Below are 144179 nucleotides of genomic sequence, written 5' to 3'. Positions count from 1 at the left end.
AGATTGAGCTCTTAGGGATAGCAAATTAGATTCAGTTGCCAAGCTCTAAAATGATAATAATATGGTTTGGCTATCTGATGGAGTTGATTTGTGTTCAAGGTGGACACTTCCTCAATGCATGCAATTTAGCCTTGAAGGCTAAAATCTTCTTCTCATTAAGACCTACGAGTAGCATGTCATCAACGTATAAAATAATGTGATAATAATCTTTACTCATCTTAATCATAGAGGGTACTCTTAGGGTGTTGCAAAAGCTATTTGCAACCAAGTATACATTTATCTTCTCATACTAGCCTACTTAAGGCCATATAACTCTTTTCTTAACCTGCATACTTTAGACTCCTATCCCTTTTACAAAACCACAAGCTTTATATACATATACCTGCTCATGCAAATCACTATTTAAGAAGGAAGTCTTGATATTCAATTGGTGTACATTCCATCTTTGATGTGCTTCCAATGTAATAATATACCTCATACAAGATGTGGGGGCAAAGGTCTCATCATAACTATGCTCTTCTCACAGGCATACCTTTTACAACAAGCCTTCCCTTGTAACAGTCAATGCTACCATCAAATTTATGTGCTTAAGCTTATAAACCCACTTTGTACCAATGCCTTTTTATCATAAGGCAAATCTGCCAAATACCAAATGTCATTTTTTAGCATTGAGCCATACTCATCCTCTAATGATAATTTTCATGTGCTTCGTCAAAGGAAACAGACTTCTCTTTGCATGTATTGGTAATGAAAGCATGATCTAATGATAATTTTCATGTGCTTCCTTAAAGGAAACATATTCCCCTTTATACATGTACTGGTAATGAGAGCATGATCTATAAAAGGATAAGATGCATAATGATAACTTGCATGTATCCTACTACGTAAAGGAGTAGCTGATTTGTAATCTTGTAATGTTTGTACTAGCCATTCTAGCATACTCTTGGATGCTTGTATGACTTCCCTTTCCTCATCCAGTGTGTCATCTTGCTAGGCAAAGGAGTAGCTAATTTACTATCCCATAATGTCTGCACTAGCCATTTTAGCATACGCTTAGATGCTTGTATGGTTGCCCTTTCCTCATCCACTACATCATCCACAATTACTCATCAACATATTGATCTATGGGTTGAAATTCAAGCTGATGTTTAGCTGCTATGGGCTGATTCTCCACCACCTTATTGAGCATTCATTTGTTTTTGATATTGTATAAAGGTAGGATTGTATCAAAGATGTCCTCTCTGATTCTTGCAGCATCTTATTGAGCATTCATTTGCTCCAGATACATGTAAAAATGTCCTCTAAGCTATTTTTTTACATAAAAGCATGGGTTGAACTATTTCTCAACAAAGACAACACCTCTACTCACTAAAATCCTCTTTGTAGTCTATACCCTTTGCTTTCTAAGTTGTATCCCACAAAATTCATTTTATCGCCTTATCATTCATCTTATTGCATTATTGTGCTCAGGTACAAGAGCATAAGAGAGACAACAAAAAACATGCAAATAAGTCATAAAGGGTTTCCTGCCATTCCAAGCTTCATAAGGGGTAATTGTTTACAAGGCCTTGGTGGGGTATCTATCAGCACATAAGTGGTACACATAACTGCCTCTAACCAAAAAACATCAAGCAAATTCTAACCTTTAATCATGCAACGTGCTATCTAAATGAGAGGTCTATTCTTCTTCTCAGCCATACCATTTTACTGAGGTGTGTAAGGCACCATGCATTGTTTTATGCCTCTTTCAACCATATATGCATGAAACTCACATACTCCCCCCCTTAATCTTTATGAAGGGTGCCAACTTTACATACAGATACATTTTAAGCCATAGAAAGAAAGTGTCTAAAGTGTGTAAAAACCTTTGACTTTGCCTTCAGTTAGATACACCTAGGTGTGCCTTGAGTAGCCACCATCAATAAAAAAATTCACAAAGTAGAGATATCTCTCGATCGATGGTGTCCTCATAGGACCACATACATCACTATGTATAAGCTATAATTTTTACATAACCCTTATTGATCCATCTATCGAGAATGATGCCTATTACATCCCTCACATACATGTTTGACAAGTGCCTCAAGTTTTGGTAACTCAGACACCATCTCTTGCCTTTTAAGGTATAAAAAATTTCTAAAATTCAAGTGACCAAAGTGAGCATGCCATAGCTATGCATCACTTATAGCACATGTGGCAGTAATTGAACAAGCATTATGTGCCAATCTCTTGCCTTTTAAGGTGCAACAAATCTCTTGCCTTTTAAGGTGCAACAAATTTCTAAAATTCAAGTGACCAAAGCAAGCATGTGCCATCATGTCACGCATAGCATGTGTGCAAACAAACATTATATGCTAATCTTTTTACCTCTCCAACCTGTAAATCTCATGGCTTAGAGTATATCGGGGATACCCTCAAGTAGGACACCCAAATTTATTCCCTTGAAGAGATATGATTTGGTGCACAATTTACCACTGCAATCATACAAGTATAGAGTGTCCAATTCTAAGGCCTAGACAACAACAATTGGTGCACAATTTACCATTGTAATCATACAAGTATAGAGTGTCCAATGCTAAGGCCTAGACAATAACAATTTTGTGCTTATTACAAGTGCCACATGGGAAACATGACACAGCTCATTATTGGTACCAAGAAAACCTAGCAAAGTGGACTTTGGCACCATGACAAATGCTCCCCATGCCAAGACAACCCTTGGCCTTGCTAGCCCCCCCACCAGTCACTCCTTATTAGTATAGACCGCAAGGTATGTATAGACCGCACCAATTACCATATCCACCTCCTATACTACCACCCCACCTTGTTCCTCCAAGAACCACACTAGTACTCAATGACCCTGATCATAGAAATAGAAACCTAAGAACAAGGGAGCTGTGATTCTTATGACTAACAAGACCCATATGAGTACTAGTACAATAGTACAATAGTACTCAATGACCCTGATCATAGAAATAGAAACCTAAGAACAAGGGAGCTGTGATTCTTATGACTAACAAGACCCATATGAGTAGTAACCAAATATGATACCTATGGGTATCCTAACTAGACTTCACATAGAGTAATCCACATTTCTTTTTAAAGCCATGGTGCAACAAAGAGTAAGAGATATCAACAATATATAGGCCATGATGTAATGTGATGTAAAGGGCCACATCGTATTGTGGAGCGCCCTTACAATGACCTTGCACCAACAAATCTCCCAAGTTCTCCAAGCACTCTGAATCTCGTGCTTAACTCCAATGTAATTCCTTATGAAGGCACATGCTATAAGTATGGATTCAACCATGCTTACAAGGATTGCCCCATTAAAGTGATAATCACCCCCATGAAGAAGTATATACTTCCACTTTGGTGGCGAGCCTTAACCTATTAAAGCATATACAGAGGGCTCATTTACATAGTCCCCCTTAATACGAGGGTGGAGGCTAAAGAAACATCCAAGGCTACCAAAGTAAAAATCCTAGGTTTCCCCTGGCAACCAAAGAGCTAGGGAGGCACAAGCCCCAAAAATGTTGTAGTAGTGCCTAAAAAGGGCATGATAGCCTCAAAGGATGCAGTAGCCCCTAAAAAGGCTAATGAACCAGGCTAACTAGGTTTAGAGGTTAAAAAGAAGAAGATCTCAAAGAGCACACGTAAATGTAATGCACGATCAATTGTCAAGAGCACATGCAAACCACTAACCCACTTGAGCATATCCTAAACCCCATTGGAGAGGAAGTGATCGAGTACAAAAACCACTAACCACATTTGAGCATATCCCAGATCCTATCCCAGAGCCAAACAGAGAACCGACGAGGGAACCTTAGAGTTTTCCCAAGGTCTCAAGAAAACCTGTATCCATTCTTAACAGGCCATAAATAGAACCATTTCTAAAGGTTTTGCCTTTGGAACTAATCCAACCAAGTCCCACATTTCGAGATGTTATAATGGGGGGGGAAGACATTTCCTTGGCCTTTGACCCACTTTCCCTAGCAGGAGTTTTGTTTTCGGAATGCCTTGTGAAAATTGGCTTACATGGGTCACCATAGCCAACATAGCAACTTTTCTGGGGTGATCAGTGAGACTTTATCTTATCACCTTTAGAGGCACTACCTCCTAGGGAAGGCTTACATGGGTCACCATAGCCAACATAACAACTTTTCTGGGGTGATCAGTGAGACTTTATCTTATCCCCTTTAGAGGCACTACCTCCTAGGGAAGGCTTAGTGCACATGCCTTACCGACTCTACCCAATATGTGGAGAGATCTCTCCCCACTCCATGGGGAGCCAAAATAAGTAGTAAAAGGAGGGTGAGAAGTCTCTATTTGCCACTTCAAAAGTTTGAGCCAAAATAAGCAATAAAAGAAGGGTAAGAAGTCTCTATTTGCCACTCAAAAGATTGAGCCCAAATTTACTTCACAACGACTGTTACATCATGAATATGGCTTCGTTTATCCACTTGCTTGAAATATAGCTTTAATAAAGGGCATGGATATAGTCTCTCCCTCTCCCTCTTTGTCTCAAGCACTCAAGATCGCTTCTTTCCAAGATCTCTTCTCTTCTTTTTCAAGTTCTCTTCTCTTCCACTTTAAAAAGGAGGGTGATAAGTCTAAATTTGCGACTTTAATAAGTAGTAAAAGGAGGGTGAGGAGGTGAGAAGTCTCTATCTGCTACTTCAAAAGCTTGAGCCCAAATTTACGTCACAACGATTGTTACATCATGAATATGGCTTCATTTGTGCACCTGCTTGAAACATAGCTTCAATAAAGCGCTTCCTCCCAAGCTCTCTTCTCTTCTTTTCAACCACCTCTCCTCTTCTCTTTTAATGCTTCTCTCACACTAGCAAGATCTCTTGCTCGCTTAAGCTCTCAAACATCAATGGTCTAAAGAGATTCCAAACAATAGTTTCTCCTTTGCACACTTGACCTCATGGTTGGAACATGACAACATTCATGCATAGACCACTTCTCCCAGCACACTCCTTGAAGGCTTCACGACAGTGGTACACTTGAGTAATCGAACCCACATGTTTGAAGTCCCATTAGCCATAAAGAGGAAAGCCTTGAGGGTTGCACCAATGACCTCTAAAGGTCCATATAGTTTATCATCCACCCATGAATAGCTTCACTTGATGTGTAGGAATTCTCATGTCACCCTTAGCATGTAGCTTAAATTTTTGTGCTTGTGGTCATGAGCTACCTCTCCACTCAGATATGCTAAATCCAGTACATGGACCCTCCCCTTATGAAAACACCATTGACATGTCCCAAAAATTGACTTCTGTAAAGTAAAAAGGTTAAAAGTTGTTAGACACACAACCTTCCTTGTAGTGTACACCCGCCGTGGTAGGTATACAATGTACACAACCTCCCTTGTAGGTATGCAATGTATAGTAGTGTACAACCATGGTAGGTATGCAATGTACATCATTGTTTGATGCTCTCGGAGTTCAATAAGGCATTTACTCCTCCTCAAGACAAACCATACACACATTAACTGGACCAATCTCTTTATACATGTGTACTATCCACATACATAAAAATCACATGACAGCATGGCCTAGATTCATTTCCAGTTATCCCAATTACAAGAGTAGAAGCAGCTTGATAGGGAAACTAGTCTAAGAATCCATTAGCAAAAGTTGAGGCATTGTAGAGCTTCATTGAAAAGGCAAAAGATCTATGAGGAGGAGGTAGAAGATATGGAGGGGAAGGTCTTAGAAGGAGGGAAGCCAAACATGATGTATGGGCAAGCAACGTGGGCACTCGTAGCTCTGGTGATAGAGGAGGAGGGAAGGTCTTAGAAGGAGGGAAGCCAAACATGATGTATGGGCAAGCAACGTGGGCACTCGTAGCTCTGGTGATAGAGGAGTAGGGAAATGCGAGGGTAGGGTAAAGGAGGCAGGGGCACAGACTGTTGAGGAGGCCAAGGGGTGTATGCACATACCATCTTTGCTTGGGCCTTGAATGCACCTTGGCTAGTCAAGGTACTCTTGGTGGGTTACCCACTTTTTCTTAGTGCTATGCCAAATGGTTGGTTGCCATGTCTTTGCTTGGCCTTCAAATCTACCTTTTCTTGGCCCTCGAATCTACCTTGGCTATAGCCAGGGTACTTTTTGGTGGGTACCCACTCTTTCTTAGTGATTTCCCTGAGGTTGAGGCTTGGGGGGTGGTGGTCTTCGTGTTTGTTGATGAGGTTTTAATCTCCATAATGATTTGAGAGGATAATCGACTTGGCAAGGCAAGAGTGTTGTGTAGTGTTAGAGATTACCTTAAGTGGCCTTCATTTTTGTCGGGGAGATTTTGGATCTCCATAATGGTTTGAGGCTATCAACACGTCAAGGTTATATATTGTTAGAGGCTACCTAAGGTGGTGGCTTGTAAGTGTTGTAAGTGGAGGACAAGGCTTGGGATGTTGATAGGTTTGGTGTGCCCTCACCAAGGGTACCATAACCATTCTTGGAGTGTTGTACTCCTTAGCTGTTGGCAATGCAATCTATGGACACAATCTATTCCCTTCCAAAGGATGATTTTCTCTCTCATTGTACCTATGAGGGCACATAAACTTGCATAACACATATTTTTATCCAATAAGACACCCCACTTCAAAATAACCAACAATCATGGATTGGGAATTATTTATACCACAATAATGGTTGCACAGATGGTGTGAGGGGCAAGTGGCCTAACAAGGTCTACATCTCCCAAGATAAAACATTGTGGGCTAGCCCTGTGTCCACAAAGGCTAGGATGCTACTAGATGGGCTTCGTAGTGGGAAACTCTAGCTCAAGGTGATAAGCAGGTTCCACGTGTGTTTCTATTTCAGTCGCGCACACCATGAAGATCGGTTGTGTGGATAGAGATTTGTGTGCTTGGGGATCTACAACCTCTTTAGGCATTTTTCTTTCAACTAGGCTTGTTGAAATGAGTGATGCTAGAGTGCCAAGTCACCTAGTCAAAGTTATCCACATGAGCTATCAAAGCCTAGTTATACCTCCCTCATATAACATGGGTCACTTTCAATCAATGGAATCAAGCAAGCTCTCAAGCCTTTGTATGAGTGCAAGTCTTAATCTTGTAACCTAATTGTCCTTGAGTCTAAAGCTTAATTAGTTTAGTTTATTCATCACATGATTGTTCTTAGGTATCACCCACCCTAGCTTATCTTAGTACTAATTCCATGTAATTAGTATAGGATTAATTCACTCTCACTATCACCATGATTGTTCTTATGTATCACCCACCCTAGCTTAGCTTAGTAATAATCACATGTAATTAGTATAGGATTAATTCACTCTCACTATCACCATCTCCATGGGAGCTTGGATCAAGTTCTAACATGGTATTAGAGCTATAGCTTAGAATTCATCTCTCTTGCTCCCTATAGCTTAGAATTCATCTCTCTCAGCTCACATTGCATTAATCTCAACTTACTAGCCATTTTTCACTCACATAATCCCAACCTTATCTTCTACCCAAGAGAGAGACTGAGATTGCAGAGCCTTATTCTCCTCACCCTCTTAACCATTCAGCCTCTCAAGACGTCTAATCCTACCTCACATAGTTTGAAGTCGCTATTAGATCACAAAGGGGATGCTACACTAAGCATGAAATGGGAGGTTATTTTCATCCCATCCAGCCATATAAATGTTGTTCCAAGATTTTGTGGAAGAGTGTCTATGGTTTTGCCAAGATATGGACCCAATCCTCAGAGTCGTCAAGCTCTTTGTTGAGAGGTTTGTAGTCTTAGTTCTCATCTTCAGTTTTGCAACATTCAGCCTCTCAAGACGTCTAATCCTACCTCACATAGTTTGAAGTCGCTATTAGATCACAAAGGGGATGCTACACTAAGCATGAAATGGGAGGTTATTTTCATCCCATCCAGCCATATAAATGTTGTTCCAAGATTTTGTGGAAGAGTGTCTATGGTTTTGCCAAGATATGGACCCAATCCTCAGAGTCGTCAAGCTCTTTGTTGAGAGGTTTGTAGTCTTAGTTCTCATCTTCAGTTTTGCAACATTTACACATGTTTACCAAAGCGGTTTGAATAGTTGTGTTAGATGCATTGGCGAGAATGCCTCAACCCATGGGACGAATCTTCCCTATCTTCAAGTTTATCTTCAAGGACTAGTTTCCTTTATGTATATAAATGTGATTGGTTTTGTGTTAGATGCATTGGTGAGAATGCCTCAACCCATGGGACGAGTCTTCCCTATCTTCAAGTTTATCTTCAAGGACTAGTTTCCTTTATGTATATAAATGTCTACGAGCGGTAGTCTTCCCCATGCCTCTAAGAAATATGTTAACACTAGCACCACTGATCCCGGAGACCATAAGGCATTTGTACACAAGAAGTAACACATGGCATTCGTTAATCGCTTTTGGAATAGTGTCCCAGCTTGTTCATGGAAACTTTTGGTTATGTTTTGGTTTTTGTTATAGAGGGAGGATGCACATGGCTTGTCCTCCTCTTCCTATGGTTCACCTATATGGGCTCTTAAGTTCCCATTCATCTAGTTGAATAAGTCTCTCCAACGTTGTGATTTTTCTTACAAAAGAGGACTTATAAAGCTTGGACTTCCAAGGACAAGAAGACTGTGGGGCATGTTATGTCCCACAGGCAATAATTGCATTCATTATGTTCATACTCACCCTAAGGACTTGCCAATGTGTAAGGTATGTACACTAATCCTTCCTTAGAAGGCGGTGCTTCTAAAGGGGATGAGATAAAGTCATCGCCAAGTTTCTCAGTGAGAAAATTTTGTGCTGGCTATGATGACCCATGTAAGGCTAAGTTTCACCTCCCACTAAATCCTTCCTCACTACATCTTAGTAATTTGGGGCTTGGTTGGATTGGTTCCAGAGGCATATTGGTTTTGTTACATTCTCTTAAGAATGGATACAGGTTTGTCTAAGGCTTGTGGCAAAATCTCTAAGGCTCCCTTAATGGTTCTATGATTGGCTTTGGGATAGGGTTTAAGATACACCCAAGCAAGGTTAGTGGTTCGTACTTGACCACTTGCTCTAGCACTGGCTCTAATTCAGCTAGTATCTTGCTCACAAGCTCTTAGTCTTGTTTGATTCTCTCTTTCTCCAGCATGAGGTTACTAGGGTACTTAAGTCTGTTCGGAAGGTTTTGTAGTCATAGGTTTCTTTTCCTTTAGGAAGATAAGTTTTGAGCAGGAGATTGCTTGTTATCTCCGCTAACAAGGGAGGTGTATTTGGAGCTCTCATCCCAAACCACTTTCAATGGTAAAATGACATTGTTGCCCTTAACAATTGATTGTGCATTACATTCTCATGTGCGCTTTGAAGTCTTATTATTTTGGACCTCTAGTTCTAGTTTTTTAAGGGCAACTATAACCTTTAGGGATTGCGCCTCTGGCCCTTTGGTTGATTTCTTTGAATTTGAAGCCTCTTGGATGTTCCTTTGGCATTAAGGGGGGATATGTGAATAAGTCCTCCTTCTATGTGTAACAAGTTAAGGCTCATCGAAGTGTTATAGGGTGATGGTCACCACTCTATTGTGATAATCCTTGTAAGCATGGCCGAACCTATAATTGTAGCATGTGCCTATTATTGAGGTCTCTTGCTCTTTGTTGCACCATGGCTTAAAATAGAGAGGTATAGTCTATGGGTGAAGCTTATTCAAGGACCTATTGTTGCTTCTCATATGGTTCTTATTGGTCATAAGATCCATAGTCTATGGGTGAAGCTTATTCAAGGACCTATTGTTGCTTCTCATATGGTTCTTATTGGTCATAAGATCCATAGTCTATGGGTGAAGCTTATTCAAGGACCTTTTATTGCTTCTCATATGGGTCTTATTGGTCATAAGACTCATAGCTCTCTTGTTCCTAGTTTTCTCTCTCTACGGATAGAGTTCATCGAGTATTGTTGTACTAGTGTGTGGTTCTTAGAGAAACTGGTTGGGATGGTAGTACTACCGAAGGTGGATATGGCAATTGGGGGCGGTCTATACATACCTCTCGTGAGACAAAGGGTTTTGATAGGTAGGCAACACCGGAGCTTGTGCAAGTGGTGGGACTAGCAATGCCAATGATTGCTTAGGTGTGGGAAGTATTTGTAGTGGTGTGACAGTGTCCACCTTGCTAGGTTTCCTTGGTAATAACAATGAGCTATGCGATGGTTTTTGTGGTATTGGAAATGAGCACACAATTGTTGTTATCTAGGATTTAGCATTGGACACTCTGTACTTGTATGATTTTGACAGAAAATTTATGTATCAAACCATATCTCTTCATGTAGGAACAATTGTGAGTGTCTTACTTGAGGTGCTCAGTGGGGCTGGCCTTGAGGTTACCCTTGGGGCCGGCCCTACTACTATTGGCCTAAATGGTTTAGCAGATTATCTACTAGCTTGTCCATGCTCATGTCCTTAACTAGGACTCTAGATGGTGCAATTTGGGCACCCTTGGTTGCTTGCCCATGACAATGAGGCTTTGGATGATATGTCCCCTCTCTTGGTTTGGGTGGACGACTTCTATATCCTTATCTTACAAATTACCTACCAGCTCTATTACCATGGTAGCAACACTCAACGAATATGTAGTGCCTAGAATTATAGAGATGGTGGTTGTGAAGCATCTTACTCTTAAGATTGCAATCATAAATCAATGGTGGTTGTGAAGCATCTTACTCTTAAGATTGCAATCATAAATCAATGAGTAATAAATCATCTAGTCTTTTGTGGGTGTTGCATCTCATGTGAAGATACTTGGTTCTAGCAATGGAATCCCGCATTATTTCTGCATCAACTTGGTTGAGGTTATATAAATGTGCAATCGAGCTCTATTTGGCTTCATTGGGCAAGAATCCCATAATGAAAGTATATCTTAAGACCCCATCTGCCTTTTCAAGTGAGTTTAGTAAACCATTGACTTGCTTTGTCTTTAATACAAAGTCCAAATGAACACATATTGGTGGGATTATCAATTTGTCCCATGGTCTTGCAAAGTCATATAGAGGTTCATGTGTGCAGGTTCATGCTTCTAGACTCACCTCTCTAGGCTCATATGTCTAGGTTTATGCCTCTAGGTTCACGCATGTAGGTTCACGTATCTAGGTTCACACCTCTAGTCTCATATCTGTAGGCTCACGTCTTTTTTTTATGAACTTGACTCATATATTTTCCTTTTTTATAAAATAAGCCTACCAAAGGTACAAAAATCTAGGAATTAAGCATATGATAGAGTGACAAGGTCACATCTATAGACTCATATACGTTTTTTTTCAATGAAATAAGTTAAGCATATGATAGATGTGACAAGGTCACATCTATAGGCTCATATCTTTTTTTGTATGAACTTGGCTCATATATATTTTTTTCAATGAAATAAGTTTACCTAGGGTAGAAAAATCTAGGAACTAGGCTTATAATAGGGTTGGTGTGCACTTATTAAGGTAATAATTATACTTTAATATCCTAATAATTATGAAGAAAAAGAAATTTCCGTGGAATTAGCTAATACGAATCGTATGATAGGAAAATCTTCCAAGGACATGAGTCTTTTTATAGTAGTAATAAATGGTATGTACATGTTAGGTATGCCTACCTCTATACTCGCATTTCCACGCTCATGTTTATAGGCTCATAGATTCAAACTCAGGTCACATTTCCAAACTCATTGTTCGTGTGTCCAAGCTCAGGTCTATAGGCTCATGTGTTCAGACTCATGTCTTTTTGCATGGGATAGTGCTTGTAGGTCCATCACTCGGATAGTCTAATTGTTATAAAAAACCCATAAGTCCAACATAAAATTATACTAAGGCCAAACCCAAATCCGCTTCCACTTACAACTAGGCCCTTGCAAGTTTTTGGTGTGCATTCAACCCCTTCACTCACATCCTTTTGCCGCCAGTATACTTAGGAACATAGACCTGAATAATACTTCCTACCTTGTGATCCATCTGACACTCATCTAGGCACCCATGCCTTTTGTCAAATCACACCCAATAGTTTCAACCGCACAAGGCACTTTGACATTGGATCCCATTCTTGTATGTAGCATCCATGCCTCCATGCCAATACTTTGCATGGCTGCCTCAATCTAGTTATCTTATCTTGTTTTATCTTCTTCATTGAGTCTTGTTCTTGATAATCGTTCTTACTTAGCCCTCGTTCCATCCCCATGAATCACAATTTTAGGATATGCACACTCATAAGGGTACTCACAAGGGTACTAGCCTTCTATCTGCATACATCACATATGGATTTCATAAAGATGCTCATCAGGGAATTCTCAAGGGTGCTAGCCTTCCATTTGCATACATCACACATGGACTTCATGAAGATGCTCATCAGGGAATCCTCCATCTTGTCCAATCAAATGGGCATCCTAATCGTGGTCTATAAAACTGTCTTCATGCACCCAAATGGAGATCTTCAACAAAGTGATGATTCAGTCAACCATGCTCTACACCTCCCTCCAAGGCACAAAACGTACTTACATCCGTGCTAATCAACTGAGGTAGAGATGCCCAAAAGGTTAAAGCAACACCATATGCCCAAGATTGACATTGTTTGAAAATTTAAAATTTCACCCCAAGCTACGGGGAAGCTCCATAATTCTTCCCTTCTTTCTACTGACATTGCATGATTTAAGCAAGCGATTTACCAATGTACCTGCTGCGAGACTGGGTGACCTTGTGGGGCATAAGCCTGGTCCATGGTATAACCCATTGTTGCCTCCAAACCTTCCTCACATCAGCAAACCTTTTGTGGTCCCATCTTTGACCACAACAACCAGTGATCCACACTGTCTCTATCCTAACTTCTAGTGCCAGCACAAAATTTACTGAGCTAAAGAGGCCTCCTAGCTCCATTATAGTGGGCATAACTACAAATGGAGCATAACCATGCTAGTTATGCCTCAAACAGTGTACCAATCTTGACTCCCCTAAAAAAGGGATGTCAAGAAAATGTTGAAAAAGGTAGCAAAGAGAGTCGAAGAAAGCAATTGAGTTAGATAAGTCTTCGCGTGGAGAAGTGCACACACACGAGCACAACTTTCACCATTTGCCCATATACGTTACCTGCATATTTCACTATGGGTAGCATATTTTTTTCACTTCACGACACATATAAACACATGCATCTACAACTAACCTTGTTAATACCAACCCTTTAGGTACATCTTAGGATGGGGGAATCGTGGTGGGACCAAGCCTGGCCCATAGGATGATCCATCGCGACTAGAGAACCCTTAACCTTACATGTACCTCCAATGAGATTCCATGCATGTATCCTCTACTTCAACTCCAATTTATCACCAACACAACCTTGCCCGGATGTTTTTGCCACAAATAAGCCTCATCTCCTAACATCATGCTGCAAGATCTAGACATACTCTCATATCGTGCCATGAAGATCATCCAAACCACTATCTACCCATGAAAACCATTTCATGGTGGTCATGGTGCTCATTCTATCAATCACAAGGTACACATCGCTTCTACCAACTAGCTCATAATGAAGGATACATTCCACTTTCACAACCAACATAGGCCTATCATGAAGAACCTCTATATCGCCTATCACTTTTTCCATGCCGCCTCTGCATGTTGCCATAATGAATACCCTGAGCTTCCCACCACTTTGCCTTGCATCTAGTTGTTGCTGCTATGGATCGGTCCTAATCTATACCACTTAACCTCGGCTACTACCAACCTCGTGGAATATCCTAGACCATCCACACCTTTCCACCCTGGCATTAGCTTTGTTGTCGATTTGGGTGGGTGTGAGGATGTGGTTATCATTAGGAGGGGGTATGTTAACCATTCTATAGGTTAACATGGTTTCACCCATGTGACTAACCATAAGACGCTTTGCCATCTTACTCGCACAAACAAGCACTTACCCTTTGTAAGATGGTGCTAGAATATATAAAGCAACATTACCATATGCTTAATATCAAATAGGAAAAGTTTACACACTTCATGTCATTTGTATATAAATCATAACAATATATAATCATTTGTATATGTGTCATTTTTAACAATAAACAATACATACTTATTCCCTTGCAATAATGTACTTGTGAGATCCCTTTATTCCCTCTTCTTTCTTACTTGTATACTATTGGGATTCTTACATGCCCAACCTTCAAGAGAAGAAGATCTACAAACTGATGTGATTAAGAGGATGATATTCCTCAGCCAAATAGGGCGGGATGACCCATCCTTAAGGGAAGAAGATCTACAAACTGATGACTTGCACTTGTCTGGAAGTTTGGGAGATAAACTGAATCCCTAGGAGTACAACCCAACTCCCACAATGAGCTATCTCACCCCACCAACCACTCCACCCTTTCCAAACCCACATCCCATCCATCAATCCTTATGCATCATCCTCCATGGGAGTACCTGCTTCATCCACAATTCAATCCTCTGTCTTGAAGATTCTCCCTCAACTTAACCTTCTCATCACCTGCATCCATGAGGGGCCCTGATCCTCAAATCATCCTCAAATAATTCTAGAGGGGTTGGATCTTAATGAGGAACTAGATCATAAAAAAAGGGATCAACTTTTATTACATTTACGGACCCACACCGCTCTCACCGCTGCCACCACAGAGATGTATCTCCGAACAAAAAACTTTTACAGACCCACACCACTCATCACCACAGAGAGGCGGCTCCAAACAAAAAATTTCAATGATCCTCTTCTACACCAATGTTCCTCGCACTCTATGACTTCCACTTTTCTTTTTGGAGTACTGCTTGTATCATGCTCCTTAAAAATGATCTTTCGTGGCCTCCTAGCATACTTGTGGTCTCGTATATGTGCGTTATTCTCTGGTCGATGTGTGGCCTCATCATCAATATCAATGACCACAATGTGGTTGGTCTCTTGTGACGTGCACTTTCTTCATCGGTGAGAGGGGTAGGCGCCTTATACATGGGTGTTCCTTCAGTTGCCTGATTAACTGTTCGGACCACTTGGGATGGACTTGTAGACAATCATTCTGCCGTTTCTTCCGATATCTCATCATCCCCATCCTTGAGGAGGTGCTAACAGTGGAGACAAGTAAAGAATTCATGGTCTTCAATTTTCTCCTCACCACCATGGAGATGCGGCATTCCGAATGAGTGATTTTAATAGATCTCTACTACACCAAGGTTTCCCAACCTAACTATAGTGGCCGCATGCCGTTTATTCCCAGCAACTCATCATCCTCATCCTTGAACGAGTGGGGACAAGCAAAGAATTCTTGGTCCTTAACCTCAATGAATGCCCAAATGCTTGCCAGCAGATAAATCTCTACTACATATTCAAATTAATACATACTTACATGGCACAGAGTGGTCACCTTCAAATACTCACCTTTAATAGATATCGGGTTTTGGAAACCCTACACTTACCTTAGGCTATACGTGCCCAATGTTCTACCATGTCATTTCCATGCTAGAAGCTATGCATATACTTTATTCCACTCACTTGAAATTAACTTGCATAGGCAAAAGGGGCCTTAATGGCATGATATTACATGCTCACTAAGGGCCTTGTTTTACTTCCACAAGTGTTTTGGAAACCCTACACTTACCTTAGGCCATACGTGCCCAATGTTCAACCTTTAAAATAGATATTGGGTTTTGGAAACCCTACACTTACCTTAGGCCATATGTGCCCAATGTTCTACCATGTCACTCACTTGAAATTAACTTCCATAGGCATTCCACAAGGCTCTATTATATTAGACTTGGGTGTTGGAAATGGTACATGGCCATGGCATTATTGTATGCGATGGAGGGGGATGATTTTTTAATTAAGCTAAGAGTCACTTTAACTAGGCTACAACCCAAGTATATAAATGTGCTAAGAGTCACTTAAATAGGCTACAACCCATGTACCAATATTGGTACACATCATATATTACTACTTTGGAAAAAATTAAAATATTCAAAACCTATTGAGGGTGGAAAAAGGAAGGTTGCCAAAATCTATATGGGAAAACTATAGATCTCTCAAAAGAATTTAGAAAAAGAAAACTTGCCATGGCTGTATAAAAATCTAACCAAAAATTCATGTTGTGCAAGGAGGGTAACTTCTATGCGGTGGGAAGCAAATTAAAAAAAGGTTATTGAGGAGCATGGGTTATTCCATGAAATGGGAAGAAAAAAGTCATGCTGCAAGGAGGGTCACTTCCATGTATGCTGATGACGTTCCACACTTTTGTCACCTTACAACCATGGGACTTTAACTGGTGATCTAGCCTTGAGAGTACAATGCTACCTTTCCACTACTCCAAATGTCTTTTAGTATATAGAAGTTTTAACATAAGGGACAATTTCCTACCAATCCATGAGAAGAAAAAAGTCATGCTCCAAGGAGTGTCACTTCCATGCAATGGGAAGCAGAAGTCATGCTACAGGGAGGGTAGGTTCCATGCAATGGGAAGCCCTCCTCAAGGGAGGGTAGCTTCCATGCAATGGAAAGTAGAAAAAACAATGGTCATTAAGGCGCATGGGTTATCCCATTATCCTCAAGGGATTTTTTAGCCTCATTCACATGATTTTATGTACATGTTTTGGGAATTCATCAAATAGATGAGCATGAACAAGACATAAGATACTGGAGTAAATGAGCACTGCAAGCATGGTATATCATAGGCATAAGAGGCCAAAAAAAGCCCTCCAAGAGGGTGGGATATCCCATGCTTCTCTCTCAAGGGCTTTTTTTGCTTCTATGACATAGAAATGAGGATAGGAAAGCTCAATGGGGAAGGCCATGTTAGCATTGTGTGGATGTCATAAGTAGTGCTAAAATGGCATAACCTTGCTAAAATAGTTGACATGGAACTTTAAAAAAATAAGGATTGAAGGGGTGCATTGGCACTGAAATGGTGGCCTTGGTAAAGACCCAAAGGGAAAAATGTCATTGAGCAGCACCCCCCCCACCACAGGCACATGATCTCTTCCATTAAAGACATTTTTGCCTATGTCACATAGCACCCAAATATAGTGACCTATGAGCATCATGTGGTTTGTTTGTGTAGATAAACACTTGTGGAAGCGTAGATAAACACTTGTGGAAGTATAGGTAAAAACAAGACCCTTAGGGAGCATGGAATATCGTGCATGCTCGATTAAGGCCTTTTTTGACTATGCAAGTTGATTTCAAGTGAGTGGAATACAGTATGGGCATAGCTTCTAGCAAGAAAATAACATGGTAGAATATTGGGCACATATGGACTAAGGTAAGTGTAGGGTTTCCAAAACCCGATATCTATTGAAGGTGAGTCTTTGAAGGTGACCACTCTGTGGCCATGTAAGTATGTATTTATTTGACCATATAGTAGATATCTATCTAGTGTGGTGAACATTTGGGAATTCATTGAGGTATAGATAAAAACAAGGCCCTTAGGGAACATGGAATATCATGCATGTTTCATTATGGCGTCTTATATTGGTTCCCATTTCTAAGTTTCCCTTATATTGGCTCCCATTGTTCGGTCAAGGTAAGGATGTTCAAGATTATTACATCTTAAATGCTTGTATCCTCTATAGGTAACATACTCCATGCATTGATGATGTCCATGTCTATCATTGGAGATCCAATAGGATGGATTGAGAACTTAAAAACCATTTTGCCATTGTAAAGTAATGGAGGTAGCTCTTACACATGCTTTGGAATAGGACAAGCCTTCAAAGCACAGAAAGTTAGTCTCTCAAAGGTAGGAATCACAATGGTGCTCCAAGTGTATGGATTTTGGGGCTCAAGAGGTTCACTCCTATCATTTAGTCATACTCTAAGTATGAATCGAGCTTGCCACACATTGGAACCTAAACCCAAAACCAGATAACGACTAATAAGCTAGCTAGAGCTTCCCACAAATTGGAACCTAAAACCAAAACCTCCTTTCACCAACTAGGGAATAATCAGTCACCATCTTCCATCTTCTAGAGAATTGAGAGTTTCCATTGTAGCATTTTAAAAAACTCATGAAGGTACGCTGCAAGCATGCCATAGTATTCCCCATCATATCTTATTTCAAGAACTATAGCTATGGTCACCTTTTGGGCCATGGCATAGGTGAAGTTGACCTAAAAGTTCGATTCACAAGAAATGAACACATTAGTTAAAAAGAATCAACATAGTAATGTATTAAAATGGCATTACACTAATACTAATGGGGAGACAAACACTATCATTTTGTATTTGTGAGGCTCTTTACACTAGAAAAAAGGTCACCCAATCATACTATTGGGGAGCCAAACATTATCATTTTTTATTTGTGGGGCTATATACACTAGAAAATTTATGGGCATCCAATCCAATCATAATATCACTAGAAAAAATGTGGGCACCCAATCATAATATCACTATCAAAACAATATTAAATACTCACTCACACCATGTTATCATGTCATAGCATTCCCCACCATATATTATTTCAAGAACATGCTCTTAACTATCTGTATCTATGGTCACCTTTAAGGCCATGGCATATGTGAACTTAACATGCAAGTTAGATTCACAAGAAACTAATAAAAGAATCAAAATTATAATGTGTATTCAAATGGTATTACACTAATACTAATGAGGATCCAAACACTATCGCTTTAAATTTATGGGGCTAAAACAAAAGGTGGGATACCAATAATAATACCACTATTAAAATGATATTAAATTCCCACTCATACCATGTTAGTAGATATGATAATTTTAAAATGATATTGAATTCCCACTCATACTATGTTAGTAGATAGGATAATTTTAATAATTTATAGTTAGCCTAAAAGATGTTCGTAGATAGGATAATTTTCCCACATGCTCTCAAGAGGTGGCTGACAAGTATGCTTAGGCCCTATTTCTTAGTCCATGGGTAGATTTCTTAGTCCATGGGTAGATTTGGGCTTAGGATTGAATGAGGGAATATCCCAAGGATTGTTGGTTCTCCGTCGATGCTCCTTTGGGATAGTTTTGTTTCTTGTGAAAGGTTGTATCCTTTTATGTGTGAATACATTTTGGGGCAGCATTACAATGAGAATGAGGGGTTCTATGTTGCTTTGTGTTTAGGCTAGGAGGGAAAAAGAAACTCTAGAGAAAAACCGGATATCATGTGCTCCTTTGGGTCTTTGTTTTGCTTATGAAAGCTTGCAAGTTCCTATAGCTAGAGTAATATCTTAATTTTAAAATTCATATGGCAACACGTATTATGTATAAGTGGGGGATATGGTTAGCACAAGGTACATTAGCAATATAAGTTTCCATTGGCTCATGATGGGCTTTCTTTCTATTTGGAACCACTTTCAAAATAAATGGGGATAGCCCTAGCATTGACATTGTAGCACCTCACTATGCACTTTGATGGCATGCCACCCAAGGAGAAATCAAGGGAAAAATAATGTGCAAGATATTCCCACATACCACCCAAGGCTTATTCAGAGAAATCAATGCACATGTGGAATGCAAACTATTCCCACGTCTTAGGACCATTGGAATGCAAGTGCATAAGGAAAAAATAATGCACATGTGGAATGCAAACTATTCCCATGTCTTAGGGCCATTGTTTTCCCTTATGCACTTGCATGCTATAATGGGGACACCATGCAATGATGGCTCCACAAGAGAGGGGGTCCTATTTGTGCAAACTATTCCCATGTCTTAGGGCCATTGTTTTCCCTTATGCACTTGCATGCTATAATGGGGACAACATGCAATGATGGCTCCACAAGAGAGGGGGTCCTATTTGTGCAAACGTTATGACCAAACCCTTGAGTGTGTTGATCTATGTCTATACACGTGTATACATATGTGTATGTATAATATTTATATACATAGACGTATGTATATATATATATATACATGTGTCGAAGCTGTGCTGGGTGTTTACTCCAATCGACCGAGAGACTAACTTTTGGGGTTCATCCCTTGGCTTGTTGTCCACTGCCTATAAAGTGGCCAATATTTGGAAAGGGTGGTACCCCTTGTGATACTCTGATATGTGTGGTTAGTATGGTGTGTGTGTGTAGCTGGGTGAAATTCCCCTCTACCACACTAAGAATGGAACAAGACCTCATAAGAAAAAAGGCCCATGAGTTAATAATATATCTATATCTATAAAATGAGAGCACAAATTTGGCAAATCTTGGTGGTTGGCACTGAAATAGTTGATAAATGTGGGCATTTTTGGCGCGGAGACTTTAGAAGCCTGCAATGTGGCGCCTTTAGAAGAAAAGAAGGAGCGTCGCGCGCCGTAGAGGCGTTGCTCTGTTTTCTCTATAAAATGGCGCGGTGGAGCATGGTGGCGGCGGCGGCGTGCTGCTTGTTAGCAGCGGTGGGTAGCTGTGGGGTGGCACCAACAATGAGCTTAACGACGTTACCTCCAAGTGCGGCGGCGTCGGCCTTGGAGGGGCGGTGAGCAATGCCTGTTGCGGCACCCTCACCCCCGCGTCGCTGCCCTGCATGCCCCCCCACGTGCTAGGCAGGGTTGGCGGCCATGTTACAAATTGCCTTATGTTTAGGTTGGTAGCCTGCAAACGTGGGCTTTTATAGGGCTCTACAATGAGTGAAAAACGTAAATCATTAATTATTTTTGATAAAAGGCATTAAAGAATTGATTTTCATATACTCGCGCTGAGGTGGTTCTTTTTTTAAATCTTCCTTTGGCCGCCTAAGGTTAATAAACCTTTAAAAAATTAAACCTGGGGATACAATACTTTTGTCTCATCTAATTAATTAATAGCGAGCCAAGATTTTGGTGGCATTTAGGGTTTAGGGTTTAATCAAGAATTTTAATGCAACGTGGATACACAACACAAGGTTTGTTTAATCTTTTATTTATAAAAATCATTATCTCTCTGTTAGGTTCTCTCTCCTGATTGTGATGGTTGAGGGCACTAGGAGGCGCAAGGAGAGAAGGAAGAGTGGCAAATAGAAATCGCTGATTCTAATATAAATTTAATTCCATAGCATTTCTCTTATCGACGTAGCAGTTTGGGAGCTTGGAATTTCAAGATTGCGTCAAAGCTGTAAGAGACCGTATATATGTTATTTTTAAATATAATTTTTTAATAAATTTAGTTGGCTAGAGTAGGGTTGATTTGGTGGTCATTGTGAGAAGAGCTTTTACCTTATTTTGATAAATGTGTGGAATGAGTTGAAAAAGAAATTTCATTAATTCTTTTTTGCACTTACATTTCAGGCTCGTTGTGCTATTGGAGTCGGATATAGTTTGCCAAAGATATTTACAATTAGTCCAATTTCCTAAATTTGGTATGCCCCTATTATTTCATGAATATAATCTATATGTCTTTTGGAAATCTATTTTTGAAGACCGTGGTTTAATTAGCAAATAAATATAATTTTCTTAACCTTGGCCAATCAAATGTTAATGTTTCTTTCCAAAATTGTATTATCACTATTTTGACTATATGTATTTTGAATTTTAAACTTATTCATTTTTTTGTTATTATGTAGTGAAATGTCAAAAATGAAAAAAAAAAAGAGCAAGAGAAACAATGACTGGGAAATTTATAAATTCAACTAATGAAAGCCATGATGTTTCAAGCATAGAACCTAAGAAAAATCGTCGTAGACCTAAGAAGTTGTCTAATGAAGATGCAATGTTAGATCAATCCAATGTCAACTTTAAAGTGCTTGAGCTAAGTGTGACATTATCATTAGGCGGTAGTGACATTGATGAAGCATTACTAAATAATCTTCATGATTCTATCACTAAAGAATGCCTTGTTGGTAGTTGCTCATTGGAAAGAGGAGGCATAGTTTTCCATTTACACTATCAAATGGTCATTAGAATTCATGCAAAGTCAATAATTGCAGTTAATAAACTTATCAAAAAGTATCTTGGTGGATGGGATAAGAATAATCCCATTGGTGGCATTGTAATGTGTAGAGCATTAAGGTAGAAGAACATGCACACATGGTATGATAGGCTATTGTATGAAAGATCTTGATAAGCCTCATTATAAAAATGTGTCACATAATATTAGTGCTGAAGATATTTCTATGGAAATAGAAATTTACATGCAATATGGTGCAGATGATTTGAAGAACAAAGTTTGTCTTACTCCAACAAACATTTTTGATAGAGCATTGATGTTTTGGAAGTTCTATTTAAAGCATTCTTTAGGAAATAAAATGATCAAGACAGGAAAGTATACCCATCTTCTAATTGGATAACTCCATTTTAAGGAAGAGGAATGGAGCTTCAAAAAGTTGATGCTTTATGGAGGACAATGGTATATCCATCCAACACAACAATGGTATATCCATCCAACACAACAATGAAAGATATCTTTGAAATTTTTATTAATAAACATAATTTCGATGCTTCACATCCAAGATCAGATTGGTTTATGAATAGATGGAAAATAAATGAGAATGAAGTTGACGATTTGAGGTATGCCTTTAATGAAGATGAAATAGTAGAGAATTTATATAAAACAAATAAGCAAACAATTGAAATAATGGAGGAAGAGCAAACACATAGACCGGTAAAAGAGAAAGACATTCCTATTGATATTGAAGGTGATGATAGTGACAATGAGGAGAATATCCACAAGCTAGAATATATTCCTTTATGCCAAAAAAGAAAAATTGGTATTGTAATCACATAAAAGATCAATAAATGACATTTCTAATATGTTTCTACCAAATGTGAATCCATAGGAATTTTTGTCATGAAAAACAAAAAATATCTATGGCTTTATTATGCTTGTCCTCTGTTTAAAAGTAGAGTGAATAATGTTTTCTGAATAGTTGAGTGAATAAACCCTAAACCTTCATTGTAGTAATGTTTTCGCTCAAAGGTTTAAAAACGCCATCAACTAATTAATGGAATTTTTTTCCCACTCATTGTAAGCCCAATTAATAAAAATCATTAATATCTATTTAAGTATAATTTATAAGAAAATAATATCATTTACACAAATAATATCTATTTAAGTATAATTTATAAGAAAATCCATTTTTAAAAAAAAGTGAATGCACAGGGTTCATATTTGCTCACCTTTCAATGTGAAAGGCAAAACTTTTTTGATAATAATGTTCCACAACTCCTCATAATAAGGATTGGTTCCCCACAAAAAAAAAACCATCCCTCTCCATCACATACAACAATGCCATGGCCATGTAGCATTTCTAACACCCGAGTCTAATATAACGGAGCCTTGTGGAATAATTTTCAAGTGTCCCTTATATTGGCTCCCATTTGTGGAATATTTTCAAGTGTCCCCTATTACATCTTAAATGCTTGTAGCCTAATGTCCATGCTTTTCATTGGAGATCCAATAAGATGGATTGAGAACTCAAAAACCACTTTGACATCTCAAAATAATGGAGGCAGCTCTTACACAAACTTTGGAATGGGACAAGCCTCCAAAGCACAGAAAAGTGAGTCTGTCAAAGGTAGGAAGCACGTTATCAACTCAATGGTGCTCCAAGTGTTTGTGGATTTTTGGGGCTCAAGAGGTTCACTCCTCTAGCTACAACTTCCCACACATTGAAACCTAAATCCAAAACCTCCTTCCACCAACTAGTGAAGAACAATGACTAATAAGCTACCTAGAGCTTCCCATAAATTGGAACCCAAAGCCAAAACCTCCTTTCACCAATTAGGGAATAATCACCACTAAACAATCATCATCGTCCATCTTCTAGAGAATTGTAGTGTTTACTTGAGTAGGGATTGGGGGGTGGAAGGATTTGTCTGGTTGTATAAAGGATCTTTACGTGAAGTGGATTTTGCAGTAATATATATATATATATATATATATATATATATAATTATTGGTCCCCAAACAAAGAAAAGAAAAAAAGAATTGTAGTATTTAAAAAAACTCATGAAGGTACGTTGCAAGCATGCCATAGTATTCCCCATGATATCTTATTTCAAGATCTGTAGCTATGGTCACCTTTTGGGCATGGCGGCATAGGTGAAGTTGACACGAGAGTGAGATTCACAAGAAACGAACACACTAGTTAAAAAGAATCACCGTAATAATGTATTAAAATGGCATTACACTAATACTAATGGGGAGAGAAACACTATCATTTTTTATTTGTGGGGCTATTTACACTAGAAAAAAGGGCACCCAATCATATTACTATTGGGGAGCCAAACATTATCATTTTTTATTTGTGGGGCTATATATACTAGAAAATTTATGGGCACCCAATCCAATCAAGTTTGATTTTTGACAGGCACCCTTGCAAGCCCTGCAAAATTGACAAGTTTTGTGAAATGTAGCAATTTTTTTGATATTTTAGTGTAATATTTGACACGCATTTAAAATTTTATAAATATTTTATGCCAAAATGCTCAAAAACGGGTGTGACGCTCGTCAAAAAACAACTATGAATCCAATTATAATATCACTAGAAAAAATGTGGGCACCCAATCATAACATCACTCTATCAAAACAATATTAAATACTCACTCACACCATATTATCATGTCATAGTATTACCATACTCACAAATTCATTTAATGGCATATTCAGGCTAGACGTATTAATTCATTAATCAAGTTCTAATGGGCCTAATTAATTAATTAATACCTTTGGCTTAGCTATGTATTAATACCTTAGCTAAGCCTAAGGTACCCAAACAATAAGCGAGCACCAGAAAGCAACCGACAGAAAGCAACCGAGCGAGCACTAGGTGAAAAAAATGAGCAACCACTCTGTCTCTCGTTGGAGGCTGATGGCCTATACAAGCGCAAACATCTCTCTCTTTCTCCGCGTGCAACGAGACAAGGTGGTTACAAGATGAGGGTACTCACTTTCGTTCACTCTCTCTAAAATTGGGACATCGACGCCAACGGGCGAATCTCTCAGGCGGAGTATCTCGATCGTGATATTGCCATCAATTAAAACATGACATGTCCCTCCCGAGCCAAAAGCCCCATATCTCGTTCGAGATACCAACAAACACCATGCAGCAAGATCGGAAGGCAAGTCACCATCCATGTCACAAGTACATGTCACCCCCACCTCGTTATCTCGATATTGAGATATGTGGGCCACTATGATCCATGTCAATGCCATAGTGGATCCCACTCGGATATACATTCAGCATATTCAGTGGACGACGTCTCCACCATCCACGTATCTCGAACGAGATAAGGAAATATAATCTCGACCATTGCTGTATCTCGATCGAGGTATGGAGATGTGATCTCATCCGTTCATATACCTCGTTTGAGATACCAAGATGCAATCAAAGCCATAGAAATACCTCGATCAAGATACATCTATATAATCTGACCCGTCCATTCAAATTCATTCCAAGATGCGATCCGGACCGTTGACATATCTCGATCAAGATATGTAGTAGAATTGCGATTGTCAAACATATCTCGATCGAGGTAATGATTCAAAATCGAAGCCGTCCATTTATCTCGAACAAGATACCTATTTCAAATCAAAGTGATTGATCACCACCAATCCTAAAATCAAACAAATAACTAGGCCATTTGTTTCACTAACCCTAAAACCACGTGTACATCCGGGGCGTTGATCTTGCAAACCCTAAAATGCACGTCACCAAACCTCGATTGAGATTATAAAACCACAAAAGTTTTTTCTCCCCCATTCTCTCACGTCGTTTTCACTCTCCTTGCTCTCATTGGATTGAAGCGCAATCAGTGGGCTTTGAATCCACCATTAGTGTTGTTTTATAGCTTCATTAGTGCTACATTAAGCACTAAGCATTGGACCTTTCACATTGACCTGCCCATTTGTGTTAGGCTTAGAGTCTAGCATGGAGTCACACGAGGAGGGCCATGAGAAGGGCCGCTCGTCTATTGTGGACCTCATCTCGCGAAGATAGGCCGTGGCACCCAGGTGGATATTGACGTACAGAGTACCACGGAGAGCATCCAGCATGTAGTGTGCCTGTTTTCAACGATCGATATCGACAGCTGTCGCGGTATTTATACATATTTATTTCTTGTTTAGGTTTTTCATAGTCATTTTGTTACATGTTTATATGTACTTTTCTATATTTTCAAATGAGCGGCATAGTTGATTGTGTCACGTAGGGTCCTACACCTACCAGTGAATGAGAGAGACTCACTCAGGAGTTGATAGAGGCGAAAGTGGAGATCGACCATTTTAGAGTAGCATTGCAGACAACGGCAGGATTTCTAAAAGTCTCTTATTAAGAGGCCATAGAAAATCCCACTCTTCCCCATGCCATCGTACCCAAATATGCTCTGATGGCAGCCAAACTTTGCGAGCATGTGGGGACAACCCGCCTCCACATGCTTGTAAAGTTTGGTCAGCATTGGAGCATGTTTGGATTAGCAAATTAGTGCCGTGTGTGGATTTTTCAAGTCTCTTAGTGCTTGAGAGGCCATGGAAAATCCCGCTCTTCCCCATGCCATCATACCAAAACATGCTCCAATGGTGACCAAACTTTGCAAGCATGTGGGGTGGGTCCCTCCACATGCAATTAGCAATTAGCGCCTAGTGTGAATTTTTCAAGTCTCTTAGTGCTTGAGAGGCCATGAAAAATCCATCTCTTCTCCATGCCATCGTACCCAAATATGCTTCGATGGTGACCAAACTTTGGGAGCATGTGGAGGGACCCACCCCCACATGTTTGCAAAGTTTGGTCACCATCGGAGCATGTTTGGATTAGCAATTGGCGCCCAGTGCGGATTTTTCAAGTCTCTTAGTACTCAAGAGGCCATGGAAAATCCCGCTCTTCCCATGCCATCGCACCCAAACATGATCCGATGGCGACCAAACTTTGCGAGCATGTGGAGGGACCCACCTTCATATGCTCGCAAAGTTTGTTTAGCATTGGAGCATGTTTGGATTAGCAGTTAGCGCCTAGTGCAAAATTTTCAAGTCTCTTAGTGCTCAACAGGCCATGGAAAATCCCCCTCTTCCCTATGCCTTGTACCCAAATATGCCCTGATGGTGACCAAACTTTGCGAGCTTGTGGGGTGGGTGGCATGGGAAGAGCAGTTTGTACACCATCAGAGTATGTTTGGGTACGATGGCATGGGAAGAGCGGGTTTTTCCATGGCCTCTCTAGCACTAAGAGACTTGAAAAATCTGCATTGGGCGCTAATTTCTAATCAAAGCATGCTTCGATGATGGTGACCAAACTTTGCGAATATGTGGGGGGGACCCACTCCCACATGCTCACAAAGTTTGGTCACCATTGAAGAATGTTTGGGTACAATGGCATGGGGAAGAGCGGGATTTTCCATGGCCTCTCGAGCACTAAGAGAGTTGAAAAATACGCATTGGGCGCTAATTGTTAATCCAAACATGCTCTGATGTTAACCAAACTTTGCGAGCATGTGGGGGTGGGTCCCCCCACATGCTAACAAAGTTTGGTCACCATCGAGGCATGTTTGGGTACAATGGCATGGGGAAGAGCGGGATTTTCCATGGCCTCTTGAGCACTAAGAGACTTGAAAAATCCACGCTAGGTACTAATTTTTAATCCAAACATCCTTTGATGGTGACCAAACTTTGCGAGCATGTGGGAATGGGTCCCCCCCACATGCTCTAAAAGTTTGGTTACCATCGGAGCATGCTTGGGTATAATGGAAAGGGAACAACGGGATTTTTCGTGGCCTCGAGAACTAATAGACTTGAAAAATCCGCACTGGGTGCTAATTGCTAATCCAATCATACTCCGATGTGTCAAAACTATGCGAGCATGTGGGGGTGGGTCCCCCCCACATGGTTGTAAAGTTTTGTCACCACTATCAGAGCATGTTTGGGTACGATGGTATGGGGATTTTCAACAAACAATATGATAACCAAAGTGTTAAAAAATCCAAAAACCATGAACATTAACTAAAATGCAATGATCATCAATAATGAAAAAACTCATAATGATATAATCATCAACTAAGTACATCAGAATAATGTGAGCTAACCCAGCTACTCTGGGTTTAGCCACTAACTCAATAGATCAAGGCATAATGAAAATGAGCTACCCCAACTAGTCTGAGGTTAGTCACTGCCAATAAATCTAAGTACAATGTAAGTGATCTAACCCAGCTAGTCCGAGTTTAGTCACTACTATCAAGATAGAGATCTAGTCAACAGCACTCTCTCTAGCTCTAAAATGCTCTAGAATGCTCTCATGGTCATCCACTTGAAGTGAAAAATGTGGGCAAATTCTCTGTTTATGGCTCTCTACTCAATCAAGAGAGTAAGCCTGGTAGCAACCACTCCCACTTTCACTCTGTTGGAACTCAAGACTCCCCCGAGACGAAGTCCAATGTCCTGGTAGAACTAGCTTGACACAATCATGCTATGGGCATCAAAAGAAAGCCCATGATTATCCATTGTATCTTGGTCAAGGATGCACTTTGGCCTAGTGCAACTCATGAGATAGTAGTCTACTCCCTCACTATTTCCCTCACCCGACAATAACAACAAATACATCACCCTTCTATAGCAAATGTGTCACGTCATCATAGTTGGCCATGAACATAGGACCTATGTGCTCATCGGACAACATTGGGTGTGAAGGATGCTCGGGGGAGAGGGTTGTCTATATCCATGTATCTGCCCATCCTCTCGAGGCATAATGTGACCAATCGCCGTCCATACATGCTCCACAAAATCATGTAAACCGTCGTGTGTAAATCATGGCATGGGGTCTGCCATGCACGTGCTCCTGATGGAATGTAATCCCAAGGTGCCAGGTACTGTGTCACAATCATGGGGGCCTCTATGGTTAATCATGCCACCATCCACATGTTAAAAAATCTACTGACAATCTGAGCATCATGTTTGGGATAGGATGATGCTGCACTCCCACACAAATGTTGGGAACACCACTCGACCATGTGGCATGTAGCTCTGAACCACTCAGCATCCTACCGTAGTTGGACGTCTTAGAGCACGTTTCACACATGCGTCCACACCATCAGGCTCTCCCTTCTTCCTGTGACCAGCCTCAGAGAATGACCAAATCACTAGGATACTAGATTGCACATGCCACTTATAAACCCATAAAAACAAGTCTTAGTTATTGTTTTCTTTAAGATACTCTAGTAAATTTAGATTAATCATGAATCTAAGAGAACTGTAAGTACTACCTGTAGAGCCAATGGAACTGTCGTGATGATGACTTGAACTATGCACCATAGCCATCCACAATCTAAGAGAACTGTAAGTACTACTTGTAGAGCCAATGGAATTGTCGCTAGCCATATGTGACCCCACAATCTCGTAAAAAAGCGTCATGGAGATGATAACAGTGTTGCACAAAATGTGCATCATGTGAACGATCATCACTGATATATAAATGATACTCTTGATTAATGACATGGGCCTCGGGGGTACTCGCTATCCCCCTCGGAAGTATATAGATTTTTCGGGGTCCGCGGCACAATTCAGGCGCATTTTGGGCACCGCAAGGTTTCAACATACGTTCAAGAGAGGCATCATTTTGGATTGGTTCTGCTCAATTTTGGTTGTTTGGGTTATGCAATGGCAAAGATTTGGTGTGCAGCAGCATCTACAGTGTCTTTAACATCGACCATCATACTTTTTCCAGTAACACTCTATTCTTTACTCTGTGTTATTTTTCATACACTTTGCAGGTGATTTAGTCAGTTGGTAGCCATCCGGGGGTTGCATTTAGTGAATACTGAGTCCTTGTAGTGTGTTGAAAGATTTTGCATTTGGTAGACAGTCATGGCTGGCAATAGTGATGTATTCAACATAATTTCTGCTGAGGAAAAACTTGATGGGACTAACTATCCATTGTAGTCCTATATGATGAGGCATGTATTGGTTGCTATAGGCCTTTGGAATGTGTTTAGTGGGTTATCTAGTAAGACTTCAAAACAGGCATGGGACGCACTTGCTGCATTATACCAAGTTCGTAAATGAAGCACTGTTGCATATCTATGCAAACAATTGGAGTCTGAGCACATGAATGAGGGAGGCTCAATGGATAGATTCTTGACCAAGATCAAAGATTTTAAGGAGCAGCCCGCTAGTGTGGATGAGATATATCCTAATAGTACATTGGTGCCCACAGTTCTCAATGCATTACCGGATTCCTATCAGAGTTTTGCCTCTACCCTTAGACTCAGAAATCTAAATGCCCTTACATTTGATGAGCTGGTTTCAGTACTCTTTTGCAAGAAGAGCAGTCTAGGCAAAACAAATTTGTTAAAAATTTTGTTGCCAGTCAAAAATGCAGAGGTAAAGCTTCTTCGCATGGTGGCTTCTATAAGCCAAAATTAAATTTCTCAGCAGGTAAGGATGCAAAGAAAGAAGGTGATAAGCCTAAAAAGAAGGGCAAGTGTCAATACTGGAGGAAACCAGGGCACTACATAAGTGAGTGCAAAAAAAGGCTAGAGAAGGAGAAAAAGAAAGTAGTGGGTATGGCTGTGGTGGCTGAGGCTGTGGGCTGATGCACCTGCACCAAGTGCAGAGAAGAAGGAATCTACAAGTTTTACTCAAGATGATTGGGCATGGATTGTACATCGTAGTTAAGACCCTTCTGTTCATGATGTATGCATGTTAGTGGCAAAATCGGATGCTTGGTACTTTGACAGTGGTGCTAGTAAGCACATTACTTCACAAAATAAATTGTTCTCATCTCTAAAATATGTCCCAAGTGCAAGAACCGTCACATGTGCAAATGGTTCCTCATATCCTATCAAAGGAGTTGGTAGAGTTGTTCTCACTACTACAAATGGGGGCACATTTACTCTTTCTAAAGTTTTACATGTGCCAAACATTAAGAAGAACTTGCTCTGTCAGTTTTAGCCTTAGCCTTATCAGGCTTGATGGTGAAATTTGTGGATGACGGATGTATAGTTCAGGATAGAAATGATGGTTATTCTATCATTGTCTTAGGTACCTTGTTTCATGGTCTATAAAAGATGGATTTATTTGAGAAGTTGCAGCATAATGCTTGCTCAGTCTCTACGACTCGTGCTATGAGTGATGCAAAATTATGGCATGCACGATTTGGCCATCTGAATTATGGCAGTTTGTTACGCCTTCAAAGGCATGATATGGTGTCTGAGTTGCCAACTCTTGAGACCCCTGCTAGACATGTATGTGAGGGGTGTATTCTTGGTAAAATGCATCGGACATCATTTCCAAAGGATAGATATGTGAGAGCTATTATGAAATTACAGCTTATACATAGTGATGTATGTGGTCCTATGAGGACACCATCTATTGCGGCGGGATATCTCTACTTCACTTTTATTGATGATTACTCTAGATATAGCTGGGTGTATCCATTAAAGAAGAAGTCATAGGTTTTTATGTGCTTTAGGCACTTTGTATCCATGGCTGAAAATGCATGTGAATGTAAAGTTGGCACCCTTCGTTTAGATCAAGGGGGAGAGTATATGTCCGAGGAATTTCATGCATATATGGCTGAAAAAGCAGAAGGCATCAATGTATAGTGCCATACATGCCTTAGCAAAATGGTGTGGTTGAGAGGAAGAACAGGTCTCTCATGAGATGGCACGATGTATGGTGAAAGCCTAAGATTTACCTCATAGTTTTTGGTTAGAGGCAACTATGTGCGCAAACTATGTGTTGAACAAATGCCCTACCAAGGCCTTGCAGTCTAAAACTCCTTATGAAGCTTGCATGGCAGGAAGCCTTCTGTGGCTCATTTGCGTGTTTTTGGTTGTCTTGCTTATTCTCTTGTGCCTAAGCAACAACGCAGTAAGCTTGATGATGAGGCAGTTAAATGCATATTTGTGGGATACAGTTCAGAAAGCAAGGGATATAGACTCTACCATCCAGCCTCAAAGTGGATTTTGGTAAGTAGAGATGTTGTTTTTATCGAAAACTCAGTTCAACCCTTGCTTTCATGCAAAAAACAGTAGTCTGTATGCTCACAAGACATGTTTGATTCACTTCTACCTTTGTTTAATGGAGGGCAGCCATACGTAGAGCAATTGAATGCTCAACCAAGTACTGAAATTTAGCCTTTGCAGGTGTAAAATTAGCCTACAAATCAACCTTTTGATGAGGAAATTATTGAGGATGTAGTGGATGAGGAGAGAGCAACCATAGAAGAATCTAGGCGTATGCCAAAATGGCTTGTGCAGACGTTGAGGGATAGCAAGTTGGCAGCTCCTTTACCTAGTAGAACTCGTGCTGCAAGTTCTCATCATGCAGATTATTCTCATGTGGATCATGTTCTCATTTCTACTTTATGTAATGAGGAGGAGCATGTTTCCTTTGAGGAAGCATAGGATGATGATCATTGGATGGATGCTATGTAAGATGAGAATAACTCTCTACTCAAGAATGACACCTGGTATTTGACAGATCTACCTCTACCTCATGGCAAAGCCCACCACTTTGGAGCTGGTGTGTTACATACTCATAACGTCACCATGGCACTATCTCCTGGTCACTAGCATCAAGATCTACCATCTGTAGATGTGCAAGTGAACCACATGATGTGCAATTTCTCTCCACACAAGGCATCATATGGAAATGGCCATCCTCCGTGGCATGCACACAAAAGAGAGTGGATGAAATCACGAGGACTGCGAGGCAACTCTCTATGCCTACCAAGAGAATGGAACACATCATAAAAAATTTGAAACTCAACATGGTAGTGACAACAACATGTGTCTGTTGTTTGAGTACCTCACAAACCAAGGCTTACATCCCTCAAATGAACTTCGCCCACTTTTTAAGGTCTGGATATGATGCCACAAACTAAGAATACAACTCTGTTTGGGTCATTTCAAGAAAGCAAGCATTGTGCTCAATGAACACTGCTCTTGTCACTCTTTTACGCAAAGCTTTCTTGAAAACTAGTGAGGTACGATAATTTTTCTCCCAGAAACTTTCTATCAAGGCTCTAGTGTATTCATCTAGTAGGCAATCATGCCTAGCTACACGACCACTACTCGCCCCCCAACAAAGCACCAACCTCATTGTTGGCATCTAAACTTTGCCGTCTAATATACCCAACTCTAAGTGCATGTGGTGCTATGGAAAGGATGCGAGATGTGGCACTCACCTTACCCTTCATTTGGGAGCTACTTATGGTTGCCACAATAGCTCGTCGAGTAGCTAAAGCGTCTGCAGAGTTCCTCTTCTTGTTAACTGTATAAGAACGACGAATACTTTGTAGCACCGCCATGCCAGCTCTCCTCTCTTTGACCTCTAATGTCAGAAAGTGCTCTGCAGTTGGCCATGTTGGACAGATCGATCAAAGCATCAAGCACGCATGCCTATGAGATGAAGGCGTAAGGTCTCTGAAATAGGATTAGAAGATTGTATGGGCACGACGATACGCCCCTGACTTTGATAGTTCTTTCCTATCCAAACTATGGGCGCCCAAAGGAGGGGGGTAGGTTCTTGTGGAAGAGAAGGGAGCTAAGGAAGGACTGGTTTATGTGGATAATCTAAACTAAGGGATAGTGGGAGGAAAGAGGGTGGAGGGAGATGAAGTGGAAGAGGAGGGACAAGGCTGATCATTACCAATGGAAGGTGTTGCTTGTTGACGTACTCTCCACTCTCTGTTTCTCTCACGAGCTACCCTTTTTCTCTCCTCGTCTTGAACTTGGTGAACGGGAGAAGTCTAGTCCTATCACGTTTTTGACTCTTACGACTTTGAGAACCCATTCTCAAGGAAGCTAAGAGATAAAAAATTATGAAGGCTCAATGATAAGATAGTACTAGAGATATGTGTATATAAAAAAAAAGATTATCCACTTCAAATCTCATTGGATTTCCTATCTATGATTGATTGGATAATTAAGATAAACATAAAGATAAAAAGAAAACTATTATCCATTAAAAAATTAATATTATTAATAAAAAATATTTCTAAATCTAAATGTTTATCATTATTAGACATAAAAACATATCTTAAAATTTATCTTTTGTGTTATAATTATTTAACTGCATTTTCTTTCATAATGTATTTTTTTTAAATTCTATTCAAAGGTTTTTTCTACACACAAAATATTTTTAAGAAATATTAAATTCAAAAAATTAAAATTTTAAATTAAATAACATGAACTTTAAAATTAATATTATTTATCTAATTTTAAAAATATATTTTTTTAAAATTAATTATTTTAAATTCTTTTATATTGATAAGTTTTATATATTTTATTCTTTAAAATTTTATATTTTATTTCTTTTTTTAATACTAAAAATATACTAAATTAACTTTTTCAAAAATATATATATATTTTTAAATGGGAAGGTAGAAAGAAGGTGCCATGTGTCAAGGAATTTTCTTGACATGTGTCACTATTATGGCTGGTGTGGCAATTCCATGATATGACATACCATGTCATCAAGCGCAAGGTAACATGCAAAGGTGACAGGAAGATGTGGCATTAATAATGACTAGGATGATGAGATGAAAAGTCAACTAGGTTGACCATGTTGGAGGGTGAAGGTGGCAAGGTGAGGTGGCAAGGTGCTTATGTGAATCCTCTCGAAGCTAATGCGGATATAAAGTGGCATGCACATATAAGATTTGTGCCTACCAAAGCCTCACACATAGCATGATATCTAAGCTTTGAATATTACTAAGCCTAGATTTCCAAACCTAACTAGGATTGGTTTTAGACTTGAAAAGGGGAGAGTAAATACAATATGAGAATTTTCACTTGGGAGGATTGAAAATGGATCTTCCCATACTCAAATTAAGCCAAAATTTTTTAAATATTCATGGTAATAAGTATATTGATCCCTAGAGTTTTTAGATTGAAAGATTCAATATTTGATTTTTTAAAATTAAATTACAATTGATTTAATGAACCTCTTACAATCATAACAAATTTTCTAAAGTAAATCTACAAAAATCTAACTATTAGATTTATAATTTTATCTTAGATCCACATTCTACTAATCTTTCTCAATCTAATCATCACCAAATCCATACAAATTGAGCATTTTAAATAGTAGTTGTGATAAGAAGATAAAATAGTATGTTTTTTAACAATTCTAATGCCTTTAAAATAATATAAAAAATAATAACACATCAAAAATTACTCGATAAATCAAGTTAAGCTCTATGTTATGTGAATTTGTGATATGCAAAGTGAAAACATCATATGAATAATAATGTAAAAGTTATACACAATTTACCAGCATTTAATGTACTTGTCCAAACCTCTGATAAAACCTGTATACAATTTTGATTCCCAAAGAAAAAGATTTTGCAATTATTGAACATTCGATCAGATTATAGTTTTAGTTGCCCAACTTTGCATATGATGTTTCATTAGAAAACCTTGAAGTGAAACTCCTTGGCTAACTAGGAGAGATTGACTATTCTTCTTGAAAAAAGCATGTTTTCAGGGTAAACCCAAGAGCGCTCACTAAACAAAACTAGATAACCTCATCTTGCAACCACCCGACAAAGAAAGCAAATTGCAAATCGTTCTCTCTCTATGCATTCTCTCTTTCGCCCAGAAGAAAAAAAATGGACCACCTTTTATATGCACGATGAGGCGGTTACGAAAAGATTCAAGACATCACCCGCCTCAACCTAAGGTTGCACTCACATTAATTAATTAACCGAGACTAAGATTGCTCTTGCCTCAACTAATTAATTATTTGTTTTAAAATTTGGGACCCATATATTATCATGTCATAGTATTCCCCACCAAATCTTATTTTCAAGAACACGCTCTTAACTATCTGTATCTATGTGCACCTTCAAGGACATGGCATGTGTGAACTTAACATACAAGTTATATTCAATAAAACAATCAGAATTATAATGTGTATTAAAATGGCATTGAACTAATAGTAATGGGGATCCAAACACCATCACTTTTAATTTATGGAACTTATAATAAAAAAGGAGGGCTACCAATAATAATACTACTATTAAGATGATATTAAATTCCCACTAATGCCATGTTAGTAGGTAGGATCATTTTAATAATTTGTGGCTAGCCTAAATGATGATCAATGGAGTAATTTACTATTTGAGCATATAAGAGGAAACATGAGTGATTACCATAATTTAAAAAGGATTTCCTTAAGTAAAACCAAATCAAAACAAGACAGAAGAGAGCTTGTTTTTTTTTGTTTTTTTTTTTTGGTCTCTCTCTCTCAGGTGAAAATTCTAGAGGTTCCTGATTCAGTCTTTCAAAACGCCTCTAACACTGTGGCCTCCATCAACAAGAAGAATATCACCAGTGCAAAAGGAAGCACAAGGCATGCAGTAGAAAGCCATGGCAGCAGCCACATCACACGGCTGTCCCGTCCGACCCAATGGTATTTCTTTCACAATTCTCTTTCTCATCTCCTCCTCCTCCAAAAACTTCCAAGCACACAAAAAACACAGGCAACATTCTCCGTGAAAACATTGACAATTCACATGTTACATTAATTGATTATTACGACGATTTGAATTTAGATTAATCATGATGGTTTAGGTTTACAATCTTAGCTCTGTACCTGACTAGTTAGATCAGAATATATTATCCCCGGTGCTATGCAATTTACTTTGATGCCATCTTGCGCCCACTCATTTGCTAGAGCTTTAGTTAGTTGATTCAATGCAGCTGCAACATTAATCAAGGGCTAATCAAGTTTTAAAAAAGGCTACATCTTGCAGAAATAATCTTCAAAAAATTTTAAAAAAATGTTGACCTCCAGGCATTTGACAGCTTTATGTTAAGTTGAAAGACGTAGTGCATCACCGACGGCCGGGCATGACAGGAGACACAGTGGGCTTCACTTCTCAGAAAACCCCAATTATCCTCTACATGGTTTTTGTCAATATACATATCCTTACAGTTTAATTAGGTATACTCATGCATTTTTTATTATCCTAATGCATTGTGATTGTGTTCAAATATTTTTCTTATGAGTATGTGTACCTATAGAAAATTGTATATAACTTCACAAAATCATGTTAAATCAATATATTTTCAATTACCCTCCACAGAGGTGATATGGAGAGTTCAGAAATGCACTAAACAAAAAGTAACTATGGCTAAACTAGGGACATGATTACATGCTTATGCATCCAAAAATGAAGTCACCTTTGGTAATGCAATACAGTACGCATGGTTCCATGGCGACGGGTTCAAATGCTGCAATTGATGAGTTGAATATAATGTTGCCTCGTCCGGAGGCTTTGAGGAGAGGGTGCGCAAGCTGAGAGAGATGGAGGGATGATTTCAAGTTTGTGTCCATGGAAAATCGGAAGATCTCTTCGGTCAATTCTTCGGTGGGCCCATACACTGGAGTGCCCACATTGTTGATCTAAAATAAATCCCACCAGTAAACAAACCATAGAGCATGATTAAAGAGGGAAAAACACAGAGTAATAATCTTGACATAAGTAGCTATTAAAGACTGATGTATACTAGGATGTGGCTTCTCATTCCAGAAATTAAGGAGAGCAAGTAAGCAACTAATCAATGTTTAGCGTGCCTCCGAAGTGATCAGATACCCTCTGCATCAGTTGAATGCATGATTCATGTAAAGTTTACCAGTATGTTTAGCGTGCCTCCGAAGTGATCAGATACCCTCTGCATTAGTTGAATGCGTGATTCATGTAAAGATACATCACAGACTGAGCCTTCAACAGGATATCCAGCTTCCTTCCATTGTTTTAAGTTCATTTGCAAGTCTGCCTCGGAACGGGCACATGTGTAGACAGATGCGCCGAGGCCAAGAAATTCCTCTACGACACCGCGCCTGCCAATGGGCATAAGCAAAAAATGAATTGATATCTCATACTGCAGGATTCTGCCTGTTACAACAAGCCAATTGTTTGATACATCCAAAAACAGAGTACTTGAGTATTATCTGGTGGGATTGTACTAACAAAAAAATGCAGGAAGATTGTGGCATGATACTCTCTCTCTCTCTCTCTCTCTCTCTCACACACACACACACACATACATACATACATACATACATACACACACACATTTCTTAGTAGCATAATTCTCAATTGCTAATACATAAACTGCCACAAGGGGCTAGATGGGGCTTCACGGGCATGTAGCCCTGCCTGCAAAGCTATGTACGGACATACATAAATGTGTGCATGATGCACATACATAAACAAGTACGGATATGTGTGTGTGTGTGTGTGTGTGTGTGTGTGTGTGTGAGAGAGAGAGAGAGAGAGAGAGAGAGAGAGAGCACACAGAGCTAGCTTACCCTATCCCTTTGGTTCCCCCAGTGACAAGGGCAGTCTGGCCTTGCAAGCTCCAGCGAGGGGAAGGCCGACCGTGCGTTATGTGACCCTGCAGGCTGCCCATCTTCCCCACTCTGTCGATAATTACGTCGAGCGCAAGCTTTACCTTCCTGCAATATCAACACACGTGCGTGCTGTGGGTGGGTTGCTTGATCTCTAGTTACATACACCGCTTGTCCTTCTTGTGGGCTATGGTTCTTTTTTTGAAGAAGCAAACAACCAAAATGGCCACCTCAATCGACACGTACGATGTGTCTCATCCTCGGTAGTAGCTCCTCCCCCTCCTCTCAAATGGTCCCATCGTTGCCGTCCATCAAAGATGGGCGTCGTCCAACTCCTCTCAACTCGGCCAACCTACTAAATAGCTCATAGATACACAAAAGTGCTAAGTGTGACCAACCTTGACCTGTGCATGAATGAGGGTGCCTCTCCTACTTTACTTTGTGGAGCATTTCGGGGTTGAGGGAGCACGAATCATCCCTAGTGGTGATTGCCGTTTCCGCCTCTGGATCACGAGGATTCAAAGGATTCTCGATGGAGTGGGGAAGAGGTGGACATGGCTCCGTCAGTCTCATGATTCCTACTCTTGACATTCCTTGTGCATGGATTAAGTCCTTGGCTTTAGTATGCACTCCTTTTTTGTCAAGTTCAATGGGAGGAAGAGTCTAGTTGGACATAGCAAAAATAGCATTAAATGAATTGAAGGGGTTACGTCAAAATAAAGACCACGAAATATGATGAGTTGGGAATAATTGGTGTAGGTCACATGTGAGCTTGGAATGGACTCTGTGTTCTATGCATGCTTGGGAATGTGTGGGTTGGGTACATTGGAATTAGTGATGTGTATGTAAGTTCTTGAACTTTTCGGTTAAATACGTTTGGACCTTTCTAAGTATGTTTTTAGACTATCTAAGTGTGTACTTACAAACAATCCCAATTGTACTAGCTCTACCCTCCACCACGAGAGCACTCTACGCGCTCTCTACCCACTCAGTTGGGGAGCCAAAAAGCTAAAAATATGCTGTGACAGGAGGATTTTGAAATTATGGCACAAACATATAGAGCTAGAGGTTGACAATAGTGTTTCTTCAAAATGTGCTTGTTAGAAGCAAATTTAGTTCCACTTTTTTATTGTCGATGCTCCAATCATTGGGGATGTGCTTAGACTCTAGCTTTCTTCTTGGTTCTCTTCTCGACCCATGGTCTTGCCAAGTCTTCATTTACTTTTGCAGTTGCTTGTTTGGTGTGTCCCTCTTCTTCTCGGGCTTAATCTTGCCAATTTGCTTTTGTCGAGGCTACCAACACTGCAAGGTTGATTGGGCATCAGTTGCACTCAGATTTTTATCAGGCATTTTTTCTAAGTGGTGTTGCTTTTCTTCTTCGATTCCTTCTCTTTTTTGCTTCCTTCTTTGTCGGCTTTTATGTGGCCTTCTTTCTACTCCCGATTGTCTTCGTGTGCTCGACCATCTTTCTATTGTTGGCCTTCTTCTCTTTGTGTCTCCTCCTCGTCTTCCTTTTGTGGTCGCAAGATTGGGGTGGCCTCGCCCCCACATGGGCGAGCACATGGGGGGTTTCAAAAAAGTGTGTATGTGTGTGTGGATAGAGGGGGATGTGCATGTGCAAGATTGTGCACGGGAATTTTGTGTGTGCGCACATGCACGTGTTTATGTGTGCATGGAGAGACATGTGGGTGAGTGTTTTGTGTGTGGACATGTGTATATGGATGTTGTGTTTTGTGTGTGTGCACATGCTTGCAAGTGTGTGTGCATGTGTGGGCAAGTGTATGCTGAGGGGGTGGTTGCACATGATTCCAAGCCCCTAGAGAGCGAGCGGATCTATGTGCATGTTTGGGCTTGGCTTGTGCTTGTAACCATTGTAGTAGGTGTAGAGATGGCCTATGCATGTGTGTTTAGCCAAGTTGCACCCCAAGCTTGGAGTGGCCTAGGCCACCACATGGGCAAGCACATAGGGAGGTTTCAAAAATGTGTGTGTGTGTGTGTGTGTGTGTGTGGATAGAGGGGGTTGTACATATGCAGGTGTTTTAAGATCGTGCACAAGCATTTAGTGTGTATGCGTGTGCATGTATTTGTGTGTGCATGGAGGGTGTGTGGACATTTGGGTGGGTGTTTTGTGTGTGGACATGTAGGTGTGTGTTTTGTGTGTGGGCATGTGTGTTAAGAATCATGGATCAAGGTCTCCTAATGACAAAATAACTTTCTAATTAGACACTAATGTAAACTAATTAAACATGATTAATATGACTAATCTAAGGTGGGTGGAGCCTAAAAGTGCTCATGATGATGAGTGAATAGTACTAATGAACTTAGGTACAATTAGGTTACAAGATTGAAACTTGTACTCATAGAGAGACTGAGAGTAGTACTAATGAACTCAGGTACAATTAGGTTACAAGATTGAAACTTGTACTCATAGAGAGACTGAGAGACTTGAGATTTGTGCAAGTGCTATATTCATTGCTTAAAAATGGTCCCCTTTTATATGAGGAGGTACACCTTTTGGTTTGCACATCAATGTGGGATAATTACCTTTGCTCATTTGGTTTCATGCTAGACTTTGCTCTTGTAGCTCCATGCTAGACTTTGCTCTTGCTTGGCTACTCATACTCACTCCCTTGTGCTCAATGACACCACATTTCTCAACATCCCCCTTAGTGCCAGATTTCTTAGGCTACTTCAAGGTGGTTGGATGTGAGGTTTACAAAAACTTCACCCCCCCCCCCAAAAAAATATAGGTGGTAGGTAGATTGACATGTGGATTTGGACATGGAACCTCTCCCCCCTTGGGTACTTGATTAGTTAATCTCAGGTGCTCAAGAATGTTTACATTTGCATCACTTTCCCTAGATGATTTTTGGGTACCCTTAAGTGGTAAAACGACCTTCCCAACACAGATTTTCTTACTCATTTGGTGGCTTATAGCATATGAATTGATTAGGTTAGGGTAGTGGTTGGCAGCTCCTTTGTTGCTTAATGCTAGTGCGTGCGTGTGATCTCCCTACCTTTGATGAAGATCCCTTGTTGCTTCCTTCATACTTCATGTCGATGTTATGTCCTTGTTCTTCTTCTTTGAATTGTTGGATGTTTCTTGGCTTTTGGTCTTTGACTGTTCTCTCTCTTTGATAGCTCCCTTGTTGGTGTGGACTTGATGTTCATTGTTGTAGGATACATTGTTTATGTGCCTTTGATACATTATATGTAGATGCCGTGCTTTGAAATGTGATCATTTCATGCACTTGTGCTTTAGGCATGCTTAGATTTAATGCACTCTTGCTTTGTTTATGCTCACATACTCATTTGGTTGCAAGATTTTTACAAGGAATTTGCTCTTCATTTTCGTGTGCTCGTATTAGCCGCACTTACAAAAGGTTACAAATTTTTGGTGAAATTGTTTTATCGACGATGTTATAGATAGCCAAGTTTTTACCAATGAGGTTTGATGATGAAGACTTTCTCGATAATGGTGATGAATCCCTTGATAAAGTCCACATCACATGAAAGCACTTGGAAATGATAAGCACATGTGCACTAGCTCTTATGACTTTGTTGCCAATGTTGGTGATGAATCCCTTGATAAAGTCCACATCACATGAAAGCACTTGGAAATGATAGGCATATGTGCACTAGCTCTTATTAGGGACATTTTACACTAGCCCTTATAGCAACTAAGGGTATAACCCTTAGGGTTATCATCTCTAAAGAAAACAAAAAGATAGACAATTTGTGTTTGTAGCAAATCGATCACCGTCTATGTGCTGGTGGTGGAGGAGGTTGTCATCATCATTTGTGTGTTGCTAAGGATGTCGTTGAGGAGGTGTGCTTTTGACTATCCCTCTCTTCTCTCTCTCCTAACATCTCTTTATCTCCCTTCACTCCTTTTTCTCTCTCTCTATATCTCTCTTCTACCACGTCTTTCTCTCCCTCTCCCACCCTCTTCTCTCTCTACTATCATCTCTATATCTCTCCCTCTCCCAGCTTCTTCTCTCTCTCCTACGATCTCTTTCTCTCTCTCCCTTGTATCTCTTCTCTCTTGTCTCACTCTCCCTTATCTTTCTCCCCCTATCATATCTCTCTCTCTCTCTCTCTCTCTCTCTCTCTCTCTCTCTCTCTCTCTCTCTCTATCTATCTATCTATCTACTACCATCTCTATATCTCTCCCTCTCTTTGCTCTCTCTCTCTCTCTCTCTCTCTCTCTCTCTCTCTCTCTCTCTCTCTCTCTCTCTCTCTCTCTCTATCTATCTATCTATCTACTACCATCTCTATATCTCTCGCTCCCTCCCTCCCTCTCTCTCTCTCTCTCTCTCTCTCTCTCTCTCTCTCTCTCTCTCTCTCTCTCTCTCTCTCTCTCTCTCTCGTCCATGTCACCTCTTGCATCTCTCTTTCTCTTCATGTTCTCTCTCTCTTGTCCTTCTGATCATTTGAGCGTACAAATTTATCATTTATTTATTTACACAGTACCCTTGTAACTTTATTTACACTACAATTCAATTATCCCTTATATATCCTTTGAGCCTATAAACTTAACACTACATTATTCATCTACACATGTCACGGCAATGGTATTACTGGGAGCCTAGAGGGCTCAACCGTCCGGACAAGGCACGGGTGGGGTTTAGGGGAGCCAATATGACCGGTTACGGACTCAAGGGTGACTCAAGGGTGACCGGGCACTAATAAGAGTGGCCGAGCACATGTGAAGAGCATATTGCTATTAAAAGAGTGTTATGGGAGTCATGTAGTTTTTGGCTATGGTTGGGAGGTGAATCAAGGAGCTCTCAGCACCCTGCTTGGAGAAGAAGAACGTGCAACTATGGCTACCCTGAAATTGGTATCAGAGCCCCAGCGTTCCAGCAAACACGTTTGCGCTTAGGTAAGCGACTAAGTCGACCAACACGTCTGTGCTTAAATAAGGGACAGAATCACAGTCGAGCACAAGGGTTCTTGGCATAGCTCCACCTCAACAACAACCACCTCCAGCACAGCATGGTAGCTGTGGGTGATAATTGTGGCCTTGTGCCCTTCTCCCCTTATGCCCTTCTTGGCACAGCTGCAACAAGCAACCGACTACCACAATAGGAGGCGAGCCTCCTACAGGTCATGAGATGCATTTGGATTTTCAAGTTATGCATATCACTCGAGTGGATGTTATTCTAGGTCGTGAGTGGTTATATAACTTTGGTCCATCTTTGTCTAGAAGTTATTTGCATAATTCTTTTGAGTTTGAAGTAGATGGTAAGAAAGTGCATTTTCAAGGTGAACATGATATACCCTCCTCACCTCTTATATGCTCTATGGAACTCAATCGCCTTGAACACGCTAATGAAATAGAAAACATCTTTTTGTGTTACATGATTCTTGATGATATCATTTCCTTTTTCACAAGTGAAAACATAAGTGGTTTGAGTGAGCATAGTATTTACATGACTTCTTTTCAATCAAAGCATGGTAACAATAGAAAGATTAATGAATCCTTAAAGCAATTGTTACAACAATTAAAGATGTGTTTCCAAATAAATTACCTAAAGGATTACCTCCTATCTACAATGTTGAGCATCTAATGAAAGTAGTACCTGGCTCAAAGCCAGTAAGTAAGCCTCCTTATCGGCTTAGTTTTAAGGAAGCACAAGAAGTAGAGCAACAACTAAAAGAATACCTTAATAGTGGATTTCTTCAACCAAGCACTTTGCCTTGGGCTTCACCAATTCTATTGGTGAAGAAAAAAGATGGGTCTATGTGACTATACGTAGACTACCGTGGTTTGAACACAATCACGATCAAGAAGAATAAGTACCCTTTGCCACGAATAGATGAGTTGTTTGATCAACTCCAAGGAAAAAAGTACTTTACAAAAAATGATTTACGATTCGAATATCATCAAGTGAGAATTTGGGAAAGCGGATGTCCAAAAGATTGCTTTTTGAACTAAGTTTGGTCACTATGAGTTTTTAGTCATGTCCTTTGGTTTGACTAATGCTCTGGCCACATTCATGACACTCATGGATAGTGTCTTGAAACCTTATTTAGGAAAATTTATCGTGGTTTTCCTAGACAACATCCTGATCTATAGTCGCACTAAGAAAGAACATCTCGAACACTTACGGCAAGAATTTGAGTTACTTAAAAAGCATTCATTTTATTGCAAAGAGAGTAAATGTGAATTCTTTGTAAAAGAAATCCAATATGTAGGCCACATAATCTTGGAAGATGGCATTCATATGGATCCAAAAAAAGTTGAAGCCATCCTTGAAATGGCCACATCCCACAAACTTAGAAGAATTACAAATTTTTCTTAGTTTGTTTGGATTCTATAGAAACTATATTTGAGATTATGCTAAGATAGCTGTTCTGATGATCAGCATAAAGGAAAGGGAAAGACCCTCGTTTGGGGGGATTCCCAGCAAAGAAGTTTTGAAAAACTTAAGGTAGGTATAGCTACATCTCTCATTCTCCAAGTTGTCAATCCGAATCAACCATTTGTGGTAGAGATGGATGCTAGTAATGATGCAGTAGGAGCAGTCCTCTTACAAGGGGGGAAACCTATTGCATTTGAAAGTAAAAAGTTGGATAGAGCTTAACAAAATTATTCAGCTTATGAAAGGGAGTTATATGCTATAATTCATGCCTTAAAGAAGTGGAGGCATTATTTATATGGTGTGAGATTTGAGATAGTATTTGATCATGAGAGCATCAAAAAGCTATCTAGTTTTAAAAAGAGTTGAAAGGACACAAATCTTGATGGGCAGAGTTGCTCCAAGAGTTCAACTTTCAACTAAGATATAGAAAGGGATGTTACAATGTGGTAGCCGATTCATTGAGTCACATGCCCATGGTTAACGAGTTGAGTTTTACTCAAATTAAGAGTGATTTTCTAGAATCACTTAAGGGGAAGTGTGTTGTGATGATCCGCATTATTCCCATGTGTGGATTATGCCCATGTGTGGAGTGTCATCATCATAGAGAAGAAGGATCCTTTGACTATAAATAAAGATAGCCTCGTTTTTATAGAGATAGACACTTCCACTAGCGGTAAGTCTCGAGAGATGTCTCAAGGAGACATGTCACTTCTACAAGTGATGCAAGAAATCTTTGGAAGAACTTTTCCATCGATAATGGTTACTTACTTTACAAAGTTAGAGTATGTATACCTTCAGACTCAGACATTAGGTGCCATATTTTATATGAATATCATGAAAGTACGAGTGCTGGTCATCCTAGAATACGGAAGACATATGCACTAGTTAAGAGATAATTTTATTGGTCTGGCTTAAGTAAGGACGTCCAGGACTATGTCTTAAAATGCCAAAAGTGCTAGGTCAATAAAGTAGAACGCCTAAAAGTAGGTGGTTTACTAAGTCCACTAGAGATCCCAAATGGCAAGTGGGAGAGTATCCCGATGGAGTTTATAGTTGGATTACCTAAAATGAATAGAGGCCATGATTTGGTTTGGGTGGTTGTAGATAGGTTGACGAAAATGTGTCAGTTTATTCCGACAAAAATAACAAAGTGACTATGCCTGAGTTAGCACGGCTATTCATTGAGAATATCTATCGACTATATGGCTTACCTACTGATATAGTTAGTGATAGAGATACAAAGTTTAATAGTCATTTCTGGTGTGCTGTGTTGAAGAGATTGGACACCACGCTAAGTATGAGGTACGGCTGATCATCCTCAAAGCGATTGTCAAACCGAGAGAGTCAACCAAGTCTTGGAAGACATGCTACAAACATATGTAAGCAAAAAGCAAACCAATTGGGAAGAATATTTATCCATAATGGAATTTGCCTATAATTGTGCCAAACATTCAATAATAGGATCTAGCTCGTTTATGTTAATGTATGGTTTTCAACCATGAGCTCCAGTGGCCGTTGGACTCAAGAAAGAAAAGATATAAAAGGTTAAAGATTTTCTTCAAGATCTCCAAGACATGACGAAAATCACAAAAGATAACGTTAAGAGAGTATAGGACCGTGCGCTAAACATTATGTAGACAAAGATCGTAGACAAAGTGTTTTAAAGGTTCCCGATTACTCAGAATCTTTGAAAATAGGGAGAAGTCTGAAGCCATCTCCAAGGTATTAATGTCCATTTACAATACTTAAAAAAGAAGACAGTGTTGCTTATAAGTTAGCTTTACCAGAAAGCTCTAACGTTCATCTAGTTTTTCATGTCAGTAGACTGAAAAAGAAATTAGGTGATGACGATAATCTCGTCAGTTAAGAGATGCTAGTAGAACTTATTGAACCTCCATCCTTACCACACGAACCAGAAAAGGTCTTGGATTTCCAAGAGAAAAGGACTCAACACTTTGTACGACATGAGTGTTTAGTCAAGTGGAAGGATAGACCAGAAGAAGGATCTACTTGGGAAAAGGTAAGCACACTCAGAAAGAGGTTCCCGAATTTGGTTTTTGAGGACGAAAACTCCTCTTAAGGGGGGAGTAATGTCACGGCAATGGTATTATTGGGAGCCTAGAGAGCTCAACCTCCGGACAAGGCACATGCGGGGTTTAGGGGAGCCAATACGACCAGTTTCACGAACTCAATGGTGATCGGGAACTAATAAGAGTGGCTGGGCACATGTGAAGAGAATATTGCTATTAAAAGAGTGTGAGTCTAGATATGGGAGTCGTGTAGTTTTTGGCTATGGTTGGGAGGTGAATCAAGGAGCTCTCAACACCCTTCTTAGAGAAGAATAATGTGCAGCTATGGCTGCCCTGAAAACACAATACACATAACTTCATTAATTTATTAGTTTATTTGACATGTTGAGCACAAAAATTGTTGAAACTCTCATTCTTATTTTATTTTAAACCCCAACACACATCTCTCTCTCTCTCTCTCTCTTTATATGTAAAATAAGATCACGACATAATTACAAACAATTCTTAAACCCAATCACTTGAATATTTGTAAACAAATATTTTATTGAACTACAATGACATGTTCGTCAAGAGACCCTTTACAACCTCCTCTTCAAGATCAATGTATACTATGTTCATACATGATTTGTGAGCTATCATAGTACAATCTCCATATCCTATGTAAAGCTCTACAATCACTTGCTCTTCTTTTGCATGGTGCTTCAAAAAGCTATCCCAAAACTCTTTTCTACAATGACATCCACCTACAAAGAAAACATTTCTCTGAATTCCACATAATGTGCAACACCCATAATTTGGAGCAATCATATATTGATGCCTTACCTCTCCATTCAATCCCATCTTGGCGTCTTCCCCAGTGCACATTGGAGCAAGGATCAATGACATAATCGGGTGAAAATGGTTGTGCATGGTTTGTTCCAACTATGCCCAAGAAGGTAGCAACAATTTGGGTATGTGTATGCACAAGAGTATTGAAAGATTTATTGTAAGAAAGTTTTTTTCAATGGTAACCTTTTATGAGAATCCTAAGCACCTCTATGGTTAGTGTTACTCGCCTCTTGTCCAAATACTTTTCTAATGTTCATTGTACACAGCACATTTAATAGTGTGGCCAATACAAAGCCATATTTCTCGACCTTGTGTCACTTGATAATTGTACCAACAATGACAATAATGGAGCCATTGATGGTCTCAAAAATATTGAGTGATAAAGACTCATCTCCATCTATGTGACATTAACATGAAAACATGAGAATTTATTCCTTATCTTACACATAATAACACAAGGTTTTATTACTGAACAATTTCTCTTAACCACTCACATGTACACAAATTCCATGGTGGGATTACATCATCAGAGAAGCCATAAACGAAACCTCATGTGGGGAACCTCACTATAATATAATCGCATCGTGTGCTTGTATTATTGATACCTTTAATATTAAAGGTCTGATTTGCCTCTTTCACACTTGTAACATTTCTTAAAGACGTGCTAGCTCCTCTGGACTCTCCTAGTTTTGAATTGCACGTCCTATCTTAATAGGATCCCCTATAAATGCTCTCACCTTCACAAAAGTATGTAATGCGACACCATGTTGAGAAGAGTTTGTTAAGAATTATATAAAATACACACATTACATGTCATTATACATGTGAAGCAAAATTGATTAGTATACCTATGAGCGTAGAGGTTCCTATAATTGTAGAGAAACTTTTGACTTTTATGTTGCGACACGCCTAGAACATTAAGGACTAATGTGTAACACATATTTTTATAGTTTAAAAAATCATCTTACGGATTGTAAAGTAATGCAATAAAGGCACAAATCCATACTTACCAATCGTTATGGGTGCATGTAGTATATTTTTGTACCACAAGATAATGTACTAATCGTACCATGAGACACTCCTACAAAAGCATACATTTTATAGGTGCATTCATTTCACATATATATTACATATTATTACTATTTATTAAAATCATACCTAGAAAATTCATTTGGATTGGTGTCAAAACACCAAGGGTAGGTGGATTATTGTGTCATAATGGTACATTTATTGGTGCTTCACCTCTAGCAAAGCTTATTTGCACCCATAACAAAATCATGCAAGTTAGTAGTCCAACTATTTATTAATGGAAGTAATCAATTATGATTACTTTCATGAAAGCAGTAATTGTGTCGTATTGGTGAATTTATTGGTGCTTCACCTCTAGCCTAGCTTATCTACACCCATAACCAAATCATGTAAGTTAGTAGTCCAACTATTTATTAATAAAAGTAATCAATTATGATTGCAAGAGTGGCCTACCTATGTTACAGCATGATCTGCTTCCTTATTTTTGGTGTTGTCTCAATGGGACAAATGTCATCCTCAGAATCGCTATCGTTGTACTCTAATGCAATATCACCATCCTCGTCATCTTCTTCTCCTACTGCATTTGCTTTTTTCCTCTTTATTCGTGGCGTTCTCCTTTGGCACTTCTCCCACTTCATCACTTTATCATCCCTTCACCCTCTTCATCTTCATCATTCTTGCTCTTCCTCCATAAGCTCTTTGCCCTTTTCTTTAAGATGTGATTGGTCACGTAGAATTTGAGTCTTCACAATATAAAATCATAAATTAATAGGATATATTATTAGATATTTATCCAAAAATCTAATTACAAGAATGAGTAGATATATAGTACATACCATTTTGGATTGCTTAAATTTACAAGCCCAAGTGTACATCTCTTTCTCACTCCTAGGGAATTTCCCACTTGGAAAGTCAAGGAATAGTGAACATCTCTTGTATACCATTGCATCCCAAAGTTCTCGAACTTGTTGTTATGTAGACATTGTGTTCTCATGCCCTAGATCTCACCACTCACTTCTTACGATGGTTGGCATAGCTGCAACATAATTCTCGACATGGCACTTATGAATCCATTTACATATAATTTTTTTCGTTCAAGTTAAGACATTAAAGTTAAGAATACAACACCATAAAAAATTAGTGAGTGGTCTTTAGATTGTTATGCACCTAAAGACAGCACGCTTAGTAGCTTTGATGAGAGTAGGGTGTGAATCTATCATGCCTTGTTTTATTATTGTTGTGGTGGTCTATCTTGCCAACTATGTCCACCTATACATTCTCTAGATGAGGATCCCCCCTGCTTCTTGCACCTCTTTGTATGTAAAAGCTTTTCAAAATACAATCTCTTGATATCAAAGATATCTTCCTTTAAAATTATATTTGGTACTTATCTATGTAATTTCTATGAGACTGCCACACCTTGTGCTCCAATCTCGTGCCATATCACTTCTCGTCTTAGCCAATCTCTAAATAAACCTGCATTTGTTGCATTGCCACCATAGAAAATCTTATTAATATAAGATATGATGCTTTGTATATATGAAGAAGGTAGAAAAAATAATAATTACTTACTCTTTGGGATTTGCAAGAACTTAAGCCTTTAAGAATCTCCATCAACTAAGATGTCTAAAATCATAGCCTTTTGTTCATTGGCTGTGTGTTGGGATGCCAAGCTATATAACCTATCCCTTGTCAAACAATCTGGTATGTCATCTCAATTTACTTGCACTAGTCGACTACAACACACAACATCAAAATCAAGCTACAACATCAAAATCAATTTACATCATTTCCTATCTAAATAACTAAAAAGAAAGGACATGGGTTTTCCTATGCTAAGAAACCATCTCCTTAGGCAGTGTATGTAATCACGGCTAACCATCTAGTAGCTTGTAGCATGCCTCCACTTTCGCTCATCTTTATTAAATAAAGTTCTTCATTTATCTTCAAGCGCCTTTGTAGGCAAGGTATCTACAAGTGGGCTAATATCTGTAATGTGGATGCTAATCTTATATTTCAAATGCTACAGTTATTTCACAAGTTACTTCATTAGTATGAAATATATGGATGCTAATCTTATATTTCACAAGTTACTTCATTAGTATGAGATTATATGGATGCTAATCTTATATTTCAAATGTTACAGTTATTTATTCCACTACCAAGCCATATAGAGAATGTATCTAGAATATTATTAAAGATAGCTCTGAAAGTTCACAATTGTACTAAGATGGGTGACACTTTTTTTTTTTTGCTTCGTGGCATGCTTCTCCATACATGCCTTATTCATTGCTCTTATATGGTTCATAATTATTTCTTGTTTACTAATTCAAGCGCCCTAATGAGGTACACCTTGTCCACAAGGGACAAAACATAGCCCACTTTATTCATCCTAAGGCAAAAAGATTATAAGGTATGGCACATCTCATCCACAAGGAATGATAAAGATTATAAGGTATGGCACATCTCATCCACAAGGAATGATAAAGCATACCCCATTTTATTCATCCCCTAAGTTAAAGAGATATAAAACAAATGGTTTCATAATATATATGTTGCCTTTCCTATTTAAGTGTGCTATGATAGTGATGACCTCTCCCTTGCTATGGTCGTTAAATTCAATTAGGATAGTGTTAACACAAGGATGTCTTGAATGTTACATTCATTATGAACCAAATAAGTCCATTACTATTTTAATAAACTTGACATGATATTCAAAGAGTTAGCATGTCAAGATGACTCACATTTGCTTATCTCCTCCATCCATGCTATAACACGATGGTTTCCATCCCACTCATAAAACATCTTCTTTTCCAAGAATGCCCACTATGTATCCTTGATATGATTCTCACACTCCTCATTTTTCATTCGCCACATATCATCCTATCTAGTAATATCATCATGTGATACTTCTCTAATAGGATTATGGGATGAGAAGACGGAGCATATGAATCTACACCAATCGGCAACATAGCCATTTGTATATAATTCCCTTGTTGCAAGCTTCTTGTACCTAAACTACACCTTGTAGTTCCATTAGTAGGGAATTCAAGTAATAATACAATAAGCACACCAAGACAACTGATTATTAGTCTCGCAACAATAGAAGAATCCCCTACATTTTCTAAAGCATGTATAAACACATCCTATCAGAAGAGTGTGGTGAAATACTTACTATTTATGGAATCTCATGCAAGTTTTCTTCGTAAAAAATGATATTAGCTTGCTTGCTTAATTGAAAAAAGTGGATAATATTCCACAAATTTAGATGACAATATGGCCTTTGAGTTACCTAAGGTACTCGATCCTTCATCCTCAGCAATGCAAGGAATGGAGCAAGCACACGATGGGCATTGTTGGGTGAAACTTGTGGAGAGTTATGTAAAGTTTCCTAGGATAGTCTGAAAGAGTTATTATGGAGGTTTGTTTAAGTGCATGTATGCCTTGTGTGGAAGCAAGACTATGAACAGCACACCGAATAGAATATCATGGATTAGTATGCTTTATACCTTAGTTTAATTTCAATAAACATAGATTGATAAGAGTATTTATTGAGACTTTATATTTTTAAAATAATAAGAAAGCTCACACAAAATCTTCCCTTCTAGCTTGTAGACTAGACCTGTATGTAGAAACATGTGTGACACTATAGTATATTATTTTATACTCGATGACCTACATATGAGTAGACTGATGATACATCAAGGGGAACATTTTTATGAGGTGCAAAGAGGCACATCAAGCCAAGCGCTGCAAAAGATAAGAATACTTGTGCAAAAGGCAGTTTTAGAGATTGCTACAAGTGGTCCAAGGAAGATTCAAATGGATATTAGAAAACAACTAATATTGGATGCACTTGTAAGAAAGAATATAAGGGATGGATCAAAATACTAGAAGCATGGAGTTATCATAATTATTGGAACACGTGCATGCCCTGATTCAATATCAAAGCTAAGTTTAACTCCATATACATTTTAATTGCATGATTGTGATTCTCAACATGATTTTAAGTAAATTATTAAGTTGTCCCATTATCTTATAAATTGAGAAGGACTACAATCAATGCTACAGTGCAAGGTGTAGAGTCTAGTATTCTAGATTTGAAGAGACAATGCACTTTTGAGTTCTTCCATACGGTGGTCATTTTCCAGGCCAAGATTTGGATTATTCAAAGAGATACTATGTATTTAAAATGTCAACCCATAGAGCCTACATTAGGTTTAGACTTAGTGAACCGTATGCAATCAAAGAGGAGATGGAAATTTAAAAAAGACTTAGGTTTGCTTTGATCATGCCAGGTGTGTGCAAGAATGAACAATAATGGCTATGCATGTGTATGATCCAAGGTACACTATGGTCTTGTATAACTCCTAAATTTTTTAAACTTCTTTACAGTTATTACAACTATTATGTGATGGCATGCAGCTTGCAAGAGCTTTTGACATTACTTCTTGCGAAATAAAAGAAGAAGACGCAGTTGCACAAGTTTTATTCTAGGAGATGATCAATGATGTTATGGTACACAAAGGCTTTCCCAAACTAGATTTTTATGGCTTTATGGTCGAAAGGAAGGAGATAATTAGAAGGCAGTAAGAATAGTCTGCTACAATGGACTAGAAAATAAATTGGAAGGTCGTGAGAGCGGTCATGTCTTTTTCATTGGGAACAAAGCTTTTGACATTACTTCTTGCGAAATAAAAGAAGAAGACGCAGTTGCACAAGTTTTATTCTAGGAGATGATCAATGATGTTATGGTACACAAAGGCTTTCCCAAACTAGATTTTCATGGCTTTATGGTCGAAAGGAAGGAGATAATTAGAAGGCAATAAGAATAGTCTGCTACAATGGACTAGAAAATAAATTGGAAGGTCGTGAGAGCGGTCATGTCTTTTTCATTGGGAAAACAAAGCTTAAATAATCAAACCATACAGTTCAATATGTAATCAAAATTTTCAAGATAAGCACAAGCGACTTTGCTATCAATGGCATTGTGCATTGAATAAAGAAGAGACACTTTTGAACTACATATACATTAGATCAAAGTGGATGAATGGCACTTACCAACCATGGATTGCTGGCTTAGTTGGTGGCATATAAGATACCCCCATTGGAGGAAGCACCTTGTAGGGGTAAGTATTACTTTTTGAGTTTTCAAAACATAAAGCTTATACTTTGGATTCTTATATGTTAATCTTATAGGATGTGGATAGAGATTACACTTTGGATCCTCATATGTAAACTTAATCTTAAAGGATGTGGATAGAGCTTACACTTTGGATCCTCATATGTAAAATTAATGTTTTGTTATAGGATGTGGATAACACCACTTTGTCACACACGCCAAGAGAAATCTAGTTGAAAAAAAACATACAAGTTGATTGTGGCGCAGGAGAGGGTTTCAAGGAAACCATTAGTTTATATGATGATGTTGTTTCATTTCTCGCTATGCCCTCTTGCAATCCACAAAGAAGCATGCCTTCATGCAAGGCAAATATCATTGAGCAAGTCCTATAATAAAAAACTTAATGGAAAAGGCTAGATCATTAAAAACTCCAAGCCTATCAACCACTAGTAGAGCAAATTGGTGGGAGAAGCAGTGATGACTAACACACCAATGTATGTGCAATCAAACTATATTAGTGATAACATTATAGTTGCTTTGCATCAACCAACAATTATAAACCTTGAGGATGAAAACTCATCACATCATCTGGAGTATGTCACATAAAACCAGCGCAATAAAAAGGGTAGAAGGTTGAACTTTCCACCCCTATTCCTACAGCTACACAAGGTAGTCAGCACAATGAAGAAGGATTTGCATTGAAGATGAGGTATAGGAAACTATTAAGAATGATATACATGACTCAATGTTAGCTATACATCAAACACCTCTAAACAGCAAGGTCACCTACCAAGGATGGTTATGTGGCCAATATGGCAAGTGTAAGAAAAACATCAAAACGATGGGTGAGGTGTTTTAACTCCTTTTTTCTATGGTATGAGAGAGTAGTCAGGAGGGTAGAGGCATCAGTTTGGAAGATTGTCTATAATATTAACCTGTAACTTTGCCCTTTAGGCGGCTGCAAGGAATAATCATGTCTACATGGCACCGGATTAAGGCGTGCACGTGACATTCCCTCTTGCTAAACTTGAAGCACCAGGACCCATGCATCTTTCCTTGCATCTTTTCCAAGCTGGCCCTTCCGTAGAGGCATCAGTTTGGAAGATTGTCTATAATATTAACCTTATCGATTTTACATTGTTCATTGTTTTTATGAAACAGTATGCAAGACTTCTGATGAACTATCTTTCCTAGAATGAAATTATCTTGTATATATAATTATGTATATTGTTCATCTTATCGATTGTGGATTGTTCATTGTTACTAGAAAGTGGAATTTTTAAATTTCAAGTTTCATGAATCTTTAATGACATGAAGCACATCAACTACATGCAAAAGTGTGCAAAGAGTAAGAAGGGCATGCAATCACGTGAAAAGGTATGTAATCACGTGTAAGGGCATGCAATCACGTAAAAAAGGCATGAAATCACTACTTGCACGGGCATGTAATAACACACAATCACATCAAAGGGATGCAACACTCTGTAAGTGCATGTAATGAAATGTAAAAAAGGCATGAAATCACTACTTGCACGGGCATGTAATAACACACAATCACATCAAAGGGATGCAACACTATGTAAGTGCATGTAATGACATGTAATCACATGCAAAGGCATGCAACATTATGCAAGTTCATGCAAAGAGTATCAAAGGACATGCAACATTTAATGACATGCAAGGCTATGCAAGTGCATACAAGGACATGAAAGTGCATCGAAGGGATAATAAGGCAATTAGTACCATGTAATAACATGCAAATGCAATGACATGCAGTATAATGCAATGTAATAGCACACACATGCATTGACATGAAAAGAATAATAAAGGGCAGGTAATGTCATGCAAATGCCAAAAAAAATGCGTGCATACAAAGAGTACTTACATGTGACGGCATCATGCAGCAATGACATGCAATGCTATGCAAAGATGAGGTACTACATATATATATATATATATATATATATATATATATATATATATATATATATAGAGAGAGAGAGAGAGAGAGAGAGAGAGAGAGAGAGAGAGAGAGAGAGAGAGAGAGAGAGAGAGAGAGAGAAAGTAAGAATAGGTGAAAGGAGAGACAAAGGGAGGAAGGGATGAAGAAGAGTGAGAGAGAGCGAAGCAGAGATTATGCATAGGGAGGGTGAGAAAGGAAGGGAAGAGGGTGGGAGAGAGAGAGAGAGAGAGAGAGAGAGAGAGAGAGAGAGAGAGAGAGAGAGAGAGAGAGAGAGAAGGAAAGATGGGGGGGAGAAAGATAAGGAGATAGAGTGAGAGGGAGGATTGGAGGCTAGGGGGGGAGAGAGAGAGAGAGAGAGAGAGAGAGAGAGAGAGAGAGAGAGAGGAGGAGGAGGGAAGAGGGTGAGACGGGAAGACAGAGGGAGAGAGAGGAAAGGAGAGAGATTAAAAGAAAGGGTGGGAGAGTGAGAGGGAGGGTGTGAGGGAGGGAGGGGGAAAGGAAGGAGAGAGGGAAGAGTGTGGGAGAGGGAATGAGAGAGGGAGAGGGAGAGGGAGAGGGAGAGGGAGAGAGAGTGAGAGGGAGGATGGGAAAGGGAGAAATAGTGAGGGAGAGGGAAGGAGAGATTATGCATAGGGAGGGTGGGAGAGGGAGAGAGAGAGGGGTAGAGAGAGAGAGAGGGAGAGAGGGAGAGAGAGAGAGAGAGAAAGAAAGAAAGCTTTATTAACGTCCACTACTGGAGGCCGAAGTTGGAGGTTTATGAGACAAAATAATATACAACTGTCAATGTCCTTTGGGTATCCAGATAATAGAAAAAGGTACAAGGTACAAAGCTAAAAAGCTAAAAACTGAAAAGCTAAGGATCACTGGGAGAGTGTTCCATCAAAACTGACAAGGGATGGATGGAGCTCTATCACTAGGGGCTCAATGTGCAGTATTGTATGCATCGGGTATACAATCATATGCAAATCTAGCTAGCTCCATCCAGTACCATACTGGGGATGTAGGATGGTGTACATCAGTGGGGAGGGGTAAAGACCTCCTGTAGGATGGTGTACATCAGTGGGGAGGGGTAAAGACCTCCTGTAGGATGGTGTACATCAGTGGTGTACATCAGTGGGGAGGGGTAAAGACCTCCTGTAGGATCCTCCCTAGATCTGATCAAAAATGTGTGAGCCTCTCTTGGACGTAAAGCTGGTGGCGAGATCGGATTTGAGTGATCTCTCTCTGATGAAGTTTGGGGGTCTGGTAGCCTGGTGCTCTTTGTCTCCGTCGAGCTCGGAGATCCTCTGCGCGCTGAGGTGTGACCCCCTGTTATGGTGGTGGTGGGAGTGGTGGCGTAGCTCTCTAAAAGAAATCTGTAATCTGGGACTGTTGCCTACCTCCCTGTGTTGTTTGTGTCTGTAGTAGTGTCTCTATGTGTTGTTGTATCTCTATCAGGAAGAACTGCCCAAATCGACACTGGTCTGTTGACTCCATGATCTAGCGCAATGAGTGGGGCTCCCTGAAGAAAGTGGGGTATCTCTCTCGGACAGTGTTGTATGCTCTGCATCTACATACAAAGTGATCGTCGCTCTCTATCTCCTCTTGACAGAGTTTGTATATCATCTCAGTCAGCCCAACTGTATCATCTGTGAATACCATGATCTCCCATCTCCACTCTCTACTGCTACCTGCGAGCTGCCTGGATGCCTCAAAAGCTCTATGTGAGAGTCGATCTAATGGCATACATCTGATCCTCAATATGAAGCAAATCGTCTAGAAGAGGGCCTCTACTAGCATAGGAGGTGCAACAAACTCCGCCTGGACAATGTCATGTGGGACGGAGGGTTTGCTGCGGATCATCCGTGAGAGCATGAGAATCTGAGGCCTCTCTATCTGAGACCATGTGGAGGTGGCGAGCCCAAGTGCCCATACTGCTGCCGCATACATCAAAGCAGGGGTGACTAGTGTGTCAAACAACCACCCCTTCGTGTACGGGGCTCTTGGAAGTGTGCTTGGTGACACTTTCTCTCTAGCATGGCCAGAGCCGCATACCCTCATGTGAGTCTATCCATAGCTGCCTGTGCCATAGTAAATCTTCTTGGAGGAGTCACAAATGTAATCCCCAAGTACACATATGAGTCTACCGCATCTACTTGTCCTCTTGCTAGTGTGAAGATGGCATGTCGCCAAACCGGCCCTAAGGTGTGGAAAATCATGACCTTGGTTTTCCCAAGGTTCACTGTAAGTCCCATCTATGTGCAGAAGTCATTGAGTACATGGAGATGATGTTGTAGTCCCATCCGTGACCCAGAGACCAAAATAATATCATATCTGCATATAGCATAATGTGGACTCTGGTACCTGAGATGTCTACCCCATCCCCACCACCATGAACAATGAAGTCAGCCACCTCATCATCGATGTATAGCCCAAATAGTGTAGGAGAGAGTGGGCATCCTTGCTTCACACCTATGGTGCTAGCAATAACATCAGATAGCCCCCCGAGGCATCGTATGTGCCCGAGGACCTACTCATATAAAGCATAGATGCCCCAAACCATCTTTGATGGGATACCCAATGACTAGAGGTTGGAAGAGTCTCTCTCATGGCATCGTGTCAAATGCTTTGCAGAAATCCACAAAGCAGTAGTATAATCTCCTCTCCCGCACCCTAGCCTGATCAATTAGACATCTCAGAGTGAATATATGGTCAATAGTGGAGAAAGCTCGTCGGAATCGAGCCTGTCCTGGTGCTCTCAGTCCCTCCTTCTCTGCATATGAACTCAACTCTGCCTCAAGCACTGCGCCATAAAGTTTGGCCAATGTATGACCAATCATGATAGTCCTATAGTTGCTAGGGTCTAGCATGTCTCCCGGTTTGTGGAGAGACATGATGGTGTGCATAGTCCACTCAGCTGTGCTGGTAGGCCCTCCACTAGTGTCCTATTAAAGAGGTGAGCAATAAAGGGTTCCAGTGTATCAGCTGCATAAATAAGATGCTCACTCTGTATACCTGTGGGGTCAGCCAATCTCTCATGCTGTAATCGACGGATATCTCTCTCTACCATCGAGGAGGCGATAAAGAAAGTAGAGGTGGTAGGGTGGGGCTCCTGTGGTTGTGGTATGGGCGGTTGCTGAGGAGAGGCTCTTTGCATATGTGTGCCATGTGTGTGGATCCTCAATCGGGGTACAAGGGTGAGGCTCTCTCAAGCATGCAATGGCTATATCTCTACTCATGAGTAGGTGGTATATATCCCAGTACTATGCCTCCTCATTTATGCACGCCTCTTACGGCATGTGAGGGTCCTTATTTGTCGGCTCGCCTGTCTCTGTGTAATGGTCCCCATTGCTCTCTGGGCACGAAGGTGTATATATAGCTCTCTGCAGTCATCATCATACCACCGATTCTGGGGCATGCTCCCAGATCTATCTGTGTGTAATGTGTGTATAAATGGGGAAGCTGCGGGTGGTGGCCGTATGTAGTAGAGATGATAGCTGAGTGGTGAGTGATGCTCATATATGTCTGCCAAGTCATGGGTGAAGTAGAAAGTGGTATGCGATGCCTGTGTGTGGGTTGTGTGGGTGCTAGTGTCAGTGACAGCAAGAGGTATGTGTGATCCGCACCAATAGGACAGGGGGGATGGTGAAAGATGTCACTGCCTGTGTGGTCTCCATGGACCCCATGATGTAGTCCAGTGTGCTACCCCCCCTGATCGTGGAAAGCATGTCAGTGCTCCTGAATCCTGCCACTATATCATCTCCCGTTATATATAACAAGATGGTGTCGGGCTCCCAACTCAAGTAAGTGATGACCATATCTGGTGTTATCTGGCCCCATGTCCTTTAACACCCTACAAGCTCCCGTGTCCTCCACCTCTAGTGTGTGCATCACCTCGGGGTGCTCGAAATCATAAATGTCACACTATCGACTCTATGTTCGTGCATTGAAGTCCCCCATAAGGAGGACTTCTCCCAGGTTGGAGTAGTGTATGATCTCATCTGAAAGGGCTGCATATAATGACACTCCAAATGGCCATGTGTCCTCCTCCCCTCCTCTGCTGTCATGGCATATCTCCATCCTCTAGGAGAGAAGTAGCATAGAGTAATGTATAACACCCTCTCTGCCCGAGAGCTGCAGTATGATCCACATGTATCTAGGAGAGAGAGAGAGAGAGAGAGAGAGAGAGAGAGAGAGAGAGAGAGAGAGAGAGAGAGAGAGAGAGAGAGAGAGAGAGAGAGAGAGAGAGAGAGAGAGAGAGAGAGGAGCTAATTTGGGTTGGAGGGGAGAAAGTGGGCTTGGTTGAGAAGTGGTGGTGGAGGTAGTTGGAGGAGCTAGGAGGTAGTTGGAGGAGATGGGAGGAGGAAGTGGTGGAGGGACTACAAAGAAAAACTCCACATTTTTAAGAAAGAAGAGTTGCCAGCAAAAGCTCCCTCAAAAAACACACTCACTTAGAAGAAGGTTGGGATGTATGGGTTACTGAAGAACACTTCTTAGAAAACCTAACACGAGGTACCATGTGACAAGAGGAAGACAAGGGGAAGATGCATGAATTGATGTTAATGGTGTGACTTGTTGGATGGACTAGTGTGGTAAGAATCATGGTAAGGTATGACACACATAAGGTAAATATTGATGTCTAGCTAAATTGGTGACAACCTAACATGAGGTATTGTGTGACAAGAGGAAGATAAGGGGAAGATGCATGAATTGATGTTAATGGTGTGACTTGTGGGATGGACTAGTGTGGTAAGAATCATGGTGTAAATATTGATGTGTAGCTAAATTGGTGAAATGCTTATGCATCTAAGCTAGCTCAATAAAAAACAATACCCTGTAAGAGTGAGGAGTGCTACGAAAAATAGTTGCTTTATGATGCAATTATCCTTATCCCATTTAGGCATAATGTGATCATTGAAAATCTTGCAAAGTTACTTTAGCACAAGGTCAACCATATAGGTCATAGAAATGCCTGATGGAGTGCATACTCATTTGGTAAGTTGATTGACTACCTCTTCAATAGTAATTAGGATAACTTTTTAGGGGGACAAGAAAACCACAATGAGGAAGATGTAAGAGTCTATGGATGACCTTCTTAGTGATAATGGTCTTCACATCATAGAAATGCCTGATGGAGTGCATACTCATTTGGTAAGTTGATTGACTACCTCTTCAATAGTAATTAGGATAACTTTTTAGGGGGACAAGAAAACCACAATGAGGAAGATGTGAGAGTCTATGGATGACCTTCTTAGTGATAATGGTCTTCACATCATGCACAATAGTGGACCATGCAAAGAACTTTGCAAAATAAGAGTCACATAACAATATGTACACAACATTAGGAAACTCAAGCAAAACAAATGCATCCAATTCTGAATCATTCATGCATATATGGGAAACAAGCAACAGATAAGGATTCACAAGGTAGGGCTGAATATGAATTTGCAAAGACATGTCTATAAAAGAAAAATAAATAAAAAATCCTACTAATAACAATTCCACCTCTAGATAGGATAATATCATGTGTGGCCGCTAGTGACATATATTGGCCACTAATAATGATGTCCTCTTTTCATACAAGCTACAAATTATCATCAACTTACTAATTTTTGTAAATTTAATATTTAGAAAGTGGCTTCTTTCTCATATAATTTATTATATTTGAACTTTTTGTGCCCATTTGGTCACGGCCACTATCTATTATCAAAGAATTGTTGTTTTTATGTGGGGGGGGCCAAGAGAATAAGTGAGTGTGAAAAGAGGCAAGCGTATATAAGACATGTATAAGCCCTAATCATAATTAACTAAAAATCACTACACATTTTTCTAATCAATTTATTTCTCAAGAAAGCTTCCATGGTGTGACCTTCTCCATCATGAGATGATGCATGTGTGTACTCCATGCAATGAGTGAAACCTCTCTTTCTTGTAGTGGTATCAGGGCTTCATGTTTTGATCCATTCTACACATAAACCCTAATTTTTTAATTTTTAGATTTTTTCCCTAATTTTTGAATTTTGTTTTGAACGAGTTGCAAACCCTAGCTCTCAACAAGCTTCCCCATTCTCGCTATAAGCTTTCTTGAGCCATTTCTCATGGCTAGATCTACTAATTTTGTCTTATATAATTTTCTCCCTAATTTTTAAAAATTTCATGCATCTTTTGTGGCCTTTTCACAATGATATGCTTCCCACAAGATTTCCCAAGATTAGACATAAATTATTAGGCATATTTGAAGCATTATCAAGCTAGATCTCATCTTCACAACCAAAATAGCAAGACGCAAAACGGATAGCAGTACAGGCAATAATTTTCGAAGTGAGGGGGAGCCTGTTTTTGGTCACCTACAAATGCCATTGGATATACTACTTCAAGGATTGCCTAAACTTAGCTGAGTGATTTGGAGTTATTTGAAGCATTCTTAGTCTTTTGGAGGTATTTGAAGCTTAGGTGAGTGATTTGGAGGTATTTAAAGCATTCTTCGTGATTTTCTTGAAGTATTATTCTCCTTCTTGCATAGCCTGGGCCATGGGAGTCTCTTGCAAGCTTGGGAGATATATCCATGTGATTCTTGAAAGATTTGGCCAAGATTCACCTCTTTCTTTCTTGCCTTAATCTTTCTTGCACACACCCTAGATATGGAGTGTTTATACAACCATTAGGAAGAGGCTTTTACAAGGCATGGAGTTCTTGTGCAAAGCTTTGTGGTTGGGGTGTTTTGGAGAGAAAACTCTAACCTAAAGGTTTCTTAATCAAAGGGCTTTTACAAGATTAGTGTGATTATCATGCTTGTAATGGTGTTTAATTGTAAGAATCTTGCAAGATTGAGTACGAATGGCATGATTAAGAGTTGATTTGATTCTATGTGATGGATTTCATGAAATTTTCATGGATTTGATTCTATGTGATGGATTTCATGAAATTTTCAAAAATCCATAGCATTAGCATGCTTCTTTGCAAAGCAATGGATGAACATTCATGTGTTGGCAAGAAATTCGAAGCATTGGGTGAACATTCATGTGTTTGGCAAGAAATTAGAAGTATTATGACTGATAGTGTGATGATGCTTTGCATGTGCCTTTTTGTCATAATACATGATGCAAGAATCAGCCTATGTTGCTAGCATTTGACATCTGTTGATGTAACGGTGGTCATTAAATTGGAGAGCCATGTATATGGATTATGAAAATGGTGGAAGCATGAATCTATGCTATGGATTATAAGTGAACTCTCCTATAAATCTCATTTGTGAGATCTCTACATTACAACTTTCAATTCCAAGTTCATAGAAACTAGTATGGTGGTGTGAGGGTACTCTTGGCTAGAGGTGGAAGAGGATCCAAGAGGGAGAGATTTCTTTGAATTCCACTACCACTAATGCCTTGGAAAAGGTGGTAGTGGGAGGATTAGGTACATGTGGAGAAAGATATCAACCTCATCATCAACATTAAACTTACAACTTATCCTTATCACATACTTGGTTCATATGAGAATGTATTGATGCTCAATAACAAAGGCAAAGATGGGCATTGAAGAGATCATGTGTATGAAAGGTTGACATATTGGTTGGACACATGTATGCAAAATGGCATCATGGGAGGTTTGCTTATGCATTGGATGGTATTTTGGACATCATTTGTAATGTATTGGCAAATTTTGGCAATTTTGTTGCTCTAGCTAATGTACAAACCCCTAATTAACAGATGCTTAGGGCTATTGTGGAATGAGTTGAAATGTACTATCTAAGAGCTATAGATTAGCAATCAACCTTGCCAATTTCAGTTTACTTTCCTACTATGCATTTCAAGGGGTATGCCCACGCTTGATGCAAGAAACTACAATCTCCAAAGATATTGTATTTCAACTTGGAATGCCTTCAAAGGTGAAATGAGAGAGGCCTTATTTCAATTGCATAAGGACAAGGTAGTCTATCATTGGGATGACTTGCAACGCAAGACAGCTTAAGAAATGGGACATGTATATGTATTACAACTTTGTAAAGATGAGAACAATGTTGAAGAGAGCAAAGTTACAAATGATGGGATTGTGCAATTGTTGAAAGAGTATGAGGATTTGTTTCAAATGCCCAAGTGTTTGCCACCTAAGCGGGATGTTGATCATGGGATAGAACTTAAGCCTAATGCTAGGCCGTCAACAAGCCTCCATAAAGAGTGTCAAAAGTGGAGAAGGATGAGGTAGAAAAGCAAGTCCAAGAATTGATGGACATGGTTTGGGTAGAGCTAAAAGTAAATCTCCTTTCGTATCTCCCGTACACTTTGTGAAGGAGAAAGATATTGCTTTTCATATATGCATGATTATAGAGACTTGAATATGATCTCTATCAATAATTGTTATCCAATCCCAAGAATACATGATCTTTTGGATGAGTTGAAAGGTGTAAGATTCTTCACCAAGATTGATTTGAGATCGTGCTACCACCAAATTCGAGATGAAGAGCAGTGATTACAAAAGATGGCATTTAATTTATGGTTATATCGTTCGGGTTATGTACTGCACTGGCCAAGGCATACACTTGAAAAAAAACTCACATACATCTCTCCATAGGCCTTTCTAATGAAAGCATCATGGATCTTAAAGAGTCCTAAATATCCTTACATTGGTGAAGAATACATCTTAACCAAAAGTTTTTGCTTAAATGCCGAATGAGGTACAAGACATACTCTTTCCTTGAAGTATAATAGCCCATTAATTATGCAACCAAAAATGAGGTAAATTATCACATATACCATGTTGTAATTTCTATAACATATGTGATGCAGATCTACATTCCAATTCTTTTATGAACTTCCACGATGGCTGCCAATGAACATGCCCACATCCTTGAAAGTGAATCAGCCGCATTGTCCTTTCCCTCATTGTAGGTGATCTCAAAATCATAATTTTGAAGGGTTTCCAACCATATTCTTTGTTTAGGAGAGAGATTATACTACTACAAGAAGTACTTGAGCACCCTATGATCACTTCTCACATAAACTTACTTCCATATAGTGATTCCACTTCTTGATTGCATGCAAGATAGCAATCATCTCTTGATTGTACACATACATCTCCATCTCTTTCTCATCACGTTTGTCCTATTCTGGAAGAGAAGTGGACTCATATTGCAATGGATTTCATATCACCCTTTCTCTTACCAAGAGGGGATGGGATAGTGGACTCATATTGCCTTAAGTATTCCATCGGACCATTATGGGAGCCTGTCCATGTTGTTGATTTGGACACCATTGCTTCATATCTTGAATGTATGACCTTTTGGTGTATCTACCTTGACTCCTTAATATAAGATAATTATAGTAGCTCTTGTTAACCCTAAGAATGGGTTAACATTCTCTCCTTCTTGATGTCGATCGCATCCTCGTTATCGCATTGAAGACCTTTGTGTAGGGAGAATTGACAAGCTTGTATGTTGAGTGACGTTCAATGGTCATTGTTCCTCCAGATAGAATAAGAAAGATGAGTTAGTAAATGAAAAGGTTAGTAGTTTATTTGGAATTCCTAACATGATGCGGGGTGGGGTTTTTTGCGAATGATTACATTTTTAAATTTTAGCGAGCATGTTTTTTTTTTGCTCACTTTGTTTTTGGCGTTTTTGGCAATCATAACTTTAGATCGTCAAGTTTTCATTATGTTTACCCATGTGACGAGAACGAATTTTCTTTCAAGCTTTTGTATTCTCTGTCGCACATATGGGTGTTGTGGTTTGAGGTGGATGCTTCTGCCACATCAGGTGTAGCTTTTGGCTCTTTTGGGATTATGTCCTCCACATGCTCTCTTTCATTGTCCTTTATGTCAGCTTTAGTTTCGATAGTTTGTTGCCCCTTGTTCTTCTTGGGTTTAGAAGATTTTACTTTTTCTTTTGGTTCCTATTTTAAAGCATGTTCTTCTACCCATTTCGAAGTGTTTACTTTTGCATTCTTTTTTATTTTCTCTCGTGCCTTGGCTTGTAAGTGTGTAAGCACATTCAAGGGTACCATGGACAATTTCTCCTTTTGTACACTTAAGATGTTAAGAGTTGTATTTTGTGAGACAATGTTGCATTAAAGCAACTCACCTTGGGCAATCTTGGAACATGTGATCAATGCCACATCGTTCACACATGGGCATGGAAGTATTCCAAACTATGCAGTCGCCACTTTGTGAGGTCCACGACAATAGAAACACTGAAGTGTTTTCTAAACTGCTTCTTTAGCGGTTTCTACCCTTTAGATTGTTTCTATTTGGTGTACGAAAAATGGAGGTTTTTAGTTAATTATTCATGAATTGGGACATAGGGTTGTGTCATGACCAAAGGTTTTGCAATATATGCTGTACATAAAAATAGGTGTCTTATATGCACAATGGAGATTGGGATGGTTGTAGTGATTACACTGAACACAAGGCATTTTTCTCATCACTTGAAGAGGCATTAAGGATGTTTGGTTTTGAAGGATCTCATCCTCTCTTAGAGATGTCGGTTGTAAGCTTTTAAGCAAGGCTGCATAAAATTCAGGGAATGACAACTTCGAGATCAAATTTTTATTAGCCATTACTTCACTTAGTTTACATGAGAAACATCTCGTATCATGATCATCTCTTATCATGTTGTCATCTGATCGTATTTCGTCTTTACAACATTGATCGAATGTTTTCGGGTTGGATACAATGATCAAGTTGTGTAAGCTGTTATTCTTTAAGCCCATCATGAAACATCTCTTCAATTGAGCATCATTTAGTTTCTCCCATGGCTCACATCGTGAGTCTAAGAGTTCTATCCGAATGATAAAATCCCGAATGGTTTCATTCTGTTTCCGCTCAATTGAATAAAGTTTTGTCGCTACACTCCACCGATCACCTTGTCTTTAAAAGTTATAGAAAAAAGCTTTTTTCAAGGTCCTAAAGTTTGTCTTGATCGTCGGCATCAATGTAATGAACCATCGACTAGCCTTTCCCACTAAGCATAGGTTCAATGCATTTACCTTGGTGGGGCAGTTTTACCCATGATTTTTGAAATCTGTACGGCCGTGTTTTTGTATAAGTCACTGAGGCCATGTGTGAGTGCTCTTGTGGGGGTAGGGACTCACTTAGTCCTTGGGAAACCCCCCTTCCTAGATTAGTTAATATATCCAGGGGTTGCAAAGGGTTGGTACTTATAGAATTTTTGGGAATGTTAGGTAAAGGACCAAAGCCCGGTGGGATTGAAGTGACTGGGAGTGTAAAACCCAATGCTACGCTTGTTGTCGGCATGGCCAATGGTATTGGGAGGTGCACTTGGGACATTGATCTCAATGGAAGATGTCAGCCATTGGGTTCTGTGAGGGTGTCGGTCCACGTAGTCTCTCAATCGTTGCCATATCTGATGCTGCCAATTGCTCCTTAATGGGCAAGCACTCTTTTTTTTTGTGCTTTTTACGATTTATGAGTCTGTTATACAGCCCATTACAGCCTCACGAGTTTGGCGTACCCTTCCTTGGGTCAAACGAGTATCCATTTGCCCAAATTAGCAGACGCTACACCTACATGAACCTTAGAGATATTTTTTTAGAAAAAGTATCTGATGGTAGCATCCTAGATGGAAGAGAAGGTCTCAAAACCTATTTTCCATCACTGCTTGTACTGAAGACCGGAAAAAAAATACACGAAGATTTTTCATATTTCACAACCCATTTTTGAAGGTGTTCCAAAAGGAATTTGAAAAAACTCTGTATAAGAGTTGTAGTATTTTTGGGGTACTACAGCTTTTTCTCTCTGAGTTTTTCGTGATTTTGTCGTTTAGACCCTCATCAAAAAAGAAACCCAAATATGGTCCGCAATCGTTTTCGTGCTGTTTTGGGTAACCTTTAGTGCTTTAAGAACCATTTTTTGCCTCGATTTTTGGGTCGAATATTGAGGCTACTAGTCAGACGCCAAAATTATGGATTTTGTCCTTGGACGCTCAAGACTAATTTTGAAGAGCGCAATGTCCGCTTTCCAATGAGCACTAGAACACGTTCATCAAGTTCACGGTTTAGGAGATATGAGCTTTCAAACAAGGCTTCTTTTTTTTAGCCGACGGACCTCCTTTCACATCGTGAAACAGTAGGGCGCTTGCATGAAACGGACTTCACGAAAAGAATTAAATTTGATTTTTTTAAATTTATTTTTTTTGCGTAAGGCCTTAAGACATGAACGGCTTAAGGTGTGAAATCCTTAAGACGTGAAACATCGAATTTATTTTTTTTCACATGGGACCTTAAGATGTAAACGCTTAAGGCGTAAAACACCAGTTTTTTTTTTTGCTGCGTGAGGCCTTAAGGTGTGAACGGCTTAAGACCTGAGATGCTTAAGGCATAAAACCCTAAAATTTTTTATTTTTATTTTTTGGCCGCGTGAGGCCTTAAGGCGTGAGACGCTTTAAGGCATGAAACGTCGATTTCTTTTTGTGAGTCTAGAGGAAATTCGAATTTCCTTGTTTGGGGAGAGGGGTGTTTTTTGAATTTTAAATTAGGAAGATATTGACATTTTTTTCAAAAAGTCAAGTAGGAAGCAAAAAAGTCAACCGCTTTATGACACCCTCTTACACCCTTCATAAATGATCCCCTAAATGGACAATTTGACAACTCATTGGCATCTTCTCATTTAATGCTCATTAGTCTTCGTGAATTACGTAAAAAATGTATTTAAAAATTAATCAAAGATTAATCTTTCCACTAATCTTTCTCTTTTAAACTAATCAAGAGCTCTAATTAACCACTAATCACTAATTAATTCACACCATTGAGTACATCATTGGATAGAGCATGAAATTGCTAAGCTATGTGCATCAACAAATATGTAAATAAATCTATAGTTAAAGATTAATTAAACTCTTAATTAATATCTTTTTTGATTAAACAAAAGAGAAGAAAATTCATCCAATTGATGAAGAAGTTGATATAATTAGGTGTTTTAATGCATCTAGATGCTCGTAAAACACTCAAAAAGAATAATTTCTACTTCTTACATGATCAATTTGGACCTCAAAAAATATATTTTCTAAATTTTTTACCTCTTGAATTGGATTAATCACCCTTAATGACAAAAATCAATCAATTAAAAATGATTAATTAATTTTACGAGTTTTTTTGATGATTTTTAAGACTTGCATAATAGGAGAGTATCCTTGTATTATGAGAGATATTCACTTATATACATGGCCATAAGTGTTCACACTCACTTAAACTGTTGGCTGATTGGATACTTTAGGCTCATAAGAGGCCTAATGCTATTACAATGGCTCTCTCATAATATATCCATGAAATACATCACTTGGGACTTCATTCTAACTTGCTACCACACACTCTTGAAGTGAAAATCGCCTTAAGTATTCCATCGAATCATTACGGACGCCCATCCAATGTGTAGATTTGGACACCATTGCTTCATATCTTGAAAATCGCCGTAAGTATTCCATCGAATCATTACGGACGCCCATCCAATGTGTAGATTTGGACACCATTGCTTCATATCTTGAATGTATGACATTTTAGTGTATCTACCTTGACTCCTTAATATAAGATAATGGTAGTATCTCTTGTTAATCCTAAGAATGAGTTAACATTAACAAGTCACTTGAGACTTATTTGAGACACTATTGCTATTAGATGCAACATGCATGGGGTGATCGTTTAGCATCTAGTGTAATTTGCTTACAATAGTACTTACCATGTGAGCATTAGGATGTCACCTTTTGAGGCTATGTATGGCTACAAGGTACATGTGAGCATTGGGATGTCACCTTTTGAGGCTATGTGTGGCTACAAGGTGCATGTGCCTATTGTGGCTTTCAAGTAACAAAAAGTGAATCCTCATGCTAAGGATGAAGTGGAAAGGATGAAAACGCTCTTACAAACATGCAATGATAACATCAAGAAGTCACACAACAAGAGAAGATGAAACATTATGAAGATGTACATAAAAGACCATTAGAATTCGACGAGGGAGACTCTCTTCTTAAGGATACCCAAGATACGATAAGTAATACCAACACTAAACTTGCTCACTATTACTATGGCTCATACAAGGTGTTGAGGAGATTTAGAGAACTTGCACATCAATTACTACTCCCTTCCACCACAAGGATACATAATGTCTTTCATGTATCTCACTTGAAAGCATATGTAGGGCTGGAAGTGCAAGTTTTAGATAAGTTACCTCCTTTAAATGAGGATAGTATGGTTGAATATGTTCCAAAGAAAGTATTGGATATGAGAGAGGATTCTTCACAACTGCACTTTGCAAGAATATCTCATCAAATGAAAATTTTTACCTCAAGATAAAGCAACTAGGCAATCCGCTTCCAAGTTAGACGGTTTTGAAGGCCTTCAGGATGCATTCGGTGGGGTTACATGAGTTGAATGACAATGAATATTTTTGCTATAATTTCTTGTGATTTACTATTATGAGGCCTTGGGGATGCCAATTTTGGGTGTATTTGGTATATACGCTTTACACTTCATGGAAGGCATGTGCTGTCATGCTATGATTTTTGGGCTAATTTGAAGGCATTACACTTGGATTTGAGGCTATAATACTCAAGTATGCTCTCTTGAACAAAATTTCCAAATTTGAGCCTCTTAACCCTCACACATGATTGGAGGTGAATCAAGCATGATATAGATCCTTGATGGACCCCTCACTCATTGGATTGGACTGGATTTGGTATCTATTCTGGTTCTATGAACAAAAGCATTTTGAGTGGGAATGTTTTGTAATGTAGCGGATTCACATGCCTTGTAGAGGTAGTCGAGCCTTCCAAATAATGGGCCAGATGGACCATGGGTATGACCAAATGAGAATGCCAAGTGAATAAGTGAGTGTGAAAAAGAGGCTAGAGTATATAAGACAAGTATAAGCCCTGATAACAATTAACTAATAATCATTAATCATTTTGATAATCACTTTCTTGCTCAAGCAAGCCATGTTAATCTTTCTTGCAAGTTATCAAAGCGTGTATGAAGAGGAAACAAGTGAGGTAAAAGAGTTCTTATGATAAGAAAAGAATAACAAGAGAAGTCAAGGAAGGAGACATGGTATTCTTGAGAATGAAGCCCAACAAGAGTATTTTGAAATCAAGGAGAGGCAAAAGAGCTTCTTGTAGATATGGTAGTGCATTTAGGGTCTTGAAGAGATATGACAAGATGGATGGCTTACTTGAGAATAATAATGTCTACCCTATGTTTGTATAAAAGGTGTGTTACTAACCCAAATTATAGTTTGCAAGGCATGCATGGATTGGGGGAAGATGGAACCTTGTGGAGCCTTATAAGGAGCACTTGGATGCCTCCTGATCATCGGAGCATTCAAAAGCAATATCCCTTAGCTCCCATTTTCAAGCAATCAAGAAAGCAATAATCATAGAGAGCTTACCATCATCAAATTGGAGCATTGAGAATCATGGCACGTTGTGATCTTTGGCGACTTCAGCGACAAGAAGATTAGAGAAGCCAAGACCTGCAATCTGTTGAGATTTTTTAAGGTTTGTGATCGTCAAGCAAAAAGGAAGAAAGATCATCAAAAACCAAGAGAGAAGAAGGCTTCGAAGGATTCAAGGAGACATTGATTACTGTGAATTTCTTACCCTCTAAAAGAGAGTGGGGTTAGAGATAATTCCACATTTGATTCTCTTTTGAATGGTGTGCTATTGAGCACCTTTCAGGACGTGAGATAAGAGTGAGATATCTGCAAAAACAAGAGAGAGATTGAGGTGCCTGCAAAAACAAGACCTAGTTCCTAGATTCTGATTAGCTCACAGGTGGTTAATAAGTTCGGGCTCTGCCAAACAGTGCTGTGTGTGTAATTTTAAGGACATCGCATTTTTAGGGTGATTTCGATTCCTACGTTTTTTAAAGTTTGTAGATATTATGGATTTAGATTTGATTTGAGGCTTCAATGCTTTTATAATTCCCTGTATCTTTATCTAAAATATGTGCAATAATATCCTTGTTTCAGCCTCAAGCCTCCTTCCTCATCTCAAGCTAGAGTGTATCAGTGATCCAAAAACAAGATCCATCCGCACCACCGCCCAGTATATGTTTATAAAAACAAGACCTGTACTTAGAGAGTGCAAAACTTTCAACCAAACACACCAAGAAGCAATAGCATGTACTTCTAAAATGGCAAAAGGTAGCATGTGCTTCTAAAATGGGAAAAGTTAAGACAATCTTGTGTGCTTTGGAAAGTGCTTACCTTGAGGAGAAGCACTAGCTTGGGAAAGTAATTACCTTGAGGGGAAGCACTGGCAAGCACATTGTGGCTGTTAACTTAAATTAATAAGACAACTTTGATGTGCAAATTGAGGTTTCTAGAGCAAAGAAGAGTTGCCTCTTAATATCATCATCTGCAAGAACATTTTACTGATGCACAAGGCGATTGCCTCTGCTTGGTAATGCATACCCCTAGTTGAATAAATTACCCGTTTGATAGCCACCACAATCTTATTCAAATAAACCTCAACAACAATAAAGACCAAATTTCAATCCCAGATTCGTTATTGGAACGACAAGCCAAGCAAATGCGCGAATCTCTGGTCAAAATTTTCCTCTTCTGGTACAACATGCCAAAAATGGTCACTAGATTCAAATCAATCTGAGCAGAGCCTTGCATTATCCTTTTCACTGTCAAAATCTCACAAATTCACTCACATGAAATGGAGCAAAGACACCTTCGCATTTAAGCATGGCACATGAATTGCCAGAGTTTCCATCAAAAGGTTGCTCTGCTCTTAACCACCATTTTTTATTGCATCAAGCCCATAAGCAGAGGACTCTGCAAACTTAGATAACACAAATTAAAGCAACCACTTCTTGCTGCAACCGTACAAAGCATCCACCAAAAATTCAGCTCTCTTCAATTGGGTCAATGTATGCTCTTCTCATCATCCACAGCACCCACCCCTTTGTAACCGCATCTTATTAATCCAAGTACACTCCAGTGCAATGCTTCTCAGTCATCCCAGGCATCATCTGCAGCGCCCTCCCCTTTCTTTGGGTCCACTGATGAGACAAGCATATGTTTGTACTTGTCCTCCACTCGAACTGTCGTGTTACCTATCTGGCCTACACCAGTCACAGAAAGCCTGCCCTCTCTGAAAGCAGCTGCTTGCTCCCTTTCTTTCTTTCGTGCGGCCTGTCCATCCAACAGACTTATTAGGGCACTGGACAAAAGAGCTGATAGATCAAAGCACTGAACCAAAACTACAGAGTGCCAATTATGAAGAAACTTTACCCTCCCAGTTGCAAACGCCATTGTGTTTCCAGCCTCTGCTTCAGTTATTGCTTTTCGAATTTGAGCCACAAGAAACTGCAGTGTGAAGGTTGATGAGTAGCTCGTCTTAGCACATCGTGGAGAAACCATTGTGTCACGGAGGAACTAGAAGTTAACTTACCGCATCACGATCAGTGAAGAAGGAAGTGGCTCGACCCATGGCACCAGCTCGGCCTGTTCTGCCTATCCTATGCACATAATCCTCCATTGTCTACCCATTTTTTCACAACACAGTCAGTGGTCTAGCTTGCACATTTAAACATCATACTCCAAAGAACAGCAAAAGCAATAGGTGTAAACTATGCATGCTTCACAGGAGCTTGAGGAATATAACTTGATTTAACAAAGAATGGGCCTCAACAGGCCTGCCTTTTATTTTAAAAGATGTCGATTTGAATAGATATGACTGAATAAATAACGAACAATTAACTTGTTATCGATCATTTTATATTGATCAAATGCTAATACTTAATTTTAAAAATTATATTGCCAGCAGGCCTGGCCTGAGTGGTATCGACTCAAACTGCCAACAAGTAAGAACCAGTTTTGATGCCTGTCTGCAGCTCAAAAGAGCGTTAAAAAAAGGTGGCCATACAGGACATAATCTTAAGAAAAGAGAAAATATTTACATCTATTCATGTTTTAGACATTTTAGTAGATTACATTTGATTAGTTTAATGATTCGCTTAAACATTCATTAATAAAAATTCTGCTATGTAGATTTTTACATTTATTTACATTGATAAAGAGATCAATTATCTCAACATTAGATCAATCAACAAAAATTGTAATCTTTTGATTAGAATATTGAATTACGTATTCATAAAAGCATTGATTGAAAATTCTTACGAGGATTTTGAGAGAGAGAGAGAGAGAGAGAGAGAGAGAGAGAGACGTTGTCGCTGTCAGCTAACCAGATATGTTCCATTTGACGGCACTAAAGTGCAAGGAATGGGATTTGAACTTGGAATCTCTCAGTTAGGAGCCCTAGACCTCCTTTGGGAAGGATCTGGCACCAATTTTCCCAGCCGCTCTCAATCTAGCACAAAACCAGCTGCATGCAAGGGTGAATGATAGTTATCCCATCGAGTTTGGGAAAGTGCTCTCGCCTCATGTCTTCCCTCATTAGGCACCACCTCTCTAATGTGCTCTATCATCTTTGTCCATGCCCTCTTAAACCTTGCCAATGCAAGATTGCTTGCTGTCGGCAATCCTTAACATGTGAATGATGGGCTTCACAACAACATTAAGATGGCCCACATCAGCCCAAAATGCATCATGAATCACATTACTGCAGCATGCTCTACCTGTAACTGATATAGAGGTGGGCCAATTAATCCATTAATCACTCACCACAAGCTTTTTCAAAACATTTTCCACCTTTTGAAGCCTCTACAACATAATAAAATTGTAGGCAAATCGGGTTTCAGAGTATTTTAAAATATCCCTTTGGGGAGACCTCTTTCTGAACTCTCAGAGTATATAGTGGTGGTGACCAGTGATAGAACTGACGATCTCTCTCAATTTTTCAAGAACAGGTGCCACCCATGGCAAATCCCCAATATCCTTAAAACAAATTATTCAACCCATGTGCGATACAAGGCCACCTCGTGAATAAGCCACAATACCATGGAAGGTGCGAGAGCGAGAGTCACTCCAGCCATCAATGATAAGAGGCACCTCATTCCTCTTCCACCCAACACGATTATTCCCTGATGCTGCATCAATGGCCTCTTTCTCCTTTTTCAGTAGTGGTCCTGAAAGTCTCTGATGATGGAGGAGTATATGTGGGTCCAAATCCAGCAATTGCATGGACCATTTCTTGGAAATATGGTGATCTTGCCACATTGAATGCAATATAATCATGAAAGAAAAACCTGGCCAATGCAGCATCCATAGCTTCTCGCTTCCGAGGATCCCATGAACCAAGAATAGTTCTTTAGCCACCTCATGATGGTGGTGCCATGGGAACAACAAAAGGCCCAAGAGGATTACCCGGAGTAGAGCCAGTACTCCCAGCTTGTGCTGCATAAGTACCACTAGATACACTAGGAGCAAAAAAAGAGGGATTTACAGCTACAGACCTTGCAGGTGGAGCTCGAAACACTTGTGCATCGATCCCTTCCTGTAGCTCCTCCATCTTCTCTGTTGGAACTAATTGGCAAAAAGCCACATCATGGCCAGGTTCATGCATCAAATGATACTCACACACAATTGGCACCTCCTGTCTTTGCTTGCTTGCAATACCTGCACTTCCATTTCCTAGCACCTCCACTTGCATACGTCTCATCACAGTCTACCTCTTCCCACCATGACCAAGTAGCTTGCTTCTTGGACTGCTTGTTGCCTGAAGCTCTAGGTGCCATTGACTGATTGACGATTGAAGGAGAAGAAGATGAAAAAGATGAGGAGGAGGAACACACTGGTCACTGCTGTATACAGCCTGTGAACTTTGAAGTTTGAAGGAGGTGGAGTCTCTATTCAATCCCAAGGAAGGGCAGCCAATGGCAAGCACACATACAGTAGTAGGCTGTAGCCCGTATTTTTTCTTATCTTGGTGAAACTACCCATTTGAAGGTACTTTAGTACCTTAGGTACTATATTAGGTGCCTTTGGTAACTTTGGTACCTTTAATCGTTGGACGGCAGCCGTTGCATGCCAGGCCGTCACATGGAACGGCCGTTCCAGAAACGGAAGCGCCGTACCCGAAACAGCATTATGCGTTCCCAGTTGTGCACCACATCATCGGCCGTTCCGGCGTTCCATGCGAGTAGGAAATGCCGTCCCAAACCACAGGGAGCGGCATTTCCTGTGACTGGTTTTCTCCCCCCAAGGTCCAACCCTCAACGTGGATCAAAGTGATTGATCATTGCATGCATAGCTTTTGGGTAATCAGTGTCTCTGTGTGAGGTTGTGGCTGAGCTCTTTTGTAATCTTCCAGTAGTTTGAATTGAAGTAGGTACAATAGTATCTAAACTTTAAACTTCTTGAGGCCTCCTTCCATCATTTATGCAGGAGATATTGCAAATGGAATCTTAAGATTTGCGGCTTCATGGTTTCTGCAGACAAGTCCAATAGCTACACAGCATCTCATCTCCTAAACCATACTTGTATGTCTATGACCCATCCTGACGTAAGCAACTTGCTATTGATGGTCTTTTGCAGCTGGCAACATGCATCCCATGCAAGCCACGACAATATATCACGAGGCATATGCTTCACCTTGGTGACATGTGATACACTCTTTCCAAGGCATATATTTCCAATGGAATGCTTCCAGTTTCTAACAAAAGAATTGAGCACGGGGTAGTGATCTCAACTCCCAAGTACCTTCATATTAAGGCCTTCTCAATGCCGTTCCGAAGTGCTTTCTCCCCAGACCTCTACCCCATACAGAAGGACTTGTGTGACTAAAGTACTAAATATATAAGATTAAGACGTCATCTTCAATTCTTGCATGATTATGTTTATTCTTGAAAGGATAGTAGCTGCTCCAGCCTGCCTCGATCCTGCATTCCAAGCATTTATACATTTGTGGTTTGATGGGATGTGAATAGATTGTTTTCACAATCAAAGCCTTCGTTTTTTCCATTTACAGAAAGCCCACTTTCACTGTTCACAAAAGCGATCTAAGACATGCATCAGCTTTTGTAGATCCTTTTGGATGTACCTAAAAAGCACCGCATCATCTGCATGCATGAGTAGCAAGAGTGCATATGGCCCTAGTTGAGGCCCACTCAAGCCATGCAGTCTTTGGTACCATAGAGAGAGAGAGAGAGAGAGAGAGAGTTCTATTAACGTCTACAAAAAACCAAATGGTGTTACAAAGTGTCCATGAAGTGACTGAATCGTGGAAAAAAACATACAAAACCAAAATAGAGCTGAAAGAAAAAACAGCCAAGTCAAAGAAGATGAGAACAAATTCATCCAAGTAGGGTCAGAATATATCTTGCATCAGGCGAAAAAGCAGGTCAATGAAGCTCTTTTAAAATATGTCTTAACACCAAGTTTTATATTTCCTACATTAAACAAAGACGGGCCAAAATAATTATAGAAGTCACTCGGAACTGTACCTTAGGAAGGTCAAGGTTAACCACATGAGCTACACCGCTGACATCCAGTCCACGAGATGCTACATCTGTGGCCACCTGCAAAAATTGGGAGCTTTATCAACAACCTAACTAAAGACCGCATTGCCGATTGAGCTTTCAATTCCATAAAAAATCACAGATTGGAAACAGAGAAAGAGAGTTCCACTAATCATCTTCACGGGATTCAAAAGGTAGTAGGCACACAAATCCAGAGCTGGAAGGCTATCCTTTCCAACTAATGCTTTAATGCCAACAAGGTGACCGGAAAAGGGGTTTTTTTAAAGAGAGAGATCTTGCTGCTGGCTTCCACCTGTACCCTCTATTCGAACCCCTTCTCCCTCTGTTACTGCTCCAGCCGATTTGCTGCTTCCTCCCAGCTCTCTCACTCATTGATGTGCAGCCACAGCATGCAGGACAATTGACTGCATGGATTAAGCACGAGAGAAGGTAATAGAGAAGAGGAAACATTTGTAAGAAATAGGCAGTGCCTTGTCCTTGAGTTAGTACATGTACACTACATTGGGGCCGGTTTAATTTCCCAATAAGGGTATTTTATATTTGAATACAAAGCTTCATGTATACCCCAGGAATTCTCTAGACAAACTGCCAGATTTTCAAGTTTCAACATACAAACTCAAACCAAGTTGACGTACCAATTGTGTCCAAACGTGTAGTTGACATGTGGTGGGTTTCCCACGCTCACTCAGGCTGTCCGTACTACTATTTAAATGGGATGCCCAATTTGAATGTTGTCTGCCCATATTATACCTTGTCCGCCCACATTTAAGTGTTATGTGAACTTGTAAAGCCTCAAGTAGGTTCATACAAGAATCTGCCCGTCTTGGGAAGCTTTGTATCAAATCTCCACGCAAGAAATTTAGCGAAAATTCACGACTCGTGACAAAGAGACCCTGGGAGGAGTAAGGACAAAGACGGTAGACAGGCCCCAGTTTGGTAGAATAGTGAGCTATGTTCATCTAAGGATTGGCACTGGTCTTGTCTCAAGCTTTGACGACGAGGATTTAAGGCTTGGCGTTGAGTCAAGTAGCTTGGGTGGCAGTCCATTCAACAGATGGCCTTGCAAAGTCTAAACCTTTCTAGTATGACATAGTGGTCAATAGTGTTAATATATAAAAATATTAAAACAGGATGAATCTCGATTGGGTTTTCTTTGTCTCGCACTCATGTGAACACCTATCCTGGCCCTTACACCTTGAGACTCTTCATTCAACATGTGTGATTATGACTCCTAGAAAGGATGTACTTTTAGGTTGTGGATGGCTTGCATATCAATACATAAACAAATACACTCAAGAGCTGTGATGGCTTCATCAGCATGCAAAAATGGATCTAATGAGACGGAATGTAGCAATTGAGAGGTTTTCTTTGAATTAAACCACAAAAAAAATACAATCTTGATTACTTTTACCGCAATAAAAGAACAAGGCCCGATGTGAATTTTCATCATAGTGAAAATAAGCTGTAAATAGAAGATTAAGTAAAAGCAAAACTAAATTACGTGGAAATTTGATATATCATCATCATATGTAGAATTACTAATGTACGCCAGCGTATTTGCAAATTGCACGGGCTACTCCACTAGCAAGAATGGTAACTATACAATAAAACCGGTATCCTTGAGCTTCATTTGTGTGTATTCTGGAGCTTTTGTTCATATAATGCATCTACTAGTACTAAGTTTGTAGCAACCTCAGACATATCATCTTAAAGAATATTGTCAGAAGCTGAGAGTTTTTACCAAAACGGAAATGCTTCCCTTCCTGAAGTCACGCAATGCTGCTTCCCGTTCTGCTTGGCTCCTACCACCATGTAAAGCAGCTGCCTTAAGACCTTGAGCCACTAATGCGTCTGAAATCTCATCACACCTTGTCTACAGAGAAGTTGATATTGATAAGACATCCCATGCAAGCAATAATCCATACAAAATCAGAAAAGCAAGAAAACTGGTGTGAAATTCCATGCACCTTTCGCTCAACAAAAACGATTGAGAGAGGTGCAGGGTGTCCTGCTCGCTCTGCTTGGCTTGATTCTTCCACAAGAAGCGCTAAAAGATGGTCCACCTGAAAACATTTCATCTTTAGCTGACAACCATACAATCACGATTAAGAGTCAAACTCCAGTGACAAGCACACAATATGCACATCTTTAGCAATTACAACATGTGCAAATAGCAAGGTTTGAGTACTAGCAAGCTGCAGCTTGCAGCCTGCAAGTCAAAGCTGGTCCTTAGTAACTGCTAGACAGGCCATAGGTAGGTGACGAGACATTTTTTAACCTGAAAAAAAAAAGCTTTAAAAAGCTTCAAAAAAATGTTTGAAACATTTCGTGCAGGTATGTTAAGGTCTGAAATGTGTTTTTTGGTCACTCCCTCCTATAGATGCCCACTCTTCCTTCTTGCCTTTTGTGAGACATTAATAAGCAAGAAAGACACTCCTTCCGTCCCTTATGGACCCTCTCTTTTCCTTGTGGTCTTTTAGAGGACATTCATAAACTCTCTCTCTCTCTCTCTCTCTCTCTCTCTCTCTCAAATTCAAGGACATGGAAACATGCTTGGCCTTCCTAGCAAAGAGGGCGATGCTTCCAAAATTAGCCCGACCAGGCTTTCAAAATTAAGCATTGCAGTATGTTATTTTCCACCAGAGACATCTGCCTTTGCACAGGACTTGTTGCAGGATAGACAATCACCATAGTTTGCAGATAATATGGAGTTTGCCTGACAGGCAGATATCCTCTTGTTGGGTGACTTCACTGCATGGACAGCCGAGATGCAGGTGCATGTGTGACTTTCATGCCTGTTATGCTTGCATAGATGACCACAAGGACCTAGGGCAGCAGGGCTACAGTGAACATCACTAGCTTGGCAAGAGTTTCTTGAAGATGGGAGACATGCATGAGCTACTGATCTACAATGAGATGTCTCGTTGGTCCAAATCGCATAGCCTGACCTGCTTCCCCCATGGGGGTGGCTCTAGCACCATGGATTATATGCCGCCATGGAATCACCTTGGGATGTTTTGAACCCAAGACCTCTTGGTCCTAGACAAACATTTACCACTTGAGCTATCTTCTCACTGGCAGCACCATTGGGGTTTCCGGCTCTTATGCAACATATCTGCGACTTCACCATCCATGCTTATCTAGGCTTCACCATATCTTGGACCCCCTTGCCACACACCCCAAGCCCCCCCACATCCGCCTTCATCACATTCACTTTCACCATGACCTTGACTCAATCTACTCTATCACTTACACCGCCACACAATCTACCTCTCTATGGTCTCCACAAACCACACCAAAGGATCAAACCCTAATGAGGTTTCATAGACCCGACATTGTATGCATCGCATGACCAGGACAGGCTGTGACTAGCAACTCAACACCCAACCATACAGTCCTCCGGACTCACCATCGAGCCTTAGGTAGGATTGTTGTGAGCCTTCTTGGTACCAATGACCCCAACCTAGCGTCCCATACCACTAGGCACGTGACATGCGAAAGCTTACAAATGAGGATTGTACTTTGGTAAACAGCTTTTAGAACCTTTGTTCTTGACAATGTATAGCACAATGTAATGAGAATAAGAGTGCAAAGAGAGAAGAGAGACAGTACACAATGTTGGGTCCCAAATACCCTCTAAAGCATATATGGTGTATTTGCTTTATTGAATGAGTAGAATGACTGACAACTGGCTATAGCCTGTAAATAGCCAGGACTGAACTGATCTAGAAACCTTCACTTGGCTGAGGTAACTCTCAGCCTGAAGATGACCCTTGATCTACACCTTCCACCTTGCCCTTAGCCATAGTCACATGGGTCGGGGGACGGGAAGGGGACAGGGAAGCATTCGGGGATGGGAAACGCTTGGAGGTAGGGAACGGGGACGGAGGGTGAGATGGGACGTGTCTCTGGGCATTCACCTCTTCCCACCAAGACCAACCTAAACCCTTGCCCCCAACACAGGCTGCTCGTGCTCACAAGGAAGAGGCCATTGAAGGCTGATGGCAGCTTAGATGGAACTTTGGCACGCTCAAGCCTCAAGAACTTGTGCAGTGTACACACTCCAGAGGAGAGATGGAGGAGAGCAAGTGTGCACAGCAAAGATGGAGGAGAGCAAAAATCACTCAGCAAACTTTGCACTTCAGCCTTTAGACAGGCTTTTTTTTTTACAATAAAACTTGAAACTTGAAAATTAAAACCTAGGAGGCAAAGCCTTCCAAAAATAAAAAATCGTGTTTTTTTCTTCACGTCCCCAAACACAACCCCCGTCCCACAAATTTAAGACGTCCCCTGGTGAGGGACGGCACATGGGACGTCCCCCCTGCAGAGGGATGCATCCCCACGTGAAAGGGAGGCCGGGACGGCATTCCCCCGTCCCCAAGGCCCGGGACGGGCATCCCCTGTGACTATGCCCTTAGCTCCTACTTGCTGTCTAGGCCTTTGAACCCTTGGCACTTGCAGAAATATGAGATGATCTGGACTGGACTGAAGGGTTGATTATATACCCTCTATATGCTCCAGTCGGTTTCTAGAAGGGGTTGTTGGCCTGTTTTAATATGCTCACAACATGCTGAAAAAACAGCCTTTTATGTCATTGCTTTTCACGCGTGTGAGGCAGCTGCATAATCTGCTGGCTGACATGCTGTTGGGCTGGCCAACTGAGCAATGGGCTGGCCCTTGGCTAGCGTCCATGCCAATGTTCAAGCTCTGGCCCCTTTTGAGGTAGATAATGGTGGCTCTTCAAAACTTTTTTTTTTTTTCCGAGAAAAGATCCTTTCATTAGTTATGTAAAAAACGCCCGTAGGGCTACAAAAGAGATCTCTCCTGCTCCTAACAGAGAGAAGAGCAGTGAATACATCATGGCAGCCCGGGAGACTCTCCCTAGGTGCTGCAAAATACAAGCATCAGTCTAAAGGACTGAGCGGCTAAATCATACAATGGGGGGGGGAAAGAGCCAAACAGGTGGCCTGTAGTGCCAACGGGGGGATCCCGTGTGTAGGGTGTAGAACGGGCCGCAGCGCCAAGTGGTATGAAAGGCCTGGCGCCGTAAGATCGCCTCATCCGAGTCTCCCCGGATGCGGTCGTACTGTCCTTGCAGGGTGTGGATCAACTCCTGCCAAATCCCCCGAACAGTCTCTGCTGGTGGCTCTAATCTCCCCTCAAAGGCCGTAAAGCACCGGGCCCTCCAGGTGAACCAGATGGTGAGGCTGCTGAGGAGCTCCCATCGTAAATCCCTCTCCTGTGTCCAGCTGGCGGACGAGAAATCCGGTGCCGGAACCAGGCAAGGCTGGCCCCTAATAAATCTGATGGCCTGACTGCCCTGCTCCATCTCATAGCCCATAGCAGGCCCTGACGAAGTCGACCAAGCAGCGGCACCCCACGTAAACATACCCTCTGGAGAGAGGGGGGCCAGAATACGCAGCATCCGCAGCCAAATCTGCTGTGCCTGAGGGCAGTCCCAAAGGCAGTGTCTCTGTGTCTCCATAGGGTGGCCGCATCGGACGCAGGCCGGCGGAAGACCGCTGTAAACAAGCCAAGTGCCAACTGCTGAGCCCCTGTGGGCGACCAGCCACTGAAAAGCCGAGATCCTGCGGGCCTGTCGACTAGCCCAGAGCCGAGCCCAGAAATCCTCCAGGAACTCCTGTGATAGTCCCTGCAATCGCCAATGCCCCGCTGCCGCTGGAGAAACCGTCCTCCTCGCCGTCAAAATATGCCGTCCCAGCCGAACAGTATACTGGAAAAATGTGATCTCTGTGGCCTCAAGGGATGCATAAGGATCATGCCACTCGTACTCTCCGGGGTCCCACTGTAGCCGGGCCAAGGGGCGCGCGGCATATGCCCAAATGCGCCAATCCGGGAGCACGTCAGCAGGGTCGGGGTCAATATGCCACTTCCGAGAAGCGGCAGCCACTACCCGAATCCTCTGAAAGGTGCACTCTGCAACCAAAGGCGACTCCACCTCCACTCTCTGGAGTCTGCCCTCATCCTGAATCTCATAGTAGAGGCATCTGCCATCCTCACTGCTAGCTCTGACAGCAATCAGGATCTCCAACTGTGTAAAGGCTCCCATCCACCGTGGGGCCACTGGCTCGAGAGGTGTGAACCACTCCTCTGAAAGTGCCTCCTGAATATCATCCCTCATAATCAACCCCCCTCTGAAGTGACTCAGCCTCTCCACCTGGGTCTCCTCTGGTAGACTGCAGAAAGCCTGCCAGTCTCCAAAACTACGAGCTGGGCCTGCCGCTAAAGGTCCCCAGGCTAGACGAGGCCGAGAACCCAGCATATGACCCTGCTCTGTACGAACCGCTGGGCTCCAGATGAGCGGCTGCCTGGCCCGCTCCTCAACACAAGAAGGAGGCCGCTGAGAGAGCCCCGGTCTCAGCAGCTCCCAAGCTCTCAGGATACTCAAAGCAAATCTGTCCTCCCATCCTCTACTGAGGCCTGTCCTCCTCATCTCTATGAAGATCCAGCGAATCTCTGGTGCCCAAGTACCCCCTGCAGGAGGCGCCCGGGCTTGCAGTCGCTGCAAGAGGAGCTCTTTCCAAGGCTCAGCGCCTGGAAGCAACCCCCGAACAATAAGCTTCCCCAATAAGGCTCTACTCTGATCGACTGGATCTATAATGCCCAAACCGCCCTGAGCCAGCGGAAGTGTAATAACTGCCCATGCAACCTTTGCCCGAGCTGGCTGACCGTCCCGCCCAGACCACAGAAAGTTCCTGATCAGCCTCTGTACCTGGCTGATGCAAGAGCTCGAGAAAATCCAGCAAGACGTAATGTACCACATAGTCGCTAACAGCACCTGATTTGCCACCACCACCCTCCCAGCCAAGGATAGTCGAGCTGTACTCCAATACAATAGCTTCTTCCGAATGCTCAGAAGAAGCGGGGCAATCTGCTGCTCAGGTGACAAATCGAGGCCAATCTGGCATCCCAAATACCGCACTGCTGTGCCGGGAGGAATCCATCTAAAACCGGGGTCTGGACTCCATGCCGGAGTGGGAGCACTACTGATCCAAAAGGCCACTGTCTTGCGCCAATTGATCAATGCTCCCGAAGCTGCACTAAAAACCTGGAGCGACTGCTCTGCCCGAATAAGATTGGCCTCTTGGCCATGCAAAAATAAGCCCGTGTCGTCTGCAAACTCAGCATCAAGCAAATCCTCCCCCCGGACTGGGAGCTGAAGTCCTCTCAAACCAACCTCTTCTGCCGACAAATACATACTCATAGCCTCCGCAAAGAAGAGAAAAAGGAAAGGGCCGAGAGGACACCCCTGACGGACTGATCTGGTCAGCTCAAAACTCGGCCCCCGACCTCCTGCAATCAGCACCTGGCTGCGAGCTCTGGAATACAAAGCTGCCACCCCTCTGATCCATCCTGGCTCAAAGCCCAGGCGTAGCATAGTGCCCTCTAAGAATCCCCAATCAACTCTATCGTATGCCTTCTCAAAATCGAGAAGCATCACGACCAAGTCCTCGCCAAGAAACCTAGCTCGGGCCGTCGCCTCCCAGAAAGTAAAGATGTTGTCAAGGATACTGCGCTCCTTGACAAATCCTGTCTGAGTAGCATGAATCAACTCCCCCAGGAAGGGCTGGATCCTCAAACTCAAGGCCTTTGCCAAGACCTTATAGACAGTATTGAGGATCGTAATAGGCCTCCAATGCCGAATATCATCTGTACTCCCTCTCCCTTGGGGATAAGATAGATCAAGCCCTCTGAAAAGCTCTGCGGCATCACCCCAGTGTCCAAAACATGGGGAAAACCCCTGCGGAGGCCTGGCCCCAAAAGGTCCCAATAGCGCATAAAAAAGGCCGGCGTCAGTCCGTCCTCCCCTGGGCAACTATGTCGCGGCAGGACCCTCAAGGCCTCGGCAAGCTCAGTCTCTGACAGAGGCGCACCTAGAACTGTGCGCATATGGTCTGTGACCGTCCTCTGCACATGGGCCCACACAGTCTGTCTGCATACATCTCGATCCTCAGTGGCTGGCTCCGCTGAAAGCAAGTCACTATAAAAAGCAGTGGCAATGGCTCTGATCTCCCCGAGCTCAGTAGCTATCGATCCATCCGGTCTACCAAGCTGGCGAACCCCTGCTCGCGCATGACGGGGTCCAGTGATCTCAAAAAACTCCCCAGTCACTCTATCACCAAGCTGCGTCCACTGAGAGGCCTGACGACGATAGTAAAACTCATGTCTTTGCTCCTCTGCCTCTCTAACCTCCTGGCGGGCCTGGCTCAGCTGGGACGCCACCCACTCACATGCTGGCTGCTGCTCCTGAAGGCGCTGTAGCGAAGCAAGGCTGCGTCTCAGCCGTTGCTCCCGCTCGCGAATCTCTCCCAGTCGTGTCAAAGCTGCAGCGTGCAGAAAAGAGCTAAGATCAATGAGTCCCTGGGCACACTGGCCCGCTGCATCCTGGTCAGAGCACTGACTATCATGCCAGATCCTCTCAATGTCCTCAGCGAGACTGGGGTCTGCAAGTACCCGCTCTGGGATCCTCAACTGCAAGCTGGGCTCCCGTGTCCCCTCCTCCAAAGTCAATATAACTGGCGCATGATCTGAAAATGAGGTGCCAGCAAGAATGCCGACGGAGCCCCCTCGCTCCCCCAACCAATCGCCCACATAAAAGCGATCAATCCGAGATAGATTAGTCCCTCCCTGCCGGCGATCCGACCGAGAGAAACTTAGACTGTCCTGAGACTGGGAGAAAGCCCCATGCTGCCATGCATCAGTGATCCTCAGTGACATGCAAAACCGGTCCCAAGCTGCAAGCTCCGTGCCGTGCACTGTAACATGACTGCCTCCCACCCTATCTGCCGGGTCCTCAAGCATGTTGAAGTCTCCCCCAACACACCAATGTGCGGCCTCTGGCAATGCATCTGTAACCTGAGTCCAGAACTCTGCTCTGGCACTAGCATGATTGGGCGCATAGATGTTGAGCACACCCAATAGCTCATCATGCATCCGCAGAATGACATACTGTGCTCTACCAGGCACAATGATCCCTCGATCCACAATGGCCTGCCGCCATGCATCTGCAATAACCATGCATACTCCTCCCTGTCCACCCAAAGGACCAAACCCTGCAGACCAGAAAGTGTCCCATCTACCAGGCATCACCGAACCATATCTCCGGATCCTGCTCTCACCCAAGTGGTGCTCCTGCATCATCAGAATGTCAATGCTGCCACCAACCAGGCATCTCTGTAGCTCCTGCCTCAAGCAGCCTCGATAGCGTATAAAGTGTGCTCCGCCAAGGCCCTGTACATTCCATGAGATGATCCTCATGGATGTCCTACTGAGGTGGATGCTGTCTCAGCCGTGCGGCGAGCCTTCGCAAGCGGCTTGGATGGAGAGTAGTCCCCATCCGAACGGCTGCGAGTCTGCCCACCCGGTGTACAGGAGAAACCCGGATCAGGCGCCAGTGGCTGTGACCCATGGCGACTGCCTCCTGCTCTGACATAGTAACCTCGTGGATACTCACATATCTTGGGTCGCGTGCCAAATCTGCAACTATGCGCACGACCAAATGCCGAATCCCGGATGTATCCACACTCCCGGGATCCAAGAAAAAATGAGCCAACTCCCAAAGTCGGCCTATCACATCTGTAACCTCCAAATCGCTCATGTGATGAGAAAACTCAACTGCCTGAGTCTTCAACGTGCTGAGAGCGAGCTCTAGAGTCCACTCCCGGTCACAAGGTCCACATAGAGGGAACGAGAAGGCCACCGCTGAGTCTAGTGCCTCCTCCCCGCGGGCCGGAGGTATCACTACATGCACTCGGATGGGTGCTGGCTCATGGGGGCCCTCTGCTCCAAAAAGCCGTGTAAAGGTATAATCAAACGCCTCCGAGCGCTGTCGAATGCCGAGGCGACTCAGCCGACTGCGGATAGATGAAATCCGTGAGGCCCTAATCGGCATAGGTCTCCTCTGTGATGCTCGAGCGAGGTCAGTGCTCAGCGCCCTCCGGACTGCAGGTGAGCGCCAGGGAACTGCCAGGACCTCCCGGGAAGGCGAGGCGGGCGGAGGGGGAGGAGGGGGAGGCGAGGGAGGAGGAGAGGGAGCCGCTGCCGAGACCGGAGCGGGGGCGGGAGGAGGCGATGGTGGACGCGAGGCGGTGGGAGGGGGTGGGTGTGGGGGAGGTGAAGGAGGGGGAGCTGGCATCTCCTGGTCCTCGGTCGCTGCAGGGGTCTCCTCCTGAAGGGGAGCAAATCTGTTCCTCACGGGAACCCAGTGAGGCTGAGACTGTGGCTGCTGCTGCAGCGGTATCTGGGCGCGCTACTGTGGCTGTCTCCCTCGACGGCGCCCCTGTCCAGGCTGCCACTCCGAGGTCTCTGTGGCCTGAGCAGGTGTCCCTGAGGCAGCCTGCCGAGCCGAATCTGTGGACGGGCCATCCGTGGCCTGCTGCTGTGGTGAGGGTCGAGGTCTCCTGCGATTGGCCAAATGACCGACCTGCCTGCAAATGAAGCACTGGTTCGAGAGCCCCGAGAACTCCACTCTCTGATCTATCCACCCCCCCCCTATCCTAGGTAGCTGAATGACCTTAGGAAGGGAGGAGATGTCAGATACCAACACTCTGACCGAAGGTAGCCCAGCTGCTCTGGCCACCACTGAAGCTGCTGAGGGGCCCGTCTCAAGAACCGAGCCCACCAATGCTCCGAGCCTGGAGAGGAGCGGAAGATACTCCCGGCGGAGACCAGGGAAACAAACTGTAATATGGAAGAGGCGCTCTCCCTGCTCCGCCGCAGCTGGGTCAAATCCATGCTGCCAAGGCCTGAAGAAAGCCCGAGCACCCCTGATATCCAGAGGACTCATGGCAAGGACCTTGGCAACGCTCTGGGCGGCCTCGAACTCGATCTGATAATGTCCCCGGCCCAAGAGCTGTACATCCAGGATCTTGCCCACATCTGCAAGAAGGCGAGCCTGAAGTAGATCCCTGATCTCCCCTCTGCTGGGGCGAGTGCCGACTATACGGCAGATGGTGGAGTGAGCCTGAAGGCGTTCCACCTCTGCGGTGAGGCTCGCTTCCTCTTCCGGCGAAAGAGAAAGCCTGATGGGGATGACCTCGGGGGCGGGCGAGGGGGCTGCGGAAGAGTCCCTCTAAGGCGAGGCGGGAGGAGTCTCCATCAGAGTCTGAAGCTCAAGCGAAGGCGAGGCGAAAGCGGAAAACCTGCAAGAAGCGGGCTGCACACCGAGAGGCGGAAGGACGGATGACGATGAGGAAAAAAAACAAAAACACCCCCCAAGGGGTGAGAAGCAGCACGACAGAGGAGGGAGGGGGGGGGGGGGAACGGAGGAGAGGCCCAGAGGGGGGGGGCGGCGACAACGCGAGGAGGAGGGGGGCGGGGCGCTGCTGATGGGAGGCGGGCGTGAAGAGGCGAAGAGGCGGGGGGGCGAACTGGCGGCAGCGGGGAGGGAGGGCGAACAGGCGGCAGCGGGGAGGGAGGGCGAAATGGCGAAGAGGGGAGGGGGGGCGAACTGGCGAAGAGGGGGGGGAGGCGCAGCAGCGAGGAAGGAGGGGGGGCGGCGCAGCAGCGAGGAAGGAGGGGGGGGGCGAAGCGGCGAGCAGAGGGGAGCAAGCGGGGGGCGGAAGGAAGAAAGGCCGCGAGGAGGGGGGGGGAGCGATGGCGCGCAGAGCAGGGGGAGGCGGGAGCTTCAGCGAGCGAAATTGAGCAAGGTGGCTCTTCAAAACTTGTCTCTCTTGAACCTAGATTGGTGCGTGTGCATCTGGATTCTGGATCGAAGCCTCATAAATGCCTAGAACACCTCTACATCATTCTAGAGGGTTACAAAGACGCAGGGGAATGCAGTGCCTTAATGTGAGGGATGTGCACACCTGACTATGACCATAGTTTTTTTCATACTCGTATGGAAAATATTCCATACTTCCATACCCATACGCATACGTATGGTCACGTATGGAAAACTTTTCATACTCGAGCCAAAAAAGAAAATGTTTTGCATCTTTTCTAGACATAGAGATTAATTGTCAATGTGTGAAAGTCATGATGGATGAAACATGGTCAATTTGTGAAAACCATGATAGACCATCTATCATGGCTTTCACATATTTTGAGTCTCTCGTGGTTCACTTCTTTGAAAATGGCATGTCTACCCTTTAATTTAAGAATCCAGTATGAAATCCCACGTATGGAATTTCTCCAAGGTTTGAACCATATTCTCATATACGTATGTCGTATGGTTGCCGTATAAAAAAACTATGCCTACAGGTGACAGGTTTTGGCATTTGCCCACTCCACACTCCCTAGTCCCTAGGGATGTAACATGTTACATGATACATCATTGATCGTACATGTATGATGTAAACAAGTTACAGTAATATAAAGTCTCGAGTTTGGATTCTGGCTCTACATCATTTATGTTTTTTCTAATCCCAAAATCTTTTTAGTTTCAAGTTTCTTGGTTTTTTGTGTCATATGTAGCATGTTTTTCCTTAAATTTCGGGTGCCGTATGGTATCCAACGTATGGAATTTCTTGGGGATGTGAACCGTACTTTTTTCTATTTTCATACCCATATGCGTTTGCCGTATGGTTGCCGTATGGAAAAACTATGACTATGACCATGTACGGGACTTGTACACCTGACCATGACATTGTGCCACCCTCCCACACCCGACGGATCCGCAGAGCCTTCTACAAGCTAACCCCATGCCCGATATCCTTGATGCCCCCCCCCCCCCCTCCACAGGTTGTATAATGATGATGATCCCACTTTGTATCATATGGCCCAGATTTGACATTCCTAGCTCATAGCTCTAGTCTTTGTTTTCTTTTGTACCATGATGAGATTACATGGACACTATTGTATCACTTTTGGTCTCATAGACCCATTGGGTCTTTTGAAGACGTTTAATACAGGAGGATTAGAGCCATCATCTCCCACCACCACAAGACTTTCTCCCACCGGCCCAACTTTACTACATTGGGAGCCATGTTCCAAAGTCCCATGCGCAAATTTTAGGGAAATATGAGAGCTGTACAGATCTGACATTTCAAGTTTTCAACTCTTATTAGTTTCTTTGATTTTTTATTTTTAGTACCCATGATGATGTATTTCATGGACATGATGTAACCTTTTGGTCTCATAAGTCATTTTGGCCTTTTGTAGACATGAATACAACTCTCTCTCTCTCTCTCTAGTTGCTGCTTCCGGATGCTCCCTACTACTGATGTATTGTAGGGCTAGATAGAGAGGGATTCAGACCACTCACACAGGTGATACAGTTTGAGGATCAAAGGTGCTTGGGAATGTACTTGATGGAGCTCAGATGACACAGGGATGTAGTGTTGAGGCCGCATGTTGAGAGACAGCCCCAGCTCCAACACGACACCTCACAGAGAGCCGTCACAAATTTCTTTGTGGTACATACATCCACGTCGGAATCTACTGCCCACAACAGTTCCTCTACTACGACATCAGAGCCCACCACTCGTACCCACGTTCTAGCTCCACGCCCCAGAGGAGTTCTTAGTGAGAGAGCTTCTTAGTGAGAGAGCTCAATCCATTCTGCGAGCCACACGTCCCCGACCTAGAGCATCAAGACCCTCCACCACACAGAGACGGATTCGTGAGGTTCTCCGCCGACATATCACGCTCCCATCACAAAGGCCTGACATTCACTCCACCATCAGATCGGTTCTGGCCGAGGCAGGTATTGACATTAGCTGATCACAGCATATCTCACTCTATACAGCATCATCTGTTGATCACATGTACTGTCAGATGTTTTCATTTTACTTTTTCTTTCAGTTTTCCATGGCTCAGTTTATCCATGGTACCATTGTATTACTTTTGGTCTCATAGGCCCTTGGGGTCTTCCGTAGACGTTAATATAACTTTCTCTCTCTCTCTCTCTCTCTCTCTCTCTCTCATTTCACATGACCTCACTATTCACTATACATGTAGGGCCCATGTAGTAAACAGGGCTTTTTTGACTTTTTTTAAACGTTTATGATCTAGGATTTACAATGGAACATATGCAATACTTTTCACAGACCCATTGGGTCTTTAGTGGACGTTAATAAAATCTCCTCCTCCTCCCTCTTGCTGCTGCTGCTTCTTCTTCTTCCTCTTTGTCTTCTTCTTCTTCTCTTTCCTCTTGCTTCCTCTTCTTATTCTTCCTCTCCTCCTGCTGCTTTTCCTCTTCTATTACTTCTTCTTTTTCTTCATCCTACTTCTCCTTCCTCCTCCTCCTTCTCCTCCTCCTCCTTCCTCCTGCTGCTGCTGCTTCTCCTTCTTCTTCTTCTTCCTCCTCCTACTGCCACTTCTCCTTCTCCCTCCTCCTCCTCCTCCTCCTGATGTTTCTCCTTCTCATTCATAGGACATGGACACCACCAGAGACACTCCCCTACAGAGACAATTTTCTCACAATGACCAGAAAAATCCATCACATGCACGCAAGATTTCCATGGGCCAGATCAGGGTATCGTTAGAATTCAGAATGAGGCTGGGAGAGAGGTTGCATCAATGTGAGAGCATGACGAGCTACGAATATGCAAGGTATGTGACATGCATGGGATTGAGACTGAGGAGCACACTATCATTTGATATCCATCAGTCTACAAAATCAGAGGCCACTTCTTTTGTTAATTCAAAGAGAAGTTTGGTCCTGTTTGCCAAATCATGGAGTATATGGACTAGAGACGTGTGGCATTTTTCTCCCATGAGATAGGGAAACTCAGGAGCAAACGTATGATGGAGGTGTGAGAACTAAGGCCAAACGCTCTCTCAGAATATTGGACAGCAATGCCAACCTGAGTCGCCGAATAATGAGGAGCACACACAAGCACACCCAACTAGAGAACACCTTGAGAGACCACCACCCAAAAAGACCTCATCACGACCTCAACACAGTTAGCTGCATCTGAATGACTACACACAGGACATACTCACAACTTAGGATTGCATGAGGTAAATGGTGTATTAAACCACCAAAAAGAGGTCCTAGCAATTGGAAAGCCAAGACTCATGCATCAAATTTACAAAGAAACTCTAGCCGAACCTAACAGTTAAGGAACATTGATTTTGAATTCATGTCTCTAGAGAGTTGCTCCAAACAAGGGCCATACAAGACTTGAAGCATGTGAATCCAGAAAACAAACATATCCATGTATGCATGCACATAGGTGACTTTGGCCATTTGTTTCACAAATCTTATTGAACTAATAATTTCAATTATACAGAGCTTTGAAAGCCTTACCTTTTCATCATCAGTGACTTTGTTTAAATTTTGGGATACATTTGCTGTTGGGCTGCTTACTTTTCCAACTTTTACTCGCACAGGACTGCTCAAATATTCCTGGAAACCCCCTCCTCAAAAAGAAAATCCATGAGGACAAATTCAGTTCTGCAGACAGCATATTTAATATCAAACTGCAGATGCCTTGTTTGTGGCACTGGATGTATTAAGGTGAAATCTGCGAGTACCTGAGCTAAGGCTTCTATCTCTTCTGGCATAGTGGCACTAAACAGGAGCGTTTGATGTTTTTTGGGTAGATTCTTCATGACCTACAAAAAGAGTGCACTGCTGAGAAAGAAGACCTCTTAATATCCATGAAAACCCTGTGTTAAATTCTTCACCTCTCTGATTTGAGGTTCAAATCCCATATCAAGCATTCTGTCAGCTTCATCGAGAACAACATAGGATACTCTTGACAAGGAACTATTGCCTTGCTGAAGGTGATCTATAAACCTTCCAGGTGTAGCTACCACCACTTCCACCCCAGCTCTTAGCTCTGATCTCTGAATTTTTTTAAAAAAAATCTGCATCAGCTCAAGAAGCAACATTGTCTGGACAAAGCGCACTGCCTCCATAGCATCTTTACCTACCTGCTCTCCAATATTTGTTCCACCAACAACAATTGCTGTCCGAAAATTGTCAAGAGACCTACTAAAGGCCTTCACCTGTACAGAAGTACAAAGCAATAGAGTAGCATTAACATTGGCAGTACACCCCTTGTGAAGCTACAAAGCATCACCATTCGTGATTCAAAAATCATAAGCAGAAACTTTAAAGAAGCTCAATGCTGAGATCACACCATGTCACTTATCATTGGCTTATCATTGGCATTTGTATTGATGAATCTTTGAAAGGCTCTACTAAACAAAAACTTGAAAGCATGATCCCTAGCCTTTGCAATACCCAAGATATGTACATATTATTAATGGCTAATCTCATTTACAACATGGAATTTGAAATCCCTGGATGCAGGTACTTGTCCTACAATCAGGTAACCGCCTACTGCTGCAACATGAAGTCCCATCAAAAAGCAGCTAAATAGCAGCCAAACCATTGTCAGAAAATGAAAAAGATTTAGCCCAAGCATGCACGTCTACTAAACCTGTATAAATTGCCCAATCAAAAAACCATTGTCAAAAAATCAAAAGATTTAGCCCAATCGTGCATGTCTTGTATAAATTGCCAATCCTTTCATCCGGCTATGCTGAGCACAGGTCCCTAAATCATTGCCTTGTAGTCAGGACATACTATCTCTCTAGTATATGCTAAAAATAGTGCCTGGTCACATGTGAACCACATATTTGAAACACAAGTAGATTTCCAGCTACTAAGAAAAAGCCATCAACTTTATCTTACAAGCCAGTTATAACTATTCTTAGACAAAATCAAAACACAAGGATGAACAATGAACAAGGCTTTAATAAACAAATCAGCGATGCGGCATGCCCTACCTCTTTCTCAATCTGCTGTGCTAGCTCCCTTGTGGGAGCAAGCACCAGGGCCAAAGGCCCATCTCCATGCCGTACAGGAGGCTGCGCCAAGCAATGCTGCACAGTTATTGCAAAACAAGAAAAGTCAGAGCCAAAACAAGTTTAACATTCATACTAAAGTGGCCTTCATGAAACCAAACATCTGCATCATCAAACTAAACAGATTACTCATTCAAATCCAAGTTACCTGAATCATTGGGATTGAAAAGGCTGCGGTTTTGCCACTTCCTGTCTCTGCACAGCCAAGCAAATCTCTTCCACTCAATGCTCCAGGCATTGCTTGTGCCTGGATAGGTGTAGGTGTGGTGTACTGGTGAAATGCAATATCTTTCATGACACTTGCATGAAGACACTGTATTAAAACAAAAAGTAACAAGTCATAAGCTGAGATACATTGAAATGTAAAAGGGAAAATTGTAAGCCATTCATCATTAGATGAGTGGAAGATCTCGTATGCACCATGTCTTCAAAAGTCTCCACGGGTGCTGGGGCAGGAGGTGTCCCTGCTGTAATCTCAACGTCTACATTCAATCGGGCCCTCATCTCAGCAATCTGCACAGTAAAATACCAAAACATACTTCAATTATGTTTACTGGTCAAAGAACCTTTTTTTAATGAGAAAAAAAACATACAAATCCACAAGGGTTGAATGATAACCATGGAGCTCCACATTCATTAAAACTATAGTTTCCAGCATTTCATGGAACGTGTTTCCAAAACGTTTCATACCTTTAAAAACGTTTCAAAAACATTTTGTATCTTTACGAGGGTAAAAGAGCCCAAAATCCCATAATTGTTCTAGAAACGTCCTAAAAGTTAAAACCCCTGTGAATGTAAAAAACGTGTAAAATTTGTCTATCTTTACAATTTTCAATCATGAAAATCAAGCATTTTGCATTGTGAAATCTAATTCCTGATTGGTTATTCTCGTCGAAGCTTTGAGTTGAGTTACAAAAAGGTAATCTAGAGCCCGAACTTTACTACACATGCCTTTAAGGTGGGTTTTCGCAACAAGCACATGCTAGGGATGGCACCTACACAAAAGGAGAAGCAATGTACATTTTCTTTGTTTTCTTGTATGCGGCAGGTTGCCATTTGATAGCAATCCCCTTTTTTTAAAGACTTGCAGCTCAAAATCAGATATGAAACGTTTTCAAAACATTTCATACTTTTCAAAAGGTGCATTTTGTACTTTTCAAATTGCAACTATGATTAGAACCTTCCAAGAAATGTGCATACAGAGCAAGTCCTCAGCTTATTCACAGGCTTCAACCCCATGTACACAGCCTCTATACTTGACAAAGCAACCATTGGTTTCTTCTTGTTGCTCCAGCTATCCCAAAAGAAAACATAAAACCACCAGTAGATCTCTTATCAGAGACACTACCAGTCCAATCTACATTTGTATACCCATGTACCTGTACCTATACTCCTACCTCATAGAAAAGTCCATATTGTACTCTAGACTTTATGTCCCTGAGTACCCTCCTAGTTGCATCCAAGTTGATTTCCTCGGAGCCTGCATAAACTGATTCACCAATCCAACAACATATCTCAAATCTGGCCTAGTGACATGTCATGGTTAGACAATATGCATAATGAACACCACCTCTAGCTAAATTTACGTGCTCATTAGTCAATCATAGCTGAAGTTGATAGATCAAAATAGCCAATAGGAATTAACCATCTTACCTCCTATTGTGTCTTTACTCCCGAGGCCTTAAAAGGTCAGATCAGTCAACATGTACAAGTAAAGTAGCTTAATTTGCTAGTTTTTTTTTTTTCCGAGAAAAGATCCTTTCATTAGTTATATAAAAACGCCCGTAGGGCTACAAAAGATCTCTCCTGCTCCTAAGAGAGATAGAGCAGCGAATACATCATGGCAGTCCGGGAGACTCTCCCTAGGTGCTGCAAAATACAAGCATCAGTACAAAGAACTGAGCGGCTAAATCATACAATAAGGGGGGGGGGGGGGGGGGGGGGGGAAGCCAAACAGGTGGCCTGTAGTGCCAGCGGGGGGATCCCGTGTGTAAGGTGTAGAAAGGGCCACAGCGCCAAGTGGTGTGAAAGGAGCCTCTCCACCTGGATCTCCTCTGGTAGACTGCAGAAAGCCTGCCAGTCTCCAAAACTACGAGTTGGGCCTGCCGCTAAAGGTCCCCAGGCTAGACGAGGCCGAGAACCCAGCATATGACCCTGCTCCGTGCGAACCGCTGGGCTCCAGATGAGCGGCTGTCTGGCCCGCTCCTCAACACAAGAAGGAGGCCGCTGAGAGAGCCCCGGTCTCAGCAGCTCCCAAGCTCTCAGGATGCTCAAAGCAAATCTGTCCTCCCATCCTCTACTGAGGCCAGTCCTCCTCATCTCTATGAAGATCCAGCGTATCTCTGGTGCCCAAGTACCCCCTGCTAGGGGCGCCCGAGCCTGTAGTCGCTGCAAGAGGAGCTCTTTCCAAGGCTCAGCGCCTGGAAGCAACCCCCGAACAATAAGCTTCCCCAATAAGGCTCTACTCTGATCGACTGGATCTATAATGCCCAAACCGCCCTGAGCCAGCGGAAGTGTAATAACTGTCCATGCAACCTTTGCCCGAGCTGGCTGACCGTCCCTCCCGGACCACAGAAAGTTCCTGATCAGCCTCTGTACCTGGCTGATGCAAGAGCTCGAGAAAATCCAGCAAGACGTAATGTACCACATGGTCGCTAATAGCACCTGATTTGCCACCACCACCCTCCCAGCCAAGGATAGTCGAGCTGTACTCCAATACAATAGCTTCTTCCGAATGCTCAGAAGAAGCGGGGCAATCTGCTGCTCAGGTGACAAATCAAGGCCAATCTGGCATCCCAAATACCGCACTGCTGTGCCTGGAGGAATCCATCTAAAACCGGGGTCCCTGCTCCATGCCGGAGTGGGAGCACTACTGATCCAAAAGGCCACTGTCTTGCGCCAATTGATCAATGCTCCCGAAGCTGCACTAAAAACCTGGAGCGACTGCTCAGCCCGAATAAGATTGGCCTCATGGCCATGCAAAAATAAGCCCGTGTCGTCTGCAAACTCAGCATCAAGCAGGTCCTCCCCCCGGACTGGGAGCTGCAGTCCTCTCAAACCAACCTCTTCTGCCGTCAAATACATACTCATAGCCTCCGCAAAGAAGAGAAAAAGGAAAGCGGCGAGAGGACACCCCTAACGGACTGATCTGGTCAGCTCAAAACTCGGCCCCCGTCCTCCTGCAATCAGCACCTGGCTGCGAGCTGTGGAATACAGAGCTGCCACCCCTCTGATCCATCCTGGCTCAAAGCCCAGGCGAAGCATAGTGCCCTCTAAGAAACCCCAATCAACTCTATCGTATGCCTTCTCAAAATCGAGAAGCATCACGACCAAGTCCTCGCCAAGAAATCTAGCTCGGGCCGTCGCCTCCCAGAAAGTAAAGATGTTGTCAAGGATACTGTGCTCCTTGACAAATCCTGTCTAAGTAGCATGAATCAACTCCCCCAGGAAGGGCTGGATCCTCAAACTCAAGGCCTTTGCCAAGACCTTGTAGACAGTATTGAGGATCGTAATAGGCCTCCAATGCCGAATGTCATCTGATACTCCCTCCCCCTTGGGGATAAGATAGATCAAGCCCTCTGAAAAGCTCTGCGGCATCACCCCAGTGTCCAAAACATGCTGAAAGCCCCTGCGGAGGCCTGGCCCCAAAAGGTCCCAATAGCGCATAAAAAAGGCCGGCGTCAGTCCGTCCTCCCCTGGGCAACTATGTCGCGGCAGGACCCTCAAGGCCTCGGCAAGCTCAATCTCTGACAGAGGCACACCTAGAACTATACGCATATGGTCTGTGACCCTCCTCTGCACATGGGCCCACACAGTCTGTCTGCAAACATCTCGTGGCTGGCTCCGCTGCAAGCAGGTCACTATAAAATGCAGTAGCAATGGCTCTGATCTCCCCGAGCTCAGTAGCTACCGATCCATCCGGTCTACCAAGCTGGAGGACTCCTGCTCGCGCATGACGGGGTCCAGTGATCTCAAAAAACTCTCCAGTCACTCTATCACCAAGCTGCGTCCACTGAGAGGCCTGACGACGATAGTAAAACTCATGTCTCTGCTCCTCTACCTCTCTAACCTCCTGGCGTGCCTGGCTCAGCTAGGACGCCACCCACTCACATCCAGGCTGCTGCTCCTGAAGGCGCTGTAGCGAAGCAAGACTGCGTCTCAGCCGTTGCTCCCGCTCGCGAATCTCTCCCAGTCGTGTCAAAGCTGCAGCGTGTATAAAAGAGCTAAGATCAATGAGTCCCTGGGCACACTGGCCTGCTGCATCCTGGTCAGAGCACTGACTATCATGCCAGATCCTCTCAATATCCTCAGCGAGACTGGGATCTGTAAGTACCCTCTCTGGGATCCTCAACTGCAAGCTGGGCTCCCGGGTCCCCTCCTCCAATGCCAATATAACTGGCGCATGATCTGAAAATGAGGTGCCAGCGAGAATGCCGACGGAGCCCCCTCGCTCCCCTAACCAGTCGCCCACATAAAAGCGATCAATCCGTGATAGATTAGTCCCTCCCTGCCGGCGATCCGACCGAGAGAAACTAGGACTGTCCTGAGACTGGGAGAAAGCCCCATGCTGCCATGCATCAGTGATCCTCAGTGACATGCAAAACCGGTCCCAAGCTGCAAGCTCCGTGCCGTGCACTGTAACATGACTGCCTCCCACCCTATCTGCCGGGTCCTCAAGCATGTTGAAGTCTCCCCCAACACACCAATGTGCGGCCTCTGGCAATGCATCTGTAACCTGAGTCCAGAACTCTGCTCTGGCACTAGCATGATTGGGCGCATAGATGTTGAGCACACCCAATAGCTCATCATGCATCCTCAGAATGACATACTGTGCTCTACCAGGCACAATGATCCCTCGATCCACAATGGCCTGCCGCCATACATCTGCAATAACCATGCATACTCCTCCCTGTCCACCCAAAGGACCAAACCCTGCAGACCAAAAAGTGTCCCATCTACCAGGCATCACCGAACCATATCTCCGGATCCTGCTCTCACCCAAGTGGTGCTCCTGCATCATCAAAATGTCAATGCTGCCACCAACCAAGCATCTCTGAAGCTCCTGCCTCAAGCAGCCTCGATAGCGTATAAAGTGTGCTCCGCCAAGGCCCTGTACATTCCATGAGATGATCCTCATGGATGCCCTGCTGAGGTGGATGCTATCTCAGCCGTACGGCGAGCCTTCGCAAGCGGCTTGGATGGAGAGTAGTCCCCATCCGAACGGCTGCGAATTGTTGGAGGAGAATGACTCAAACACAAGAGCTTTAGCCAAGGAAGTGCAGAGGAGATAGAGAAGAGTGAGAGTGAGAGAGAGAGAGAGAACTCACACAATGCTCAAGAATATCTTGAATGTCTTATTGAGGCTCAAGGGAGACCTCGTATTTATAGTGATACAAGGGTATGGGCGGGCGCCCAACTTATGGGGCGCCCGGCGGACCAAATACAAAGAATGCCGTTACAAGGCCCAAATGGGGGCCAAATGTACAAGTAAATATATGGCCGCGAAGCTCTCGAAAAGAGCTACGCGATGATCAAGGTCCGGAGGCGAAACTGGGACTTTATACCCAACAACCTCCCACTTAAAGGGCCAGTGAAGCTCCTCTAAGCTATGTAACTCCCACCCGCTGTAGACACATATCAAGCTGTGCTTTTGGCAAACTTTTGGTGAGAGCATCTGCAGGGTTCTCATGAGTGCCAATCTTGACCAAACTGACCAAACCATCATCTAGCACCTGTCTGATGAAGTGGTACCGTACATCAATGTGTTTGGTACGAGCATGAAACATGGCATTCTTAGCCAGGTATATGGCACTCTGGCTATCACAACCAAGGACCGGAGCCCTCTCTGGCAATCCAAACTCCGTGACAAGGCGTGCTAACCAAATGGCCTCCTTAGAAGCCTCTGTGACGGAGATGTACTCGGCCTCAGTAGTAGAAAGTGCTACTATCCTCTGGAGTCTAGAGCACCAAGAAACAGCACCACCTGCAAGAGTATAGATGTACCCACTAGTAGACTTGCGGGTATCAGAATCACCTGCCATGTCTGAATCACAATAACCCTGCACCTCAAGTGGACCTTTACCATACATAAGGCATTTCTTCTGTGTCCCCTTCAAGTACCTCAAAATAGACTTTATAGCATCCCAATGTGCTTTGCCAGGGTTGGACATAAAACGACTGACTACTCCCACTGAATGAGCAATGTCTGGCCGTGTAGCAACCATAGCATACATAAGAGATCCACAAGCAGAAGCATAAGGGATCCCACGCATAGTACTGGCTGCATCATCATCTTTTGGGCAATCATCCTTGGATAGTTTAACATAGGGCTGCAATGGAGCACCCAAAGGCTTAGAATCAGCCATGTTAAATCTATCAAGGACTTTCTGGATATACTTCTCCTGTGAGAGGAAAAGCAACTTCTGTGCTCTGTCCCGTCTAATCCGAAGACCCAAAATATGTTCAGCTGAACCCAAGTCCTTCATAGCAAAAGCTGACTTCAGCTGGTCCTTAAGAGCTTCCAAAATGCTCTTATTCTTCCCTGCAAGAAGCATGTCATCAACATACAGCACAAGTATCACTGGGCTGCCATCTGCATCAGTTTTAGTATACAAGCAATGATCTGCATGGCTACGATTAAACTTTTGGTTAAGCATGAAAGCATCAAACTTTTTGTACCACTGCCTCGGGGCTTGTTTCAGCCCATAGAGACTACGCTTCAGCTTACAAACCAGATGTTCTTTGCCAGGAATGACAAAGCCTTCAGGCTGCTTCATATACAGCTCTTCATCTAAATCACCATGTAAGAAAGCTGTCTTTACATCCATCTGATACAGTTCTAAATCCAAAACAGCAGTGAGAGCAAACAAAACACGAAGGGTGGTCATTTTGACCACAGGAGAGAAGACCTCCTGAAAATCAATCCCTTCCTTCTGAGCATAGCCCTTAGCAACAAGGCGGGCTTTATACTTAGGCTGGCCGTCAACTGTCTTGACTTTGTACACCCACTTGTTAGGAATAGCCTTCCTTCCTTTGGGCAACTCAACCAAGTCCCAAGTGTCATTTGCATGTAGAGACTTAATCTCCTCCTGCATAGCATGCTCCCACTTGTTTCGGAGTTCACAAGACTTAGCCTCTTTGAAAGTAAGAGGCTCACCCTCATCTGTAAGCAAAACATGTTGCAAAGAGAGATCAAAACGCTGAGGTTCCCTCCGAAAGCGAGTAGACCTCCGTACCCAATGATCATTGGCTGGTTGGGGGTCAATATCGGGAGGAATCATAATTTCAGCATCAAAAGGCTGCGGGTTTTCACGAACAGCCTGATTTTCAGCATATAGGGGTTGCTGCCCTACACCTCCAGGAGCATGAAGCGGCTGTCCAACCTCTTCTGGCTCAAATATCACGGACTCATTATGTTCAGCCCTTTGTGAAGCATCCTGGGGCTCATTTTCAGCATCAATGGGTGGCTGCCCTTGCTGAAATTTGACCTTTTTCTGATCACCATGAGAGGCACAAACATTACGGAGCAGCTTTGCCTCATAAAATACAACATCCCGGCTGCGAACCACTTTGTTGGTTGATGGCAACCACACACGGTAGCCCATCTCACCTTCATCACCGTAGCCAACGAAGGTGCCCTTCTCGGACTTAGCATCAAGCTTGTTCCGGTCTTCCTTGCGGATATGCACATATGCATCACAACCAAAGATGCGTAAGTGGGCATATGAGGACGGTTTGCCAGACCAAACCTCCTCAGGGATTCCACCTTTCAAAGCTGTGTGTGGAGATCGATTGCAAACATGAACTGCAGTTTTCAAGGCTTCTCCCCAAAAATCCTGAGAGAGATTAGCTGTGGACAGCATGCATCGAATTCTTTCACACAGTGTACGATTATACCTTTCAGCCACACCATTTGAAGAGGGGCTATAGGGGGGTGTAAGTTCCCTCTTAATGCCATTATCATCACAAAATTTCTGAAATTTAGTACTAACAAACTCACCCCCATTGTCAGTGCGTAAGCATTTAATCTTCACTCCTGTTTGAGTATGAACAAATGCATAAAACTTTTGAAATGCAGCAAAAGCATCATCCTTAGATTTCAACAAAGTGATCCATACTTTTCGTGAGTGATCATCCACAAAAGACACAAAGTACTTTGAACCACCTTTAGATTTAATGGGCATGCTGCACACATCAGAGTGGACCAAGTCCAGCTTTTCAGCCTTGCGAGAGGCACGAGAGGAGTAAGAACTCCTATTCTGTTTCCCATACAAGCAATCATTACAAAAATCAAGCTTGCTTCCTTTTGCATCAAACTTGTTCAAGGAGGACAAAATGGAGAGACCCTTATGGCTCATGTGGCCAAGTCTCTTATGCCAAAGCTCCATGTGGGAGCGTACCTCTGCAAAAGCAATAAACTTACCAGACAAAGCCTGACCATGAAGGCTATATAATGTGTCACCAGCCTGGACATTTCCCAGTCTGAAAAGGGGTCTGGTGGACTCCAAGATGCTTAAATATTTGGAAAGTACAAGCTTTGGGAATGGGGGATTATCCTAGAATACAAAGAACCACACTCCTAAAATTTAGGAGAGTTGCTATTTTTGGCCCGACTCCGATGGAAATTCTGTTCGCGTCATTACATCTGGAATTGAGCAGATACCAAGAGTTGGCAAAGTGCCTATGACAGAATGTCTACCATTTGGGATATTTTTAGAGGTAAAGATTATGGAAGGACCCATCTCTTAGATTGGGACATGTGGCAAGAAAGTGGACCAAAGTGAGACAAGTGGCCTGACACTTGTTAGAAAAAGGATCAAAGTGAGACAAGTGGCCTCACACTTGTCATTGTAGCCTTCTCTTGCCATTTTAGCTCATGGGAGGCCTAAATCTATAAATTGGAGCCCTCTCTCTTCATTAATGGAGGCTTTCTTGCTGCACACTAGCCTCTACCACCGTTGAAGGCTTCTCTAATGATGGCTACTCTCTTTCTCTCTCACTTGAAGGCTGCCCATGAAGAATACCGGCTGTATGGGACTGTTTTGGAGGCTTCCATCGCGAAGAAATAGTGAAGGCAAGGGTATTCAATCATTTATTATGATTTCTAGCCATTGTATGTGTTGTACCAGCATTTGTACTTGCTGTACCTGCTGTACCAGCCACCATACCGGCTGTACCAGCCACTGTACTTGCTGTACCTGCTTCTGTACTTGCTATACTTGCTGTACCAGCCACCGTACCGGTTGTACCAGCCACTGTACTTGCTGTACCTGCTTCTGTACTTGCTGTACCTGCTGTACCAGCCACCGTACCGGCTGTACCAGCCACTATACCTGCTGTACCAACCATTGTACCTGCTGTACCGGCTGAATGGAGAGTTGTACTTACTGTACTAGCTCTATTGCATGAAGACCCGTGGTTTTCGGGGAAGAATCAGTACCCACACGGAGGTATATGGATTATATTGTTGGCTCGGCATTCTACAGCCTATGTTCCGGCTTGGTTGCCTTGTGTTGGGCTGTGCTATGGCATTTGTATAGGGTTAATCCGGCATCTCCCGTGGGGAGAGTAAGGCCCTCAAAGCTTGTACATGATATTATTCTCCTTGGGTAATAAAATACTCCAAGGGGGGGGGGTCGGCCCATTCCGGCCTCTATGCGGTGTCACATGTGCAAGATCCATTTTCAGCATTTGTGGATGTTTTGTCCAGCTTTATGTTTTATGCAAAGTGATGATGGATATGTGTTAAGGCTGTGGCCATGTTTAAATGTTTTAATATGCATTGATGGTATCAACAAGTGTGTCAAAGGCCCTAGTCCCCCGGGCACCCGCCCAGTTACATTGGTATCAGAGCATAGGCTTTCTTGGAAGCGAAGGCTTCCTTCTATCAATAAGGAAGAGAAAAGATCTGGAGTGGGGACCACACTTACCATCATTGCTATTAAGCATGGCCAGCCACTTCAGAGCCTATGAAGCAAGAGCATGAGCAATAGACAGCTTGGTCTAAGGATTTATGAATTCACAAAATTTATCTTGGAAGTATGGAGTTGGCTTTATGTGCACACGTTTAGCACTCTTTCCATATGGATATTGTGGATTATATTATCAAGCTTACAGGCAAGCTATATGGAGATATATCTCAAGATATCTTAAGGATATGGTGACGAGATATTTCTGTTGGCTTCATGACCAACCTGGCAAAGAACAGCTAAGTATACTTTGAGTTTGCAAAGTTGGTGCTTTTGCTATTTACTATGAAGTGTTTTTGATGTTCACTAACCCTTGTATAGCTATGCAAGGAGAAAGGTGTTGTTGTTTGCCTTGAGATGGTTTCAGGGAAACATTGTTTATGGCTCCCTTTAATGGGATGAATTCTTTTCATGGCTCCCTTTATTGGGATGGATTATATCTATGGAGATTTCTTTCTTGGACGAGATTTATATAGATATTGGGCTTCACAAGCAATTTCTATGGACGAATCTGTCCGAGTTTATAGAGAAGCAATCTTTGGATATCTCATGGATATGATGCTTTTATGGATAAAGTCCACCTCTACTCCAAGGTGTGTGGTTAGCACGGAGTATGTGGTAAGAGTTATGGTATACAAGGATTATGATATACAGGTGTATGGATTCCTGGACTTCTTTTCTAGGAATTTGGATCCATCCTCAGGTTTATGGATTATTCTTTTTGGCTCCCTTTATTTGGGATGCATTGATTTTATGGAAGTCGTGGTTATCTCATGGATCGAGGATTTCTATTGGCGGCCGAAATGCATGTAAAACTACTGGTGGTTGAAATGCCTATGAACTATGTGTAGCAGATATGCCTATAAACTATCTATGCCTGTGAGTGATTCTTATTTTATGTTACACACTTGAGTCCACCTCTCCTCCAAGGTGTGTGTTCAGAGTACCAACACGGAGTGCAAGTGGTAAGAGTGGACATGATGCCTAGTTGGTAGGGGACTTATGTCTATACCAAGGGTCATGTGGACTGACACCTTCTTGGCAGGAGACTATGTCTACGCCAAGTGTCAGTAGACTGGAATGTGGTATGCTGGGGACTTGACGTCTGCGCTCAGATCCAGTGGACGTTCTACATCCGCGTGCACGGTCAATCGGTCTTCTATTTCTCTGCCTGGTCTTTGCATATGTAAGCATGGAAGCCAGTGGAGAGTAGCATGCGTTTGACGTGACACTGGGGATTGGGGAACGAGTAATTGCTTCTTGGAGTTGGATTCAACTTAGAGTATGGACAGAGAGACATGATTATGATACCTGGACTTATGGGACTTTTTTGTCTCACCCATTTATTTTGGGACATGATTATGGTATCTTGACTTATGGGACTGTTTTCTCTCGCCCATTTATTTGGGACATGGATTATTTCAGTCATATTGGATTTTTGAGACTGTCTAGTCTCGCCCACTTGATGGGACATGATTATATCTTGAATATATGGCTTAAAGCTTAAAGTTGCGGACAACTTTTAAGAAGTTGGGGAGGATGTCACCAGCCTGGACATTTCCCAGTCTGAAAAGGGGTCTGGTGGACTCCATGATGCTTAAATATTTGGAAAGTACAAGCTTTGGGAATGGGGGATTATCCTAGAATACAAAGAACCACACTCCTAAAATTTAGGAGAGTTGCTATTTTTGGCCCGACTCCGATGGAAATTCTGTTCGCGTCATTACATCTGGAATTGAGCAGATACCAAGAGTTGGCAAAGTGCCTATGACAGAATGTCTACCATTTGGGATATTTTTAGAGGTAAAGATTATGGAAGGACCCATCTCTTAGATTGGGACATGTGGCAAGAAAGTGGACCAAAGTGAGACAAGTGGCCTGACACTTGTTAGAAAAAGGATCAAAGTGAGACAAGTGGCCTCACACTTGTCATTGTAGCCTTCTCTTGCCATTTTAGCTCATGGGAGGCCTAAATCTATAAATTGGAGCCCTCTCTCTTCATTAATGGAGGCTTTCTTGCTGCACACTAGCCTCTACCACCGTTGAAGGCTTCTCTAATGATGGCTACTCTCTTTCTCTCTCACTTGAAGGCTGCCCATGAAGAATACCGGCTGTATGGGACTGTTTTGGAGGCTTCCATTGCGAAGAAATAGTGAAGGCAAGGGTATTCAATCATTTATTATGATTTCTAGCCATTGTATGTGTTGTACCAGCATTTGTACTTGCTGTACCTGCTGTACCAGCCACCATACCGGCTGTACCAGCCACTGTACTTGCTGTACCTGCTTCTGTACTTGCTATACCTGCTGTACCAACCACCGTACCGGTTGTACCAGCCACTGTACTTGCTGTACCTGCTTCTGTACTTACTGTACCTGCTGTACCAGCCACCGTACCGGCTGTACCAGCCACTATACCTGCTGTACCAACCATTGTACCTGCTGTACCGGCTGAATGGAGAGTTGTACTTACTGTACTAGCTCTATTGCATGAAGACCCGTGGTTTTCGGGGAAGAATCAGTACCCACACGGAGGTATATGGATTATATTGTTGGCTCGGCATTCTACAGCCTATGTTCCGGCTTGGTTGCCTTGTGTTGGGCTGTGCTATGGCATTTGTATAGGGTTAATCCGGCATCTCCCGTGGGGAGAGTAAGGCCCTCAAAGCTTGTACATGATATTATTCTCCTTGGGTAATAAAATACTCCAAGGGGGGGGGTCGGCCCATTCCGGCCTCTATGCGGTGTCACATGTGCAAGATCCATTTTCAGCATTTGTGGATGTTTTGTCCAGCTTTATGTTTTATGCAAAGTGATGATGGATATGTGTTAAGGCTGTGGCCATGTTTAAATGTTTTAATATGCATTGATGGTATCAACAAGTGTGTCAAAGGCCCTAGTCCCCCGGGCACCCGCCCAGTTACATAATGTTCCTTTCTTGCATCCTTTTGAAATCAGCCTTGTGCCTTTGGTCAATTTCCATGTGCCATTTCCAAATATGGCCGTGTATCCCAAGGCATCAAGCTGGCCCACAGACAGGAGACTGGTTTTCAAACCAGGCACATACCTCACATTTGGCAGCACAAACTCACTACCATCCTGCAAAGTCAAATTCACGGTGCCCATACCTTCAATATTGCAAGCATGATCATTCCCCAAGAACACCTTTCCTCGGGAGCCTGCAGTGAAAGTTGCAAAACACTCCTTGATAGGAGTTACATGAAAAGAGGCACCCGTGTCAATAATCCAAGTCTGTGAAAGCACATCAGATTCATACATCAAGGCATGAATAACATCTGGTTCTGTGACATGCAAGTTATGAACATCAAGTGCATTAGCAGAAAAAACACATAGCACATCATCTGAGTCAGACAGTTCCTCTATGACAACACCAGAGGCCACATTGGCCTTGCTCTTGTCCTTTTCGAACTCTTCTGCTTTGCTGGAATTACTCTCTTTTTCCTTCTTTTTGTCATTTGAATGACTGGATTTCTTCTTCCGGTCTTGCTCCATCTTGTAAAACTTGCAATCTGGCTTCTTGTGGTCTTTACGACCACACTGGTAGCATGTAACATCAGATTGCTGGCCCTTGCTCTTGCTTCTACCCTTTGAATTGGTAGTAGTATTTCCCCGCTTGGTCGTCCTCCCTCGTGAGACATTTGCAGAACCGCTAGTCTCTGAGGTCTTCCTCCGGATATCTTCATTGAGAATAGCACCCCTGACTCCATCAAAAGTTAGGTTGGGATTTGTCCCAAGTGACACCACAAGTGTTTCCCAAGAGTCAGGCAAAGTAGTGAGCAAAAAGATAGCTTTCAACTTATCATCAAAAGCAGGCAATCCAGAATCCTGCATCTGATTAAGCACCCCTGTGAAAGTAGTAATATGCTCTACTGCATTCTTAGAATCATCAAGTTGCATATTCATGAGTTTCCTGATGAGATGTACCTGGTTCACTGGCGTGGTGATCTCATAGGTGCTTCTCAGCTTCTCCCAAACGGCATAGGCTGTTGTCAGCCCTTTGAGGTCTACAAGAACCTCATCAGCAACAGCCATCTGGAGATAGGCAACGGCCTTTCTGTTCAGGATTCCCCATTCATCATCTGTCATAGCAGCGGGTTTGAACTGCTCAAGTGCAGTATCACATTCCCGCAGATAGAGGATATTCTGAATCCTCACCTTCCAAAGATCAAACCCAGTGCCTGCAAACTTCTTAATCTCTAGTAGACCCTTAAGATCACTTGTAGACGCCATGACTTATCAAACTGACACTTCAGAAAGTAAGCAATAGCAAGATGTTATGTACCAGATATGGGTTGAATGTAGGATGCTCGTAGATTGATGAAACAACTTCAAGTGAAGGAGACGGCGGAAGAGTATCACCGAATGTCGATGTAAACCCGAGGGGCAGTATGTTGCTGTCTTTTGAGGGTTGCTCGAAGATCCTGGCTGCTGGAGGCGACGATGGCTGCTGCTAGTGGCCGTGGGGCTGCTGGCTGCAGCCCGGACTGCTTGTTGGTGGCCTTGGGGCTGCTGGCTGCAGCGTTGGCTGCTGCTGGTGGTCGTGGGGCTGCTGGCTGCAGCCCTAGCTGCTGCTGGTGGTCGTGGGGCTGCTGGCAGCAGTGTTGGCTGCTGCTGATGGCAGCCGTACAGAAACCAGAGGATAGAACAGCAAACGCAGCAAAGAGGGGCAGCAGAAACGCAGCAAAGGGGGGAAGCAAGGGAGAGGAAAAACGCAGCAGAAGGGCAGCAGGGGTGGAGCAGAAAACGCAGGAGAGGGAAGAGCAAGAAAAAACAGCAAAAACAGTCTCCTGCGTTAAAAAAAAAGAAGAGCAGCACTCAAAAAAAAAACGCACCATCTTGATGATAGAAGGGAGGTGTTTGACGATCCCGTAGTCAAGTGGTGGAAGACACCTCTAACTCCATAGCTTCTGCATACAGCTTCCCTCCATAGCTCTGATACCAGTTGTTGGAGGAGAATGACTCAAACACAAGAGCTTTAGCCAAGGAAGTGCAGAGGAGATAGAGAAGAGTGAGAGTGAGAGAGAGAGAGAGAACTCACACAATGCTCAAGAATATCTTGAATGTCTTATTGAGGCTCAAGGGAGACCTCGTATTTATAGTGATACAAGGGTATGGGCGGGCGCCCAACTTATGGGGCGCCCGGCGGACCAAATACAAAGAATGCCGTTACAAGGCCCAAATGGGGGCCAAATGTACAAGTAAATATATGGCCGCGAAGCTCTCGAAAAGAGCTACGCGATGATCAAGGTCCGGAGGCGAAACTGGGACTTTATACCCAACACGAATCTGCCCACCCGGTGTACTGCAAGAATCCCGGATCAGGCGCCAGTGGCTGTGGCCCATGGCGACTGCCTCCTGCTCTGACAGAGCAACCTCGTGTATACTCACATATCCAGGGTCGCGTGCCAAGTCTGCCACTATGCGCACGACCAAATGACGAATCCTTGAGGTATCCACACTCCCGGGATCCAAGAAAAAATGAGCCAACTCCCAAAGTCGGCCTATCACATCTGTCACCTCCAGATCGCTCATGTGATGCGAAAACTCAACTGCCTGAGTCTTCAAAGTGCTGAGAGCGAGCTCTAGAGTCCACTCCCGGTCACAAGGTCCACAAAGAGGGAACGAGAAGGCCACCGCTGAGTCTAGTGCCTCCTCCCCGCGGGCCGGAGGTATCACTACATGAACGCGAATGGGTGCTGGCTCATGGGGGCCCTCTGCTCCAAAAAGCCGTGTGAAGGTATAATCAAAAGCCTCCGAGCGCTGTCTAATGCCAAGGCGACTCAGCCGACTGCGGATAGATGAAATCCGTGAGGCCCTAATCGGCATAGGTCTCCTCTGTGATGCTCGAGCGAGGTCAGTGCTCAGCGCTCTCCGGACTGCAGGTGAGCGCCAGGGAACTGCCAGGGCCTCCCGGGAAGGTGAGGCGGGCGGAGGGGGAGGAGGGGGAGGCGAGGGAGGTGGAGAGGGAGCCGCTGCCGAAGCCGGAGCGGGGGCGGGAGAGGCGATGGTGGAAGCGAGGCGGAGGGAGGGGACGGGGGTGGGGGGGGGGGGAGGAGGGGGAGCTGGCATCTCCTGGTCCTCAGTCGCTGCAGGGGTCTCCTCCTGTAGGGGAGCAAAGCTGTTCCTCACGGGAACCCAGTGAGGCTGAGACTGTGGCTGCTGCTGCAGCGGTCTCTGGGCGTGCTGCTGTGGCTGTCTCCCTCGGCGGCGCCCCTGTCCAGGCTGCCACTCCGAGGTCTCTGTGGCCTGAGCAGGTGTCCCGGAGGCAGCCTGCCGAGCCGAATCTGTGGGCGGGCCATCAGTAGCCTGCTGCTGTGGTGAGGGTCGAGGTCTCCTGCGAGGGCAGGCCTTGGCCAGATGACCGACCTGCCTGCAAATGAAGCACTGGTTCGGGAGCCCCAAAACTCCACTCTCTCATCTATCCACCCCCCCCCTATCCTAGGTAGCTGAATGACCTTAGGAAGGGAGGAGATGTCAGACACCAACACTCTGACCGAAGGTAGCCCCGCTGCTCTGGCCACCACTGAAGCTGCTGAGGGGCCCGTCTCTAGTACCGAGCCCACCAATGCTCCAAGCCTGGACAGGAGCGGGGCGGAGACCAGGGAAACAAACTGTAACATGGAAGAGGCGCTCTCCCTGCTCCGCCGCTGCTGGGTCAAATCCATGCTGCCAAGGTCTGAAGAAAGCCCGAGCACCCCTGATGTCAAGGGGACTCATGGCAAGGACCTTGGCAACGCTCTGGGCGGCCTCGAACTCGATCTGATAATGTCCCCGGCCCAGAAGCTGTACATCCAAGATCTTGCCCACATCTGCAAGAAGGCGGGCCTGAAGAAGATCCCTGATCTCCCCTCTGCTGGGGCGAGTGCCGACTATACGGCAGATGGTGGAATGAGCCTGAAGGCGTTCCACCTCTGCGATGAGGCTCGCTTCCTCTTCCGGCGAAAGAGAGAGCCTGATGGGGGTGACCTCGGGGGCGGGCGAGGGGGCTGCGGATGAGCCCCTGGGGCGGGAGGAGCCTCCATCAGAGTCTGAAGCTGCGGCGAAGGCGAGGCGAAGGCGGGAACCTGCTGGAACCGAACTGCACACAGAGAGGCGGGATACGGAGCGAAAAAGAAAAAACAAAACCCCAAGGGGGGGGCGAAAGCTAGAAGGAGAAGGCGAATGAGAAAAAAGAAAAAAACCCCAAAAAAGGGGAAGGCGGGGGCTGCGCACAAGAGGGAGGGGAGGAAGCGAGCAGGCGGCAGGGGGAGGATGAGGCGCAGCAGAGTAGAGGGGGGGGCGCGAAGACAAGGGGAGGCGCGGAACAGAAAAAAAAAGGGGGGGGCGCAACAGCGGAAGCAGGCGGGGGGCTAAAAAAACCCGGCGACGGGCAATGAAGGCGGAGGGGGGGGGAGGAGCGATGGGCAGGCGGGAGGGCGAGCAGGAAGGAGGGGGCGACAGGCGCGATGCAGAACCACGAGCAGGGGAGGCGGGAGCTTCAGCGAGCCAATCAGCTTAATTTGCTAGTTGAATTCAAATGTGCAAGATAATGCAATCTTTGACTAGGGAAGCATGACGTGGTAGATGCTTCCAATAACCAGTGCAAAGATTGGCCAAATGCTTTATCAATAGCAGGTATGTGCAGTGTAGCTACACAAGGAAGGATTAAGAACGTCAAGAAATCATTCAGCATGGATTTCCTAAGAAATAATGCTTGGCTCCTCCTTTTATCTCTTAGCCTATAGAGCAGGCTCAACCTTCAAGCTTTATGTTACGACCGTGTGTTTTTCTCGACAGTATGCAAGTGTGCACGGGGACATGGTGGACAATGTGAATGGCATCAGTTTGGGGCAATAGCATCATGGACAGATTGGTTCAGTTCTTGGGGTCAAAGGTGACCCTAGGTATTAATAAGGTCTTTTTTTTATAAGCTTAGAGGGGACAAAGGTTTACAACCTTTAAAAATATAAAAGAATACCCCTTTTTGAAGATCGTGGCCTTTTTTGGAGGGGTTATGCTATTATTGGGGGTGGTGTGCTTTTTGGCTCGTGGAAAAGGCTGGCAGGCTGGTCGGGCCAGCAAACTGGGGTGCTTCCTCTTGGACGGCTGGTCACTAGGGAGCACAGGCGGTGCACAGAGCTCCAGCCTCCAGCGTAGGGCTTGCTCGCTCTCTCTCTCTCTCTCGGCACGCGGGTGGGCTGGACTGCAGGCGCACAGGGCTGAAACACATGCTCTCTTTTTGCTAAAAGCTGACGGTGCAGGACTGCAGGGTTTTCTCTCTCTTTTGAAAGGGGGTGTGCAGTCAGCAAGAGGCGCACAGCAGAATTGGAGCGGGGCAGCACACATGCTTTCTTTCTCTTTTGGAAGGAGGCGAGCAGACTGCAGGCAGCACACAGGGCTGAACAGCAGGCTTTCTCTCTCTCCATCTTGCTAGGAGTTGGGCTGCAGCACGTGGGCTCCCTCTTGGCAACAAAGTCGTCGGGCTGGGCAGCGGCACGCGCACAATCTCTCTCGCTTGGCTGTAGGCACTGGCTGCAGGAATCGCACCCAGGCGCACAGCCGAGGGATTGTTCTATTTCTGTCTCTCTCTCCCATGGAAAGGAGCGGGCTGAAGGAGGCGCACAGTTGGGGCTGCTTTGAGACTGTTTATGGGCTGTTTTGGTTGGCTGCAAGTACAGGGTCACTTGGACGTGTTTCTTGGCATGGAAGTGATGCAAGCTCGCATGGGTGCATGTTCATAGAGCAAATTAATTTCTTCCTGCTTGAAAGGAACAGAGGGACCTACAGTCGTGGACATATCTATGTTTCCATATGTTTCATGAGGAAACAGGTCACTGGATGTATGCCGTTGTTGGCACTGTCTTTGAATGGTGATGTGTATGGTTCTGTGTGGAAACAGGACAAAGGTCTCAAGGGGAAACAGGCCCTAAGGGTTTCATGTGGAAACAGGTCATAAGTTTCTTACGGAAACATGTTTTTGGTTTCTCCAGGAGATAAGCACATGCAGGCAGTGGATACAGGGATTGACACATGTTTGATACAGCCTTGCTGTTGATTGGACAGGGGTCGGGAAATCCATGGCTGAGATGGGTAGTAGCCTTGGAAGGCAAAGAGGGTTGGTACATGTGTGTCAACTGTATGCTATGTTGTGTTATGATGCGAGCAATCTTTTGGGAAACAGTTTGGAGTCTTTGTTGTGATGCAGGAGCACTGGATATGTCAGGGTGTGATATTGTTCATAGGGTGAGAGGCTATGGATGGTTGTGGCAGCCTTGATTGTGGGAGAAAGCTTCTGTATGTAGGACTCAATGTGTGGGAGTCTTTTGATGTGAACAATAGCCAGACTTGTTTGTGGATGCCGAGTGGACAAGAAGCCATGATGAAGGGTTTTTGCAGGCTTCAAGAGTTCTACTGTGATGGCTGAGTTTCCAGCCTTATTGTATTCAAAGCTCTTATAATCAAGTAAAGAAATACCGCAAGGGGCGCCACTGCGTTTTGGGGTCAATCGGTGTTCATGTACTATCTGCAGGAGCACTCTAGCTCCCCCTGTTTGTTTTCCTTTTCTAGGTGTTGAAGTGTTTTGTGTGCAAGTTTGTTTTTGCACCGCCTTTTGGTTTCGTCTGAAGATCAAGGCCGGTTTACACTTTACCACAGAAGAACTCTCATGTATAGAAGAACTCTCATGTTTTGGGGTCAATCAGTGTTCATGTACTATCTGCAGGAGCACTCTAGCTCCCCCTGTTTCCATACGTACAGCCAAGCGCCACCTACAACCTCAGTACCTGGTCGCCTTCAGTCGGGTACTGCAACCTGCATCGCCTTCAGCGTACGTGTACCAGCCCGTACAGTCAAGCGCAGCCATACAGCTGTGCGCCGCCTTCTGTAACCTGGTCGCCTTCAGTCGGGTACTGCAACAGTCAAGCGCCGCCTACTGTACCTGTTTCGAATGAGTGCGCCTGTCATCATCTGTACCTGAAACAGCAGCACACGCGTATACTGTACCTGATTCGAAGACTGCGCCAGGACAGTACTGTGGAACTGGTAGTACACGACTGCAATAGTACAGTCAAAGTACATGAACAGTACAGCACCTCGACTGAGTTGCTGAGTACCTGCACAAGACAGAAGTGGTAAGCATAACATATTTTGAATATTGGGCATTTTTATTTTCTCTGTGAAAATATACAGGCACAACAGGCAGATTTTCTAGCAAGGAAATATACAAGTTTTTTGCACAGTTGGGTGCAGCAAATTTGGGCATTTTTGGGGCATTTTGGCATTGTGTACGCCATTTGCTGCTCTACTCAGTCATTGGTGCATTGAGCTGCACATTCAGAGGATTGAGAGTGCAGGCAGATTTGGGTGAACTGTATTCAGTGGAGTACAGTTATTATCAGGGTTTTTGCTATTGGGTTTTTTGGTAAACAGGTACAACATTGTGCGTAAAGCATAATGGCAAATCAACAGCAAAGTGATGTATTCACATATTTGTCTAAGGAAGACAAATTGGATGGCACGAACTACTCCTTGTGGAGTTTTATGCTGAAAAATGTGCGTGTGGCAAAAGGTCTTTGGGATTTTGTTAGTGGTGATGAACCACGTCCAGGTCCATTGGCTCCAGAGACTCCTCCCCAAGGGGGTGCTCGTGGACGAGGACAACAGGTACAGGCTCCAAGACAGCCATTGCCTGTTCAGAGAACAAATGCTCAAAAGACATGGGATGCCAGGGATGCACAAGCTTTGTCACTCATTGCATTGTCAGTTCAAAGGTCCATTATACCTCATATTCGTTCAGCTGGCTCTTCACAGAATGCATGGGTGACTTTGGAGCAGATGTATGCTGCTCGTAATGAGGCTAGGATCTCATTTTTGAAAAGAGAGCTGGAAAATCAGAAAATGAATGAAGGAGATGATATGTCTAGCCACTTAAACAAGCTGCAGGATTTGAGAGAGCAACTCATCAATGTGGATGAGATAATTCCTGAGACACAGCTTGTGTCCACCATCTTGCACTCTTTGCCAAGATCTTACTTGGCTTTCCATACCTCTTTGAATCTCAGCATGAGGAATGCTGTTGAACCCCTCAAGTATCAGGAACTTGTTGCTCTCTTACTACAAGAGGAGCAAATGAGGAAGAATATGAATATGAACACAAATGCTGAACAAGCATTTACTACAGGTCAAAAGGGGAAAGGAAAAACTCAGCCAAAGAGTGCAAATCAAAACTCAGGTGATGGTGGTTCTTCACAAGATACCAAGAAAGGTGATGGACAGCCCAAGAAGAAGGGCAAATGTCATTACTGTAAGAAGCCAGGTCACTACATCACGGAATGTAGGAAGAGGATTGCCAAAGAGAAGGCAAAGGAAGCTGGGATGTCTGTTAATGATGCTCCTAAAGCTCCTCCAGAGACTGCTTCTTTTGTTGAGGACAGGGATTACTGTTTTTATACATGCAGCTATGATGCCTCTTGGTCTTCACAGGCACTCAGTTTGACAGAGCATGCATGTACTTGGTATTTTGATAGTGGTGCCTCAAAGCATATCACATCTCGCAGGGATTTGTTTAGTCATGTTGGCCCTGCCCCTGTTGGCAAAACTGTTCAGTGTGCCAACAATGCTTCATATCCAGTTTGTGGCATTGGGGAGATTCAGCTTACAGCCATTGATGGCTCCATTCTCCGCCTTACAGATGCCTTATATGTACCAGGGATAAAGAAGAATTTGTTGTCCATTTCTTCTTTAGCACATTGTGGAATGCAGTTCTACTTTGATGATGATAAATGCATGGTCAGAGACAAAGCAAATGCCTTGACCTTGATGCTTACTGGTACATTATGTCATGGACTTTATGAGTTGGATGCATTTCAGCCAGTGGATCAGTCTGCTTATCATGCATTCACTCTAATATCCATGGCTGGTTATGAGGCAAATCAGGCTGAAAATGATGTGTTTGAAGGTCTACTACCCATGGAGTTTCATTCCACAGTTGGTGATCCAACTCATGAGGGTACTGGACAGCCAGCAAATGATGTAGGTGGTGCAGAAATTCAGCAGCCAAATGAGCCAGAAGCTGAACCAAATATGGGACAGCAGGCACCACAGGTCAGACATATACCTAGATGGTATTTGAGGACATTACAGGACAGCCATTTAGAGGGTCCTCTTGCTGGTCGTACTCATAGGGAGACAAGGACCAATGAGCATGCACACATCATGGATTTGAATCTGGTTATGGCAGCCAGTTTACAGGATGATGATGAGCCTGATTCATTTGTGGATGCACGAGATAATGTGCATTGGAACAAAGCCATGCAGGATGAGATTGATTCTATTAAAAAGAATCAAACATGGGATTTGGTTGATCTGCCCAAAGGCAAGAAAGCAATTGGTACTAAATGGGTCTATAAGTTGAAAAGACATGCAGATGGATCCATTGACAGGTACAAAGCCCGTCTAGTTGCAAAGGGCTATGCACAGAAAAAGGGCATTGATTATGAGGAGACATTTGCTCCTACATCCCGTATGTCGACACTTAGGTGTGTCATTGCATTGGCTGCACATCGTGGTTGGGTTGTTCACCAGTTGGACATAAAGACTGCATTCCTGCATGGGGACCTCGAGGAGGAAGTTTATGTATTTCAGCCCATGGGATTTGCAGAACATGGTCATGAGGGGAAAGTTTGCAAGCTGAAAAAGGCCTTGTATGGTTTGAAACAAGCTCCACGAGCTTGGTACGCAAAAATAGATGCTTTTCTACTCACTCAGGGATTTGTGAACAGTCCATCAGAGGCCACTCTGTATGTAAAGAAAGAAGACACATATCTGCTGGTCATCAGTCTTTATGTGGATGATCTCTTGCTCATGGGATCAAATGATGACAAAATTGCAGCTTTTAAGGAGATACTGCAACAGACATTTGACATGTCTGACTTGGGCCTGTACATTACTATTTGGGCATACAGTTTGTGCAAGGATAACAGAGGCATTGGGTTGTTGCAATCACGTTATGTTGCTAAACTTCTGGAGAAGTTTAAATTTCAGGATTGCAAGCCTATTAGTACTCCTATGGAGCCTGGGATGAAACTGTCACTACAAGATGACAGTGTTTCCTTTGATGCCACTACATATGCTCAGGCTGTTGGGTGCCTCATTTACTTGTGTAATACAAGGCCAGATATTCAGTATGCAGTCTCTCAGTTGAGCAGATTCATGCACAGCCCACGGTTGTCACATTGGCAAGCTGTGAAGCGTGTATTCCGTTATTTGCAGGGTACCTCGTCTCTTGGTTTGCTTTATCCTGAGGGGGGTGACATGCAGTTGCATGCTTACAGTGATTCAGATTGGGCTGGTGACTTTGATACCAGACATTCCACTAGTGGAAATTGTTTCTTCCTTGGCGCTTCATGCATTTCTTGGCTAAGCAAGAAACAGACCACAGTGGCCACTTCGTCTTGTGAGGCAGAGTACAGAGCAGCCTACACTACTATTGTTGAGTGTGTTTGGCTGCGTCGTCTTATGACTGATATGGATATTTCAGTGGAGGAGCCTACACCTATCTATACTGATAGTCAGAGTGCCATTGCTGTGGCCAGGAATCCTGTGTTTCATGCTCGCACGAAACACATTGAGATTCACTATCATTTTGTTCGGGAGAGACTCCAGGCAGGAGATATCAGTCTGATCTACTGTCCTACAGATCAGAATGTGGCAGACATCTTCACCAAGGCATTACCACGTCCGAAATTTGAAGCATTCCGCAATGCTTTGAATTTGTTTCCTTTTGGTGGATGATGTACAGTGATCACATATCACTCCAGGGGGGTTTGTTGGGTTTTATGCTGTGTATGCACCCAGAGGAGTGCTAGTGATCATCAGTAGGTTACTGGGGCACTTTTTACTTCAGTTAGTGGAGGTTTTTTCCCCAGTTTAGTTCAGTTTCACTTATATGCAGTTTATAAGTGTTTTGGTCCACCCGGCACATTTATGGCCGGACATGTGAACACTTATCTTTCAGGGTCACTATCATGTGGCTATTGTACTTGATTTTGATCATTCATTGAAGCATACAACAGTCGTGTTCACTCCTCTGTCTCGTTTTTTCCACGCTTGCTTGAACCTGTGTAAACCCTAACCCTAACCCTTGAGTGCCTTCAATTAGCCAGGTAAGCCTGATAGTCTATGGTTGGATCTATTGCTAAGGCTTCATGAAATCCTAGTTGCAAGGCTGCTAAAGCCTCATCTTTCATTTGCTTGCCCAAGTCTTCAACACGTGTATCCAATTTACGCCCAAGTCATGAACACTCCCAAGAACAGGTCGCAGTGCTCAATTTGTCACTCCTCCACAGCAAAAAGGTAAAAAACCTTGATAGCCGGACCAAAGAAGCAGTGTCATTTTCATGCAGCTGTTTCCTACTTGATTAGCAGTAAAGATAATCCTAAAAACTGAGAGGATGGCAATAAACATGGCCTTAAAGATGAATGAATTCTTAAAGCTAAACTAGGGGAGAAAAACTATTGGAGAATATCACCAAGCATTTGTTCTTCACCTCAAGTACTCACACCGCTAGACGAAGAGCAACTTATGGCCAGGTTCATTTGGGGAATGAACGAACCTTAGACACCCTGGTCAAGAATGCCAAGCTAGTTTCCATGGCTGAAGCTGTGAGAATGGAAAAGGACTTTGCCAAAGCCTTCATCGTTAAAGCCCTGCCAAAGCCAGCTCCCTCATCCTTCAAGAGATTCCAGACACCGGGAAGTTCTTCCAACCTTTCGCCTCCAAAGAGACATCAAGGTCCCAACCAGAACTGGAGACTGGAAGTTTCAAGAATGAAGGAAGACCTTTTCCTCGAAGTTCTTTCTCAGGAACTTCGGCTCTTTCAAGAATGTAGAGGGAAGAGCTTTGAAGTGAGAACAGGTGCTTTGGATGACAAGGGTTTGGGCACCACCTCAAGGATTGCCCATCTCCTTCTGTGGGCCAAGGAAGCCAGGGTCCCAGAATTCAGAGACATACTCCTTCGTAGTAGCAGTCCACCAATCAGGGCAACCCCAAAAGAGTGAAGGATATAGCTTGCTTGTGGATTCATCTTGAAATGGTCTCCAAATTTCCCATTGTCGCTGATGGGGGCAATCCTATACATGACAAACCTTATATAACTCTTGATCCTACAAAGGACCCAAGGCACACGAAATTCCACCACCCACAGACCCATGCATAAACCCAAAAGTGTCTCACGCACCTACTGTGCCAAGGTGCCACTTTGACATGGTTGGATAACTCTACACCGTCAGTTATCTTTTGGATGAGCATTGTGGGGGAATCATTGGAGCATCTAGAGAGATTGAAACAAAACTCGAGAACAAACAAGCAAGAGATTCCACACATGCCCATGCTATTCCAAATTTGTAGAGAACCAGTGTTTTCAGCATCCAAGGCTCCTCATGCATCCACCTTAGGAAAGGTTCAGCAGCCCAATGTGCAAGCTCACCAATAGTCAGAACATATTGAAAAACGCAACCCACCACATTTCAACACTCCCACCTGGCAGGTTCTTATATTTCTGAACTATGCAAAATACAAGATGTTACCACAGATTTACTGTTTTGCCCGTGTTTTTAAACCTTGTAAGTTGTGAGCCCGTCATGTCATGTATGGAACACATGTACGTGGGAGTAAGATAGAAGGAGCCTAGGATGTTATAAAATTATGCAAGCTACAGTTATTTGGGCATGTGAATGGATGAATGTAAAAGGTGGTCAATGGTCAAAAAGTAGGCACATGAAAAGTGCAAAGGTGCACAAAGAATGTGGGCATTTATGAACACATGGATGGCACAAGTGTGCATAGAACATGTGGATGAGAACTCTACGAGAGCTACATATGGATGTATCAAGCTCATTCTCATAGTGCAAAAACGTGATGTTTTGATTAGCCTTGACTCATACCTTAATCACCTCTATTAGTGTTGATATCATGCTCTAATGATGTCTTCTTTCATCTTATATGTCATGTGCATGAATATGCCATGGACATTCTCAGAGATTATCCAGAAGAGGCGGCCAGAAAAAGACAGTTAGAACCAGAATTTTGGAGCACAAGGTGCACAAAAGAACAGTTTTGGACTTGGAGCAGGGACATGGAAGGCATAGGATGCTGTCGGCTGCTGAAAGGGAGCTGTCGGCTGAGATAAAACAGGTTGTTGGCTGAACCAGATAAGGCAGCTGTAGGGCGCATCAAAGATATGGAATATTGTCTAGTCGGGACTGCTGGCGGCCAGTTCTCCTTTGATCCAAGAGGACTATAAAAGGGTGCAAGTGCTCATCATTGTAGGCATTCACTCCCATAAGGGGTGGGTCCTTAGGGTCCAAGTAGGGACTAGCCTTTTGGGTGTTTATAACCTTTTTTGCAAGGCAGCCTAGGGCTGTGGACTGAGTACCTTTTTGAACCATATTAATATACTGAATTTCCAGCATATCTCTCTCTCTCTCTACTCTCTTTATGTCTGCATTTTGCAGCTTCCGCGTGCTACATTGGTATCAAAGCAAAGGGTTGCCAGGGATGGATGGATGACAGAGGGACTTCGGGGAAAGATTGGGATGATGACAGTCATCCAAGAACAGGTTGGAATCCCGTCATCAAGTTTAGTAGAGGGGGATGTCATGTGCATGAAAGATGCCATGGACATTCTCAGGTGCTGGTCCAGAAGAGGCAGCTAGATAAAGAGTATGAACCAGACAGAGCTAGGACTTGGAGCACAAGGTACAATATTTGGACTGGAGAAGGACAAGGATGCACTGACGGCTGCATGGTAGAGCTGTCGACTGAAGCAGATAAGACTCCAGGAGCTATCGGCCAAGGCGGCTACAGGCATATCTATGTTTATAGATTTTATGATTATTTTTGTCCAGTAGGCTGGTCGGCCAGCACTCCAAGAAATCCAAGAGGGTATAAAAGACCAAGGAGCTCATTGTGTAGATTCATTCACCCCTTTATGGAGTGGATCCTTAGGGTCCCAGATAGGGATAGATTTTGGTGATGTTCACCTTTTCCAAGAGGGCAGCCAAGGGCTGTAGATTAGGAGTACCTTTTTGTACTATATAAATATACTGAATTTCCAGCATATCTCTCTCTCTCTTCTACTCTCTCTTCATATCTGCGTTTTGCATCAGCATGTTTCCAGGAGTGTTTAGGGCTCAAAGAAGACCCCCAGAGCTTCCGCGTGTTACATTGGTATCAGAGCATCAGGCTCAACAAAGCTAAACACTGAATCAGTCCCATATGATGGTGTACAGGTCCAAGGTACAGGAAAGTACACGGATACGAAGCCCAAGGCAAGGAACACAAAATCGGGAAGAGCTCCCAGGAGGTTTGTTGGTGGTGTTCCACAAAGCCAAAGGGAATGGCAGTCCTGTGAGCCAGATAGGTTCTCGGGCAACGGTCCCAAGGGAGGTTTATCCTCCAAGGGGTGATGTGAGAGTGCCAGACTCATTTCTCAGGAATGAAGACCAAGACAGTGTTCGGAGTCAGGGCAAGAATGGATTGTGGACTAGATGGAACAGATGCATAGATCTTATTCAGAGACAGAGTGGTTTTGGAGACCGGGCCGGGTTTTCGGAGAAAAGGTTGCCAAAGTTAGATGGATGACAGAGGGACTCCGGGAATAAAGTGGGATGATGACAGTCATCCAAGAACAGGTTGGAATCCCGTCATCAAGTTTAGCAAAGGGGGATGTCATGTGCATGAATATGCCATGGACATTCTCAGAGATTATCTAGAAGAGGCGGCCAGAAAAAGACAGTTAGAACCAGAATTTTGGAGCACAAGGTGCACAAGAGAACCAATTTGGACTTGGAGCAGAGACATGGAAGGCATAGGATGCTGTCGGCTGCTGAAAGGGAGCTGTCAGCTGAGATAAGACAGGTTGTCGACTGAACCAGATGAGGCAGCTGCAGGGCGCATCAAAGATATGGAATATTGTCTAGTCGGCTGGCCGACTACTAGTCGGCCAGTTCTCCTTTGATCCAAGAGGATTATAAAAGGGTGCAAGTGCTCATCATTGTAGGCATTCACTCCCATAAGGGGTGGGTCCTTAGGGTCCAGGTAGGGACTAGACTTTTGGGTGTTTATCACCTTTTTTACAAGGCAACCTAGGGCTGTGGACTGAGTACCTTTTTGTACCATATTAATATACTGGATTTCCAGCATATCTCTCTCTCTCTACTCTCTCTTCACGTTTGCGTTTTGCATCAGCATGTTCTCAGGAGTGTGTAGGGCTTAAAGAAGACCCCCAGAGCTTCCGCGTGTTCCATTATATCCACCATAGCTCTCTCTTGCAACTGTCACACACTCCATAGCTATCTCAAATCATGTATTTTCTCAACTTGGTATCAGAGCTAGGCTCACCACTGCATGATTAGTCTCAGCATTACTGGTATTATCAAGATAAATTAAGCTACTCACTAATTACAAGCAACCTTATCCGCTAGCTCATGTAGTAACTACTATTGAAAACCTTGGTTCTCCCTTTTCTCCCCAACATTGGGCAAGCTCTTCTAAGAGAGTATAGAGCATCTTAAGGCGACCACATACACTAAAGAAACAAAGCAAAGTCGTCAAGAATCAAGCGAATTTGACGCTATAGAGTCCAGCACTAAAAAATTTGGGAAAATTTTGACGAGCTCGCGCAAAATCCGGCTAATTCCAACCATACCTAGGGGCTTTTGAAGATGCTAAACACGTTGGTGGTCTCGAATTTTCGATTGGTGGCGTCAAGCGATGTAAGTTTGTAACCATTGTGGAAGAATGGGACATGTAATGGCTCAATGTCATTATCGAACAAGCCCAAGCTTACATGTGATGCATGTGGCATGGTAGGTCACCTTGAGAAGAATTGTTGGTCAAAAGAAAAGTAATAATCCAATGTAATGGTGAAAGCAACTCTTGATGATGCTCCAAAAGAACATCTTTTCTAGATATGATTGTCAAGTTGATGAGAAGAAAGGTATATCTGATTGCACTACATGTCTAGAATTAACCCTTACACTTTCTGGTTATTGTGCCACTTTCTATATTTTTACAGATTGGGAAGCATAAGGAAGGGACAACCATGGTCTCAGAATCATGGCAAATGGGGGACCTTGAATTTCCAGCAGCAGCAAGGTGCATAGCCCTACCAACACATAGTAGGCATGTGGAAGAGCTTGAAGATGAACTGTGTATATGGAAAAATAGCCTCTATTTTGATACACGTAAGGGGCAAGAGTTTCAGGATCGAGGTGAAGGCAATGACAAGCTTTCAAGTTTATGTCATAATCACCTCTAGCCACCGATGATGTAGGCTAAGTAATTTATATGTGTCTCCATCAATGGGGAGCAAAGAATGTCATGTGATGTCATGTTATATATATACCTCCTACTCTTGGGATGAGACCCATTTGGACACCAAGAGGGGGTGTTGAAATGTGGTGTCTGTCATGTATGGGACACATGTATGTGGGAGTAAGGTAGAAGGTGCCTAGGATGTTATAAAATTGGAATGGATGCAAGCTAAGGTTATTTAGACATGTGAATGGATGAATGTAAAAGGTGGTCAATGGTCCAAAAGTAGGCACATGAAAAATGCAAGGGTACACAAGCAATGTGAGCATTTATAAACACATGGATGGCATGAGTGTGCTTAGAACATGTAAATGAGAGCTCTATGAGAGCTACATATGGATGTATCAAGCTTATTGTCATAATGCAAAAACATGATGTTTTGATTAGCCTTTACTCGTACCTTAATCATCTCTATTAGTGTTGATATCATGCTCTAATGATGTCTTCTTTTATCTTTTATCCACCATAGCTCTCTTGCAACTCTCACACACTCCATAACCATCTCAAATCATGCGTTTTCTCAACTGAAGCCCTTGAGTGGGTGATTGGGACCCTATCAAGTGTTGTCTCTGCCTCTTCTCTCTCTTGACAATTAAGTTTAATGCACGCCTTGATCATCATCAACACTTCCGCAACAAAGTACATATAATAGGGAGACTTCCAAGCAATTAACTCTAATAATCAATATCATCCTCTCAAATGTTTCCATTTCCCTTGCAACTTAACACACATGCCCCAACCCCCATAACCACCTTGACAAGAATCATCTCTTATACATAATATTTATATCTTGATAATTCTTTCAGTCCAAGTATCATGAAACATGCTGTCTGGGATGTTGTGTCTCAAACAACTAAGCTTTATCTTTCAATCCAAGTATAATCGCTGGGATGTTGTGTCTCAAACAACCCTAAGAGAAACATCAATGGGAAGGACCTAACAACTCAAGAGTACATACGCACCCAAATCTGCCAATGAGGTTTGACTTAGACAACATAAGTATCTCATTGTAAGCTAGTAAGAAAACGTATTGAAAAGTATTGGAAGTGAAGCTATTAAGGATGAAGTAGGGTCTACTTTGCCAATGGGTAGGGTTTTCTGAAACCGGCCCTTGGTAGAGACCAGAGACCAAAGTGCGGTTGTCATGGCCCTGTGAAATTGGTACGGCATATGTGTGGGCATGGTGGTCTGTGAGCAAGATGAACATTTAATTGTTCATACTTGGGTGCCCGGACAAAAAGTTAACTTGTGGACATCCCCAAGTGTGAAGGTGTAACATGCGGAAGCTCTGGGGAGTCTTCTTTCAGCCCTAAACACTCTTGGAAACCTTCTGATGCAAAAACGCACCATCTGATGCAAAAACGCAGGTAGAGAGAGAGTAGAGAGAGAGAGTGAGAAGTGCTGGAAATTCAGTGTATACTATGGTACAAAAAGGTACATATCTGCAGCCCTTGGCTGCCTTCTTGAAAAGGTGGTAAAACACCCAAAATTCTGCCCTAGACTAGGACTCCTACTGACTCAAACCCCTAGTGGGTTGAATGAATAAAACAAGGAGCAAGGAGCCCTATTTATAGCCCTTGGAGTATGTGGGAAACTGGCCGACTGCTGGTCGGCCAGTTCCATGACCATCAATGCTGCCCGACTGCTGTACACGTTGGCCGACTGTACTCCAGTCCACACACTTCAGCGCTTTCAGCCGACACACCCTTCTGGTAGTACTGCTGACGTCAGCCTTCATGCAGCCGACAGTCCTTTCTGGCAGCCGACAGCTTCCTTTGGTCCTTGTTGCAGTCTACACTGCCAAGAGTGCTCTATCATCCTGGTTCTACTCTTTATCTGGCTGCCTCTTCTGGATTTAGCTCTCAGACTGTCCATGGCATTGCTAATGCACATGACAGAAGGGGGACCAAAGGATTAAAGTTTATAACCTTAAGTGGCCCCTAGGAATAAGTGCCCCCTAGGCATAAGTTTATAAACTTGGGTGGCCCCCTAGGATTTTTATGGGGAGAGGGGGGTGGGCTGCACACGCTTGGAGTTGGCAGTCTGCGCAGGTGCTCACCAAACCAGGTTGCAGGTGGACAGAACTACAGGCGGCTGTAGGACAATAGCCGTACAGAGCTGGGCCTGGGTTTTTGCAGGCGGCTGCAGGACAGTTGATACACGGAGAATTGGGCGAGGGAAGACTGCTGGCGGGCTGTTGACTAGACAGCAGGCGCAACCTGAAACTCTCCTCTCTCTCTCTCTCTCTCTCTCTCTCTCCCCTCGTGTGAGCTCTGGAGGGTAAAGGCAGGTGGCTGTAATTCAGGACAGCAGACACTATACTCTAAGGGCTGGTGTATGTGATGAGGATTGGACTGAGGGACAGCAGTGTACCGGCTGAATATCTTTCCCTCTCTTTCCACTGGCTTTACAACTGTTTCAGAGTTGTTTCATCTAGCCCTTTGTGAGAGGAGGGGTGTGGCAGTTTGAAGGGTGGAAACAGAGTTAGATTGTGGATTTGTTCTTTGGCCAAGTTTGAGGCTATGATCATGGAACAGCTAGATGCGTGCGCAAGGCTTCCATGTTGCATTGTCTTTGTTGATTAGAGGAGACAGTAGTGTGTTGCTTTTGTGGGACACAGATCTGTGTGTGTATCCTCTATGCTAAGAGGTCTTGAGGGTTGCCAGATTGGACATGCAGGTTTCTTTTCCTTGACTGGCTTTGTTGTACTCAGTTGTGCTGGAGCACTTTGGCTCCCCAATGTCTGTGTTTTACCTTGCTGAATTTACAGTTTTGAGAGAGCGTGTTAAATGTTTGCTTACTACCCTTTGGGATTCATCTGAAGGCCGGTTTCAAGGTTCCGTTGCCGGGATACATCATCCACTTCTTCAAGAGGGTGAGCTCGTGGTTGTCTCGGGATACACACTGCTGTAAAAATCAGCAAGATGTCAAGAAGCTATGATGATTGGGAAGATGAAGAATAGGACTCCTCTCTTGTAAGAGAAGCTGAGCATGAACAAACTGCTAAAGATGCACTTAATGCAGATGTAGTGCAGTCAGATGACTCCGGGACGAGCAAGAGTGGATATGCAAAAGAAAGCAACCGATAGTCATGCGCTCTTTGGAGTTTGCATTGGGTGACTAGATGCTTTTGTAGTGAGGTAGCCTCTTGTTGGCAGTTACTAGATCACTGAAGAATTCATTGTGTCATGTGAGTCTACTTGGACCTTTCCGGGATGAGATGTGCTTACGGATGTATCAGATGCAATCCTTATGGTAGTGGAAGAGCATCATGCGGTTCTTATACCAGGAGCAGATACTAGCACATGAGGAAAGGGAGGCTCAAGGCAAAGTTTCTTGTTGCTAGCCTGTGAAGTATATAGACTTTTCACTGATGGATGCGATATGGATGGAGGAGGGTGACTGTGCAGATTCACCCCAGGATTTGCAACTTTATCTTGAGGCTTTTCAGTTGGAGCCGACTCTTGTCGAGGCTTATACAGGTTCAGCTCAGCATGGGTCTAGAGCATTACTTGGTGCTCAAGAGGGGGGTAGCACCTCCACTCGCTTGAGGTAGACAAGCTCAAATTGGTATCTAGAACTTGCTTGGTGTTTCATTGCGTATTCACTCGGGGTACTGCTACTTGCCAGTATATCTGCTTGTTGGGACTTCTATGATATTGTGTTCTAGACACATGAGATGGTGGTTGAGTATGATTCACAGTCGCGCACACTTTGAACTATAGTTGCAACTATGGATATCTCTGCTCACAAGAATGGTTTGCAGAGATAGAGTTTGCCTTGAGAACTAGAGTATGATTGAGGAAGATTGGGACGCTAATCTTTGTCATATGGTTCTCGCTGTTTTAGACCACATGGTTGGTCAAACACTTCGAGACTCCACGGAGGGCATAAGTCTTGCGAGCAGCTATGCAGTTAGATCGAACTATGTTTATACATGTATACGTATACTTCCTGTGGTAGTATTGTATTTTGGTGCCATTGGATCTTGGTATCAATGAGAATACATGGGGAATACTCCGGATTGTGTTGTATGAGGAATATATGTGGTTATGGTACATCAGGTACTTAAGTATGTTCAGGGTGTACCACTAGTTGTGGGTCTTGCGGGATGGCCATATGAGAAGTGGATACAGCATCAGACCGGATATATGTATAAAGTACCTACTAGATGTATGTTTGGATGCATTGAGTGCTTTCATATGCTCATGATGTACCACTAGTCGTGGATCTTGCGAGATGGCAACGGGCGTAAGGCTTGCGAGCAGCCCTTAGACAGTGGGTAAAGCATCTTGAGGAGCATGTTGCTTGTGAAAGTGAAAGCATATGTGTGTCGTATGTGGAATGATACCTGGTTTTGTTTTTGGCTAGCTCAGGTTATATGTTTCCACTTGGTTTTAGACTTTTACTACAGGTTTTCAAGGCTTATGTCACTTGGCGGTGACAGTGTGGCCATATTGTGAAGGATGATTTGGTGTCATTGTATGGGCACAATTGCGGGCTAGTGCTTTTGTCATATGAGCAGTCTTTGCTTGTGGGATCCTTTGCCATGCTTTTGAGTGCAATCGGGGAATGCCATCACTCTGTGTATTGTCGGCAATTATATGTTTGCCCAGATCATGGCTGTGGAGGGGCAACAGGTTGGAGCAATGGCTTTATGACAGGGACTGCTTTTGGGCAGTTTGTTACAGCTTGCCATGGCTCATGTGTTCATGATCATGCAGGATTCAGTCGTGCACATGAGTTGTGGGCTATTGTATATGCTGATGTTGTGGGAACACAGCTTTGTTTTGGGACTGTTTTTGGGCTGTTTTGGTTGGCTGCAAGTACAGCTATGTGCATGGGTTTTTGGCTGCATTTACAAGGTCACATGGATGTGTTTCTTAGCATGGAAGTGATGCAAGCTCGTATGGGTGGATGTACATAGGGCAGATTGCTTTCTTCCTGATTGAAAGGAATAGAGGGACCTACAGTTTTGGGCATACCCATGTATCTCAGTTTTGGCGCAGAATTACAGCCATACATATTCAAATAGAACTCTCTTGTTTGTGTGCCATGTTGGTACTATGTTTGAGAGGGTGCTATGGATGATTTTCATGTGGGGGACAAGACAAAAGTTTCATGCTGGGTCAGACCAGATGTTTCATGGGAAACAGGCCATTGGATGCACGCTGGAACATGTCTTTGCTTCGCGTGGGAAACATGCTTTTGGTTTTTCCAAGAGATAGGTCACATGCAAGCAGTGGTTACGTGAATGGACACATGTTGTATCATATGTTGTGCTGTGATATGAGTTCTCTTTTGGAAACAGATTGGAGTCCTTTTTGCTAGAAATAGAAGCACTGGATGTCTCACGATGTATGTTGTCCATAGGGTGACAAACCAAGGGTCGTCGAGATACCTTGATTGTGGGAGAAAGCTTCTCTTTGTAGGACTCAATGCATGAGAGTCTTTTGTCTATGGGTAATCCGTTGTTCACTTGGAATGCAATCGAGGACGCTTGCCATTTTTCAAGAGGGGGGTATGTCATGGCCCTATGAAATTGGTACAGCATATGTGTGGGCATGGTGGTCTATGAGCAAGATGAACATTTAATTGTTCATACTTGGGTGCCCGGACAAAATGTTAACTTGTGGACATCCCCAAGTGTGAAGGGGGACCAAAGGATTAAAGTTTATAACTTTAAGTGGCCCCTAGGAATAAGTGGCCCCTAAGCATAAGTTTATAAACTTGGGTGGCCCCCTAGGATTTTTATGGGGAGAGGGGGCTACTCTACTTTTAGAGTACACGCCTCCCTCTCTATCTCTCTCTTGCTTTTTCTGAAAGGAGGGCGCATAGAGCCTAGGTGATTGCAGGTGTGGAGAGAAGGCAGCTGCAGCAAAAAGCACATAGTGGGCTGCACACGCTTGGAGTTGGCAATTTGCGCAGGTGCTCACCAAACCAAGTTGCAGGTGGACAGAACTACAGGCGACTGTAGGACAGTAGCCGTACAGAGCTGGGCGTGGGTTTTTGCAGGCGGCTACAAGACAGTTGATACACAGAGAATTGGGCGAGGGAAGACTGCTGGCGAACTGTTGACTAGACAGCAGGCGCAACCTGAAACTCTCTCTCTCTCTCTCTCTCTCTCTCTCTCTCTCTCTCTCTCGTGTGAGCTCTCGAGGGTAAAGGCAGGTGGCTGTAATTCAGGACATCAGACACTATACTCTCAGGGCTGGTGTATCTAACAAGGATTGGACTGAGGGACAGCAGTGTACCGGCTGAATATCACTCTCTCTTTCCACTGGCTTACAACTGTTTCAGAGTTGTTTCATCTGGCCCTTTGTTGTGAGACGAGGAATGTGGCAGTTTGAAGGGTGGAAACAGAGTTAGATTGTGGATTTGTTCTTTGACCGAGTTTGAGGCTATGATCATGGAACAGCTAGATACGTGCTCAAGGCTTCCATGTTGCATTGTCTTGGTTGATTAGAGGAGACAGCAGTGTGTTGCTTTTGTGGGACACAGATCTGTATGTGTATCCTCTATGCTAAGAGGTCTTGAGGGTTACCAGATTGGACATGCAGGTTTCTTTTCCTTGACTGGCTTTGTTGTACTGAGTTAAGCTTTTCCATTGAATTTGAATAAAGAAATACCGAAAGGGGCGCCAAGCTATGGGGCCAACAGGTGTCGTCTTGTTATTTGTGTAGGAGCACTCTGGCTCCCCAGTGTCTGTGTTTTACCTTGCTGAATTTACAGTTTTGAGAGAGCGTGTTAAATGTTTGCTTATTGCCCTTTGGGATTCATATGAAGGCCGGTTTCAACGGTAGACTAGCAGTCACCCAAACACACTTGTAATCCAACAAATAAGACAGACAAAAGGGAGCTAGATTGCTCCTACACAAAAAGAACAACACCACCTGTTGGCCCCAAAGCTTGGCACCCCTTTCGGTATTTCTTTATTCACATTCAATGAAAGAGTTTAACTAAATACATCATGGCCATTCATGGCTTATACATATGCACGTTCAATCTGCCAGTCCTCTTGTCCTCTTAGCATAGAGGTTTCACACAACCCTGTGCCCAAAACACCACACTGTTATTCACCTCTAATCTGCCAAGATAGTACATCCACGAGGCCCTGATTATGCATCCAATTGGACCATGCACATAGGCAAAACACAGCCATATATCAGCCCGTAGACTCTTCCAAATCAGTCCAAAAACTTGCCCTGTTTCCACCCTCCGAACTGCCAAACCCTTCCTCTCACAAAGGGCCAAAGGAGCACCTCCAAAACAGTCTCGAACTAGTGGAAAGAGGGACTCGGTTGTGCACCGTCTGCAGTCCCACCTGCTCGCAAAGAAAGGGGGAGAGAGAGAGAGAGAGAGAGAGAGAGAGAGAGAGAAACCTCCAGACCTTGTGTCACCTTCCCCCATAGAGAGAAGAAAAAGAAAAGAGAAACCTGCTGTCCTGCAGTCCTGGCCGCCGGCCTACTCACAAAGGGAGAGCTGTTCGCCTGCAGACTGCCCGCCCACGTGCAGTCAAGACATGCCGGTTCTCCACAGCCCAGTCCACGTGCAGTCCAGCCGTCGCCAAAGAGAGAGAGAGAGAGAGAGAGAGAGAGAGAAGATCGTTTCTGTCCTGTGTGCCCTTTTTCAGAGAAAAACCACCCACGTATGCTGTAACCCGACTGTGTGCCCAATGAGAGAATCAACCAGTCGCATGTCTCCTGCCCCACACTTCACAAGAGCGTGAGAGAGAATTCAGTGTGCAGTTCTGTGTGCCCAGCAAAACTCCCCACCAGCCTTTCAAAAGAGTGAGAGAAAAGCACACGTATCTGCAGCTGCAGTCAACTTGCTCCAAAAAAAAACCCCAATAATAGCGTAGGCCTCCCCCAAATGGGCCACGACTCTCTAAAAAGAGTATTCCTTTACTTTAAAGGCTTTTAACCCTTTGTTCCCTCTTGAGGTTTTAATAAAACCTTACTCCCCTCCACACATGGGGTTGTTTTAATAAAACCCTTGCCCTAGGATCACCTTGACCCCAAGTATGAACATTAAAAATATGTCTTGCACACCGACCACCATGCTCACACATAGGCTGCACAAATTCACAAGGTCATGACAGTTTTCATTGCGCTGAATATGCATTATACTCCAAAGGCATTTCAAGTCCAACAGAGTAAACCCTACACCATGGCAAAGCAGGAAACCTCTGCTGTGATAAACCCTGAAATATTAAAATTGCAGGAAACATTTTTCTATGCAATGTCCATGTTCCATACCTAGTGTCCAAGCATTCTGAGGAAGTTAGAATTTGAAAAACTGTATCAAAAATGGACTCTCACGCAAAAGAATAGAGAATCCAATGAAGTGAGTAAAATATGTGTCTACGGTCCAATCAGCAAATCACTATCAAAACCCGTATTTAGCTTTTGTGATTTCCAAGATGCCTCTCTCTGTGCAATTCACACTCAAAGTCAACATTATGGGCAATAGGGTTCTAGACACTAAGTTGTGAAGCACAAAAATAAACTATACTGCAAAATACAGAGGGTTTTTGTTTCACAGGGTAAACATAACATCAATAATGCATCTCGGGTCCACCACATTACAATGGAACCCTGAGCCATTACATAGCACAAGGCCATTATATTGCAATTACATAGGGTTTTTGTTTCATAGGGTAAAGATAACATCGATAATGCGTCACACATCCACCCCAATGGAACCTTGATCCATTACATAGCACAAGGCCATTACATTGCAATTGGAGGCAGGAAGTCTTCACCTGTCCAATGTCCATGATTTACATCCCATCTCCATTCACATCCAGATTCAAAACTTTCTAAGCAAGCTAGAGTGCTAAACTTTGCGTTCTCTTTACACAAACTTTTGATTGAAGCAAGCAGTGTAATTAAATCACAACAGTGATAAACCCGAAATAATTCCGTTATAGGCAAGAACCCGTGACATAACAGTCAACGAAAAATCAGGGTTTAGGATACTACGATGCTGAAGCACAGAAATCGTTAAGGGAAGGGGAGAAGCTACCATACCTGCTCCTGCTGCAAGCGGCGGATGCGATCGGAGGGCTGCCATGTGAGCCAGACAACGTCAGGGGGGGCCGAGCCCCTTGCTTCACCTCGTCGGCGGCCACTATCAGAGGCCCCGCCATTGATTATGGCAGAGCCTCCACCTCCTCCTCGCGAGGAGTCTCTGCTTCGAGGATTTGAGAAGCTGGAACCGTAGTAATCTCTGCTGCTGCTGTAGTTGCTGCTGTTGTCCCAACTGCCTGCAGAAGAAGAGCGGCGTGAGGGCGAAGGGGAAGACGACAGTGGAAAAGCAGCTGCTGTTCCAGCTCCTGCTCCAGAGCGCAGGTGTGGAGGAACGTAGGGCATGGCTGTGGTGTTCAAAAGATCTCTCCTTCTCTCTGTGTGATGTCTGTTATCCCTCTCACGCTACTAGAAATCATGAAAACCACCACCAAAGTATTCAATTATTATAAGGTCAAAGGTGGTGTGTATTTTGTGAGGGGTGGGATCACTTCTATAGTAAGGTTTAGGAGGGTCGGTTTTAGGGGGGCATTGAGGTCAGAGGCCAACATGCACTTGTTATTAGCTGCTACTTCAATTCACTTTCTACATCCAATGACCAATCCAACATGCACTTGTTATTAGCTGCTACTTCAATTCACTATCTACATCTAATGATCAATCCATACTATGACGATCATTGATACTCTAAAGAAGTTCATTAAAACTATTTTGGTAGCACTAATTAGCTTTACTTGCAAGGAGGGGTTTCAACATGGCTTGAAAACTTTGCTAACTTCAAAACTTCTCAAGCCTTCGTATACCCTCAAAATGGGCAAAGGACCAACCTCAATGTCACCCTTTTATCGATCCTCATATAAGCCTATAGTATTGTTCTACGAGGCCATTGAGGCAAAAGGCCGACCTCACCAACCTCAATGTCACCCTTTCAAGAGGTCATTGAGGTAAAAGGCCAGTCTCACCCCCTAACTCCATGACGAACATGCAGTCTTCTATCTAAATTCACTATCTACATCCAATATATAGTATGAAGATAGTCAAAAAAAGTTTATCAAAGCTATTTCAATAACACTGAATAGCTTTACTTATATTTCTATTTGACATCAAATGTTTGGCTAACTCCAAAAATATGTCAAGGCTTTGTATGCTCTCACAATGGGGGGGGGGACCTTAAAATAACCCTCAAAACGACCCTTGTACAGGCCTCACCATAGTAGCAATACCAAGACTTGTAACAACGGTAATACTTATTTTGCCTACTATTTAAACAACATCTAAAGTTGTAAGACCAAATGCACAAAAACATATACATTCTGAAAATGTACATTTTAAGTGCAAGTATATATTGCCCTTAATGAGAGTGTACATCAAAAGCATTTTCTTTTTTTTTATAGAGAGGGCATTGGGTGCATCCCTCTTCCTTCCTTATATGTACATCAAATATTTATTTTTACTTTTTTGGATGAGGGAAGGGGGGTATTCTTCATTCCCTACAATATGCTTTTTTCATTGAACTTGGTTCTCTGTTTGACCTTTTTGCTATATCTTTATACTCTTTACTCCATGTGCCTTCAATAGGGTTTATGAGAAGTGTCATGGATATGTCATGATGCAAGAGGCGATGAGTGTTATAATGAAACATATGTGCATACAATTCATATAATATGCCTTGGGGAGCAACACCTTGCATGGTCATCCATTACACTATAGGGTTACAATGATCATTAAAATCAATCCATGTAATGCCTTCAAGAGCAACACCATCCATTACACTACAAGGAAATGTTGATTAAGGTTGTGATATGATCATTAAAATCAAGCAGCAGCTATAATAATACTTTATTAACACAATGAGAAACCTATTCAAACGATTACATGCATAAGGTTGTTGTTGACACAAAGAAGAACAGGTTCTCATTGAATTATTCTTCTTTGTGTGGTGATCTTCTTCTTCTTCTTCTTGACATAAGAGAAAGAAGGATACATAATAAGACATAAAATACAAAGAAGAGCGCCCATCTTATCACACTAAAAGGAGGAGGAGAAGGAGAGCCACATCACAGCTAAAGAAGAAGACCTTTTTATTCTTCTTCTTTTTCATGATTAGAAAGAAGAAGGAGAAGAGTAGATTCTAAAAGCAGCATGATCTCTCTCTCTCTATGTGTGTGTGTGTGTGTGTGTGTGTGTGTGTGTGTGTGTAAAAGTGCGTGTGCACGCATGCATCCATACGTGGGTGCATGGTAGGGTGTGTATATGTGTGCGTGCATGCACACATCTACACGTGTGTGTGTGTGTGTGTAAGCGTGTGTGACAATTTTGTTACTTACATGACAAGATCAATCGTATATGAGAAGTAACAACCTCCTCAAAATGCTCCCCCAATGTAGATGGTCATAAAATACCCACCTGCACACATGTATTTCCTAACAATAGCATAGGCTACATCCTCTGAGTCTCAACTCCACACACTAAATCTTAAATTTATATACATACATACATATGCATTGGTTTCCCCGTCCGAACATGACTTGTAATTTTTGATTTTATGCTAACAGATCTCAAAAAGTCCTACTGGGAGAGATAGACGCTATGTACCAATGATGAAGTGCAAAAAGATAATTTCTTTCACTACCTATTTATTAATAAACTTTTGGAATATGATTCACCTGTGGAGGTATTACTATAGCAGCCTTTAATTTGGTCTTAGGAGATCATGATGCTTTACAAAATGTCAAAATCAGATAGAAGTACACTGCAAGTTTAAAGAAATTATTTTGCAGGCAAGATTTTTTACATGAAGAACAAACTCCTCCCTATTTTTGTTCCAATTTTAAGACTTTTGCTAGAGAATTTACTGATTTTGGCTCACATGTGTGCATGGTGGATCTAAATATAATTTCAAATATGACTCTTAAAAATCTACTTGTTGCAAAGGGGACTAAATCACATCTCGGTAGAGCCTTTCAATCCACATCTGGCAATCAGTGCCATATTAGATTATCTAGCAGACATTGTTAGTAAACTCCAACTAGAGTCTTCACAATTTAATGTGATTGCTTCGGCAATCCCCCACCTATTTATGGAAAAAATCAAAGGGTTTCCCAAGAAATGGATCTCAAACAAGAACTCTTGGGTTGACCCTTGCTTTATGCATTCTTCATCACAACTACTTGAAAAGTTCATGGTGATAGGACTGGTTGGATAAAGCACCGAATAATGTATCCATCATTTGTAAACATCTTGCTTATGAGGCAGGAAGAAAAAGAGTATCAAGAGAAGAATTCTATGGGCTTTCAGACAATCCTTTAGAGATAGTCAATGGTATATACAGGAAGAACTTAGAAGAATGAATATTGAATTCCTTAACACTAGATTACTTGTACTTGTCCCTACTTTTAAAATCCACAAGAACAAATTCAGATGAATTTCTAATGCTGCTAACTGTATCTTCATAGAAATCACTTCAATCGTCTTCACTAATGTTCTTAACTTGGTTCTTTGTGACTTTCATACAATCTGCGGGATTAAGCAGTGGGAACTTAAAGTTTTTTTAGGCATCCAATCTAACCCTTTTTTTAGGCATCCAATCTAACCCTTTTTGGATTACAAAAAACCTCAACTGAGGTAATTCTAAATCTTCAAGAATCTATCTTTCATATATTCACTGTAGATATCACACAATGCTATGAAAACATCCCATTGAGGCTGGCCTCATGAACATACTTTATAAGGTATGTAATATGGTGTTTGAAAAAAGGAAGAGGGATGGATTCTCCAAAGTTTCTCTAAGTCATGGTAATGCGCAATGGGCTAAAAATTTGTTAAGCTAGATTTCCAATGACAATAGATGGAGGAGATATTCAACATAACTAGATTTTCAATTACTATTGATGGAGGAGATATTCAGCATTTCCTTTTTTAGCTTTTTAATCACAATTTCGTTCAACTGGGTACTCAAGTGTTTAAACAAATGAAATGTATTCCCATGGGGTTCTCATGTTCCCTGGTTATGTGTAATGTCTATTTTGCTTATTTTGAATACTACTTTTTTGTTTCTCATGCGGATAATAGTACACATAAAACAATGCTAGAAAGCAAAACACTCTATTAGTTATATGGATGATATCCTCGATGATCTGAATTGTCCTCTGTTTGCTTCACTCCTCAAAGAAATTTACCCAATCGACCTTATTTCAATCAAACCTACCTAGATAAACGGGTTCTACATTGATGTCAGTTTCTTTGTCACCAAGATTAACTATCTAAATATTGAATTTGCCCTGATAAGCCCTTTTAAGGGAGAATTTATCACACGATAGACTTGGAAACGGGAAAAACTACCAATTATACCTTCAAAATTTGTAAAGAGGAAAAATAATCGCCCCTTTACTCAAGCCTTAAATACCATTCTTGGGTCTTTTCACTTGGTAATTGCAACCGGACCTTTAATTTTCTTGAAGAGAATAATCAAAAGACTCATAAAAATTATATCAAATATCAAAACAACTACTTGAATTAAATTGAAAATTAAAGCACATATCAAAACATAGAGCAAGAGAAAGAAATACATCACCATCAACACAAGGCAACACAAGACTGGGTGCAATCTTCCCCCCCCAACGTGAGTGGCTTCTTCTCGCGTGGGTATTTTTATATATTCCAAAAAGTAGGCTTTCAGCCAAAAATAAAGTATACATCCATATTTGGACTTTGCCATTTAATTAGCCTTTGTCCTCAAACCTTCTAAGGTTTGCACTATTTTTCTAGTTCAATAATCTAACTTGTGCACATATGCACATTACAAAATAAATCAACTAGTGCTCGTACGCACACTGTACAATAAATTGACGCGTGCGCAACACACATCACACTGATGTCAAAATAATATCAATCGCCATAATACAATCACAAAATATTGTGAGATCGATCCACACGCCATAATACAGTCACAAAATATTGTGAGATCGGTCCACACGCCATGACTCAATCCACCATCCGTGCGACACCTAAATCGGTACCCTTGCACACCTCATCACCTAAACTCATAAACATAAACCACGTCAGTAGTAACAATCAATTGACATCACATCACATCAATCCTAACGTGTTCATGATGAGAAATAGGCATCATAAAAAATATATACAAATTTAAATGACCATGATTATTATTCAAATAACATGGGTCATAACAGTCCTCCCTGTTGGGAATCAACTGTCCTCAGTTGCGTAATCAATGAGTGGATGGCTTCATGGTACAAGTGGAGGACAAGATCATCACATCAAACAATTTCAAAAAAATAAAACCAAACAAGTGAACGCATGTAAAAGGGATCTAAGTGTCCCATACCACATAGGTACCTTCCACATACAAACACTCGCTAGTGAAAGATAGTAGACATAGATACGTCTGGGGTAGGCATGTAAAACCAATCTAATGTCCCATACCATAGATTAATTCCACACGACACTACCTTAAGAACAGAAGTTTGAGACAGAGTAGCTAATTCCCTCTGAAACTTTCATTCCGACATAACTTTTCTCTATCCTCAAAATTAAACTACAAGTCATTCCAAAAATAAATTAGGTCGAAATGGAAATTCTTATCAACTTAAAATTGAAAAATAATCACTTACATTACTGTCAAAATAACTTGATGAATTCTGGGGATTTGTTCTTGATCTTCATCTTGATGAATTCTCGAGATTTGTTTTTGATCTTGATCTTAATCTTGATGAATTCTCGAGATTTGTTTTCGATCTTAATCTTAATCTTGTAATTGTCTAACTAAATTTCAAAAATTATAATCTTTGAATAGGTTTATAATTCTTGAATTTGTGAATCTTACTTGTAAACAATGAAATCTAAAGGGGATCTTGATCTTAAACTTAAACTTGAAATCAAAACTTGAATAAAATTAGACATCTTGTGCCCTAGTTGATAGCAAGAACTTGATGTACTAATAATGAATCTTGGCTTAGATTAAAAATACTTGAATAAACGAAAATTGAGAGATTAGTCTTTAATTAATCATAATTGCAATTCTTGAATAAATCTTGTTCTTAAGGGGTTTAAATCTTGTGGTTGAATATATTTTTGACTTAACAATTCTTGGTCTAGAAAGAATCTTGTACTTGGATAGATCTTAAACTAGAACACTAGAAAATTTAGACAAAACTTTACTTGAAAGAATCTTGTACTCAGATAGATCTTAAACTAGAACACTTGAAAATTTAGATAAAGTTTTACTTGAATTGTTATAAACTTTGTAATTGTGATTGGCATACAACTTAAGCTTGGTTTCTAATCACTTGAGAGCTATTTCTTTACTTTTCTCATCATCACTAAATTCGATGGTGAAGCAATTGATAACTTGAATCAAAGACTAGAGAAACTTGCTTGGTTCTTGAATCTTCAAATTGGTCTTAATCTTCTATGAAATGTCTAGCAATTATTTTTACTTGAATTTGGGCAACTAGATCTTGAAGATAACTTTTTCTAATCTTGTTTTGATCTTTCTAGTCAGGTCACTGTATCTAAAATTCTTTTTAGGAGCTAAAGTTTTCTAACTAGGTCTAGAAGAAAAGAATATTTAGAAAACAGATACAAAAGCAAACAAGAAATTGTATACAATAAATAAATTTTTTTACACATACCTCCACCTTTGGTTAATGTGTCGAGTCCGTTAACCTCTTCGGTGTCAAGCTGTTCCTGAATAGTACGATGATGCGGATATTCACGCATTTCTTGACAGTTAAAAGAATAGGAAAAATTAAAAACAAGAGAAAAGATATGATTTCTTATCTCATATGGAATGTCGAGCTAGATGTGAATCCTGCCAAGTTAGCTCAATACACAAATGCATAATTTTTCAAGAAATAATCCATGTACTTTTAAAATTAAAGCTTTATTAATTAAAGCTCAAAGAGTTTCTTAATTAAGCTTAATAATAAAAGCTTTGCTTAACATGATTTTCTACTAATTTAAATGTAACGCATAATTAAATCCAAACTTAATAAAGGCCCAAATGAAATGATTAGGTGAATTCAATCATCTTGGAATTCATGAAGTTCAATGCAGATTTGTTAAAGAAAAACTTTAGAAGAAATTATAATCAGTGCATAATGATTTCAATATTTGCAACTTATATATATACAAAGCTTTTATGCTGGTTAATAAACTTTTAATTAAGCTTATTAAAGCTTTTATAAGCTTTACAATTTCTTTTTCTTCCACGGCTATTCACAGAGCGCAGCGAGTAAGAGTAAAAAGGGAGATTTTTTTATTTTTATTTTTATTTTTAATGTAAATTAGTGCCTCCTGGATTTAGACTAACCAGCCAAGATTAAAGCAAAGCTCACAAAGCTTTTAGCTAATTTAAGCTTTGTAATAATCAAAGCTAATTAGCTAATTTGAGGTTTGAAAATTCCTCCTTCCAACCTGAATTCGCAGCCGTGGGCGCCGCCGGCCGGATGAAGTGCGCAGCTTGAAAATTCCTCCCCCCCCAAATTCGCAGCGCTAGCCGCGCCGCCGCAGGTGGGATAGATAGAGGAGCCCCTGAATTTGCAGCGCTCGGGTATGAAGGAGGGAGAGAGAAGCAAATTGGAAAATTATATATAGATATATTACTCCAAGATTTGCGCCCAGCGCAGCGCAGCGCAGAGGAGGAAAAAATAAAAATAAAAATTTAAAAGTAATTCTTTTTTTTGAAAGTAACTCTTGAAGCATCCTCAACCCTCTATTATAGAAATTGAGCAAAGGAAAGGTTTAGCAATTCTGCTTATGGCTCTCCATGCTCCTCTGCTTGCTCTTTCAATCCGTACAGACAGATTAGGAAGAGGATTAGTGAAGAGGAAGGTGGTTTCATGGTTTTGAGAAACCCACTAATGGTTTTCCACCTAGTTTTACCCTTTGGACAATAAATTGATGGAGATTGATTACCCAATGGTTAAAAACAAGCTTAATTTCATCCATACATAAACAAAAATCCCTAAACGTGTTCTTCTTCAATTTAAATTCAAGAAAATTACCAAAATCACCTCTCTTTTTGTCTCTTTCACCTCTTTTGACCGCCTTCAAGAAAATTAAATTACACCAAAGCTCTAATACCACTGCAACCGGACCTTTAATTTTCTTGAAGAGAATAATCAAAAGACTCATAAAAATTATATCAAATATCAAAACAACTACTGGAATTAAATTGAAAATTAAAGCACATATCAAAACATAGAGGAAGAGAAAGAAATACATCACCACCATCAACACAAGGCAACACAAGACTGGGTGCAATCTTCCCCCCCAACGTGAGTGGCTTCTTCTCGCGTGGGTATTTTTATATATTCCAAAAAGTAGGCTTTCAGCCAAAAATAAAGTATACATCCATATTTGGACTTTGCCATTTAATTAGCCTTTGTCCTCAATTTTAGCCTTTGTCCTCAATTAACCTTTGTCCTCAAACCTTCTAAGGTTTGCACTATTTTTCTAATTCAATAATCTAACTTGTGCACATATGCACATTACAAAATAAATCAACTAGTGCTCGCACACTGTACAATAAATTGACGTGTGCACACACACACATCACACTGATGTCAAAATAATATCAATCGCCATAATACAGTCACAAAATATTGTGAGATCGGTCCACACGCCATGACTCAATCCACCAACCTAAATCGGTACCCTCGCACTGTGCAACACCTAAATCGGTACCCTTGCACACCTCATCACCTAAACTCATAAACATAAACCACGTCAGTAGTAGTAACAATCAATTGACATCACATCAATCAATCCTAACGTGTTCATGATGAGAAATAGGCATCATAAAAAATATATACAAATTTAAATGACCATGATTATTATTCAAATAACATAGGTCATAACAGTAATATACTCTTCGGCTAACCCTTTTGTTGCCTTTGAGGATGCTTTTAAACTTATCAATAAGTTTTCTAACAATGGCTTTAGAAAAGTTGATGTTCTTAGGGTTGTCATTAATTGTTTGGCTCACAATGAATGGCATGGGGTTAGATTCAACCCATCTCTACTTATATCAATTTATTGAGGCAGTAATCCCATAGTCTCATGAGGCCTATCGCCTCCTCAATATTTGTTAAGTATGGTGCCTGGGTATGGTGAGCACACACACGCGCACGCACACGCTCATGTTGATGTGTTAATATAACTAACTCGAGAGTTTTTTTTTATAACCATTATTAAGGGCTTTTAACTTGGCTACAATATCTTTGGTTTTATTACCATAATGGGGCCAGCGCGCCTTTGGCTTTTACGTTAGCTACTCTGGCTGCATGCGCATAATCGCTATGCACACGTCGATTCTTCATGAAAGCTCATGTGGCAGTGGTAACTGGCACCCTTTACTTAGCCTCAACTGTAAAATGGACACCATATGGGGTGACTTACACAAACTCACTTACCCTATATTGTGCATTATTGGTTTTTCTTTGGCTATGTCCATCGTTCTTGCTTCAGCTGCTCTGGGAGCTCATCCTCTCATGTACTTACTATTATGTAAGGGTTTGATGTATTGTCTATGCTACCGATGGCAATTTTATCGCATGGGATAATGATTACTTGAATCCCTTTTTACTGATTACAAGCACAAAGGCTCTGTGATTTTTGGACATATGCATCTTGTTGCCGCATGTCCATATAGATTTTGGTTATGTTCTTATATCTCTGAATATTGCTACTGTTTGCCCTAGCATACTCATGTCATGCAAAGGATTATTAAAATTGATGATTAACAATACCTGATGATATTTTAAATTTTGATGTTAGGGCATACACATCTTGCTGTTGCATGCCCCATATAGACTCTGGTTTTGGTTGTATTTCTCTGAATACTGCATCGGTTTGCCCTAGCAAATGCATTGGCATGTCACGCAAAGATCTCTTAACACCTGTGATTAATGGAACCCTTTGATTTCTGAGACATGTATTTTTCTCGTGAAGGTCGGGTGCTTATGGGAGAATGATTTTATGAATCCCATCTAAAAGGTTTTGAATACTCTGACATGTGCATCATGTTGTTTGCATGCCACACATATATATTCTAGAAAAAGCTTCTAATTTTGCTCCTCTGATTTTTGCAAATATTAGCCCTAATGCATGTCAGGCAATGGACCTTTAATATTGACAACTACCTGTGCAAACTTGAAGTGTGGTCATTTCTGAAATTCTGTCCCATGCTTTAAACTATGTATTATGTTGTCTCTTGAATTAATGGGTACAGGTGCTATGTATTCTCTTGAATTAATGATTAAATGATGTATTAATTGTATATGAGGTCGGCTTCGGAGATAAGTGTGCCACTGAGAAATCTCTAAAAAATATAATTTTTTTAAATTGGCTAGGTTCAATGCATGCCCTTCAGGTTCTATATAATGTATCTCTAATAATAGTTTGCACCCTTGATTTAAGTCTGACTTCTCTATGAGGGCGTTGCTTCGTCTTTATCTGATAAATGGTTGACTATCTCGCATAGCTATCTTGATCTTAGACCCAGCATCGTGATATTTTCTCTCTGATAGATGAACCCACTCATGATGTGTCCTGTAGAAACTTACACAATGGTTTTCTACGATTTTGCGAGATTGGGGATATTGCAGTTAGCTCTTTGACGAGACAATTATAAGGTACCTTTGAACAAATATGGCTAGGTCCATGGCTAAAGCCCACTAGGATACCGAATTGGCATCTATCTCTTTTCAATTACACTTAGCTGATTATAAGACACGTGATCTTCTACATGCTAATAAGGACATCTTATAAAGGGATTTCCCCTGGTCCCAAGTTTTTGCCTAAATACTAGGTCTTAACTTTAGCTGAATATATGGATCCACTCCATTTGCCTTCTACTTGACCCGAATATAGCTTTGGGTGACATCTATAACATGTGGTAGATCTTAGGACACCTGTAATACACATACAGGTTAATAACTTGTTTGCCTGTTTTGGATGGATGCATGTAACATGATCTACCCTCTCAAATACCTTGCAGTTTAAGCTTTATGACACATGTTGCATTGTTGGAGCACAATCTCCTTTAACTCATGACATGATTATTGTAAACAATATTATTGTTATGTAATCATGTTAAACACTTCATTTATCAAGATTGTTTGGGTCCTCAAAATTTTTGTTTGGCTATGGATATGTTATTAAATATAGATTAAAAAACACACACACACACATGTGCACATGTATGTATTCACACACACACACACTCCCATGCACCCACGCATGCATGTATGCACGCGTACGCGTATGTGTACGTGCACACGTACACATACATACGCATGAAAGCGTGCACAGGCACACACACATATATACATACATGCATGCACTTTGTTGGTAACCATACCTCTCCATAGGTTTGATAAAAAAATAGGTGTGCTAAACATGTTGATTTCTTCTTGTAGAAAGGAAATCCTAGTAAAGTTTTATAGAGATATAATGAAGGTTATGAATATGTAGAGTAAGTATATTCCTTTTTGGCTATATGGTGGGATTACCTTAAACATATGGCATTAAAATCAATAAGATAGATGGAAGAATGTAGAGATATAATGAAGGTTATGAATATATAGAGTAAGTATGTTCCTTTTTGGCTATGTGGTGGGATTACCTTAAACATATGGCATTACAATCAATAAGATAGATGGAAGAATGCTAATGATAGGAGGCAATGCATGCTGAAGGATAGGCACGAGAGGACTATTTTTAAAGAACATATGGAGACACGCATTGAGTTGGGGTTCACACAATGGAGACACACATTGAGTTAGGGTTGCATGGAAACACACATTGAGTTGGGGTTTGTTGAATTTGCAACAAGGTGATGAGATATGGTGGATCAAATACAAGAATCAACATGATTAGCAAGTAATTAGAAGGTGATTAAGATAAGATTAGTGCACAATTAATCTAATAGTATAATGTAGTCATGGATACTAAAAAACTAGCGAATTCCATTAGGTCAATGCCTCAATTTATAGCTTTTACATCTACAAGGTGCCAAGCATCTAATCCCATTGATTTCTCCTTGATTTGTGCCGCCTCCCCTATATCTAGGGGCACCTTTTCCTAGAATCTTTCCACACCCCTATATTCAGTCATGCTACCC

At 42.4% G+C, this 144179-nt stretch overlaps 2 protein-coding genes across 2 annotated transcripts; both read right to left on the bottom strand.

The window, feature by feature from the left end:
- Nucleotides 1-35942: 35942 nt before the first annotated feature.
- On the bottom strand, nucleotides 35943-38425 carry LOC147639185 (tropinone reductase homolog At2g29290-like). Its single transcript, XM_086782897.1, has 5 exons — nucleotides 38129-38425; nucleotides 37450-37657; nucleotides 36997-37219; nucleotides 36407-36513; nucleotides 35943-36269 (listed from the first exon to the last, which is right to left on the bottom strand). Exons 1-5 carry the CDS (start codon nucleotides 38227-38229, stop codon nucleotides 36087-36089), a joined length of 822 nt encoding a protein of 273 aa, XP_086639023.1. The 5' UTR covers nucleotides 38230-38425; the 3' UTR covers nucleotides 35943-36086.
- Nucleotides 38426-71963: 33538 nt separating this feature from the next.
- LOC147639184 (DEAD-box ATP-dependent RNA helicase 20-like) lies at nucleotides 71964-132495 on the bottom strand. Its single transcript, XM_086788164.1, has 14 exons — nucleotides 132035-132495; nucleotides 94081-94173; nucleotides 93809-93973; nucleotides 93583-93678; nucleotides 92722-92796; nucleotides 92473-92634; nucleotides 92320-92400; nucleotides 92093-92191; nucleotides 78846-78941; nucleotides 78620-78751; nucleotides 76843-76917; nucleotides 72891-72980; nucleotides 72731-72805; nucleotides 71964-72631 (listed from the first exon to the last, which is right to left on the bottom strand). The coding sequence occupies exons 1-14, from the start codon at nucleotides 132374-132376 to the stop codon at nucleotides 72449-72451; spliced, it is 1764 nt and encodes a 587-aa protein (XP_086644290.1). The 5' UTR covers nucleotides 132377-132495; the 3' UTR covers nucleotides 71964-72448.
- Between the last annotated feature and the right edge of the window lie 11684 nt (nucleotides 132496-144179).

This window comes from Cibotium barometz, chromosome 4, assembly GCF_041138505.1.
Source record: "Cibotium barometz isolate CiBa-2024 chromosome 4, ASM4113850v1, whole genome shotgun sequence".
Classification (NCBI taxonomy): Eukaryota; Viridiplantae; Streptophyta; class Polypodiopsida; order Cyatheales; family Cibotiaceae; genus Cibotium; species Cibotium barometz.
Note: the sequence above shows the minus strand (reverse complement) of the source record. Positions and strands in the feature narration are given on the sequence as shown.

Bases quoted from the DNA above. Each gene is read 5' to 3' on its own strand.
- LOC147639184 (XM_086788164.1), bottom strand. From the start codon at position 132,376: ATGCCCTACGTTCCTCCACACCTGCGCTCTGGAGCAGGAGCTGGAACA. The intron at 92,401-92,472 runs GTGAAGAATTTA...CTCTTTTTGTAG, and splicing joins TTGAACCTCAAATCAGAGAG to GTCATGAAGAATCTACCCAA. The intron at 78,942-92,092 runs GTAAGGCTTTCA...AAATGTTTTCAG, and splicing joins AAGTCACTGATGATGAAAAG to GTGGACCATCTTTTAGCGCT.
- LOC147639185 (XM_086782897.1), bottom strand. From the start codon at position 38,229: ATGGGCAGCCTGCAGGGTCACATAACGCACGGTCGGCCTTCCCCTCGC. The intron at 37,658-38,128 runs GTAAGCTAGCTC...GCCCATTGGCAG, and splicing joins GGGGGAACCAAAGGGATAGG to GCGCGGTGTCGTAGAGGAAT. The intron at 36,514-36,996 runs GTGACTTCATTT...TTAATGTTGCAG, and splicing joins ACTGTATTGCATTACCAAAG to CTGCATTGAATCAACTAACT.